Here is a 118,183-nt window from a genome sequence, read left to right as displayed (position 1 = left end):
AGGAGACCACAATGCACAGTAACTCATCATCTACGCCTTTGCACGTATCTCCCAACTGTAACCGTACTGTGCCTACCTCTGCCTTTTCATCAAACACTGCTCTTATCAACCTCTTACAGACCCTGTAACCACGGTTACCGTCTCTCAGTGCTAGTTCTATGGCAGCGATGTGTAACCAGCGGTTTCCTGCAGGGTTCACGGCCCACTTCTGCCCGGAGCTGCAGGAAAAGTGTGTCCGGGGACGGCGGTAATGACGTTGTTCCGAGTCAAACACCCTGCACGGCTAATATGATGACTTTGAATTCTCGCTGCACAGTTGAGTGTGTGGAAGCAATTAAGCTTAGGCTTGTATCCCCGAAGCAAAGGGAAATGTATCATACATCAGTAGTCCTTTCATTCATTGGTTACTCATGGGAGAGGATTTCAGACAGTATAGACTGATTACTTTTGGGTAATCTCTTTCTATTGAACATATAGCTTAGTTTGAGCAACAGTTCAAGCATCTAGCAAAGACATTTTCTTTCAAAATGAAGTCAAACCAAGTAACGAAAATATAGTTTTAATGACAGACAAAAATTCTTCTTTTTCCCAGTTTGTATTCATGACAAAATAAGCAAAAAGTGTATCTTATCACCTTTCTATTCTTCTTCTTTCTATTTCCCGGTCAGTAATACCAGCAGGGATCGGCACGGATCCCCCCTCATGGTCTGAGCCGTGGATTAATTATGGAGCTCAACGTTAACCATCACAAAGTTTTACTGACGATTGATATCCGCCAATATTCAGTAAAATAGTGAACTACGACATCCCATTTCTTGCCGCCGATCTCTGATAACGTTATTTCATGCAAAAAATAAAATTTCTTCGAATTGACGCGAGGACAAAAAAGGTTCCGTTGAGTTACATTGTGATGTATTCAGGCTTTGTTTTGTGTAAATTAGTACTTGAATCTAGTGTCAGTTAAGAAACTTGAATAAATACAGTTGTTTGAAAGAGTTGGTTTCACAACCAAATAAATAGGCATTGAAGAGGGAATAATGACCTGTTTGCATTGTCTAATAATGCATCATCAAAAGATTTGTTTTAATCCATAAAAATCCAATTTTTAATTTCCTTATCAAGTGAATGTTTCTTTTCATGAGGAGAAAGAAACGCCATCGGGATCTCTGTTAACTCCTTTTTGAGCTGATCCGATGTGTGACTGATCCATAATACGATCCCAAACCTGAGTTTTATGATCTGTTGCACCGCTACTAAATATGTTAAATATTACCTCTGATGGGCATACATTTCTTTTACGTGTGGTAGTTTTTTAGGGACTGTTCCTTTCTTAATTTTTCACCCTGCGTTCCAGTCTTCCATGGGAGACGTCTGTTGGCTGAAGGTGAGGAGGTGAATTAAATATGCGTGGAGAGGGATTCTGTGTTGAATCTATTGCTTTTCTCTTAGGAAGTTAGCATCCTGTTAGATCTTTTGCTGTTAGATATATGCCACAATAAATATTTTGGTAACGTACTGTGTGTGTGCAAAGCTGCACGTAGCTGAAAAGCGTTGTTGTGGAGAAGTCACAAGTGAGAATACACAACACCCCGGCCCTTATAAGAATTTATCTGGTAGCACAAATGAACACAGTCAGGTGACGTCTCTTTTACAGGGACCTTTATTTGAAATTCTAATAGTTATCATGGTTGGTCGGGTTTCTTATGCATACCAATGTGCTATTTGCCCTCTGCCAACTGTCACCAAAATAGTACAGAGCACAGGTGCTTATAGGGTAAACAGCCAGACTATGCGAAGCGTTATGCAGCTTGACACCAACGATGTTTGCACCTCTTGATTGCAAGTGACACTGCTTGTACTCTATGCAGTGCATGACAAATCCTATGACTACCCAACCAACTATCATATGGCAGAGGGGCGTGCGGCTGCTTAACGGCCCCTGCTGTCACATTTACTCAGTTTATTAACAAGTGGATTAACCTATATACTATACTGTACTGTACATTTAGGGTCGGAAGTTAACGCAAGCCTTCCTGCAACGGGAAGTAGTCCAGTTTGACGTAGATTCATTCTTATCATCAAGGGGGAGAAAAGGTGAGTTAAACACAATGGGCGGTTTGTCTAAAGTTGTTACACATCTGCGCTTCGTCATGAGCAAACAAATGTGGACTCCCCACTGAGTCGCACTTTGCACAGAAGAGAGCATCCAAAACTTTATTACTGACTACTATTAAGATTGGTTGAGCACATAGTAATACAGCTGCAAAGTGAAATGAACGTCAGTGTGAAAACTCGAGCTCCCGCAACGCTGTCATCAACCGCCTCGCTGAGCAGACATGCGTGCTTAGCAGCAGCTGGACCAACGTCACCAATGCCATGACGTCAGAGCAGAGGGCACAGAGCAGGTCGTTGGCGCTAAATAACAATGACATTCAGTGTTTTGGTCTCTGGTCCCTCTCAGCCGGGCCCCTGAACGTGGGCGCCGGGTCACAATGGTCCTCTGTGCCCCCTGACGTTCGGCATCACGTGGCCCATGCAAACTTTGCATGGACGAGTGCCCGTGCCAGACGCTTTCCGACCTTCTAAATCCCGGTACGCCATCCTCTGGGGGCCACGCTTGGTGGTTCTTGGACCCAGTTCACAGCGCACTGAAAACAGAGGCCGCTCTAAGGTGAGTGTGCGAGAGAGATAGGAAAATATACACCGTTGAAAGGGGAAAGAGGGTTTTAACTTGCCAAGAAATGCTCCATTTGGCTGCCAAACCGCTTTTGCACTGTTTTTGAGGGGTTTTGAGATTAGAAATAAGAAATCCGACCACGGCTCTTTGTGGGTCACACAACTCTCTCATATCCTCATGTCATTTCATTTGTGCCGTCCAATCAGAGTCCAGCTTCGATCTCGAGGTAACCAGTCAGTACAAAGTGGGAACATAAACCATGCTCCCTTTTACTTGACGGACTGGATGTGGGGAGAAGAAACTCAGTTGGCAGAATAGCTCAGTTAATTACAGATTTAAAGACAAAAGTTATTTACACAATATTCCCTCAAACACCTACGCCCAATGCCAATAAGATGGAGGAGAGTCCTCCCGTGTGTGTGTGTTGCCAATGTGACTGTCAGAGTTGGGGTGAGCTGACGTGGAGGGGAGGGGGGAAAAAAGCGGCGAGTGAAAGGGTGAAGATTGAATTTCATCTTCCATGGCGAGAACACTGCCTGCGAGCAAACAAACGGATGAAAAGACGTCCTGCCGCTGTTCCCTGACTGACGGTCGGACATCCCCACGTCTCCCCGATGGCGGCCCCCTCCCTCCAGCTCCCCTCCCTCGCTGCGACTGCCAGCGTCCAACATCAACTCTTAAAACAATTATTGGACGGCCCGAGGGTGGACATGGCGCTGTGTCAGCAGGCAGTCACAGAGGACGACTACCTGTCACCGAGCACAGAGGCAGATGGGGGGGGGATATAGGATGAAAAGAAAAAGGGGGAGGCAAACATGAAGAATGGCTGAATCGTTTTAAAAATGGAAATCTAATGACAGCTAAGATGCTTATTACTTTGACTGACACTGGGCCTGTGCGTGCGTGCGCTCTGCTTGTCCCAACACTAGTCTGCAGCAGAAGCAGATTATGAGATTAAGTGCTTCTGGGAAATAAATACATTTAAAAAAAAGTGGTAGATGAATGAGAACAGCTAGTTCAGTGACGCTAGAAGGAAATCATTAATTGAATTTTGATGCGATGTGTGTGTGTGTGTATAGAGGGAGTGTGACGGGGGGCTTTGAATGAGTCATGTTGTCAGGATACGCATAGTTGTGTAATATTTTACAGATCTCTGCATTGTGTCTCTTGGCAGAGGGGAGAGGGCAGAGGAGTCAGAGGCTTTTACTGAGAGCGGGGAAATGAATCGCTAAATCCGTAGGATTGATAATCTGCTTTGGCTGGTAAGTAACCTGCAGAGAATCACAATGACTTTGCCTTATTCTCCTGCTCTTACATCGTCACTCTTCCCACCCTAAATTTCCTCTCAACCGCAACACGTAATCCCACCAGATTAAGTTGTTTTTGCATGAAACATTTGTTGCAAAGCAGGAGAGGACTTTGTAAACCAAGTGAATGTGTCTCTTTTACAGGGAATCTTACCACAGCACGGCCGGCTATTCCTACTCTACACTGTGTCAATATCTCTTTACCCACTCTCCGGTTCCCTCGGTGTGTTTAGAAAGAGGATCTTACAGCCTAAATTGAAAATGGGACTGCTCCTCAACACTCAACACATGGCGGCAGATGTGAGAGGGGGAGGGGGGGATGTTGGGGGGGGGGCAAAAGGGAAATGAGGCAGAAGACTGAGGAAGAAGGAGACATATCTTGCCTCCTCCAGATAAAGATGGTGCCGGTAAAGCGAGACAGGGAGTCAACGAGACAGGACAAAAGGGAAAGGAAGGACAACGAGAGACCAGGATGGGAGGAAAGAGGAATGGAGAGGAGTTTAGAGGCTCTCAAACACATTTCACTCCCAGCACAGCAGATGCCACATTCTGTCTGGCACAGTGATCTGTGGGCCTATTTATACCCTCACTGTGTCACTTGAGGGCCAACACAACACTTAAAACACACACACAAACACACGTCTAGCATCAGGCTTTTGCAGCTCTCTGCAATGTAAAAAACCAAGCAGGTTAGAGAGGATGCAAAGGTACGGAATGGAAAACAACGCGAGGGCTCGTGTGAAAACAAAACGGGAACAGCGTATAAATATGTATGTACGTTTTCGGAAATGGTGAAATTTACATTTTTTTTTTTTTCCTGAATTCATCTGAAGCTCCCGTGTGAGGGAAGATAAAGAGATCGTTTTGGCTTTTCATTAATGCCTGGCTGGTTTTTGGTTGGCAGCCCTGGTCATGAGAAAAGGGAGAGCGAACAAACAGTGGTCTGATTAAGCGGTGGGAGGACTGGGCCCTTTCGGATCGCCCTGGTTACTGGGAATAGGAGCCACGAGTTACATCAGCTTTCCACCCCGACAATGAGCCGAGCTGGGAAACTTGAAGGGGAAAATCTTAATGAGTGTATATTAGAAAGAAAGAGGGCGGAGGGAATGAAAAAAGACGTAAAAGAGACATTTTGAACATTTAAAGACACGGCGAAAGAAACACTTCTGTATTCCCTTTTCTGTAAATGTGCGCGCTGAATCCACAAGCAGTGCAGCGTAAAGTGGAGGAAATTGTATAGGAATCATCTCATCTCTCAAGGGCAGAAGAAAAGCTTAAATAAGGGCTCAGCCCGCTGTGGTCCTTCTCTCTTGTGCCATTTCAACTATGCGTAATCTCGTCTGTGAAGCTATGTTGCATTGTTAAGAGGCCCTGCGTGTTGAATGGCCTTTGTTTGCAATCAATCAGCCCAAATGTTACAGAAGCAAAGCAGGGTTCATTACACATCCGGCTCAGAGAAACGACACCACTACGCACATCCATCAACCTCACCCTCTTTTGGGCCCCGGCAATGTAGCGCCAGCTGGTCACACGTGCAAACACAAAAACACACTCGCAGTCGCACAAATATTGGCAGACGCAAACGTCCACAGACGTTTTTCTGTGACCTTCTGAAAATGCAAAGTCACAGAGACGAATTGTGATTTGCAGAAGGAGTTGGCATTTAAAACGGTTATTTTATGCAGTGGCAATAACTTTTTCTTTTTTTTAAGCATGCAGTCAGTCCTTGAAGAGACACCTTTGAAAATGGAAAAATGTGAAAAGGCTGTATCATGTGACCGGAAGGAAGGCAAACTTCAAACTTTATATCTGGTCATACAGGTTGAAGAAATGAGATGGGAGCTGAGACAACTGTGTGTCTGTGTCTGTGTGTCTGTGTCTGTGTGTGTGTGTGTGTGTGTGTGAGCACTCCCGCTGCCAGAGGTTCAAAAGGGGGCAAAGAGCTGTGCATGTGTGTGCACCAGGCAGCGTATGGGGAGCAACAACAACAAAGTCTTCCTTCTCTTTGAAGCGGACCCTATCAGCTTCCCTCCCCCGCTGTGCACCGCCCTCCTCCCCCCTCACCGTCTTTCAGCGAGCCATAAATCCAGGCCCTCATCTGCCGATATGCCTCTGAAGTTCAGGAATGCCCGCGTGGGATTTGAGGCCCGGTGAGTTATGGGAACACCTGGGAGGGGTGGAAGACGGAGAAGCTGGAGTTGGAGGGTGGGGTGGGGGAGAGGGGGGGAGGGGGGGTGGCAGAGGCGGTAGTAGTCAGGCGTCCTCGCACCTACGAAGGGCTACATGTTGACAGCCACCATGACTGATGGATTGGTTTCGGTGGTCAACTGCTGTGGGTAACGTGCCTTTGATTCACAGAGTGAGTGCGGAACACAAGCCGCGCTCATCTCTGCGCCTCCGACCAGAGGGGAACATGAGCGGGTGATTTACAGTCCAGAGGCGGCTTCAGCTAGACGGAGACCGCTGAGAAGAGCGGGGGGGGGGGGGGGTTCTGAAACGGCCGAGGGTTATGAAAACAGAACATGGCCGGGGGGGTCGTGGCCTTGTCCTGACGCTGCCGTCCCTGCACAGCGGGCTCAAAGTCACCCATCTGTCCACGCCTGTCCGACAGCAGAGTTACTGCCCGGCCGCCGTTTGTTAGTCTGTCCGTGAAGGCAGGGGTTTGTTTGCCAGATGCTCGCTTTTATTTTTCTGCACATAATGCACATGTATGCGTTAAGATTTAAGATGACATCGACCCCTAATATAGTGCAGATAATCTCAATGATATGTTCCAAACCCCCAAGAGTCCAATAAACCCACTTTTTTATTTTTATTTGAAAGGATAAATGATATAGAATAAATGAGCTAGTTTAAAAATCGAAGAAATGGAATGAGACAAAATAAGAGAATACACCAGATACTCCATTTGTGGTAGACAGTACTTTATTACCGAGGACTGTGGGACCCAAAAAGATTTAGTTTCCCTCTCAGTGGGATTGATTTTGTGGAAGATGTCTTCGTAACCAGCCCAGATGATTAGTCCCGTTGATGATCAATCAACGCTCCCAGCATCTCATAATGGCAATATTTGCACGGGCCAAAAAAGATTTAAAGTAATAGATATAGAACAAGTGAAAAGAAATTAAGGAAAGGGTGAAGCCGAGAAAAGAGAGCGCCCAATTGAATCAGGACAGGGACGGCAGCCACAAAATGTGTTTTTCATTTGTTGAGTCTTGCTGACACCTCTAAATTTCCTCCAACCGCTGCCTCGTCTGTTATAGGCTCGTCTTTAGTGGTGTTGCCAAAGGATGTGTTGTGCAAAGTATACAGTTAAAACACAAAGGTTTGCAGCTTGAGTAAGCACTCAACGGGGAAGGAGGTCAACCGCTACCCCCTGCGTTGTTTCCCCTTTCAACGCCCTACCCTGCAGTGGTTGTGACGGCTGTCTCGGACTTCCTGATTTGAGATGGGTTCGGTTACAGGTGGTTACAGGCAGTCTCTTGGCATGTGATTATATTATATTGTGAAATACAGGAAAAGTAGCATGACTGGATTCAATTTGGCTGAATGGCACATGGGTATCCGTGTCCGCTGTCTCACCTGGCCAACTCCGCACAAACACGAATGGCGTGACTTTTGTTTTTTGGCTGACTAAAGGGTTTCACTTCTCGTTACCTTTCCATCATTTTCGTTTTTCTTCTTTTTTTTAAAATGTGCTCTTGGGAGCAATTGTGGGTGAGCGTTATCCTCCGAGCAGAGAGTTGGCGGTTTGATCCCAGGCCCTGCTGACCCGCGTGTTTGATGTGTCCTCGAGCAAGACACTTAACCCCAACGTTGCTCCTGTAGCTGTGACTGCAGTGTGTGAATGCTAGTTCCTGATGGGCAGGCGGCACTGTGTATGGTAGCTCCTTTGAATGGGTATGAATGGGTGAATGATGTCATGAAGTGTTAAATCACTTTGAGTGGTCAGACGACTAACAAAGCTCTATACAAGTACAGACCATTTGGTTTAGCACTTTTAATTAAACCTTAGTCTAAACGCAGAGCATCTTTTGCGATAATGCAATGCTGCCAACATCCGTACCTTGAGTGGTGTCGCTGCCACCGCCATTTCACCTCTGCAGCTCATCCAGAAGGCAGCAACACGACCGGTCTTTAACCTTCCTAAATTCTCCAACACCACTCCGCTCCTCCGCTCTCTTCACTGGCTACCAGTGCTGTGAATGGCTCGGGTCCAGTCTACATGCAGGACATGGTAGAACCCGACGTCCTAACCCGAACTAAAGACACACCTCTTCAGACTAAACTACACTTACAATTCTAGAGTACAATAGCAACGGAGTCCGAGAAGCCTCTTTCCTTTGTGACGTGTGTGAAAATGTGCCTCCTTTGTTATAAATTGCCTCAGTCTGCTGTCTCCCGTATTCGATAGTCCCATCTCACCTTCACTAAGGCGTGTCCAATCTTGTTCAAATCACAGTGATACTGCAGAATTAGTCATAAACCCCCTAATGTGTGTCTGCAGAGAGCTCCTCTCTTCCCTTCTCTAAAGAGAGCGGCCGGCACCTGGACGCCACCCAAAACGACTGCCGGGCTCTTCTGCCTGTCTTTGTCGCTGCATGCCTGAGTGCCCTTCTCTTCTATCTACACTCCTGTTGACCCTGCTACTTAACTGATTGACTGTCCTGACATTTTCTCACTTGGCTCTCACCATTTTAGTGGAACAGAGTACCATTACAGAACAAGGTAAGCCGGAGCGTTTGTTTGGTACAACAATTTACATAGAAATGACCAAATTACTGAGCACCGGCGCAGCCGGCGGTGCTATATTTCAAAACGACTACAGTGACCATGCGCAGGTCTGCGACAGGCATTGCTTAGAGTCAACACTAACATTGAGGGGGCCAAAGGTCAGCTAGCAGGAAGGAATGTGCTGTTTCAGCAGCTTGTAGGCATTTTGTCATCAAGTATCCGGCGTCCTCGCGCCCTTCTGCGCATCGATTCACTCTGCACTTCGGGCAGGGGAAAGGACAAAGCCCGCATGACACGGTCAAAGCACGCTGGGCAAAAAAGAAAACTATAGTGATGAAAATATATAATCAGCTATTTTCATGATGTCGAGTCAGAGTGAGATTGAATAAAAATAAATGCGTTGGGTTTGCTGAGTGCTTTTGTCACACAGCTTCACAGAAGTATCCGCTCCCCCTCCTCCCCCGCAATGTCACGCAAGGTCATTTGGACCAATGAACTCTTTGTTCAGCACCGGGGCTGATTTATATCCTCCCATCGCCACCATTGCACCATTTGCATAGAACTATCGTAATTACGGCCACAGTCTTAACTGGTTGCTAGTGGCCATGAGAACAAATGGTCAACAATATCTTCATGTTTATGCATTTTTTTGCCAGCGTAAGACAGAAAAAAAACAGCATACTAATTCACATTTGCATAGAGATGAATCCAGATGCAAACGAGCAAAACAGCGTGTACTTGAAGCAGGTCCCCGGGCTGCACGGAGGCATCGACAGGCATCACCGGGAGGAATATCAAAGCCCATCAAGCGTGTCAATCAAAACCCTGTGTGACGTTTCAGGAGAAGTGAGGTGGAGAAAGCAAGGGAAAACATTTGAACACAGCACAGTCTTTACAAGGGAGCTAATGTTACGCTTGGATAAACCTCAATTTGATAAACAAACCCAAATTTTAAGACATGCTATGGATGGAAAGGGCTCACACTGAATCTACGGCTTTTACTTACCTTTTGTTTTACCACATTCTGGCAACGTGTTTCACCCAGCTTGCACAAAGAAATGCTGCATTATTAATAGATGTGAAAGTTACCTTTTCATTTTGTGATATAAAATGTAATTGTTTAACATCATGACAGTGCAGGCTATGTTCTGACATTTTGGAAACGGAGCTTGAGGGACAAGGCATAACAAATTGGATGGAATTAAGTGCTGAAATGAATCAGGATTTATTTTTTGTGCATGGCATGGCTGGCATGAAGCAAATCCTATTAAGGAAAAATAGAAGGAACCCAAAATTGAGGTTAAACAGTACTTGTTTAAAGGATTAATTCAGAGCTCTATGCCTATATTTGTATGCATACTGAGGGCTATATTATTGCTATCCAAGTCTAATGATAACATGGAACACTAATAAGGAATTTAATACAACAATGTCACGTCTGCTTTATCTGAAATATTTCTGTCAATGTTAACAACGTAGGAGGTCCGAGTCTCTGGCAATCATGACAGAGGGAGAAAAAAACCCGACAGCACTGTGGAAGCAACGCAGCTTTTGGATGGAAACGTTGGATGTAATCTTTTCCAGAAAGTGCAGGGACGGCGGCCCTGAGAGAACGGACAGCAGCTGGACGGATGAGTCCGCTCCCTTGTGTATGAGTTACTGCTATGGAGGCCCGCAAAAAACAATTTCCCATCCAAGGACACAAGTTAATTGGCTGAAGACATTGGCCATCAGAGTTTAGGGAAATCTCTTGTTCGTGAAAGGAGAAATCTGTCATAGAGTTTCACATGGTCACACACATTACTCATTGCCCTTATGCATAACCCATTGCTTCGACTTCTCTTTTTTAACTTTTTCTCTGCTGCTCTGCTCCTATTCGTATAGACTGTGAGTTATCAAACGCTTGAGTGCTGTCACAGCTGACTTAAAAAGTAAATCCATGTGGCAGAGACTGACAGAACTGGGTGTCCCTGCCGATCCTTCCAGGTGCACAGCCTTGTTAAACTGGCAGCATGTGATGCAATGAGACTACATGCGGTAATTCCAAAACTAACCCCTGTGGACAGTCTCGAAACGAGAAAACTAGCCCTCTCAAACATTGGCATCGTGGGCTGGACTCAAAATGAATTTGGCACACGCACACATGCCGAGATGAAAACAGACGAGGTCACTACACTTCGACCCGTTTTCTTTTTTTCTCTTCTTATTAGCTGAGGAATGCTCAGCTCTTTTTTTCCCCCCGCCTGACTCTGTTCCTCATTACCTTCCAAACTGTCTTGAGAAAGAACGCCCGGAGGTTCCTGGCCTTTGGCTTGAACAAAGCCAGACTTTGTGCCAGCTCTTCCAGGCACACCACAAGCCGGGCTGTGTCCAAAGCCGAAGCCCCTCAAGTCGTTGCCCCGGTCCCCCAGTTTACCCGTCACGGCCCATGTCCACTCAGCTGTGACTAACGGACTCTCCCCCTAGTATGTGCCGTGTTTCATAATGAAATCATTCAGGCATGGGCAGGAAGTTCCCCTTTGCGCTGCATAGCCATGAAAGAATGAAAGTAATGGCCGTACATTGACACATGGCCCACCGGAACAGAGGCAGTATAAGTCAGCGAGTCACCTGGTATCTAGCAAAACACCCATTTTTACTCTTTTGTACTTCATATTTCATATCATGCGTTTATTAAGCGACTGTCACTTGATGATAATTACTTTCATAAATTCTGGTTAGTTCATTATTTCAGCGCCAGCTGTGCAAACCAGCACATTTCTCGTCTCCAAGTGAATTTGACAAAAAGAACCCCATCAGCACCTCTAAACCTCCCTAATCAGAAAATTACAACCCATTTATACACAGGCCTACGAAACAAGTGTAAATATATCAAGGGGATTTACGGTGGGATCTTGTCTCTTTTTCTGCAGGAAAGAAACTTTAAATCGCTTTCCCCCAGATTGTGCCTTTTAAATTTGTTGCATCAATATGAACCTACTGATTATCCTGACTTTAGTGCAATAAAAAAAAAAGAAGAAGATAGGCTCTCAGCCAACTTTAATAACGGCTTATGTACTCAGCTGGGACTCCTTCCTCCCGCCTGCCTGAGAAGTGTCTGTGTGCGTTTGTGTGTCCATGGAGATGATCCTCCCTCCATTCCTCCGGAATGTGTGCAATGTGCTCAAAGACAAAAGATGAACTGGAGTACCTGGGGTATGTGTTTGGGCCTGTTAGGGGCCCCCCGGGCCGGCGTAACTGTCTGAGCCTGTGATTTAGCGTACTGACGCAAAAAACAAGCCCATCTGGAGGGAACCACACAACGCTGGCATGTATACAGGCACGGCTAAGTGCTACATAGGAACACTAAATAGTAACCTTATGTGTGGGTGCCTCAAGCTGGAACACGCTGCACTCATTTGAACCATGTCACGTTATGTCAAGCGCCGAACGTTCCAACTTATGTGCATGACAGTTTTGTTGCCTTTGGGTAGAAGAATAAGGAGGTGGGGGCGTTGTTTGGTGATCTGAAATAAGCCAGACGGAGAACGCGAGCGAGGAACATATGTGAACAGTTAAAACGGGCATTCAACAACCTCTTTGATATCCACCATTAGGGTGATTACAGCTGGCACGGTCCCTGGATGAAAAATTAGCTTTCTCTCCTCCTTCCTAAAAAAAAAAAAAAAAAAAACCTCATTAGGAAAATGGGACTTTCATCTTCCATTTAACTAACAAATGCAGAGTTGAAAGTGATGTTAACAGGGAAGACGCATGTGGCAGGAAGAGCGAGATGCGGCTGACCGTGCAAGGCAGCGGAAAGGAGGATGGGTGGTGAGTCTGGTTTAGACCCGCAGACCGAGGAGTCGAGCATTGTGTCTAATCCCTGGTGTCTGCAGCCTGTCGTAAATCTCTCTTTGCAGAGTTTAGCATAAACAGACGTGCTCAGGGCCCAGCTGCAACCCCTGTCCCCCTCTGAACGACAGACGCTAACACACTGACCCTACTACACCCAGCACATTACCATGACCCGCTTCCCCCCGAGTCCCCCGTTAGAGCTGCATGCCTGCAAAAGGCCTCCGGTTACACCTGCCCGAGCCTCTGCTGCTCCTCTGCCACTTATACGGCAAGACCCAGCAAGGAGAAACATAATTCACTGATGGGAAAACGCATGCCATGAAATGAGGTGCAGAGTGCACATCGAAGAATTTGAACAAAATGCAAAAAGTGCTAGCAGGGAGGGTGTGCCCCTGGAGTTGGCCATATTCAAACAAAAGTTGTAAAAGAAACCAGATGAGGTACAAGTGAGAGCCTGGAAAGGATTAAGCCTTTGGAAGTTTGATCATTGACTTTCCCTCTGATGTGCTCGTAAGTCTAGAACCAGAAATCAAGTCCACACAGCTGCGCCTGTAGTGGAACTAATAAGGAGAGGATGCCTTCCAATGGGGGTCAAATTAAAGAAAGATGTGGTTGTGCTAAGTGAAAGCATAAGGCAACAATAATGCAGCTGATCTCCGGGCCCGGTGTTCCCTTTCTTCCCAATACCTCTCACAGTAAGATCAAGCTTTGAGAAACTGTAAACAAGGCTCTCTGAGAGCTCATTAATTGCGGGCTTGGTCTCTGAGCTGCACATGTATCCGCAGAGGGAATTTTCTTGACTTTTGGCTGAACACATTGAACCAATAAACCCAAACCCGGCCTTGGGCGCGGGTTGACCATTTATTCATGACTAGACTGACTAATATACTGCAAAATAATCTCGTTGTTGTGAAAAGAACTGCATTTCGATATGGTTGAAAGCCTCTCAGAGGACGTCAAAATGGATGTCAGTCGTCTCCTTCACTTTATCATTCTGGGTGAGATTATATTGAGGATTAGGGATTTCTTTTGTAGCGTGCGAGTGGCTGACAGAATGGCTCCTGGGAAACAGTGTGCTAGTACAAGATATTTCCACAGCACAATGAGAGCTCTGTAAAGCGGCTTACATAGGCAGGAGGTATACTGTACAGAGGAGGACTAGATACATATTTGATGTGCTCCAATGAGTCAGTTTAGTACAAACTGCATTACAAAACACAGAGTTTGACAGCAGTTCAATTAAATTACAGTGTATTTATCCAAAAAAAGGACAAGATAATCTGGAATGTTACACGGCACGTTAAATTAGTGGAGCATCATATGTTGGCATAATAATATTTACATTACAACATGTACAAGTGTTACATGTGACTTTAAGGCTGAATATGCAATTCAAACACAATTAAAGGAGTGCAGGTGCTGCTATGACAATGTGCAAACAATGTTCTTTATATAAAGCGAGCCAGGTTTCAACAGAATTACAGGATTCAAGAGTCAACTCACGTTAAGGCTTATAGGAGTGTATCATTAGGATTGCAGAACACAACGCAATAAGTACACATGTATGGGCCGCGTTACGATACCCGACCACTCTTTATGGTTACGCACTGGTGGGGAGAATAGGACGGGAGACAGTAAGTCCTCTCTGTGAGGCATTACAGTGGAGATCTTACAAACACGTGTGTCAAATGTACTTACTTCTAAAGTAAGCGTCGCATTCTATTTACAAGAGGTAGTTCAGCTGGGTGTTCAAGACCGTTTAGCGTAACGCGCATCCGTCCGGCACAGGTGTGCCACGCGCGCGTCATGCGCAGCTCTTTAAAACCCAACAAATCCATCACCTGCGCCATGCTGAATGTTCACAGCTGGCCGTATTTTTCTTTGCAATGCAAAATGTGTTCGTATAATCGGTCTATCCTGTCCTGCAGAACCCCGGCGTGCTCGTCCGAGAGAAATCCCAATTCCAGAGACAAAGGCTCGCTGTCTCTGTAGAGGTCCCGCAGCCTCGTCCCGGTGTCTCTGCGCCTGTGCAGCTCAGACACGCGCTGCGTGGTCCTTTTTCTGAACACGCACACGGAGCTCAGCACCGTGTTGTGGTATTTCTCCCACATGTTCAACACCCGAAAGCCGTGCACGAGCCCGGCCTCGTTGTCAATGAACACGAGGTCCCCGCGCGGCGTCCGCAGGAGGTTGTTGGTGTCCCTCTCCATTACGCGCGAATCCCACTGCAGGCTGAACAGATTGCTCACGAGCCGGTCGAAGTTCGCGGTCAGGTAGTCGAAGGCGATCAGGTCGCTCCACTGCATCAGCTCCAGCAGCTGCGCCACCGTCTTGTTCCGGAGCTCCCCGAGCGCGGGATGCAGCCCGCCGCTCTCCTGCCTGAGCGGCGCCGGCGTGACCACCCCGGTCAGGTTGGAGACCCACTCGGTAAAAGACACCACGGCGCGATCGCCCCACTGCAATTCGCCGATGCGCGTCCTCACGGCCGCCCACTGGTCGCTGTCACCGCTCAGCTGGGAGAGCGCCAGGGGGGGCAGGTTGGCGATGCCCAGCAAACTGGCCAGGTAATACGTCAAAGTTTCGCCCTGCACCTGATCCGCGTTAATCCCGTAGCGCACGCACGCTTTTGTGCCGTCCGCGAAAGTGGCGAGCTGGTTCGACACCCGGCCGCATCCCGGCTCCAGCTTCACGATTCGATGCGTCCTGGCTCTCTCCCTCCAAGCCCGAGCATGTTCCTCCGTGAAGCCCGCGGGGAGGAGATCCTCCAGCCAGTCGCTCCAAAAGATCCCATCCTCCACCGGGGAGCCCAACTCGACCGCGCCCTCCCGCGGCGCTGACCTCCTGTCGTCCCCATTCACATGGTAACCCCTCGCGGTTTGATGAGTGAGGTTGGGGGCTTCGAGTCCGCCCCACGAGTGCGGTCTGTGTGCCGCCGGGACCGCGAGGAGTGCTCGGAAAGTTTTGGCGGAGAGGTCCTCCGGCTGAGCCCGGCGAGAAGAGCCTGCGCCCGCCGGCACCGGGAGCCCGCGCTTGTGTCGCTCCAAACGGTTCTCCAGCACGCTCCAGACGTAGAAAACACTCGCGAGGGCGCACAGGAAAAGGAGGGCGAACAAGTTGGCTGAAAAAGCCCTCATGGCGAAGACCAGTCGCCCCCCCCCCCCCCCGGGGGAGAGTTCCGCGCAGGTTGAAATAAAGACAGCGAGCAGGGATCGTCTTCGGTCCACGGTTGAGCGAGAGCGGAGCAGCCGGCAGCCGCGCGCCCCTCGTCCCGCACAAATACACACACACACACACACACCCCGAGCCCTCGAGATCACCGGAAGAAGAGTGTCTCCAAGACAGCGCAACTCTCATCTGCCGTCCTGCTCAGATGCCTCGTCACATCCCTCTTCATTGCGGAGATGAAGCAGTGCGGATCGCCTCCAGCGAGCGGCCTGGTAGGTGCGTTCTGTCCGCGCGCACCTCTCCGTCCCTCATCCTGCTGTCTCCCTCTCCCCCCCCTCTCTCTCTCTCCACCGGGCGCTGGGTGAGTTTGATTGGCGGTGGGGAGAGTAAGAGAGAGAGAGAGAGAGAGAGAGAGAGACACTGGGCGGCGAGACACGTGACTCCAGTCCCGAGGTGGTGGGCGGATCGTGGGAAGGGGAGTTCAGAGAGGAGCGGTGCGTTGTGTGCGTGTGTGTGTGTGTGAGAGGACTGTGAGGCATTGGCAAAGGCATCCACTATAATAATTGATACCTTGGGCAGAAATGCTAATGCCACTGCAATTCCAATGCGACCAAACATTAAATGTGAAATATTTCGTCTATAGCTTCAACACCCTCAAATGTGATTGTCAGCACTTTGATTTCCCTGTCATGTCCGGCTGAGTACAGAGGCTAAACAATGTGTGCCTGTACTGAGACTTACAGACAGGCCTGTATTCAGAGAGACGTTGCAGCAATTTGGCTATTCCAAAAAATAGAGTTTTAAACCTTGAAATTTTAAATATCTCAAGAAATTACACATTTTTTTTCCATTTCCTACCTAGTACCTATGTATTATCTCTAATTACATTCTAAATAAGCTGATACATGAAAGAAGCACAACGCTTATACGAGCCGCTTACGAGCTTTCTATGCAGGTGCAAATAGAGTTTGCCCACTGATGATGTACTTAACATGAATAACTTATTTTTATTGTTCACGATTCTGTTTTGAATTCATGACAGCATATATATCTGCTACTCGACCTTATCTTCACCAATGAAGTCGTATCCTTCTTGTTTCACGCTTGTCTAAAGCGTGTTCAACCAAATAAACACAAACTCCTCAGTGTGCATCTCCCTCATTAACCTTTTGTCATTATAAACCCCCGCCGCCACAACTCTTTACCATTTGACTCATGTTTTCAATATCTTGAACGTTAATTTGCTTAATTTTTATAGCAACATGCTAAATTGCCTGAGACATAAAGACAAAAGACCTGAATACTCAATTACACCCAGTAAATTAGAGGTCTGTTAACGTACGCTTCAAACGCCTGGATCTTCATGGAGATCTGTTATCTTCATTCTGACGTTCACAGCCTGAACTGAACCTTTTAATATAGTAACATTAAGGAATAGATGGGGAAACAAGTTCTGGGAGACAAGCAGGCAAAATGATTCTGGTCATATTTCTCATGTAGCCTCAATTGTGCTTTGCAAAGGGCATTGCTTTTTTTTTTTTTGGTCACCAGCTGAATCATTTGCTCTAATTCCTAGCCTGTGTTTCTTTCATGCGAGATTGACGGCAGTAGCTGTGCGGAAGGAAAGCAAAAATCCCCGCAAGCAGAGACTCGAAAGTCTTTGAATCCCAAGTAATGGTTTGTGTCGTGGCCCGTGTCCGAGCATGTTTCTTCCATGCTAGACAAAAGACTGGGTCCTTGAGCAGGTGGGTGTTTTTTTTTCTTCATCTGCTTTTGAGAGCTGTTAAAAAACAAATTGGCCGTTGCAAATTGCACCCCGTGACTCAGATATGCAGATAGTTAATGATACTGAACAGGCTCACTGAATAGGGTGTATCGATGGATATACTGTAGCAAGGATACTTTCATGAGCTTTTTAAGATTGATGATGATCAAGATCAATGCATGCTGTACATCACTGTGGCAGGTTGTCTCACTATTTGCCTCTGTAGCCCTGATATATATATATATATATGCACACACAAGAATGTGCTTGCTGTATGTCTGGCTGCTTCTGTCACTTTCACTTATAAGCCGAGTAACTTCCGAGGTCTAGACACAGGAAATGAACACGGCTTAAGTGCATTGCTGGAATTCTGTCCGATGGTGTGTTGCTTTTTAGGAGTGTGGAGTGACTGTATTTACTGGCTCCTGGTGTCCCCCCACCCCCCCTCCCCGTTCCCCCACCCTAACCCTGAGCGCAAGTGGGGGCACGTTCACATATCAAACCTATCCGTTTCCTGCCATGTGTTATCTGCAGGTCAGCAAACCCAGCACCCCACAACCCCCACGTCCCCCCTTTCCTCCCACATTCCTCCTTCATGCTTCCCTCGTAAATCCCCTGGCAGTCCCATGGGGGGGGGGGGGGGGGGGGGCGTAACCTAGGGACAACCTCTCTCTGCCCGTGGTCAAGCGCTGCATGCGGTGACACGAGAGAGCCCGGGCCGTCTGTCACTCTGTCCACAGCGTCCCACTGGACCCGTCACCGGGCGCCGGATGACGCCCGCAGCTGTGATACCATCTCGGGTTCACTGCGTGGTGCCTGCTCAAGCCCCTGCAGATGAACAGGGAGACATAAAGAGATGAGGGAGGGTGGGGGGGAGTAGAGGAGGAGAAAGTGCATGAGGCTTCTGTCTCTTCCCCCCTGGTGGGGTTAGTTCACGCTGAGCAATAACTCGTAGGTCCCTCGACACTTTGCAGCACTCTCTGTTTCCTGGACTGAATAATAAACGCGGTTTCCATTAGCGTTGAAAGCTATGTTTTTTTACTTCCACCGACTGACGGTTACTTATGCAGGGGAAGGGCCGGTACAGTATCTTTAGTGTGGAGCCGATGGTAAGGAGGAGGTCGAGTCATTGGGTGTAGTGTTCTGCACACTGAGAGTCATCTGTTCGGGGAGCCTAGCTTGTGCTTTTCTCTACTTTGAACGCTACAACTTGGCCCTCCGGTAAACTTGCAGTTGAGGATGTAACATCACAGTAAATACTCCAGAGACAGATGAGACATTTCTTTTAACTACTGGTGACAGAAACGCAATCTCGTCAGCACTAATCTCAGCACTCATCTCGTGTAACGCTTAAGGAATATATAAACATATGTTAGTCAGCACGCTTTACTTCACCGCCTTCTTTTAGCGTGGCAGACGTTGCCCCGTGCTGAATGTGAGCGGCCATGAGTGTAATTCTCCACCACGGTGTTTCCAGGACGATGCGGTCCCCCTCATGGCGGACAATGGACACGGTGCAAGAGCCCTGAGATCCACTGAGCCCTGAGCAAGCCCGAAGGACCCCGGTTTCAATAGCTGTCTTTGACAATAACCTGATATCGAGGCTCGATTGCTTTTGTTTTTTCCAGCAATGACTTGGTTGGTTTTTCCATTTACTAATGAAAGAGATACTGTCAATGGATGCTGCATTACTCCCCCTTAGCTACAACAGAAAAGCAGGACTAAGCTTATTGAAGCACTGTGCTCCCCATCTCCATCTATCTACCATGGAGCAGAAGTTGAGGAGGTGGGAGGGGGGGTAGGCGATTGATATTCAGTGCTACTCCAGAGAGGCCCTCTTACAAGACAAAAACAGGGAGGGGAGGAAGGAGATGTACTGTTGAGTCAGTCGATTAAAGAATCAGTGTCCAATCTCCTGAATTGCAACCCCTGACCTGCCACACCAAATCCCCCATTTAATAAGTCAGGAATGAGATTTTGCTTTCCTTACTGCTAACTGGCTTATTGACTGAAGCGTGCGCAGTGCCTTGTGCCCAGGATCCCCTTTAAATTAACTAAAGGGAGAGCTTAAGAGCATCTGGTCATCATTATAAGGAAAGTGATGCCTTCAAGGTCCTTTTTTGTTATTTTCATTTTCTTGGTTTCTGCCCCAGCTCTTGTGGGGGTCGCAGGGTCAGTTGAGATTAAAGATGATGAAGAAGCTTGGATGTCCTCCTAACATTTCAGCCAAACATTTAGCAGCTTCAGGCTTAATGAGCGGCGTGCTTGCACTCATCATATCACATTGGAATGCATGCTGCGTATGCGTGAGGGGCGGAGAGCTGCGGTTTACATGCATCTTCGTCCAAAGCCCCTCTCCACCCTCTGCACATTTCAAACCAGTTTAAGCAAACGCTAATGAAGAGCATTTGGCCTTTTCAGCCTATGGCAGGAGCTCACCCAGTGGAGAGAATTCAGCCTCTTTCTATTGAACCCATATTATTTAAACGGGACATATTAGGAAAATTCCACCTTCATAGGTCTTCTACACGTTAATGTGGCTGCCTGTACATAAACGTACACAACAATGATACCTACATTTTGTGTCTGGACCCCCCCCCTGTGTGCAGAAATCACTCAATAATTGTAAACGGACAGGGGTGCCGGTACCATACGATGGTTGAAGAAACTCTTTAATTTCAAATATGACTAGAATTGGGAATAAGCTGTTTGTTTGTGCAAATGATTCCGAAACGTCCTGTTGAACCCTAAAAACTGACACTTGTTGTTTTTACATTTCATGGTGAATGGGGGGGATGCCATGCAAGGCTGGAACCACGGAGGAGTGTGGATGGTGGAGGGTACAGGGGGGGGGGGGGGGGCAGTGGTTCGCTGTCTCATCAGCATTAAGACCTCAAACGGCCCGTTTTGAGCAGAGCTGTTATATACAGGCTGAAAAGGGTGCTGCTAATAAGGATCCTTGTGGTGTTTTGACCAAATGATTGTAATAATTTTATTTCATTCGGACCACAAAGACCAATATCAACATGTGGTAAGAGGGCACAATATGGCTCTTTTAAACAGGATCTCCAGATAAGCCGTTGATCTGTGTAAAACTAGTGATAAGACGAAAGTCTGTATTGCAAAGGTCTTCATTCACATTAACAGGCCCGTGCAGTGCCGTCTGAATATGTATTTGCCATCTGGTCCATACTGTAAACATATGCCAGTTGACTAGAAACTGTAGGACCAGTGATCTTCTTTGTGGCTTCATCCGGATACGTCCCTCCAAAGGCTTAAATTCCGCTCGGATGCGAGCTGGATATTAGTTATTGGTAGAAAACAACAACAACAATGGAACATGCCGGCAGAGAGCAGCTTAGAGTTTGGCAGCTCAAGCATTGATGCTGAAATATCCTTTCATACGTTGACACTGGTTTGAAAATAGCTGTATTTGTCCGTGTTTTTTTTACCAGCTCCGGGGAAGTAGTAATAATGGTGCTGGGGGGGGGTTAGAGAAAAAGCCAGGGTATCGGAACCCAGAATGACCACTTTTGGCATTTTGACCTCTCCTGGTGGGGGATGAGTAACCAAATGAGTCACGCAACAAAACAACTGGAGGCAAACCGCCGCACGTTGAACAAGGAAAACCGTCACTGCAAATCAAGCGTGCGAAATAGGCCGTTTGAGTAAGCAGAAAAACAGTGTGCCTGTGCTACATAATAAACCACGGTGTGTCTTTTTTAGTCAGCTGACCGTACGTAAGAGGGGCTTTCGCACCGTTTAGAATCAACTGCCCGGCCATTTGAAACCATCGTCTATTCACTGCAGGTCGTCTGCGAGGTGAGGGCTTGGTTATTTATGTCCGTGGCCTTGTGGAACGAGCCTTTTTCCGCGGGCCTTGATGTTGAGTGTATTCTACGTGCCCGTGCTTCACTGGTGCCTGGAATCTCTAACGTAGCAGATAGACTCGCGCCACTGATAGATTTGTGTCCCTCGGGACAGGTTTGTATCACTGTCGGCTGTCAGCGGATACATTATGCCCTTTAAGCAAGAATAATCACTGCTATTAACAACAGAGCAGGCCCAATTGAATAATTTAACGTACTGAGTAGCTTTGGTGGCTCCTTGCTCATAAAAGAAGTGGAGTGGAGAATTGATCTAACAGCCAACCGCCACCCGGGTGGGGGAATATAAATAAGAAAATGAGATCAGAGTGATTAGCTACGCCGCCCGGTTCCAGTCCACTGCTTGCCACTTACATTGCTCTCCCACTGAGTTTCTCGCTGTGGAAATCTTGAGTCCACTTTGCTGCCTCCGATGGCAAATCAATATGTCCTGTAACAGATTGAAGTGGGAGCGATGGGATGTACTTTGTGTGAAATCCTAGAAATTGATGCGCTGCACAGGGATGCTCTTTTTCTCCTCGGTCTGCATGAGTGGCTGCAGCAGAAGAAGAAAAAAAAAACACATATCATCTCTTTCACATCATGCCTGCTTATACGTGTTCAAAGTCTACTTTAGATGCGTCTCACGCCTCCCAGCGATGAAGAGATTGCGTGGATGTGCAGGCTCTGACTCCCTCTAGAGGGTCAACATCCACATGGCTCCTCTCGCATAGACGCTCCCTACGCTCCTCACGCTCCTCACAAAACATGAGCTACTTTTTAAATCCTAGTTGACCTCCTTTAATGCTTACTGTGAAATTCCATTTCCCCTGTGGTCGGGACCTTTCTTGACCTTTCAGAAACATGGTGTACTTCCATGTGTGGCCACAAGATGCTGCTGTGCACACGTAGTCTTCTGTTTATGGTCTTCTCACTGAAACTGTAGTCCAGCCAAAGGTAAAGACCAGTAGTGACATGGTGCAGTTAATAAATAAAGTAGGGAAGAAAAAATAATATATTACAGCCTTTTTGTAATTTGCAATAGAAGATTATACGGACAAATTTTGAGAGCAGTTTGCCAACTGCAGCTTTTGTGGAGGTGTTTAGTAAGAATACAGCAGACGATGCCACAAAAGAGGAAGGCCGCCATTTCAGCTCTCGCAGCAGACCAGAAGGACTCTGCAAAAGTCGAGGTGGAGGCGATTACTTTCATTTGAACTCCAGAGCTGTGACGGAGTTAAGGAAGCAGCTCAGAAAGGAATTTAGCGCTGAATGCAAGCGGGGAGAGCTAGAAGCAGAAAAAGAAATCCATAAGCTTCGTTATCATGTCATTGAGATTCAACCGAGGCACTTAAGCAAAAGCGCTTCCATAATCCAGGTGTTGGATCTTCAACAAGAGGTTAAAGCTAAAGCCCATCAGCTGCTGCTCTCTACAGACAAGGCTGAAAAAAAAAAAACACAAAAGTTCCATTCAGGGATTGATGTCGCAGCAGCTCTGTCCAGAAAACCAAATAGGAAAATGCTTTTGACCCACGAGAGCAAAGAAACCAAGTCCTCTCCGGTAGCACAAAAGCCCATGTGAACCAACTGCGACAGAGGACGTGGAATCGAGAGCACACGTCAGCTCCGATCACACAGGTGATAAAACATTCGAGCTAAAGATGACCTTCTGGCTCAGAGAAAGAGAGAAGAGAAAAGAATCCGTCAGCTGAGGTCTGAGCTGTGTGAAGGGACGAATACATCAATTAAGCTCCAAGACACACGCTCCTATACGTTGATGTGATGACATTTACATAAATACAGCACCGACCCCAACCGGCCGAGGCGGACGGCTGCCAATCCGGAGCAAGTGTCTGCATGTAAAAGGGGAGTTTTTCCAGGACCCCGTGTCAAGTGCTTACTCACAGTGGGAGTTTCTCGTAACCATAGTTATGCAGGACACAAGCTCATCTCAGACGAACGCTTTTTAGCTCAATTACAAAAAACACATTTTGCGTGCATCAACAGGATTTCCGTTTGAATAACTTAATGCCATAATTCTAACATAATTCAATACAGCCTTCTGGATTATAATGACACACTGCACATGATCTCATGATGTTTGATTTATTTTCCTCCTCTTTCATATCCCATTTAATTGCACCACGGCACGCTACGTGGTCAGCCTTAATATGTGGCAGGGCAGAAGAGGATGCCACCTCGGATCCACTGTTATGATGATGGTTGCGGAGCAACCAGCCCTCCCATAAAACTAAATCTAAAATGAATGGAGCTATAAATACGCGCAGCAGACCAGATATCACTATCAGCATGATCTCTCCTGTTTGTTTTCCATGTGCAGCTTCCTGTTAAGTCGACTCCTGTGTGGAGACTCGTCAAGAGCCGTAACCAATACAAATGAATAACATGAACGCAGAGGGAGCTCAGATAGGAAAAATCCCCTCAAAGCTGCAAAATTCAAGAGGAGTAGGAGGTTTGAAGCGCCGTGGCGATGTGCTGTAAAATGTTGGGCTTTCTGTTAATTGGCTTGGCGTGGCTGTTTTCCTCGTTTTAAAGTAGCTTAGTGGCTCCTCTCGTGCTGACGTCCCGCTGAAAAGACAAAGCTGCAAAACAGACACCCTGTTGCTATGACGCACCACAGCAAACTCTCCCGTGTGAGACAGTAAACAGTGCAGTATAGACAGTGTGGCTATGCTATACTTGTTTTAAACCCCACAGCTGTGGGCTACGATCTGCCTGTAAACCCAGAACCCTTTAATGATCCTGAGAGCCGTTTGGATGGTGGCACGGGACTATTCTGAGTAACACTTAGTGCTTCAAGCTGGATGTCAAAGGGGTGTGGGTGGAGCTCACGTGGATGTGCGTAAGCTCATATTTGCACAACGTATCTCAAGCATCCTATCTATAGCCTAGCTGCCCTTGGGGTGCCATAAACCTTTGTTTAATTTTGTTCCCTGCTGCTGCAATGTGCTGTAGATGAGTTCATTTGCTGTGGGACTGACAGGGTGCAATGCAATGTGGAATCCAAGTCTTTGTCATTTCCAGGGAGCTAGTGCTGCATAGCTGTACTGGGTGGAGATTCTGGAGGACAGTCAGAGCTTCAAACTAAACTATGTTAAAATGTTTTTGACCTGACTTTGACTAAATCAAAGCCAGGCAGGGACTGTTTGGAGTGTGACTTATAATCGTGGAAACATCTGAGCCAAACCTATTCAAGATTGCTTGAGCTTGTGTTTCAAGCACTGGGACGTGGAATCAGATCGATTACAGCAGTGATATGAACTTTATCTCAAATAATGTCCATCCATCCATCTTCAATCCCCGGTTCCTCTTTAGGAACAGACAAGTATGCATAAACACAGTGGTTGTGCAGAGTAGTTCAGCTCAGGAAAACAAGCCATTCTTCACCAGTGTGTTACATAGATGAGAGAAATTTTGGCATCCAGTTTGACAGATTCCTTCAATATTAAGTTACTAACCCGAATTTTGTCATGTCTCTTCGCCCCCTGGGAACAGCTGTCACCGGCTTTGCTAAGTAACTGCCGCAGGCATCCGTCTTACCTGTGAAGCACACGGCCGGTTTCCATTGGCCGCATCGAATGGAGGCAGCAACTGTTGCGGAAAAAAGGCCCTCGTGTTTACTGCGTAACCATGGAAACGGGATGAATGTGATGCCATGATTGGATTCCTTCATATTAAAACCACATGGCTCCGCAAGCGCACACAGGCGCACTGACCCTTTTTGAACTCTCGGACCTCAAACACAAACAAGTTGAAGCTATTGCTAATGTACCGATCAAAACACATTTTGTGACAGAACTCGTTTAATATCCTCTGAAAAACCTTCTGTAAAGAATGTGTAGTAAACGGTGGACGGCATTAATTGTAATGGCTGCGAGGGAATTCGTTGTTCCCCCACTGTACCACTTCTTCCTGCACTTGGTAATGAGATTCTACTGTGAGATGTGGGCAGGGGGCCCGTTCTCTTTGACCAATCACGCTGCCTGTGGTGCCAAATGAAAAGCTTCTGTAATGCAGAGAAGATGTATGCAGGGATTGGTGGGTCATGAAAATATCTCCCTCCAGGAAAATATCTCTATTACAGTAATGCTGAATTAAATAATTACCAAGAGTCTGTACTTTGGCAAAGTGACCAAAATTGGTCTAGTATAGAGTTAAGTCATCAAAACAGATGTTTACATGGGTACAATATTGAGTTTTTGGCCAAATTTTTTTTTTTTAAACTGAATATGTACCTTTGATTTCTGCCTAAATGTGCAAGAAGATAGTCCTCGTGAGACACATCGCAAAATACAAAGCAGTATTGGATTTTAAAAATCAGAATCCTTCAACAGTATGTAAACAATAAAAATAGTAATCTCATGAGCTAGTGTTATTTTGAACAGTATCTTGATTCTATTCCGATGATTTTCTGTTTCTTCAAAAATAGCTTCTGATTATTGTTGACTTCTGGCTTGTGTCAATGACAGTGTCACATTGGACGCTATTTGTGAGTATAGGGAAAAATCTTCTTTAATTAATTAATTAATTAGAGAAGATTTTCTTCTGATTAACAAACCATTTTAAAACCCGAGACAAATGTTTTCCCCACAAACTGCTTTGCTCATAGAGACTTAAGGCTTCATATGACATTTTTACTCATTGTAGACTGTTGTATTGGAAACCTACTACATTTAACAAAAATCCCACTAAAAAGCATCTACTATTATCACAGTTTGCTATGCTGCTTAAATTGTTTATACTATTTATTCATAAAACATGTATAAATGTACAACACAAATAAAGAGAGAAAAAAATGTCTATTCTGCTGACAGAGTTCACTGCAGATGGAGTCTCTGAAAATACAAATCTAAAGCTGAAATCCTTGGGTTTCACGTAATAAACCATTGAGCATCTGGACAAACACTGGAAAAAAACTGGAGTTACTGTAAAGTGGATAGGAAGCAGCGACAGGGAGACAATATTTCCTTTTCCCCCACTCCCCCTCTAGGTTTCCCTCTTTCGTGCTTTTTTTTCTGTGTCCTTTTCCCTTCATCCCTCCTCACGAACCTTCTTGATTTCAGTCTGTTTTTTAATTTCCCTTCCATACGCGTTCGCAGACTGCGGCACGGCTCACGTCTTGCCTCCATGGTTTGAACTCTGCTGTTTTAGGAAACTGCTCTGGATATTTGATTCTCCAGTTCTGGCTCGTTTGATCTGTACTCCCTGTTTGCTGTTGCATGCAGCTTTGAATCCCAGTGGGCGAAGAACAACAAAGGAATTAGTTTCAGTGCTGAAATAAAACACACCCAGGAGATCATACAGAATAACTGTTGTAAAAAGGAAAGGAAAATACGTGGGTAACTGTGTTTACGCTGGCTGCCTTTCTGTGGTTAAAGTCTTCCCATTTGAAAGCCAGACGTTATACATTTATTTATTTTTATTATGCAAGATAACATTGGTAGCTCTCCAAAAAGATACAACATAGATGGGGATTAAATATCACACTCCTGTATATTGTTTTGCAGTAATTCCCTGTCCAAAAAGTAATACAAATCTTAGTCCCAACCTTGAAATAGTCTGCTGCACAACGTCCCGTAAAATGTCCAGTTTTTCTTTTAACTCTTTTTCTGTACAGACTAAACGGAAGACACACAGAATCGCCCCAGTGACGGTCGTGTTTTCCTCAGGTTGTCCCAGTTTCCAGTATTTAAGCTAAGCTAAGCTAACAGTCGCACGGCTTCAGCATTCCCAGTTGGCGGTATCAATTCAACGTGATCTCCAAAACCTGTTCGTAAAAATGTATACGAAATATTTGACATAGAAATTCGTAACAATACATACTAACTGGCGGGGGTTAACCACGCCCCTTGAGTGAACAACATGGCGGACCATGTTGGATTCTTGAGTGAATGTCTCTCCGCCATGTTGGATTTTTTGAGGGGGTTAGGGTTAGTATTGTATTCTTACAATTTATCATTGATTTCTTGTTAAAAATGCAATCATAACACGTTTATTTTACATCGTTAGACTTCACAAAGTGTGTTTACGGGGTGCAGGTCCCCATTCACTTTGAATAGGGTGACGTCATCAGTTGCAGTCCGTATTTATTTCGAATGTATCACTACGAATTTGTATCGCCAAGATTTTCGTATACATTTTTACGAACAGGTTTTGGAGATCAGGCTGATCAATCGGCTCCACTGACTCTGGGCAGGATGGCAAATAACAGACCATTCCTATGAACCTACAACAATAACCTACAGAATGCTATTGCTTCACACACATTGCATTCCAAGACAGACGTGTAGGAAACAAACATAAAAGGTTGTTCTTTGCTTCACTCCGACATGTGCGTGTCTGTTTGTGACCCCCGTTATGAGTTAACCGTAAAAACATCGAAGCCTGTATTCATTCAAGTGCAGTGACGTCGTCCTCTGAGCCGAGCGAGGGGAGTTTTTGGGAGACCCGCAAGTAGAACTCCTTGCAAGGCTGTGCTGTAATCTGAAGCCAACGAGAAACGAGTAAGAGAGAGAGAGAGAGAGAGAGAGAGAGAGAGAAAGATAGAGGGAGGGGGGAAACACTGAAGGGCCAAGAGAAGGTGATGTCAGCTGAGTTCAGAAAGTAAACAGAGTTCCAGACTGCGGCATGCTGTCTGTGGGACGGGGACTGCAGCTGGGGCAAACCCACGGGGGCACCCGCACAACCCCCTGGACCTCCACCTCTGTTCCATGGAAGGGGGGCCTGCTCCTCCTCATCTCTCTCTCCATCGCCTTGCCTCAAGGGACGGCCTGGCCCTATGGTAAGAGACGCCTCGCTCACCGCCGCTCCTTCTCTCCCGGTCCCGCGTGTGTTGGTGTCTGTTCTTTGTTCTCGTAAAAAGCCGGCATCAGCGACTCCATCCGCTCTTCCCTGGAAGAAGAAGAAGACTCACGGAGGGACAGTGATGCACAGACGCCGCTGAGATCATGTTTGTGCAATCTTTGGGTAAACGACTTGTGTTCTAAAACCCAGAGGGAGGCATTTCTGTGAGGGTTTGTTTATAGTCAGATTAAAAGGGACTTTGTGATCTACTTTTCTTCTCGTTGCAGTCGTTCTCTCCCAGTTGCTCTCTAGCTGGTCGCACATTCCTTAAGGGCAAAGTGAGGCGGTTGGACTCCTAAGAGGGGTGATGGATGCTGGCAAGCATTTCCTTTTGTGTCGAAGCTTGTCTTTAAATGCTAATTGGGTTTTCTTTTCTGAAATTGGTATTGGTCTTTGCCTTTTCACCCAGGGTGACCAGTTGAACTGCTGCAGGAAGATGTGAGTCACGTTTTAGTCGACCACTCCGCCTGCGGTAATGAGTATACCATACGCCGTCTCCCAGACTCCACTAAACCTCTGCCCTTTGTTGATTAATCGTCCCGCGGTTGCCAGGCAGTAAAGTAATCTTGGATTTGTAATGTCGGTGAATGGGCCGACAGGATAAGGCAGAGCTCAGCCGCGTGTAGCTGTATTTACTAAGAGAGTTCTCTCTGGGGTATTCGCCCACGTTTGTTGTTGTCAGCTGACTCACTCAGCTTCATATGCATCATCAGCTGATGATAGAGGATTTTCTTCAAGTAGAGACACACTGTCCTCATAGTGTGTTTAGCTTTAGGCAAGTTGTCCAAGGCATAGTCCAAGGCTAGCACACGTAAAAAGCGTATGATACCTTGGAGAAAAGGGAATCCTTGGCACAGAACATGCTTACAAGAATCCAAAACATATCCTCTCAATGAGCGTTTGAGAATAAAAGTACCGGAGTGTGTTTATAACATTTTGCCACAGTGGTTAAGAGAGTGATTTAATTTCCTGGCAATGGGAAGTTTATTTACAGCAAGTCTCCAGGACGACCAGCGGTAGCAGCGCTGGGGTTCAGGCTACGTTCAGATACACGATGGCCACACAGCTCCCCTGGGAGTTCCCCTTTCCATGATAGCAAAATCCCTCCAACCACAACAACAGCTGCTGTGGGGAATATGCAAAAGGAATCAAACACTGGCACATACATGCGCAGCAATTGCACTATTTTGCTGGGAGGAAACTACTCATTTGATTGATGTGTGCCATAACCGTGGTGATGCTCGTCACTGTAAACCTTCTCTGACACGAGTTCCCACTGAATTATGGCAAGGAAGAACGTATGACGTAATGTTGAGGCAAGGAACACGTAAAGCAGCATAGTCAAATGACAACAGTGACAAAAAACTGAACTAAACTTTTCAATGTCCAATGGCGGTGACACGTGCACAGCATTGTGCTGTGTTTGAAATGCATGTTGAACCCATCATCTCACTGCGCTCTGCTAAAATTGTCTCTTTTGGTCAGAGTTGAAAATAGCTTAGATGTGATAAGGGTGAGAGACAGGACTGATGGAATGCATTTCCCTCAGAGGTGAGCAGGAATATGTCAAATTGGACAACGGCTTTTTTTAAATGCCACAGAAGACACTGTTCCAAGGTGCATTTCTTAAAAAACAGTTTTTTTTATTCCTTGGCTTCAAATGTAAACTGGTGCCAAAGTCGATGCTGATGCAATGAGAATCCGTTTACCAATAATTTTCCAGGGGTTGTGGAACAGTTATGCGTGAGTTATCTCTCACCGTGACGTTTGGACAGAATACATTTCTAAACTAAGAAAAACACAAAGTGAGATTCAAAACTAAAAGAAATAACATTTATATCCCGGCAGAAGTCAGAGTTTTCTGCGGCTCTCTCAGCAAACAGGGGCAGTAAATTCAGACTTAAGGTCTCCGGGCTCGCGTGAATTTCCGTGAGCGCATCTCCAGTAACAATGACGTCAGTCTCTGGATCCATGTCGAAGTTTTTGCAGCTGACACGTGGCGGCTTACAAGCGTCGTAATGGGTTGGAGTACTTTGTGGACACCCACACAGAGGCAAAAACCAGGCAATAGGGTGTCTGTAATGCCGCCCGTTTTATTGCCATTTTCATTTTTCTGGCTTCTTGACGAGAAGTTGACGAGCTCAACATCTGGAATGGAAAAAAAAAAAGTAGATACCAGTAATAAGAAACAGAAAAGTCAAACCACACACACACACACGCACACACAAATTGGCACGATGAGCTTCAGAAATGAAGTTGGAAAAAACTGGCTGTTAAACTGTGTTTGGCTTTGTGCCAGTGCCATCTTGCTTCCACAGAATACAAGCTTATGAGTGTCCTTGGGTAATATTTAGAGGCTGCTACATAAACCAGAAGACATATTTGACAGGTTGGACGGAAGCGTTGCCAAACAGCTGTTAGGCACAATAGAGAAGCAAACCTTTTAATAGGATCCGTTTCTCATTTTGTTCAGCACCCTTTCTGACAATTGCCGTTTGGGATTAAACACGTATTAGCCAGGGGCACACAGCACAATAACAGTCCTGGGTTAAATTGCAGGTCTGGGGAACAAAATGATAAATGGTTTGTCATTTGCATGTTTGTACTTTTTTTTTTCTTTCTCACACCTGTGCAAAAGTATACATTTGACCAGCTATTTCAAAAGAAATGATAGTGCTTTCCTCAAGCTTTAAGCTCAAACGCCGAAGGGCCAGCTCCCGTTTGTACAAAAGCCCCCACAAACGCTCACTCGCTTGTACTCTTGTATGCGTCTACCTCCACGCCTGTTCCTTCTTTCCGCTCTGTAATAATTGTTGTACGTGCTGACCATGGAAGCCTCACACAGAGAGGCAGTAAGCTTGCAACTAAGTGAATAAATCCACATTTTCATGACGCAAGTCAAAGCTGCAGCATCCTAGAATGATATTTGTGGTTGTAAATCAGGATCAAGATGTATTAAGGAGAGGGAACAGCCTTCCAGAAAAGGAGCATGAAGTAAACATTGCGGACATCTGGAAATGAAGGCCCGCTATTTAAGGTGAAAGATTAACAGCTGATCCAAATGAAGCCATAAAGATCGGTTCTATAAAAGCACAGAATGTCATTTCTCTGTCCAAGGACAAGACACACAGCAGTGATCTGTGTAACAACATTACCGGACCACCTCATACAGCTTTTTTGACCCTTTCAAGTTCATGTCGTATAAATTGGTTCTCATAGTCTCTCCAGGTCATCGTCCGCCACAAACCTCAAGGAAGCAAAGGATGTCTCTTGATCGTGATTGAGATTAATAGTTAAATTTAAAAAAATGAAAAAAGCATCTAGTGGCTTTGGGGTAGATGTAGGCGGCTCGAGTCGCTACTTGCAAACGGACACAGAATCTCAGACTCCCTTGAAAATAGATTGTAGCAAAATTGAGGGAAATAATGAGTAAGATTCTGGTGAAGATATGTTTCTACTTAGTTTTCCTTTGTCATAGTTGTACTTGACTCACAATACGGGGCTTTTCTTGTATCCCTAAAACCCGCAGCGCGCCCAGATTATGGATGTTTGTGGTTCTCACACTTGGTCAAAAGAAATCCACAAAAATGTCAACAGTAACTCTGAGCTTTCAATTTACTGATGTAGGGGGGAAAAAAACAAGCTTAAAAACACAAGAAAATGCTAGAACGTCCAGTTTGATTGAAATGAAAACAAACACCGAACGCTGGCGGTCTATTCAACAACATTGGGCATTGCATGAGGGACTGACACGTTCGGGCGCCATTGTCCAAAAACATTTGAGTAACATTGAATTTTAGTCCTGAGATCTATCGCTGGCTAAAAAGAAACCCCGTTTTGTCTCTGGCTTGCTGATCATTTGCGCTGTAATGTAAGAGGAATCATGGAATGGCTTTATAAAGGACAAATTAAAAGAAATTTTCATTAAACATGAACTGCGGGCCTTGCGCAACCTTCTCTCTGTCTGATTAATGCCTCACTGAGAGAAAGAGCCATGTTGTAGTTGGACTGAGACAACATCCATGGTTTCATTAATATGGAACTCCCAGTATTGCAAGAGAACATCTATTCTTCTCCTCGCTAGCTGACCGCCTGCAAACCACCAACGAGAGGTTTATAGTTTCTGTTTTTTTGGCTTTTGGGTGTCTGTGTTAAAGCTTCTTTGTTTCACACAAGTCACGTAAACAACAAATGTACGGCTCGTGTGCACGCTATGGCGTTACAAATAAAAACTTTGTACAAGATTGCTTTTGGGTCCAAGTGTAAATGCTTGGAGGGTTCAGAACAGAGAAGTTATGATTGCAGGGCTCAGAGGAAAACAAAACGCTCCATCAACATTTTGCCAAGTTTAAAGTGCAGCTTCTGTTCACATCTGCCAAAAGGGAATTCATGCAACGTTACACAACCGCTCGGACTCAAAGGTCCTTCTTTCACTGGTTTCCAGTCCAATTAAGCATTCCATTTGATTATTTATCTGCTTAAATTTTTTTCTGGGACAGTGATTATACCAATGTGGCAGTTTATCTTGTGCAACGGAATGAGAACACACGGAGGATGTGAACCACTGAGAGCCTTGCCGTCTCTTATGAGCTTCCTATCTTTGCCAGCAGCACATGTATGTAAGCTATATGTTGCGTACGTTAGCGTTTGTCCCCTGCTTGCTTGCATGCTTGAGTTGCTGTTGATCCCTGACGTGTTGTCTCTTCTAGATTACAGGTATTTGTACAACCACTGCCCGGGCCCGGAGTGGAACGTTATGTGTAGAGGCTGCTGCGAGTATGATGTGATTCGCTGTAAATGCCCCCTACAGGGGACGCCGGTGGGCTACGCAGTGCCCTGCTGTCGCAACGCCATCAATGAGTGCGACCCCTGCATCATACATCCAGGTAGGGTGCATATTTGACTTTAATTTCATGACATGTTGCCAGCTCGTTTACCTTGAACATAATCAAAAGTGGGTCTTCTCCTCATAAAGTCTATAGCTGCGGATTTCATCTTTAAGGAATATACTCAATATTAAGGAATATGTATGCGCAACGTGATCTCCAAAACCTGTTCGTAAAAATGTATACAAAAATCTTGAACATACAAATTTGGAACAATACATACTAACTGGCGGGGGTTAACCACGCCCCTTGAGTGAACAACATGGCGGACCATGTTGGATTCTTGAATGAACGTCTCTCTGCCATGATGGATTTTTTGAGGGGGTTAGGGTTAGTATTGTATTCTTACAATTTAACATTGATTTCTCGTTAAAAATGCAATCATAACACGTTTATTTTACATCGTCAGACTTCACGAAGTGTGTTTACAGGGTGCAGGTCCCCATTCACTTTGAATAGGGTGACGTCATCAGTTGCCAGTCCGTATTTATTTGGTATGTATCACTATGAATTTGTATCTTCAAGATTTTTGTATACATTTTTACGAACAGGTTTTGGAGATCAGGCTGGTATGCGATGTAAAAAGTCATGTCTGAAAACTGCACAGCTCTTTGCACCATAGCAACACAAACAGTATAACAGAAAGCCCGAAAATACTTAATTTGTGTGGATCATCATACTTTGAATGGCGATTTGGGAATTAAATGTGTGTAGTAATGTGTGTGTTTGGACTCATTGTATGTAAGTACGTTATACAGGTGTGATGTATATAATGTGAGAAGTTGAAGATGTTTGCACACATGCTGTAACTCCTACATCAAAACGTAGTATTATTTATACGTATACATATTTTTTCCCCACATGCCATCTGCCTGTAGAAGTATATCCTGTTTTCTTCACAGCGTAAATATACTCATGTTTTTCTTTCATGTGAAAAAAACAGCTGTTCGCAATATAACGGATACCTGTAAATCACATTTCCCTCTTAAACTCCAAAAATGTTTACTCAAGTCCGACTTCACTCATGTCTCTTGAGACGAGAACCATCTGTTTAAAGCATTTTCTCAATGTTTCTATTTAAAGAAGCACTAATGTATGTGTGCACGTATGTTTGTGGTTTTGTAGTGAACGATGAGCGTAATGACAGCGGCCAGATGAGCGTTGGTGGTCAAGGCTAAATAGTTTGCATTCTGCCATAGTGATTCTTTAATTACTTTAACGTGATTTTGTTTTCGGCTACTCTTTCTTCCAGGTTGCAGTATATTTGAGAACTGTAAGCGATGTAACAATGGGACTTGGAGTCCCAGGGACGATTTCTTCATTAAGGGAAAGTTCTGCGCTGAGTGTCGGCCTGGCTGGTCCGGTGGCGATTGCATGAGTGAGTCTCTTCTTTTTCCCTAATTAGCGGGTCTGTCAATATGTTTTCTATATGTGAAACGAATAATGTGTATTTATTTTCATCCCTGATGATTTATGCTCATCTCGCACAACTGCCAGCATGAAAGGGCGCAATATGTAGGTGTATATTTATATATTTAACAACCTATTGAATGACAAGTTGGAGTCAAAGACTGGGAATTCCAAAAAACAATTTCCCATTTGTAACATCCTCAACAGTGTTTACAACTTTCTCAATACACAAATATTCTGCCAGGGGGAACAACAAATGTACATTTAATTAAAAGCAGAACCTGGATAGGCTGCTGAATGCCTTGTTGCAGCCGTGCGTGTTGTTTTTATGATGCTTTAGGCGGTTAAAGTTACTCTATAAACTCAAATTAAATTGCTTTCGGTCTGAATGGTGAGTAAAAGCGACGAATGCAGCCAGTCAAAATAATAATTATGCCGCAAACACAGTTGGTGTAAATGAAAGAACACCAACTATCCAAAATGGAGTCGTTTCCCATGTGCTTTTTAGAGTGCGGGGGAGTGATCCGTAAACGGCAGGGCCACTTGGTGCTGGAGAGCTACCCCAACAATGCCCGGTGTGAGTGGACCATCCAGGTGGACCGTCCCTTCACTATAGAGCTCAGGTGAGACCTGCTCCATCCCCCTGCACAGTTATGGTTCACGATCAGAACTCACCACCACCGCCACATCGGGGAGGTTGGTGATGATGTTCACTGATATGATTACAAAGCATCATGGGTAAAACCACAGATTTGGTTGTTTGTGTTCTCCGTCAGCTCTGTTGTGACAACTTGGTTGATTCAGGAGCCAAATGTTGCATTTGGCCTGATTAGTGTTGGGATTGGATGTTACCACTGCAGAGTTAGATTAGAAAAGAGAGAATAGAGTGGACATGTTCACAATGACAATGCCAACATGACGTTTTAAAAGTAGGATGTTTAACATGTTCATGAACACAGTGTTAGGATGTTAATATTAACACTTAACAGCTGAGGCTGATGAGTATCCACAATAAACCAAAACACACTGGACTTTGCCAAATTCAAACTGGGTACCACAGCATATACAAAATGTCATAGCAATCTGAAAGTATGTACCAAAGTAGTTGTTACTAATATTATCATTAAAACTGAAGAATATTGCAAACTTTTTGACATTTGGCATTAAAGCATTGCTTTTAGGGATCTTCAGCGGCCATCTGTAATAGTTATTAATGGCGGACCTGCTGTTGTTGAATATCCGTTTCTGAAAGATGTATGTGGTGGACGGAGAGCAAAGTCTGCAGCAGCATCTAAAGCTTTGTAGCACATGTCTTACCAACTTTAATATATAGATTACTGACATTGATATGCCATTTATTTTGTCCTTTGTGACATGAGCAGAACCCCTCGTTGCAACAGCTGCTGTGCTCAGAGATAGACTCATGGAAACCTCTGTGTTTGTGCGCGAGTGATTAGGGAATTAGGGTTTGTATTCTTTAACTACAGGGGCTCTAAGGAAACATATCCTAATTACAACTGGTATTGTTGTTGGGAGCTGCTGGAGGCTAACGTTCAGTATTACTTCATATTTGATTATTCAAAACTTCGTGACTCTCTGATAAAGGGTAATATTAGGAGAGTATTTTGGAAGGTGCCACTGCATTTTATAAAGTTCATCAGTCATTTATGTCTGTTCTAATATTAGGCAAGTTTAAACAGTGCATGAATTTAGAGTGTATGTACATATCTTCTGACAGCTATTATACTCACGTTAATTCATATTTATTAGGGCTCTAAACGTGGACCTTCTGGATGTCATGGCTGTATTAAAGCACACAAATAATCTTCTTGAAACATTGACACAATACCTACATTATATATATATATATATATATATATATATAAGTCTAGATCTGTTTCCTTTCATATCTATCGCTGGAACAACTTGACTCCCTCTTATATTTATTACATATAAAATCAAATAAAAAAAACCAAAACAACTACAATGGTGTGGAAACTTTAACTGCTGTGGTATCTGGTTAAAATGTGCCCTATTTCAAGCGTCATTAATAACAGTAATCTACGCAGTAGTGGAGCAAATCCCCTTTAATGCTTCCTCATTAGCGGTTTGCTGGCTGAAGATTTGAAAGCTTCGTTCCGTGAAGCCACGGAACACAGGTGCTATTATTACCTGGGGTTACACATGAATAGTAGGAGCACAACAGAAACTTTCACGTCAAAAGATTCAATCAGATTGCTTTTTTATAAAAAATATTTCACAAAAAGTATTTAGAATACGTGGTTTATTTGTGTGATGCCTTGCGTGTTCTTATGTGCTCCTCCTTCATCCGAACAGGTTCATGATGATGAGTCTGGAGTTTCACCCATCTTGTCGTTACGACTTCGTGGAGGTCCGAGATGGCAACAGCATTGACTCGCGTGTTATTGCGCGCTTTTGTGGGAACAGCAGACCGGCGCCGGTTCACAGCTCTGGTCCCAGTCTTCACATACTCTTTGTGTCTGATGGTTATAAAAATTTTGACGGATTCTTTGCTACTTTCCAGGAGAGTTCAGGTAAGTTGAATACCACCGTCATTTAACAACAATAACAAAAATACTGTCAGCCTTTGCTTCATAAACAATCAGTAAAAAGTCAGGCCAAATATGCAAAGGGGCTCTTTTGACAAACGGGTCCCAAACAAATGCAAACAAGAAGTTTCCAAGTGCGTGACTTAAACCTACAAGTTCTGGTCGAAAGCCTTCGTCGAGGTCTTCGTCGCATGCTAACGACCCTCTGAGAAAGCATGCGCTCACCGAAATGTCATTACTTTCCACAAATGTCGTCAGTCTGAAGGTCTTTGACACGCATGGACTCATAAGTTACCATCAGCTAAGCCAGATCTAGTAAAAGCAAGCAGAGGCATTCCGTGTAGAAACGGAAAGTGAAAAGGATATTTAAACAGTGCCAGGCTTGCATTATTAATCCCTCCATGTAGCTCGATGTGGTCAACCGTTTTCTTTTGCCGCATATTTTTTTTTATCATTGTACTGCAAATGAAATCAACGTTTCTCCTTGTACCCTAATGTGGCACACTTGCATATTTACAGCTTGCAGCTCTTCTCCTTGCCTACACGATGGGACTTGTGTCCTGGAAAGCTCTTACACTTACCGCTGTGCCTGTCTGGCTGGCTACACAGGCAAGAGGTGTGAAAACGGTGAGTTTTGTAACACAACTGAAGCCTGTACAGTAATAATGAAGAAATATTTGATGTTTTGTGTAAAACTTTGGATGCCTGCAAGCTCTAATCACAGGGAGGAATAGTTGCCATGACTCCAGAGGAATGTGAGGAATTGGCACTTTCAAGACCTTGAAGTCCCATTTTGTAATTTCATCTGAAATCAGACACACTATAAAAACTTTTATTTTTTTTAGCTGTTGCTGCTGCTCAGAGGCCGGCGGTGATTCACTGTCACAAGAGAAAGGTCTGTGGTTTGGACCGGGTTCAGGCCAGCTGCTTTCCTTCGTCGGGGCCGGTCCCAGCTGGAGCTTTGGTCCGTCAGCAGCTGGGACTGTGTTTGCATTTCAGCTAACTAATGCGTGAAGTCATACCTCCATGGACAGAGAGATACAAACAAAGAAACTGAGCAAAATTGAAGGGTAAAATAAAAGAAGAGGAAAAAAGCATGTTGCTATTTTCTTTACGGTCATCGATCATTTTGTTTTTCTGCACCATATAACACCTTATTACATTTGCAACACACCAGCAGAGTCGCTCGGCTGTGTCGTGTGGGGTTCTGCGTAATCAGGGTGTGGTTGGCTTACAAGGTCTTTGATTTATGGGTGTGTGGAGCCGAACTCGTGTTTTTATAAACAGTACACCTCTCATAGGAGCCCACAAAAACAGACCTCTCCTCGTGGTGTCATTTTCAGGGCTTAATACGGGTCTATAAAACAAATGGCGAAACAATCCTGCTCCTATAACAACAAGCCAGCTTTTTCCATCGGACGAGACATCCATAAAAGAAAGCACGAGTTTCATTCCCATGAGGAATCCTCAGCTGTTCGTTTTAATGGATGAGAGTGATTTCGATGTCTGACAGTTTTTACGGGACATTCGGGGTATTCTACATTTCTGCTCACATGGGGGAATTTGCATGTCCGGGACATCATCAGTATGTTATGCTTCCAATGATTGAACTGTCAGCCTCAGATAAAACTCATTGTGTATGAGAGAGTCCTGACACATCATTGCAGAAACTCAACATAAGAAATCCTTTCTTCTCTTTAATCTATGTATCTGTAATCTAATCTGCTTCGGAGTGCAGTGTCGAACATCATTTCCATGGCATTAACAAAAGGGAATGATGATTTACTTACAGTGTGAGTCTTCAGTCTCAATGACTCAGCACAATGACCCTTATTATGTCTGTGGAAAAAAGCTGACAAGGAAGATGGACCATTAATGTACAATACAAAGATGCCCGTAGCTCCCCAGAATGCTTCAGGGCTTTGAAAATACAACATACAAATACAAATACAAACAACATTTGAACATTTGGTTTGCAAAGTCGTAAATAAGTGAAAACCGCCGTGCTGGACGAGTGCCAGGGCCTCCGTCCTGAGCCATAAAACCAGGAGCAGAGCATCTCGTGGATCGGGCCCACCATAAAATAAACAACACAGAAAATCTCTTGAGTGTTCATTTCGGAACAGAGAGCTGAATAACCTCAGTGTTGATATGCGTGTTGGGCTTTGTGTGAACTCGGTAGCGGGTTGATTAGTGATGTCTACTAGAAAATGTGTGTGCATCAGACAGTTACACCCAGTATTCCGTCACCAAATTAACAATCTCATCCACTCTACTGCGTAAATCTACTTTTACAACCCTGGAAACAATTTTACAAAAGCCATTTTATTGCATCTTTTCTTTCCTCGTTTACAAGCCCTGTGTATAGGTCTTGCTGCAAACTTTACCACGGTGGGTGAAATGACTCATTAATGAGCATCTAAAGTAGCGGGGTCTGTTTTTAAAGCTCTGGGCATTTGTTAGTTACGAGTCTGAGAGCTGAGGTTTGGGTTTGTGAGCTACCTGTCTGGCCTGTAAACCCCTGAAGGGAACTAACTCAATGTAGGTGTAATTTCTTTAAAGTCTTTTATAGGATGTATTGAGGAATGATTACAATGCTGGGTAAATACCCTATTTTGTTAATTTGCAAGATCTGTCTTTCAGTTACAAAATGAAAACAACATTTGTAAACAAACCAAATGCGCTGTGTTCGCCCCCAGTGGTGGGATGCCGCAGGCCTCCGGTGCCCACCCGCGGATCAACAGAGGGTCTGTTTCTCCACTCGGGGGCCCGCGTCACTTTCCGTTGTGACCCCGGCCTCGAGCTGCGCGGCTTCCACTCGGCCATCTGCCTGAGTGACGGCACCTGGAGTGCGCCGGCTCCAGAGTGCGGTGAGATAATTATGTGAATGGGTATTTTGCAGAGGGAAATTTAAGAGTTGAGATCTGGGAAAGTCATACGGGTGTCATTTGGCCTTCTCTGGATGCCGCACATCTGCCCCAGAGGTGGTGCAGATTGCCAAAAAAACATGATTTGCAGCCAGTTAAAAGCCTGAATTTCCTTTCCCCGTCTCCAGTGCCAGTGGAAATAGACTGTACTCTACCACCCAAGCCAACACATGGGGACCACTTCTTGGTTTATGGACCCAATGATGTCCTGATTGCTCTGCAGTACCTGTGCTACCAGCCCTATGAACTGACTGGGAGCTCCCAGAGAGCATGCCTCCCCAACAACACCTGGAGCGGCACTCCTCCGCTTTGCACCCAAGGTCAGACAATATCTCTTTTATAACAGGGATTAGAATGGCTGAGTCAGTATTGTAAAGTGCTTGTGTCATTATCTTTTTTTTAAGGTAGTAAGAAAATGAGTCGGTACCGAGATTTGAAATTAACAGCTGGCTGACAATAAAGTAATAGTTTTTCTTTTGTCGTGTTTTGTGTCCACAGTAAATGATACGCTCACTGAAGAAGACAAGGACAGAGACAGGGAAAAAAACACAGGAAGGCGCAACGGAACAGATGGTGAAAAACATTTCAGCAAAACGAAAGAGAAAGGTCACAAAAACATAACGGGAGAAAACGACAGTGTTGGAGGGGGAGAAATAAGCACTGAGCACGACAATAAAACTGCAGTCGACAGCAGGGATAAAGTGGACAGTGAAGGGACAAACAACAGCCTGAATACTGTCAAAATGAAAGAACCTAGCACTGGAAAGCCACCTGAGAAAAACAAGGGAAGCCCAGACACAAATTTCGAGACAGAAAAGACAGACATCACAGAAATAGTTGTGATAAAAGACAAAGGACAGGAAGAGAAGGAAAGGAAAGAGGAGCAGGTGAATGGAAAAAGAGGTTCAAACAAGGTCGGTCCGAACGACACCAAGGTGGGAACGAACATCATAGCTGAGGGGGACGACGCAGCCAAGGGGGTTGAATTGGAAATGACAAAGAACCACACTGTCATACGTGACACGAAGGACACACAGAACGAAAATAATACCAAAGGTTCAGCAGAGCCGGGGAAGAAAATCCTTCCCACTGGAGTTAACATCACACAGTACAGAGCGGGAAGCGAGGAAAATGGCAAAGCAAAGGACAAAAAGGATCCTGCTGAGAAAAGCAGGCACGAGGTGGAGGGGGACAGCGGGAACAAAGAAAAGGAAAACGAAGTCAATGAAAGCTTCACCGGTGAGAAAAAAATAAATTTAAATGAACATCATCTGCTCCTTGTTGGTCTTCACCCTCACCGACTGTCTGCCCCCCCCCCCCGCAGGGAAAAGCTGCCCACTTCTCTCCCGCCTCTACCATGGCTTCCATCAACCGGTGCCTGGACTGGAGCCCGAAACCGTGGAGTTCTTCTGTAACCACTCGTATGCTATCAGTGGTGAGGCCCGACGTACCTGCCAGCCGAACGGTACCTGGAGTGGAGAACAACCCCTCTGTGTAAGAGGTACTGCTGATCTGATTCACCCATGTTTCTGCAGACACGTCGGCTAATTAGCTAACAATCCCGAGGAAATGATAATGAGTGCAAACATTCACTACAGCAGACAGTGCTGTTGTGCAAGCTTTTGTTAGTAAGTAATCAATGAGGCGTCATGGGTTTCTCACGTTATGAAAGGACATCAGACGTGTAGATGCAGCGCAAAGGCCAACAGTAAAGGGTTATACAAAGTTCACCTGATAATTGGTAAAATATGTTTGCACTACAATAATCCATCAAATCTGCAGTGTTAACAGTATATTAATTAGTTCTCAATAAAATTTGTTCTTGATGGTCTTGCCAAAAGATAAAAAGGTCAACGTATCTGTGACTAGTTTTCTCATGAATTAAAGAGTGAAGAATAAAAGACAAAGCAAATTATTCTGTTTGAGGAAGTTCTGTTTCTTCTTTTCAAGAAGGTTCTACAGTTTTTTAACTCTTTTCTTTTTTTAGTTAAATGGAACCGCAGTCTGTTAACTACAGCAGATAACTTTACACAGCTTAACATGAACGGCAAAACAGCTGGTCTGGCTCAAAGCACACATTTCTGTTCCTCCCTTTCGTTTTCGTACGGATTGGACAAAATATGTGCAACGTGATAAGAGGTGCACATTAGGAATGCTGGCCGGCATTTCTAGCGATTTCTAGCTTTGACCATGCTACGCTAAGCTAAGCTAATTGGCTCATTTGACTGCTGCCAAGATGTCAGACACTGTAATTCCAAAATACTAAACTGAATTTATTATGATTCAAATCACCGCAGATTTTAATGGGACCTTGGTATGTGTATTTTGTGGTGTTATCTCTGTGTGTTAAACTGTGTTTATTTTGCAGCATGCCGGGAGCCCAAAGTGTCAGAACTGGTAAGACAAAGAGTTCTGCCACCTCAGGTCCCATCCAGGTATGTTAACCCATGCATGTTATAAGTCATATGATCATGAGTTCTCATGTTACTCAGTGACAGAAGAACCAAAATCAACAGTTCTTCACGCAGCCTAAAGGGTATCTTTACGCACCCCTTGACTCTTCTCCTCCTCCCCTCAGGAAGACACCGGTGCACCGGCTCTACTCTTCTGGGATTGGCCGACCGCTCAAGTCAGACGGCCCCACGAGAGGCCCTCCAGTGCTTTCCCGGCTGCCCCAGGGCTTCCACCACCTTTACTCGCACATAGAGTACGAGTGCGCCTCTCCTTTCTACCACCACGCGGGCAGTTCCCGCCGCACTTGCTTGAAGACGGGGAAATGGAGCGGGCGTCATGTGTCCTGTTCGCCAGGTGGGGCCAGCAAAGGGCTACTAGTTGGCGACTGGCAGCAGAACGCACAGAACAAACACATTTTAGAACAGTCGACGACCATGTGCGAACACATTATGATGATGTAGTTACTTAATTATCTTAAAATAATAAATACTGGCATTCAACATTACATTATCAGCATCTTCTGTGACTTCTCTAAGCTGCTAAAATAAAAATGACTGGAAAATCCACTCCACTCTGCTGTTGTTAATCATCAGCAAGAACAACTTCATTTGTTAAAGCATAGATTATGCAGAGAATGGGACATTAACACTGCAGAGTAGTTACTAACTAACCACAACTTTCCATCAATATAAAACAGTTGCTAAGGAGACAGAGGGGTCAACTCAGAACCTTTTTGTCTTAGACTTAATCACTTTAAAATTGCTCCTAATATTCTTCAGATTAGAGGGGAAACACATCGGTCCCGCCCCTTTAATCTCTATGTGAACACACAGTACGGGCCGCTGTCCATAGGCATCGTGCCTTAATACCAAAAGTTGTGGGGTCTGTGAGCTGTGTTTACCTTTAATAAAAATCGGTCCGCGGACATCAACCACACGTTGGCGAAGCCTGGAGGCGGATTTCTTTGTTTTTGTAGTCGTCATATTATAGAACAAAGTGTCAAAATTTAATAAGATGTTTAAATCTATTGTAGTGCATTCATTTTATGTACACGTACATGTAAGATGGCAAGTCATGGCGTCTGTTAAGTAGCGATTGTATTGGAAAAAAATAAAAGCCAGGTTTAAAGGTTTAAAGCAGTTTAGATTCTCCTTCTATGCCACTACTTTGCATTTTCGCCCACAATCCTAAAGAAGGTATAAGCGCAAAAAAAATAAAAGCCGTCAGAAGGGAAAGACAAATCAAACAGTGTCTCAGTGTGGATCAGACTTCTTCCTGTACTTCTCTTCGGGCCCCCTTCTCTTCATTGTGGTCTTTTATTCTCTGCTTTCCCTTCCTGTCACCTCCTCTTTGGCAGTATGTGGGAAGCATCCGACCTTCGACCCAGAGAGGCCGGCAGAGGCTCACTGGCCTTGGCTGGCCGCCATCTACCGCCGCTTCACCAACGGAGCTGGGACCAAGGTGACCAAGGCAGACGGCCAGGCAGGGTCCCCGAAGGTGGACTTTGAAGCAGGAACTGGCAGCTACGATGGGGCTGCTGAATGGCAGCTAGTGTGCAGCGGGGCTCTGGTGAACCAAAAGAGGGTGCTGGTCGCAGCCCATTGTGTCACAGAGCTGGGAAAGGTGTATCCTCTGGATGCAGCCGAGCTTAAGGTGGTGGTAGGGAAGCACTACCGGGATGACCGCCTGAAAGACAAAGGTCCTCAACACTTGAGGGTAAGCAATGCCGGATATTTTCTTTTCACGACGCTCCCGAACCCAATTCGCACAATGTCTCCATCCCCTTTCTCCTTCAGGTGGCCTCCGCCGTTGTTCACCCAAACTACGATCCCCACGTCCTCGACTCTGACATAGCTGTGGTCAAGCTGCTAGACAAAGCAAAGGTCGGCGAGAAGGTCCTGCCCCTCTGCCTCTCAGACAGCCAGGGAGAGGAAGTGACCTCTGAGCAAGGGCTTGTGACAGGCTGGTCCCCACGGCCTGATCCCAGTCTCGGCGCCGACGAGAAGGCGAGGGTCGGGCTCGTTCACCTTGCCGACGTGGTTCCCTGCGAGCGGCAGTACGCCCGTAACGGCATGCCAGTCAGCGTCACAGACAACATGCTCTGTGCCAGCCACAAGCCGGACTACGGACCCTCTAACATATGTCCCTCTGACACGGGGGGGATCCTCGTCCTCCCCGCCCTCCCTGAGAACCGAGCCAGCAACAAGCAGAAGCCCTCTGTCGGCTCTAGGCAGGGGCAGGGGCAGAGCGGAGGGCTGTGGAGGCTCATGGGAATGGTGAGCTTTGGCTATGACCAAGGGGAGTGTGATCCCGACCTCTACACAGTATACACGCGTGTGGCCAACTTCAAAGACTGGATAGAGAGCAACATGAAATAAAGATGGCTCTATCTGCTTCTTACATATTTAAAAGACTTCATATCCTACAGCGCTCGCTTTTTTTCTTCCTCGTTTGCCTGTTTTTCTCAGTTTTTTCGTCCTCCCCAACCTTCTTGCACTAAAGCGTTTCCCCATTCGACGCAGAAGCGCTGCAACACTGGAGAATACAGTGCTCTAACTGAAGGGGGTGCTGACGCATCAGATGTGCTGAGCATGAACATCTCACCACAAAACTTCAGTGTTCGGGTCCCTCGGCCTTTTTCCGACTTGAACGTGACCGCCTGAATTTGTGCACTCATGTACTCGATGGTATGTATATATGTTCTAATGTACTGAGTTATCAATTCATATGACTGAAGAGATGTACATATTGTATCTAAAGACAGAAAAATCATGAGGTTTTTGGATTAAATATAATGTAGGTAAAGCTGCTCGGTGTGATCAGTTTTTTATGGTGTTAAACTCAGTATGTGTGCATGTACAAATATATTCTACCCATTACAATTAGTCCATTAATATGATGTGAAAAATAAACCGTACATTTGCTCCATGTAGAGGCAAACTAACCCAGGTCACAGAAGGACTTTTTCGTAACCAAAAAAGGAGCATGTTATTCATAGATCAATTCCCCTTTGCTCAAATTAAATTAATTACTTTCATTCTGACCCTTCTCTATTAATCAGATGTGATTCTGCATTGATAGCCAAACTGCAGCTGAAATCAACTTCCAAAAGGTGGCAATGAAAAATATATATTCTTTATCTCCGAAAGCATCAATGTACAACCCAGCACTGTAACAAATTTACGGTGCATTTCTAACAGTATCTTACAGTTTGTCATAATAACTGTAACATACAGTTACATATCCATCCCTTGCTTGTAAATTAACGGCCAATGTCATGAATAAACAGTTAAAGCTGTCAATTTACAATAATAGCAGACTACCGTAATTCAACTGCATGTTACATATATTTTATGAAGTGGTGGAAATACACATACAAGTGCAGTGAATCACAATCCATCTACATCTGTTGTAGGTTAATGTATGGAAGCCCATGTCAGCCACTGAAAAACAGGTCTTGTAAGTCATCATAATGAGATAGTATCTTACGAGATACGATGATGACTTTGACTTACAGGACATTACTATATATGCAGCTGTCACTTTTATCCAAACGCCCATGGTTTGACATAATTATATGTGGAGTAATTGGGGGTTAGGTGTCTTGCTCAGGGACACTTCGACTTGGCACAGGGAGCAGCCAGGATTCAAACCGCCGACCTTGTGCTGCACAGCACAAACCTCCCTATCCCATGCACCGCCTTCACTGTCGCTTCAGTGGTTGGAATGTAAAGATTATAAATATTTGTATTATTCAAAGTGTTCATTGCCTAAAAGTAATTTGAGTGTTAATCGTGACCGACTGCTCCTGAACGTGACGTCAGACGCGTAATCTCAGTTCATCCAGAACACCTGTGCAGTTCAACACCAGAGGAGTTTCTCATTGCCTCGTCTCTCCAAGTAACGTTGGTAAGTGTTATTTGCCTAGCATGATTAATGTTCTCCTTCCTTACATCTTGTTGTCTTCCCCAACTTTGTAATTTTAATATTTTACCAATGACAGTGTTTCTAAATATTTAATTTTGGTTTGTTTTACAGAGGCACTGGATTAAAGACGCCAACCGTTTGCTGCGGTCAATTGAAAGTGTTCCATAGCGTATTGTTGCAGTTAGTTTACCTTGTGTAATGATTTTATGATTCATTTTTTTATTATTGTATACATGCGGCATATTTAATGTTTTGTTCTTGGTTAGAAATGCCTAACATTTTTGTCTTAAAGGCATCTAATAAACTCCAACCACTATGACCGAAATGAGTTTGGTTGTCTTTCTTAAATTTGTGGGGAATTAAATGCAAAAGTATACGGTTATAAGTAAACGGTAACATTCTGGTATTTATAACACAAAAACAGTAATCGTATGGTAACAAACTGTAATCCAATATACGACAACATACCGTAAATTACAGTAGGGCACTGTAAATAAAACAGTAAGTTACTAGCGTCGACTGCCAGTAAATTGCAGTTAATTCACAGTAAAATTCGTTCAAGTTTACGGTAACATACAGTAATTCATTTTACGGTAACATAGTGTACAAAACATAGTAGTAGTTAGTAACTAACTGGAACTGTAAAATAAAATTGGGGCCAGTATTAAATATCTCAGATTTGGGAGCACCGTGGTTTAACAACGGTTCGTAACATTTCTGTGGCGTATCGGCTCACATCCACTCACGGTATGAGACATGTTCGGCAAGATGTGATGACAGATTGAACGTTTTTACCCGATCCACAACCGTAACGCCGCTGCCTGCTCTGCTGTTAACAAAGCCAGAACCACATCAAATGAGCACAATCATTTGAAGCATGTGACTGAAGTTTGAGGTTCTACATTGGAGCAGTGAAGATCGTGTCACAAGCGTTCAAAGCGTTGTGGTCTTTTTTCATGACATTCTTAAAATCACCATCAAACTGTCGGTCTCAATGAAGCCAGCGTGTTTGTGTTAAAATCTTTTTAAGTCACCACACCCACTGCACATACCAATGTCGGGCCTCCAGAATGACGTTTATGTAAAAAGCTTCAACGCCACCTAAAGCTCTCAGTTAGTGACTCAAAAGAGCAAACCTCCTTCCTCCTGCAAGTCCATCTATAACGATCTTAAAACTGGAGGAACACGAGCCCAGATGGTCCATAACGTGGTAGTCAGACTCTTCAAAAGACGTGCCAAAAAAAGGATTGCACAACACCTGCCATGGAAATATTTCCCGCTGATTAATGTTCGGATCAGTTAAATGTGGCTCTTCACTGCAGAACTTGGACTGTGCTCAGAATGTATAATAGATTTCGTCAGAGCAATTTTTACTCCGTCTAATTTTCTTACCGGAGTTTATCTGTGTCGTCACAGCCATAAATCTTTCTGGTTTGTTCATTTCATCCATACTATGTCCAATTTACTTGACCCTTTAAAGTGTCAAACCTTTTAATTCCTTCCAAAAGAACTGCTTTTCCTGTGTGCCTTCATATACATAAAAAAAATACGCAATGGTCTCGATGTAAGACCATAATAGACGTACAGAACTGCTTGGGGGCCTTTGTTGCACTCGGCAGGAACAGCATCCATCAAAGACTTTCTGTCTTTGCTTCACCCGTTTTGCTGCAGTTGAACAACAGCTTAGTAGAGTCCCACGAGGAGAGTCCTTTCCACTTGGGCTGGGAGACTCTCTGTTCACAGGCCCTGCTTAGCTCACAGGGCATCATCCATAGAAACAAGGGCCACACTTCACCAACTCAACTGACTGTCCTGGGAACGGAGATGTCACCCTGAGCAGAGTACCTAGATAATGATGAGAGAATGCCACCATGAGAACTCGAGGCGGACGGGGCAAAATATTCACACCAGACTTACACGAAAATGTTTAGGTTTTCACACCAGTTTTTCTAGTTAGGCGAATGAGCCCTCTGTGCTTTGTTCTGTGTGTGAGAAACGTTCTGGCGCTGAGGATCCACACACAGCTCAGTTATCTGTATTCTGCTGGTGGTGGTGGTGCGAGGGTTGTGTGCTGAAACATTTAAGGCTCTTCTATATTTCTTTTAAATAATTTTGTCACACCTCAAGATTAAAGTATATAAAAATTGATCTCAAATGTTGAAGACAGAATTGGACCCTATAGTATTTTTCCAATGTTTGAGGAGTAAAAACTATGCACCGATATGTAATGATACTCGTTTGTTACACTACGTCCATTATATTACACTTATTACACCACTATATGTAGGATTGATTGAGAATAAACTACAGTGTGCAAAAGCGTTGTAATGTAATGAGGCAACTTGTCAGCCTCGGACACATTGTGGCTCAGTCTTCTAATGGAGTTTTAATGGAGGCCTATGGCACAGATGAATGTAATACCTCATATTAGTCTTTGGTATGGCTATAACTTGTTGGAGGGATTAATTAATCTGTTTTCATTTGTTAAGAAAATAAAGATAAATATGAACACTAACCTAAGAAGTAATGTGTTTACTGCCCTTTATCTCGTTTTTATTCCTACCCGTTTTTTACCCACGATGCCTGCGGCAGCTCATTCTCGTTCCAAAGAAACATTCCTGTTTCAGTCCCTTCAGCCCTCGAATACAACATACATGATCCTAAACAGAGCATGGTGTTCCGCAGCCATTACCTGCCAGACATGGCTTGACTATATAAAATGGAAGATAGCAATTCGTACACTTCACAGGCCTGAAAACGCACACGTGTTTCTACGCACAAAGCAATTTTGCAGTATTGATGTGTTTTCATCCATATGCAGGCCTGTGAGTAAATTGCATAGCAAGAGGTGGCGATGTGATTTATTATACGTAGCTGTGACTGTTTGACTCCTCCAGCGGCTGCAGAAAGCCTGCTGGAATCCAGGCTGCCACCGCGGGACTGAGCAACGGTAGTGAGACAAGGAAAGCGAACAGGAAAAGGTAAATGCGAATGTATCTAGATAGAGAGAGAATGAATGAAAGAGTATACAAAGCTGAGCTCACAGTTCAATACTTGCATCAACCTCCTTCCCCCAAGGAAACGCCCCAGGGTGATTTGTAAAGACCCGCTTTGGTACCCTTAAACATCCTCGTAAAACCTCTAGGTTTCAGATTGCTCCTGAGAGGCCATCAACTCCGGCCCGAGCACTGGAAGGTTAATGTTCCCTTCATAGACGCGCACGTGCAAATTATAGCTGTTTATTATGGTTACTAAACATTTCATTCAAATAAAAAAAAAAAAAGGTTTTACTATTACTTCTTTATATACTTTTATCCACAGCCGCTGATATTTCTAATAGTAATCATTATTGTTATTCCTCCTATTACTGCCTCTACTGCTATGGCTGCTTGCATTATGTGAATAATTTCTCAAATATGGATTATGTATGTGTTATTTTATAATGTTTTAATCATTCTGTACAAATTACATCTCTTGTTCTGTAATCAGTGATATACGATGCTACGCAATTCTTTGTGGTAAAACGGCTTCCAAATGAGCATGGTCAAAATCTGTACGTGGTAAAGTACTAAAAGAAGTGCGTAAGAGGAAGTATCCAACAGTATTCCTTGTTGCTTTGCATACAGAAGAAGATCCTGGCATTGTTATATTCACAATCTGACTATCTTGATTGTTAATTCAACTTGCAATATTTGGCAGATGTAGCACATGCTTACTTGACAAGACAGTGGGTTGCCAAATAAACCTTTTCTGCAAACATTTGAAGCTCGAATTGTGACCAAATGCATGTGTTGCTAAGAACAACACTGTATTCTTTCCATACCTGCAATCTTTATTTTCATTTGTTGATGTTGGCAAAGGTTGCAACTAAACATTTAGGACACTCGTCAGTGCGGCCCGTGCAAAGCAGCATGTGCAGCCACACAGAAAACCTTAACGTTAAAACGGGGGAGTCTGTTCCCCAAAGCGCTCGTTTCGCAATCGAGGCGTCTTGGTCAGCTTCCGGCTCTTTTTCTTGGAGCCTATTGGGGAATTTGCTGATACCAAGCTCTCGTTTGCTGCCCGATGGGCTATAAAGGAGCAACGACCACTCCACGATGGCCATAGGGATTCAGTTTCACCCACACACTCATGAGCAGTGTGAAGAGCTGGTTGGCCTTGGCTGCTGCCAGATCACTATCTGAGCAGGTTTTTTCACCTCTCAAAGGAGCTCTGTCTGAACAGATCCGCTGATGGACGACTTAAAGACGTTGGCAGGTTGAAAGGGCGCAGGATGTGAACAGCGGTGTATTACAATATTACGCAACAGACTAATGAGGGATTGATCAGAAATATTTGTAACTGTTGAGACATGACAGAAATGCCTGTGTCAATAGGGTGTTATTTCAGGTAGCCTGACCTAATTTCAATGTCGGAGGAGTACGAAGGGGCTTTTTGACAAGCGTCGACATGTAATGACAAGCACTACAACTGAAACTTACTCCTTAACTCTGCCTAAGGCCGCCATTGACATTTTTCACAGGTGCCAGATATACTTTGCAAATATTATTTTGATAATTTGAACAAATTACCATTGCCTTTGTATGTTTTTGTAATTACAGCGTACACAAACCCTTTGAACGGGAGAAATATAACCCTCAACCTGCGACACAATCCAGTTCCTTCAAAATATTGAACGTCACCTACTACCTTTTCCCTTTTACAATTTCAATGTCTCCTCTTCTCTAAAAGGCTTGTGATAGTTTTAAAAAAGCTTTTGCATGAATTTTCCTTTATATAGTTTTATATATTTCAGCGTTTCACACACGTGTCACTATTTTGATCATCAAACGTTTTTCATTTTTAAGTCTAAAATAATATACAATATTTCGAAAACATTCTAACCTTTTTACAAAAATATGAATTGATTGACAAAATAACAACCAATAACTGAATTAATAGTGAAGATAACTGTTAACCCATGACATGAATTACAACACATTGCTGTCCATCCTAATCTCTCGTTGTCCTGTTCTTGGTGGATTCAGACAGATGTGTGCCACATTCTGTCACTAGTCGTAAGCAGGCCACTGCTCAACAATATTCCCCATCTCCTCTCCCCTGGTTATGACTCGCATCGGTCACATACCTTGTGCTCTTTCTCCACTTCACAGGGAAACACAAATCAGTTCAAATTGCGTCTTAGTCTTTCCTGTTGAACAGCAATCGTATAAATGAGACCTTCACTACACAATGTAGCCCACTGTAGCCGATTATGGATGCATGGAGATTAATCTGATTAATGCATTTCACCAATTCACCAAGCCAGTGCAACAAAATAAATGAATAAAATCAAAGCCAATGAGCTATATAGATACTCTATATATAGAACTCTGCATGTTAATACAACATTCAATCTTGGTAATCTCTGTGTGTTAAACTCTCAAGCAAACACCTCTTTGTGAACACACTTTTTTTGCAACAACTTTGACGGTGTGTGTGAGAGAGGGGGAGAGAGAGGGAGAGATGGTGTGTACCTTATTGGACTGCATCACCAACCAACGGGGAGCTGGCATTCCCATGCTGGGGAGACAAAGAGGGGCGAAACGGGCGGAGGCGGGTGGAGGGAGTAAAGCACCGGAGTGCGAGGTGAGGCGCAGCTCATTCAGTGGGATTTGTTGAGCTGCTGCGGAGCTCCTCGGATTTAACCAGCAGAGAAACCTTCTCCCCCCCCCCGAACTCTCCCCCGCCCCGTCCGTCTGGTCTGACAAAGCGCCTCTCGTCCTGGACCGCCGTGCGCCCCGCAGCTCCCCGCGGCTGAGCTCCTCTTCTGAAGCGGATACGAAAGGACCGAGACCGAACCAAAAAACTTTTCCACCGTGGTTTTCAACGAAGGTAAGACGCTGTTCAGTCTCCAGCTCGCACACAGGGTGAATAAACGCGCGGTGTTGGAGGTGATGAGCAGATGGATGGATGCCCCTGATCCTTATTTGCGGCTTCATCTCTTGTTTATTATAACAAGTCACATGCTATTGAATTTATTTAGATCATTTTGGAGGTACGTTTTGTAGGTAGACCATCAATATAGACCCCCCCCCCTTCCACGTTATAACCATTGTGTGTGGGGGGGTTATTTTTTTGCATCCATAGATGCTCATAAATTAAGCCATTGACGTGTGAGTGCCGATCGTCAACAACAAGCTCCTGCTGCACATGGTGCATCTACTCACATCTGTATTCTTTTCACAAGCTCAAATGTGCACGCGTTAAACTAAAGGGGAATTATTTGAATAAAGACACATGATCTAAGTAAACCATTACCCCCTGCTGTTCCACCACAGGGAACAATCCAAATGCGTCTCAGCAGCCGTGGGAAACGCTTTGATTATCAGTGCCGTATAACGCAACCTCTGTGACGAGCCCTTTTCTCCAAAGCTTTTTCAGTCTTCTCTCAGATAAACCCAAGGAACCCAAGGAATATGAAGTTGCTTTGAACTTTACTGTGCATTTGATTCTTAGAACACGGCACGGCTAATACAAACTATGCCTCTGCTAATAGGATTTTATGAGAAACCAGTCCAAAAAGTTTAGAAAGTGTAATTGCTGCAATGCATTTTCTTAGTTTACTCCAACACAAGTAACATATAGATCCACATATTTATACACCCGCTTGATCTGAGAAAGGAGACCCGTGTGCAATGTGATTTGCTGGCCCCACAGAGAGATCATTATATCAAGCGTTTTATTTTTGTCCGGAGTGAGCAAACACTCCTCGATGAGGAGAAAAGGAACTTATTATTACCTTCCCATCTCCACCCACCTCTAGAGCCAATCGTTGAAGCCCTTTCTTCTCTCGTATTAAAACGCGAGCACTGCTAATTCGCCCTCGCACGCACGCGCTTTTTTTCCCCAACAGCACCAGCAATGTCGCCATGGAAACCAAGTGTCTTCCCATCCCCAGTTGAGCGTCTTGAGCGGTTTTAGGCTTGGCTTGTCACTCGCGAGCGTGCCTACGGGGGCGTGTGTTTGTGTCACTGCGCGTTGACTCGTCCATCTCCCTCGGTACCCAAGATTACTGTAAATGTCTGATTTTTTTTTTATTGATGGGTTTGGTCTTTCTAGCCGGCGGCGGTCGCTGGGGGGGGAGGAACTGTCCGTGGCCATGCACCTCGGGCATTGTGTGGCAGGGCTGGGAGAATCAGTAAAGGAAAGTGTCCATGCAGCTAACGCGTTTTGTCCTTCTCCCAGAGGCCGCTCTCCAAACTACTGTACTCTGGCATTTGCTGCCTTACATGAATGAGCACAACAGACATTCAAGGCTAACTCAAATGCTGTAAAGCCGGGTGAGTCATTTAATATATAAATGCATTTACTCCCTCGGGGAGGCGTTTTTTCTCTTTTTCTTTTTTTTTAATAAAGGGTATGGGTTTCTACATGCTGTTAATGTCGCCATAACAACCATCAATTTAAGTCTGCTTGGACACATTATGCAGATATTTAGCCGTTTCTCCCAGAGAAGAATGTCATTATAGGGAAATTTTTTTAAGACTAGTGTCTTAGAGCGCCCCATTAATCCTTTCAACCTGCAGGTGGTGGGGAAAAAAAAGAAAACACCCATTCCGTGAGTGTTTATGCTTCTAGCAAACCTGTTCTGTTTAATATTCATTTTTCCGTGTCATGTCGTTTTTTGAATGAATTAAAATATTTTTTGATAAAATCCTTTCATTATGGAAACACCCGTTAAATTGTGGACGGAAATCAAATCCGACGTCCGACGTCAATATTTAGCTTTATTTAGTTTGTTATAGTAACAATTAATGCTACTGTTAACGCTAAAGTTATTTTCAAAAGTTAATGATTGAAAGTCCAACATGCAATCATGAATGTGTTAACACCTCTGAGCATGAATGCATCCCGGTAGTCCTGCACGCATACACGCACGATGCCTCATAGAGAGGTACACTCCAACCCAAAGACAAAGCCCTATTCCTCAGAACGTCTCATGTTAGCCATCTGTGAAGAGGCTGCCTTAATTAGGCTGGACTGTGCTCGGGGCACACTGGATGTTTGAATGGACATGTGTGTTTGCGTTAAATGTAGGCTGTGAGCTGCAGATACAGGTGGGGTGGGGGGAGGTTCTGGAGATCTGCGAGCCAGGGTGAAATAATTTAGAAAGAAAATAAAAAGTAGCAGCACGAAGGATAAAATACGCCAGCTGATAGCTTCTTCATCGACTGTGCTTTACTGTGGGGATCAAATTGTACCAATCCATCCTGACAGTTTTGTGGATTGATTAAAGGTAGTTGGCTGTGCTTGAGACTCCTTTGGATGGATTTGTTCATAATACTCATCCGTCGCTGGCAGACCAGATGGCAAATGAGCCGTCCCCAGTCAGCATTGAAGAAATAAAAATTCCTGCCGATGCAGAGTAAGCTGAACAAATGATTTAATCATATATATGTTCATATAAAGTGAGTAATATGCGATCATATAGTCAGGTTTATATTATCTACATTTGCAGATAGTGCCGGCCTATTTTCATACCTGCCTCCTTATTTTGTCCTCTGCTCCATAATGTTCTTTTGTTCCGTTTAGCACTCTGGAAAAACGATAAAACCCAAGAACAATGTGGAAACTCTTTAGTTTCTGCCAGATAAACTGAGATTTTACACTGCCGGAAGTGTTATCTTAGAGTGGCTTCAATGTGTGGGAGTGAATACAAGAAAGAATACAAAAAAAAGGTGTGGAGAACAAACAGTAATATATAGAACGTTTTTATTTGTTTGAGATTAATGTCCAAAGGATGGAGTTATCCAGCTCACCCCAAACCCCCGCACAGACTTTTCTCAGCGCTGAGGGCATAAAGGGGGTCACACAAGCAGCTTGAAGATGTAGCATATGTTACCTGTCTGTGGCTGGTAACATATACATCGTCTCCTCTCTCTCTCTCTCTTTCTCTCTCTCTCTGCTGCTTAAAGTGGCCGCAGAAAGAGTGAGAAAGTTAGAGGGTGAGAAAAGGGAGGCGGGGAACAAGCTGTTAAAAAGTGGAGGAAAGTATGGAAAAGGAATCGAGAAGAGCGGTGGAACTGGGGGGGCAAAAAAGAGTGAGGAAGGGAAACAGGTGAAGTAGATATCAGAGTTCGTGTGTGGGGTTGTGGTGCCCCATTCATGGAGCTTCTCTCAGGTCTTGCGGGCAGCCTTTGCCATCTAGTGCTTAAGTAATCCCCCTGGGAACACACAGACGCTGCCAAAGTGCCATCCAGCTCCTCTTTTCAGTCCTTCCCACTCTGACGCTCGTCTATCTGTGTCTCTCTCTTTTTATTCACGTTCTCAATACTTCGTTCCTTAGCAGCTTCTTTCGTTTCATTTAATTCCTTCCTAATTGCTTTAATGTTTCATTTGACCCTGCGCTTGATTTTATCTGTGTTCTTCTTCCCTTCTCATCGCTTTTCAGGTGTTGAAACGTGATTCATCTCCTCCTCGTCACTTACTCCTGATGTGATGTGAATATTCCTAACATGTGGGGATTCATGCTCTTTTTCTCTTTTAGCCGTGGCTATAGAATCAGTGTTTGGGGTTCTCAGAGAGCACAACGGAGCGAGGCCTTTCCCATGGGTCGACCGAACAAAGAGCCTGGCTCCCCTTCGCTTCTGTGTGACTGCACAGGAACAGAAACAGAAGCATTCACCAGCGAGTCTTCTGCTGGGCGGCGAAACGATAGATCTCCGCTAGCCACGGTCAAGGCTTTTCTGCGTTTTTTTTCGCTCTGAGACGGCAGAGAGATCGTCAAACTGACCGTGATATCTGTGTTGATGCGTAGGAGATGAATTATAACCTCCCAACAGTGGAGCCATGTGGGTTTGTCGTTTGAATAAAGATAAAGGTTTAGTTTGAGTGAGTTTATTTTATTACAAAGACCTGTCTTGATGAGCTCATAGTGCACAATAGACATGACTATGTTACAAACAACAAACTATATCAAATAAGAGAGTCCAAACCCAAATGTACATTTCTTTGCTTGCATGTCAAACGTCATGAACGGAGAAGCCCACATTTGTCCTGTTGGCGCACAAAGTTGAACAAATTTCCACCATAACTAAGATAAGAGTTTTTTTTTTTTGGTGAGTATCTCTCACAACTTGATCTGGTTAATAGAAACTCTTTCTTCTCCAAATAATAAACAAATGATTCAGAATCCATAGATGTCCTCTCCTTGTCTCAAAAAGGACTGAACATAATTAATATGACATTAGCACACTTACATAGTGGCCAGGGCCCCCGGAGGGGGATTGTGTTTACTTTGCTACAGTGAAGGCCTCCTCCCTCCCAACCGTTCAGCACTGCCACTGTCCTGCTCCTTAGGGGAAGAAAAGCGCATCCCATCGGCACCTGCTAATTCAGGAATTCAGGTCAGCAGGGGGAGTCACAAAATTGCTTTGATTGTGATTGGTAAGGGGCCAAACAAGTGGGGGTGGGGGGGTCTTGTTTTTTTTCTTGGCACTAAAGAACATGCCACTGAGGACAGTCAGGCCATTGTCCGGCAACAAAGGATTCATAATTAAAGCACATTAAGAGATCCATCAAAACAAATTAATCTGAACAATTGCCACAAGATGCAATCTGGCAGTTTCACACTGGCTGTCAGATGGAGCTACCTTTGGTTTGTGCCATTGTTCTCTTCACGCTTCAGCACATGACATCTCTACAAGACAAAACACTTTTACTTCAAATTAAGAGACATGTGCAACTGAAAGTTATTAAACATATAGCTTTTGAAAAAAATGTGATTTGTAGTTGCTCAAGCCGCTTTTCTCCTCATGTCCTTCCTTCCTAGACAAAGGCTTTTGTGACAGTTTTATAATGAGGATAATGGGAGGATCAACAAATGGGGAATAAAGAGCTGAGGATTATTGGAGGACAAAAGGATTTGATGATGCTTGAAGTTTCCATATGGTGTAAAAGATGTAGCTTGATGCCAAAAATTTGATCCGTGTGCCGTTAGCTCTTGTCCGATATGACCAGGGAAGCAGAATAAAAGAAAAAGGAAAAGCAATGTCTTCACCCACATCTCCCACTGACCTTCTCTCGTCTCAACCACCTTCCTCTTCCTTCGCCCCTTTTTTACTATTCCACAAATCCTCAATTAAGTGGGTAATGGGCCTCTGAGGAAGGTTTGTGTGCTTCTTTGTTCAGCTTCGGCATTAACGTCCCTCTCGAGTATGTAAATAGCCTGAGCTGTGGGAGCGCAGAGCGGAGCTGCCACTTGTCCGCTCAATCGCGGAGAGCTCCATTACTTTCCGACATTTTTGGAAGGCCAAACTGGGACACGCATGAGAACTTCGCCACCAAATACAAAGCCCACACTCGGAGTAAACTCAGCACTCACGTCCACCTCCCATTACTTCCGGGAATAAAACCCGTCTGCTCTTTCTCCTGCAGAACCCTTTCCCCCCCGTGAACCCCTTTCCCCTCCCCTTCACCCCCAAAACGGCCCTCACGCCCTCTTACCCCACAGAACCCCGACCAATCCCCGCCCCGTACGTGGGCCGCTCCCCACTGCTCGGCCTATCCCGTCCCGCCGAGGCCTGATGATAGACTCTACAGTTTAGTTCTGTTTACCTCACTCTCTGTGTCCAGTGGAACACAAAACAATCCCCTTCATTGCATGTTTGTCAGCCCCCCTTTCAGAACTAAAAGACAGAGAGAGAGAGAGAGAGAGAGAGAGAGAGAGAGAGAGAGGAGGGGAGGGGAGAGGGGGGGGGAGTTTACAAAAACAAAAACGGAGGAAACAATTAAATTACCCCTCCTCCTCCCAACGAACCGTACGGTAGCTGTTTCCCAGCTCTAAGTACTGTGAACTAACTTGGGGCCTGTAAAGTGCCCCATTATTCTAGTCGGGTTGGCGTGTTCCAAGAGCGGCTTGCCTCAATGGCCGATGAACACAGACACAGAGAGGGTTTTGTTGTAGAATTTGGCTCACCACGTTATGCACTGGTTAATTAGGAGCTGCTTCTCTCTATCCGTCTATCCGTCAGCACGCTAAAAACATCTTTAATGGTGTCTTTACAGATTTGTAAGCCATGTTTTATTATTGAAGCTTTCATCCGAAAGAGAGAGAACATCAGTTTTACGCCCCCTCTTACTTCGCACTGTACGTCACCCTCTTGTGTCCAGACAGACACCGACATCCCTGGGAATCCCGTCTCGTCTTTTAGTAGTAGAGGATTACGGCGAACCAGGATTTGGGGGAATTACCGTTGTATGCCTGAAATCTTGACTGGAGGCGCTTTACCATCTTCTGAGCGGGATAAGATAAATGTGCTCTGGGGATTTGGCCGGGACTGGGATCAAACAGTGGAGCTGTGTTAAAAATGCTTCTCCTGGAGGTTCTGATAATGATTTGCTGTGACTATGGGCAGGCTTTAATAATTAGTTGGCGGAAAAAGCCTAAGCGGGTGCTTTCACTCTCAATGAAATTCCTGTGCTGCGTTCGATTGAAGAAATATTTACACAGTTTGTAATAGTATGCATGAATGGGGACGTAGTGAGCAACTTTCTACATGTAACAACAGCCAGTAACAGGCAATGGTTAGCTTTTATCTTAAGGGATATGAGAAAATGACCCCTGATTCTTGTGCATGTGATATGTGGTTCTGAAAGAACAGTGTCACTGAAGTGGTACTGAAAGGAGAGCAAGCTTGCAGTGTTAGAAGCCCGGTATCACACCCAAACTTATTTAGTCTTAGAAGAATGAAGTTATTGTTTCAAGACAAACCAAACACATGTCTTTAATCCGAATGATTTCATGCATTATTGGAGGTTTTAAATAAAGTGTTGTTTCCTGCAATAAAACAGTTGACCCACACTGGGTTTTCACACTCCACAGGTTCTGTTTGCATCCCGTGCGCTTCTGTGACTAGAAAGAGCAGCAAGGCTTCATAAAATACGATGACATAGCAGATGAAGGCGCTCTTTTAGTTGATACAGCGTGCTGACATGTTGTGTGCCCTGTCACACTTCGCTGCTCTTCTGATACGCTTCCCCATTGTATTCTGGCCATCTTTAATATGATGTGTGTTGCTCACTGCAGATACACACACACACACAAGCAGCGTTGCAATTAGTAAAAAACACACTGCATACTGGAAGCTTAAAGAAATAAGCAAAGAATAGAATAACAATGCCTCCAGCACATAGTCTATGACTTCAGTTTGAGGTCCTCAGCGTGCTTCGATCCAGCCAGCAGCACCATATGGCGCACATCCCAAAACCACAAGCATACTGTATGAAATGAGTTAAGTAACATATGTCTAGAAATGTCTGATGTCAGCATTCGATACAGTTTATGGCTGCGAGATCTACAATTTGCTATATTATATACTATACTCAGTACTGTTGTCAAAGGTGAACTGTATACATGGTATAGCATAACCATGCATAACACTTTGAACATGATAGTTTGCCATCAGCTGCAAATATATATCACATTTAACGAGCCATGTGCTAGAAAGCCGCCGTGCGGCTTAGCTTGTTGTTGTAATGAGCAGTGTGCGTGTGTGTGTGTGTGTGTGTGTGTGTGTGTGTGTGTGTGTGTGTGTGTGTGTGTGTGTGTGTGTGCGCAAGAATGCCCTTTCTGCCAGCACTGCGGGGTGGTGTGAGGAGAGCGAGGCACGGCCACGGCTGCAGGCTGGGCTCAGTCCCTGCAGAATGCAGTGTTTAATTAGTGAGAGCGCATCCTTCCTCCTTAGCCCTCTTATTGGCAAATCCTGAGAGAGACTGTAACCCACCTCGAATACCACGGGACTGGACCGACTAAGATTCATGACTAAAGACAGTGTGTGTGTGTGTGTGTGTGTGTGTGTGTGTGTGTGTGTGTGTGTGCGTGTGTTTGCACAAGCTTGCGTTTACATGCATTGTTCCGACACAAGAGCGAGTGAGAGAGAGAGGGGCTGGACACTGAGGTTTAAGTGCACGCATCGTTTGTGTATTTCTAAATTTGACAGTGTGGCAGGTGAGTGTAGTGATGTATGAAACGTGATTCGTGCACTAATCCCATTTCACGGGTCCAGCTGCCCGACACAGATGTCAGCTCTTTCTCCACAGCTTACCTGAACACACACAAGCCGTTCATATTGGCTGCTGAGAGGTCTTCCGTCTCATTCTACCATCGATTGCTCTGATCTGACCTCCGTCCAACCCTTTTCTTTTCCCCATGATTTTTCAGTTGGCCGTTCCGTTCTTTTGTCTCCATCCTTACCTTTGTCCGCCACGCCTTTCCTTCTACACCCTTCCCCCATACATTGTTACACGTCTATCTGTATCAGGCATTCCTACCATTTCCCCCCCCCCGCCCACCCCTCTCTATATTCCTCTCCCTCTCATTCCCCTCCCAGCAGTGCAGTGGGTATACCATAGCCGTGGTTGTAGTAGGGGGGTGGGGTAGTCCTGCCTTACTGGCAGATTTAATGAGCTCCTGTGGGGATCAGACCAAGCCGTCAAAAGCTGTGTGCTTGCTGTAAAGCCAGCTCTCTTAAACAGATGCGATAGCTTCGCTTCATATGCAGGCGGGCATGCGACGCATGAGCAGCTATTGAAGAACGTAAACGAGTACATCCGCAATAGGTGTGCAGCCCTTCAGCGAATGGAAGGGGTTCCAAGTAGGTACAGCGGAAACATCTTCTTTTCCCCGCTGACCTTTCGTATGTGCAGATTTAGGTACACGTTGGGGGCTGGGATAGAGGGCAGTGGCGCAATATATTTGTTCGCAGCAAAACAAAATGACAGTTAAGACTCTTTAAACACGATGGAAAGACCGAGATTTACACAAGCCGGGACATTTAATATGAACGCCAGAGAGTTTGTGGGTCACACACAGACATTTCGGGATGAGCATTCGTTTATGATTCAGTGGTCAATGTAATTTTGCTCGTTTTGTGGGTTGTGGGTGGATTGGATCAATCTGAAGCTCTTGGTGGATTTTATCCAGCTAAATGGGAATCAGACAATTCACCCCTATGATACCCACTCCCCATCATAATAGTCGGTAAGCACATAATTACAGTGGCGCTCTCTAATGACTGCCTCATTATGGACAATGAGTTGTGCCAAACAAAGGGAAACCTTAGAGGGTGCTGATGGACAAGGCACACACAGTACTGTTCAAACAGGAGTTGCTGATAGTAAGGATTCCAAAGATACGATGAAAGCAGTTTTGCATGCTGATTCTTTGACAACACTGATACTTGGGATAACTTTTGGTATCTTCAGTGCTGGAATGCCACTACGGCATCAGTAGTGGTAAAAGCAGCTTCTCCTGCAGGTCAGATCACCATGGCACTGGATTCCCGCCCTGCTGCCCTCTATATGTTGGGAAAACCAGACATGTCTAAACACAATCAAGGTAACCTGCTCCATTTAATGTTCAGTTTCTTTTCCCCAGTTTCCTTTGACTGTATTCTCACTCAATTGGAAGTAGACTATGAACTGGACGAGAAACTGGTGGGTACCTTTTACTCGATAAGTTGTTTGAGAAATATATACTGGGAAAGCCATGGCGATCTTTTGGATTGAATCCACACAAGCTTAGGGGCAGCTTCCCAATGAGAAGTTTTTTTTCTCCATGGTCCCTCTCTATTCACATGAGATTTTGTCTCTTAGCAAGAATCACTTTTCTTTGTTTGGTTATGCTGCTGAACCACGCTGGGCTACAACCGCCGATGGAATAAACCAGATTAGAGTCCGCACGTCTCTCTACCACTATCTATCACCGAATGAATGCTTTCCCAACAACCATCTAGGGATACATAATTGAGAGGGGCAGAGTGACAAAGCTTTCCTTTCTTCAGAAGCAGGAATTTATCTCCTACTTCCTATGCGCAGCACAACTTGAAGTGTTTGCTCGGAGCTTCCTTTTGGGGGGGTGCTTTTTCACAGCTCCTAGGCAGCCAGTATGTGTGAGCCCATTTCTTCCCACTGCATGGCAAGTGGCTTGGAGGCCCGGATGAGGGGCGAGGGGGGGCACGTATGTACAAAACCTGGCCCAGCTCCAGTTGTCTACCTCGCAGTATCTTTACCTTCCTGTCGTGAGAGTGGGCATCGAGTAGTGGGAAGCTTACTTCGTATTTCCCTCTGTTGTAAAGCATTGATGCCGACCACCAGAATCAGATAAAAAACACAGCCACTCGAACACACCTGCAAGCTTGTCGATTATTACGTAAGCAGATGTTATAAATGGTGGAGTGGCATTGTATGGCAAATGTCGCTGACAGAAGTGCATTGGGTATGAGCGATGGACACCAGAGAAGACTTTTTTTGGAAGTTTCTAAACCCATTAAAACGTTTATTACATCACATGTCCTTTGGTGTGGTAAATATATAATGTCTCTATTCATCTGCAAATCTTTCAACCTGAAACACATCGTTATACAGTGTGTGTGTTTGTGTGCGAGTTCCCGTTTCCCGTACATCCCCTTCTCTCGAAGCCGCGGCCTGTTGCTAGGACAACCCCTCGTGGTCCTTGCTGCATCCCAGTGGCCCTCAATGCCAGCACTCATGGAACCTCCTCACACTGGGAAGGCAGCATAAAATCGGGATAATCGTTGTCGATTATGGGGCACAATGGACTGAAGCTTCTGAAAGATTCATTCATCCTGGAAAAAGAGACTGTGGAGGGGGGAGAGGAGAAAGGGGCGCCTTGGTCCCTCCGCCGCTCTCCCACGGTGGGCACAGGCATGACATCAGTGGCCTGAAAGAACTGGCATTCTGGACATGTCCATTGCCCTCCCCTTCGCTTTACCCATGAACCCCCCCACCCGCCACCCCCCCCCCCCTTTCCCATTGCAGCCCCTCCCTTCTTTTCTCACCCCTGCCAGTTTGGATTCAGCGCTTGGCCGGGCAAGTTGGGGCCACTGCCACTGTTTGCGTGTGAAACAAAGCCCCTCAGAAGGAGAGAGGAAGCAGAGAGCTTCACATGGTGCAAGCCAAGAGCAGGGACGGTTGCCTCAGCCGTCCCCTCTCAGGCCCCTCTCTTTTGGCTGAGAGGTGCTGGTGTGACCCCAGAACCCCCGCCCCCCTGCCCCCCCCCCCCACCCAGCGTCCCTCTTACCAGCCCTTGAAACTCCCGGCTTCTCTGTGCTACTCTCTCCCTTCCGTCCCGAAAATACTCTCCCTTCGCCGAGCGCCCTTTCAACGAGTAAGACATGTCAAGGCATTTGGGATGAGAGATTTCTCATGACACAACCTTTGCCGACAAGGATGGCATTCCACTGGTTTTCGTTGTTCAGTTGGTGATTTCCTTAAAGATGAAATAGCTTACCAACACATTTCCCTAATTAGAATGATGTGATACTGCTCAAAACGATGAGAAACCCCATGCTGGTGGGAGACTAGAAGGAAATCAGCGTGACACTATCCTCGGATGAATCACGGTGGTCATTTTGTGCTTTGAAGTTCTGCACTTTCGGGGGTTGGAGTGGGTATGGCTTAGATTAATGTTTAATGGGAGTATAAGTAAGTGAGTATATGCATCGACCATCTATTTGATTCAAAGTTGTATTGGAAGCATGTGACATTCACATACATCAAAAGAGTGACATAACATGTTGGAGCAAGAGCAGCAAACATTAACTCTCGCCTGCTGTCCATCAGGATGAACTCAAAGCTCCCAAACAGCAGCATTATGACATTAACCCTTTCATCGGCCATTCCTTTGTAGTTTATTCCCCTCTCATCCAAAGGGCTACTTACAAAGCACTACTGTACTGGTCCCCTATAGTGCCATTAGCACGCATGGTGATCATCTCTAGCAGTCAGATCACTGTCCTATGGAGCTGAATGGCTCTGGAAGCGCGCTCTCCGGGGAGATTACAGGGTCCGGGGAATGGAGGGTCCTAGAGGGATTTGACTCTTAAGCTATTGGCTCCTCCCTCTACCTCTTATTTTAAATCATTTATTTCTAGGTTTGTCGGATGTGTGTGTGTGTGCGTGTGTGTGCCTCGGTGCGTAGCTGGCCCCGGGGATAGTGCTGAAATCAAGGGGTGGGGGCTGATGGGGCTTTTGAGGACTTCAGGAGGGGGCAATTCAGGTTGCTGTGGCTGTGACTGAGTCTGTCTTCTTTGCCGTGCTGACTCGTTGCTCTCCGGATGCTTTGGAAGAGCTTGTGGACAGCTGAGAGCTGCTAGCAGTGCTCCGGTGTCTTCAGCCACGGGCTTCAGCCGGGACGTTTACCTGCTGTCATCTGGAAACGTTTTTTTTGGATGGAGCAGTCGTGATCCTACGAAAGATTACCCAAGCTCATTCACGCTTAGATTCCAAAAGGGTTTGATCCCGGTCAATGTATACAGCACTTACCTCAACTCCAACCGAAATTAAGTAAGTACAACGCACCTCGTTTGCGGTTTAAGGCATAATCTACTCTTATTTTCTCACTTTAATGTTGTTTTGATTTAAATGCAAGCAATTTGATCTTTGTTAGTTAGTTAGTGGCAAACCTGATCTGCTCCTATAATTTTAGGAAGCAAATCAGAATATACAGTGTAGTATCAGTAATAGAATATACAAGAACTCTTCTCTTGAAACTAAACAACTATTTATTATTTTCAGATTGTGTGTAATTCTGGGTCGAAACCAAGTGTTGATTGGTTAAGGCCATCTTTAATTATTCATGGCTTCGTGCTCCTGGATGCAATTAATCTTATTTAGCCCTGGGACAAGATTAACCGGTTTATAAAATGATCCCTTCAGAGACTGCGCAGAAGAACACTGTTTGGATGTGTGTGTGTTTGTGTGTGAATTGGTCTTTTATATTATTTCTTTCTTAATTTACTGTTTCTAATAGCAGCACTGCGGTGTAACTGGATTCTGAATATTCCTCAGTTTAAGATCCATGATTTATTCTTCATGGCAGAGTGACTCCGTCCAGTGAAATAATTCTTAATTTAAGACTTAAAAACGCCCACTGACGTGAAATGGCTGTATTTGATTATTATTTAGTGTACATTTGAATAATCCTGTATACTGAGTCACACATGCCCACTCTCTCATCTGTTCTACACTTGGGTAGAGAGGCGCTAATGAGAGGATTGTCACAGAATAATATCCGTCCTCTGTGACGTACAACGTCTGCTTTCTATCCATCTTTGTGCTAAAAATAATGAAAGGGGAGAGAAACGGGGAGAATTCAATTAACAGCTCCCATCACTCTTAGGGAATGGGATTACATGGCAATGCCATTTTCTGGGTTTTATTTCTGGGGGTTTCATTATATCTTTTATTCAGATGTAATCTAAAGTTTGGCTATGACTCGCCTGCTGTTTGCATGTAGTTCCTGTAATTCACACTTCCCTTATAAATGAATAAGAGGAGACAGGACTGGTCCATCTGTGTGCCTGGAAGCTGACCAGGAGGTCTTCTTATAGCCAAGTTTACCAAGCTGCAAATACACAACGCCGGCGGAGTGTGTGCGTGTCTGTGGGGAATTATTAGTGACTACTCGCACACCAACAATGATACAATAAAGACATTGTGGTTGCGAGGAGGTTTTCCAAATGCCTCTTGAGTTGAGCTCACTGACTTGCCTTTGATCAAATTACAGCTTAAGTGTTCTGACTTTTGGACAATGGGGGCGTTTATGAGGAGAAGACTTGAGTCTTCTACGCCGTGAACCCCATGCGGGTGAGGTGAAAGGCCAAAGACGCATTATTTCTTTGCAAATCATCAGAGAAGACATTTGCATGCTTATTGGAGATTATTAGGAACACAGACACACACATAAAAAGAGCAACCCGATTTGATACATTATTCTAGGGACTTGTTCAGGGGATGATGAATGTAAAGCTCTTGTTGGGGTACTGAACACCTACCTAGCAAGCATGTGACCCACACAGCTGGCTTTCCTTTTGTTAATAAACCCATTCAATCCTCAGCAGAGTTCTACCTGTAAAGAGAAAACACTTTTCATTCAAACTAATCATGAGCCCCCTTTTCCTTCTATTGTATTTGAAATGTTGTGTGCTTCTGAATTCACTGTTAGATAGTCGTAAATGATACAGTGAATGGAGAAGTGAGTTAATAAGTTTTAATAGGCAATATGTTTGCTGATCTCCTGGAATTCATCAAACTTCCGTACCGTCAAGTAGGCATCTGGTTCACTTCTTCGTCACTGTCTTACACTCACAGGAGGTGCTTGTCTCTGTTTTTCTACACAAAATCCCTTTGTGTTATTAAAAATACTTTGCCGATGACAATGACATGATGTATTATGTTTAGTTGTAAAGCCCACATCATTTAACTGTGCTTAATACTTACGTACTCAGGGTGCAATAATCTTAAGTGTTTGTTCTGTGTATGTACATATAACAGTATGATTTCAGAATGGTAAAAACTTGTGTCAACTTGCATAACGTGGGCTACACATGCCCTCATATTCTTGTCAAATCCTTTTATTTTGTAAAAATGCTAAACCTCTTTACATAAACCACTTTTAATGAACTGACTTCAGATGCTATGTGTCTGAATTATCGTCCCCAAAGGAATGCAATTGTGCACACAGCAGCTTGTAGTCAGCTTCCATCTGTTGGATGCCATAGCTATCATGAGCAATGTAGGATTGACAGCTTGGCAACACTCTTGAATCCTTAACATTTTTTATATCGTGCAAGTGTTTTTAACCATATCAGAGATATATTTCTAGAGACATCATATACACCCAAATGATCAAATTCATGTATTATTGGCCTGTCTATACACAAAATAAACCATTAATGCATTGTTTTCCTCCCAGTGACCACAAATAAAATAAACAAACAACTTGATGTATGCTGATTAATAATGCTATTTATCCTCCGATGTGTTGAGCTTGATGCATTTGTTCTTTCTCTCTTCCACAGTGCCAACAGTATGCCTAAACAAGTTGAAGTGAGGATGCACGAGAGTCACCTGGAGCCCATCGAGGCCAGGCCTCAGTCCAAATGTGCCCAAATGTGCTCCAAGCTCTTCAAGAACCTCCTGCTCACGCTCACCGTCCTCGGTAAGTCACGACGCTGCTGGCGCATCAACGTTCTGTTAACTCGGAGCTCGATTGCACAGCTCGCTCGTAAGATGAGGTGGAGATGCCATCTGTGTTTGCTCAGTGTAGCAGATAGTAAGATGACTGGGTGTCCTGACCTTCCCGAGCTCCGTGCCACCTGTTGCTCTCAAAAGCTCCCTGCAGCACTGGACACCCAACAACCTCTGGTGGTGCATTATAGTAATAATAGCATTTTGCTCCCGGGGCCACAGGGGGGTTTTAATGAAAAGAGCACAACAGTAGTAATGCATTCTCGGTTTCTAACTATTGAATCAGATTTGGGTTTGACCTGCAAATATTATTTAAAGATTGCTGTGTTGTATAGCCATGTGGTCCCTTTACAATGGTATGCAGTATAGCAATGACTAGCCAGTTACAACTGTATAAGTGCATACATATTTGTACTGTATATTTCATTTAGCAGTGTGCTTGTCTGTCTGTATCCTGCTTTTACGGACGTGTCTTTGTGTGAGCATGTGTATTGTGAACATCTCACCCTGCTTGCTGCACTGTTGCAAAGCGAGTGAGCCAGCGTGATCATTGATCATCTGTCTCTTCTCAGATAAGAGCCTCTATGGGATTTTTAAATGGGCCAAAGAGAAGACAGGAAATCAAGTGCCATCCAAAACCCTCGGGTGCGCAGAACCCAAACGATGCTGCTGGACTGGAGGATAAATTGAAGCACAGACTATTATAATAAATAAAGCAGAGCTTTTGATTCCAGCGCGACTAATTAAACAATGTCCCGGGCCTGTGTGATCTTTGGCAGTGGTGTGGCAGTAGAGGAAGTGCAGCCCCGGGGTAGGGCGGAGGGTGGGGGTCGGGCGGTGGTGGTGGTGTGTGGCCTGCGATGGGAAAACACATGCCAACCGCTAAGCTACAGGGAGCTTATAGCACACAGAGGTCATTTTTTACCTCCGGGGGGCAGAAAAACTGTGTGGGAGGAAACAAATAACTGTTTGTTGGGAGAAGCATGGGGCAAGGGGCAAAATAGGCTTTTGTACATTAAGGGCTGATCTTTAAAATGACGATGACGACGATGTGTTGTCATGTGAATGGAGGCCAGATTACAGGTCAGGCAGCCAAGAACCCACTGGAAGGCAAACATATGCCAATGAGGAATATTCTCAAATAACTCCTTTCCTCATCCTCCTTTTTATTCAATGCCCTTTACTTGCCCTGTCAAGTGAAAAAAATCCTTGAAAACCTTCTGGGTTCACGGAGATTATTAATGCTTCATCTTACATGCTGCCTCCACCCTACGGCTTCAAAGAGATCCGATCGTAATCCTCCACCAGCGTTACTCTCTCTCAGCTCTCGCTCTGCTTCAAGCATGTAGCAGACTCTTGTACCGCACAACCGCATTTATAGTACAACACTACAGTTTAGATTACATCAAATATTTTAGAACATAATATACCCATGAAAAACTAAAAACAGACTTTGTTTCTGAATCTGGTCTATTTTCCCATCATGCCCTCTTGCAGTTCCACTTACTCACACTCCTCCTTGCTCTACAGGTGTGATCTTGGGAGCAGTATCAGGGATGTTGCTTCGCGTCGCCTCCCCGATCGACCCGAATATTGTCATGGTGATTTCTTTTCCCGGAGACATCCTGATGAGGATGCTGAAGATGTTGATTCTGCCGCTGATCATCTCCAGTTTGATCACAGGTGCAGTATGACAACAATATTTGGTAATTTAGAATTCATTTTTGTAATACAAAAAAAACACCTGATTCTGAAATCATAATTGACTAACTGTAATACATTATGCCATCCATCATGCACATGATTAAATACTATTTGGCCCCTAATGTTCTTTGCATGCAGGGTTCGAAGCCTTAATTCAGCATTTCCATTCAATAAATAAAAGTAACTACCAGTTGAACTTGCTTATTTTGCATGCAGGTCTGGCTGGTTTGGATGCCAAATCCAGTGGTCGCCTGGGAACCAGAGCTATGGTCTACTACATGAGCACAACTATTATTGCTGCGGTACTGGGAGTCATCCTGGTTTTGGTCATCCACCCTGGCAACCCCAAACTGAAGGAGAATCTGGGCGAGGGAGAGAAAAACGATGAAGTGTCCAGTTTAGACGCTTTCTTTGATCTGATCAGGAACCTGTTCCCAGAGAACTTGGTGCAGGCTTGTTTCCAACAGGTAATTGACAACAAGCTGATAAACACGATGCTGAAGTTTAACAGCAGTCAGTGAAGAGGCTGGATGCTTAGACAGTCTGTGATGTACGATCGTCAAGTGAGTGGCATTACTTGATTAGGAATATAATTGGAAATAAGTTTACACAAAGAGTCTCCATGGATGTTCTCTTTATAGCTGAGAGATTATTAACCCTGGATTCTAGAAAAAGCAGAACAGAATTATTAACAGTTGAGTGGCCTCGTGTTGCGGGACACATCGTGTTTGAATCCAGTATTGTTCATCAAACTTAGTGATTCTTTCCTTCTTGCACTCAGATCCAGACCGTCACGAAGAAGGTGGAGGTGATTATTGAGGAGGATATCAATGCAACCTCTGTAGAAGGCTTGGTTGCCAACATTACCAAGGAGCCTCAGTTCATCATCAAAAAATCCCTTCAGTTTAAAAGTGGCATGAATGTTCTGGGTATGTAAGACGCTTGCAGTATGTGTGCAAGAGTGATGCTTCTGTCAGGCGGTAATTGGGCACAGCTGTGTTTTGAGTTTAAGACCATTATCTGCATTCTAGCATGTCAACAATGCTAACATGCTGATGTTTAGCAGGTTTAACGTTTCGCATATTCACCATCTTAGTTTAACATGTTGGCTTGCTAACATTTGCTAAGTGACACCAAACATGTCCTGATGCCAATAAGCATGACACCAGTATTGCAAATGTCAAATGTCATGGCAATACATCAAATAGCTGTTGAGATATTTCACTCCAAAAATCTTGTGTGAACATAACGGGAACAATCAAGGGGATTAGGATTCCTTCTCAGGGCACAATGAATGTCTCTTCTCATTCTCGTTGATGAGATGATTGGTGAAATGACCAATTGACCGATTTGTGACCCCTAGGGCCACGCTGCCAGCTTGACTAAAAATCAATGCAATCTTCACAGTATTACATTCGCAGAATTTTGCATTGGCAAATATCTGGACCAATTACTTTGTTTGGCCATTCATGAAAAAAAAAAATCCTAATAATAATGCTCTCATGTGGTAATCATCTCATCCGCCCGTACTGGTATTTAAAGTTTGATACATTTATGATTTTCTGTCCCAGGTATGATTGGTTTCTTTATTGCATTTGGCATCTGCATGGGCAAGATGGGCGAGAAGGCCAGACTCATGCTTGAATTCTTCAACATCCTCAATGAGATTGTGATGAAACTTGTCATCTGTATCATGTGGTTAGTATCACTCAAGAATCTCATTGACTCATTTTGAAACTTTTGAGCCAGAAATAACTGTTATTGCCAAGTTATTTCTAAAGTCATTAAATTTTCAAAATAGCATTAGTATTATATTTAAAAAATATTATAGCTATGTCGAAACCTTTTTCTTCTGTATTTAAAGTAAAAACTAACTTTCCTCTTGTTGTCAGGTACTCTCCCTTCGGTATTGCCTGTCTTATTTGTGGTAAGATCATCTCCATTAAGGACCTGGAGGTGGTGGGCAGGCAGCTGGGCATGTACATGGTCACTGTGGTAATTGGCCTCATCATCCACGGAGTGATCTTCCTTCCCAGCATCTACTTTGTTATTGTCAGGAAAAATCCTTTCACTTTCTTCCTGGGAATCTTCCAGGCCTGGATCACTGCCCTGGGGACTGCCTCCAGGTCAGCATCAGAATGAACCCATCGGTGGTTGTTTTGGGATATTTCTGCACTTGACGCACAGCATAAACTACCTTAATCTGCTTCTTCCTTCCAGTGCTGGTACTCTGCCCGTCACCTTCCGTTGTCTGGAGGAGAACTTGGGTATTGACAAGAGAGTCACTCGTTTCGTCCTCCCAGTCGGTGCCACCATCAACATGGACGGAACTGCCCTGTATGAGGCGGTTGCAGCTATCTTCATTGCCCAAATGAACGGCATCCACCTTGACCCTGGTCAGATTGTCACTGTCAGGTCAGGAGGCACTTCATTTGTTTAATTGATGAATCATTAATTGTCGGTCCTTGCACTTGAAAGATATCACATTTTATCAGTTGAATCAGTATTTTTCACCGTACAAGTCTATGTCTTAAATGTCAACATCAATGTTGCAAGATTATGAAATATTCCATTATGCTTTAACAATTCCTGGAAGCAGGCTTCTTAAATTGTGTAAAATGCGATTTTCTCAGTCATAACAATAAGAATTGTAATTCCCAAATTGAGCCCTGAAACAGCAACATTTGACAAAAGAATGTACAGTTGAGAAATAAACCACCAGGAGTAAGTGGCAGCATGTGCCAGTGCCACTTCTCACGATATATACAGGAAGACTAATACCAATCTATACCTATTTTTTCCAAATGCTCCTCTGGCAATGAAGAATGAGTGGCGGATAGTCGACCTTCAGCTTGACATTCACATGGCATAACATCTAAAAAAAAACCTTGAGTTAAACACCCCACTCATCACATTTAAACCTCTCGTTATGCGGGATGAAGGACCCTCCTCTGGTGCACTTCAGCTGCTCCTCTTATCTACGCGCATAATTGCTGTGTTCCCGTTTGCTGGGGTCTGTGTGGAGATTGTCGGTCAGGTTTACGGGTTTGGGAAACCGGGCTGACCGCTGCTCTGCCGTGATTCCATCCAGTCTGACAGCCACCTTGGCCAGCGTCGGAGCTGCCAGTATTCCAAGTGCCGGCCTGGTGACAATGCTCTTGATCCTGACGGCAGTAGGCCTGCCGACCCAAGACATCAGTCTGCTGGTTGCTGTGGACTGGCTGCTGTGAGTTTGACAAAGACAAAAACACATTTTGTGGTTACATATCGGTTCTTTCCTTTGCTTCTACTAATGCATGAGCTAGAATATTCCCCCGTTTGATCAATTTGAGTTCCATCTGTCCTCAGCGATCGATTCAGGACCTCCGTGAATGTGGTGGGTGACTCGTACGGTGCAGGCATCGTGTACCACTTGTCCAAGGCTGAGCTCGACGAGCTGGACGCGCACGCGGCCAAATCCGACGACATCGAGATGATGTCGAAGACCCAGTCTTATTACGACGACATGAAGAACCACCACGAAAACAATTCCAACCAGTGCGTTTTAACCACTACCGCTACCACAAGTACTAGTGGCAATGCTAGTGCCACTGCTAACAATTCTGTCGTAGTAGATGAATGCAAGGTACAAATAATGCTTACGGACGTAGAGACTTGTATTTAACCCTCTCTGTTGTTGCATGCTCACCCTGCATGTTTTCTTCACTCTGTTATATTATTTGCATTTTGTAAATAATAATCTTAATATACAAGTGTAATGCGAGAGCAACAGATGCATGGGGTTATCTTTCATTTTTTCTTCAATTGCAGCTTTTGTGTCAAATGAAAATCACAAAATATTAAGCGCTCAAACCAAGAGATTTCAGAAGAAGAAACTATGAAATGATTAAAGTTCAGCGCACAAAAATGAGGCGTAAATCGGTCTCTGCTTCGTCATCGGCCTAATCGAATAGCCGTAACCTGTCGGATATTGGCTCTAACTCACAAGGCAGATCAAGATAATCCTCATTATGACCCTGAGAAATTATTTAGCAGCCCTTCATCTCTCAGAAGTTCACACTTCATCCTCCTCCAGACCAAAGTCTGGATGGAGTAATGCTTTCCCTTTTCTGTGATAATTTTAGTTCTAATCATCCTTTAGTTCAGCTTAATTCGGTTGGTTCTGCATTATCTTAAAATTATTTCTAAAGGTTCACGCTCCACTATAAAGAAAGCGTGACAGCTAGTTAGTAGTTCATATATTTGCTATATCTACACAAGCACATACATACGCACTTTAATCACGCCGTCAATGAGTCATTCTCAGCTGGGCTTTTACATTTTGACACCAGCTATTTCCGTCCATTGTCGAAAGCTGCGAAGCAGTTCCGCTGTTATGTTTAACATAATGCACTTTGAATCTCGTCTTTGAATTTGTTCCAGGCTTTTAGAATAATATATTGAAGTTCAGAGTGCTTGTTCCCTGAGACACACACGCACACACCTGCACACATGCACACATGCACACATGCACACCCAGACACACACAACCTGGCGGAAAAGGTCTACCGATGGGCATATTTATTTATTAAAGGATGATAGGTGTTGCCTAGCAACGCTGGCAACCTCTCATACAAGTGATCCGTCCATAATAAAACGTTATGTCCTCCCATCTGAAGTCCTTTACACACATATATGACACAAAGGCTTGCTTTTCTACGTAGCCACCATGACTATCTTTCTGCTTTGGGTCTGTTCTGACTGTATCAAATGTCTAATCCTCTTTTTAAATATGCAAACTACTCTAGGGTGCTTGAAAAATAGCTAACACATAACTATGCATTCATTGTGTCGTTAATGTACCTTGTTTTCATGGTGATCTGTCTATTTTGCATTCATTCATTGTGTTTATTTTTGTATTGCCTGTTGAGTTCTGTTACCAGTACCATAAAAATGCTCCACTCTTGATTACTAAAGGCATGATTATCAGAGGCAAAAAAGCTATGATACCCAAGAAGCAGTGTTTTAATGCCAAAGCATTGTGGCTACAGCACCCAAAATGACGAAAAAGAATGTCCTAAATGCTGTCCTGACCTTAAAGTTATAGAATGTCGACAGTCATGTGTGTTACCTCAACTGATTGGCTGGACAAATGACACTTAAAAACCTGGACCTGATCTTTTTTGATGGTATAGCAAGCAATAAATGAGATAAATCATGCTTTACCAGCTCAGTAAGCCCGATTGACCAATCGGATTGCTTGGCTGAATCTTGAGTGGCAGCACTGAAGCAGAAATTAGCCAAAGTTTTACTGCAAATGAGCTGTGTATTTTGTCTGTGCCTTGGATCAGCTGTTTAGATGTCCATGCTAACTGCTTACAGGTAACCTCAGCCACTAACGGCTCTGCTGCGGAGTGCACGCTTGTTGAGGAGGGACCATGGAAACATGAATAATGGCAGCGCAGAGATCCCCTGCTCCTGGGCTCCACAAGCTTTCCTATCTGGTGAAAAAAAAAAGAGTGAATGAAAAAAAGTCACACGAACAGAACTACTAACTGTTTTTTATGTAGTTTGTTTTTATTAGTCCCTTTTAAAGTATTTGTAACTGTCTATCTGACTGATTTATAATACTAATTCACTTAATTCACGTGAAATGATAACAGAGGTGTACTAGACCTGTTAGAGCACAATTATGTCCTTGTAGCAGATACTTGCACAACATACTTCAAGGTTTGGGAAGGAAAAGATAAGAGAGGAAGGTTATATAGGCCAAGTCTAGGAATATATCCTAGTCTCACATTTATGAGAGATGTTTTAAGATGAGACGGGAAGTTTCAGCATTAATTATGACAACAAACGTAATCTTTGGACTGAACTGGCTTGAATTTTCACCCATTGAAAGGTGCGCATGATGCCACTGACTTTCCCTATCGACTCAGTCTCTGATACGAAAACCTCACTTTTGATTCTCTAACTGTCGCTCTGTCAGCTGACTTTCCAGAAAACAGATGAAAGGGTGGGAGGCACAGGCTGAGACACAACCTGTGACCGTGGAATTTCAAAGCACAAATCGTACAGGTGTCGCCATTGTGTTGTATCCCCTTTTGTTTCTCTTTTTTTCTGCTGTAAAGGTGAGAAACATATTTGTCCTCATGTAACCTGTTGAGTGAGGTGTAAATATTGTGAGTGTGTGCGTGTGTGAGTGTGCGTCTGTGTGTGTGAAACAGGGAGAGATGGAGTTAAGAACATGATCAACTTGAGTATAGGGACCAAACAGGCAAAAAAAATATCAATCAACAAGTCCATGAATAACTCGCAAAGCAGTGGATATTACCACAGTTCCTGTAGACGCCTCAAAGCTAAGAAAATCACTTCCCTAAAAATGAAACCTCATACTTTCTCTTCCACATGAAAAAGATGTTGTGATGCCAATGAAATTAAAAGGAAATTAGGCGCCAAAGGGATTGTTGTAAAAAAGAAAGAAAAACGACAACGATGAATTATTTACAAATGTGAATAATTTGTTGCACAGTAAAGAGACGACAGAGAGCACAAATGCAATTATAGAGCACAAGTAAAGCCAATGAGGATCATTTTCAGTTAGTGGCACTTTGTCGTTTCATGTCAACACTGATCGTATTCCGAGTGAAAACTTAACAAATGTCTTTGTGAGAGACAACATACAGGAAGCACACATACATTTTCCAGCGATTGAATGATCCTCAACCTGCGTACTCTGTGAAAGCACAGTCACTACTACTGACAGAGACCGGGATATTTATAAGGCAGGAAAAGAAGCAAAATAAGAAGTAGTGCACTTTTGGCTGACAGACGGATTCATGGCTTGCACAAACAATGACGCTGATACAACACTTTCCAGGAGGCTTGCCTGCTTTTTGTTTGGCCGGACCCGACGAAAGCCAAACAACAATATCCTTTTAGCCACCGGAGCTCAAGACTGTTTCCACAAACCCTAGATGCTGCAGCCGCGTGTCCATATGGGTTCAAAAGCATTTTTAGGACAATGGACGTTTCATTTACATTATACCAGAATGTTGCCAACTATCAGGTATCCAGTATAAACTCCTATCATAGAACACACAGAAACACAGCTGGACTCCTGGCTGTTAATCTTTTTTAGCCTGCACGAGTGAGAGGTGAGACGTCTGTAATGTGGCCCGTGGATTGATTTGACTTCTTTAGCGATATTACGTCCTTCTTTCACGTCTTGTTTCTTCTCATTTGAGCTAAAAGACAACCTTGCCTTGAAGATGTTCACGCAAAACAAACAACAAATGCCAATAGGAGTAACACTAACAAAACTGTTAGCACAGCACGATGTCTTTTAGTTTGTGAAAACACACTTTCAGACGACGTCTTTCAACTGTATTTTTCAAGTGTGCTTTGAGACAACAAAGAGTGCGCTTGGTGTTCTGCCGTAACGCAGCACAGACTTACGCTACACATGAAAAACAAGGATGCACACGGACACACACACATGCGCCCATGTTTTTTAAATGCACACATATAAACACACATGCAAACACTCCTCGACCTGGAAGGTGACTAGATTTCTAATTGTAATCAGACCCGTCCGAGCCTGATCCTTCAACCTTGTGATCTTCAGGAAAAAATAAACAAAAACAGAGATCATAGTATCATCGATGGAGATCGAGTGTTGGAAGATTATTATGTTCAAACTCACGGTTTAGAAGCATGAATATAAAATAAAAAAAATGATTATTTTTTGCACCACTATCTTAAAAGCATGATATTTTGAAGTGCCTCCTTGCACTTTGTGTATATATTGTAGGTAACAGATGTTTTTTGTTTGTTTGTGTTCTATCCTTTTGATTTCTTTTGGGGGGGCGTTGAAATGGTAAATAGGAATATAGCTGTGACATTTTAAATGTAATCCCATAGAAAGAAATATATCATATATGTCCTGGGTAAAATTAGATTAGACAATATGTATAGAGAGAAAATGGTGTAATAACTTGCTTGTTTTTCTGTTCTCTTGTAGTTGTTAAAGTAGATGTTTTACTTACCTGTCACACACAAATATATAAATATCTTTTTTAATCTAATGTAAGAGTTTGAATGATTGTTCATGAAGATATAAGCAATGTGCATTAGTTTTCATTGTACATAAATAAATATATAATTGTTCTGTTCAGTGGCGAAATGACAGTGGTCCCGAAGTAAATGCTGTTTGAGAAGGAAACAGAGCGAGAAAGAGAGAGACGGACAGAGAGCGAGGGGAAGTTCTTGGCTTAACTAAAAGGGGGCCACATGAGATATATTTTGGTCGGTAGTACTCTGATAAAGGTTGCTGTATGTAGGATACAGTGAGGAAAAGAAGCACAGCCCAGCGGTTGGTTCGAGTGAAAGATACAACAACATTTGATGCGGTCAGACGACTGTTACAGTAGAGAGCAACACTCCTCAGGTAACTCATCTGAACCATTTTGTCTTTTCAACGAAGCAAACTGGCTTTAGTCTAATGGGCATCTGTGTTTACCTGGTGCTTGTGCATTTAAAGCTGCAACATTTACATTCTGCATTAACTTGTCTGACGTCACGTCTTCACACACATTCGACGATGTGATATCAACAGCATTGACATTTTTAGAAATCCCACCTGGTAAACTGCCTTTACTCCACTTGCCTTTTTTTTGCTGTCTACAGAAACTATATGCACTAACAAACACCTGGAACTGGGGTTAAATAGCACTGATGAAATGGGATTTGATTGACTACAGTATTTCAAACAAAGAGCTAGTTTATCTTCAATCTTGTTCTTTTCTACAGAAATGTGTCTTTTGGAAGAAACAGAGCTGCTAACCTGTTATACTCCTGCCAACATACTGCTTTCCTGATCTTACTTTTCTAGGCCTTTCCTCTTTGTAAAGCTGTTGCAATTTTGATGTCAAGGCAGAGCGTCTGTTGTGGGGAGATACACTATCGACAAAAAATGACAAAAAAATACATGAATGCTTTCCTCGGTCTATGGTATACATAATAAACTGTTCCTACATATCAATAAGTGTCGTACCTTTGGTGTACATATACAAATATAACTAATAAACGTTGATTCATAACTAAATGTTGGTCTTCTGTTTTTGATTTTCTTTTTTTATATCTTGTTTCATAACTGTCACACACACACAGTTTTCTGCCTCTGTCATTTGCTTGCTGTTATAAAAACACCAGTCAGTCAAGCAATAGTCTTGTATGCTTCATCCCAACAATCAGTGAAGATATAAGTAATTATAGAACATTTTAATGATGTAGAAATATAATCTTAATACTTTAAAAATGCTTTGATTTCAACCACAAATCACCATCATGTCATTGTATGGTATGCCATGAAATAATTGAGAAAAAGTCATAGTGGAGTATACCAAAAATATCTTTATTATACATTATAAAATGTATAATGGTATAGCATAATTTAGCGTCATTAGAAATGTCACAATATATAGCCAATTTTATCGTAAAGTATGCTACAATTAACATTATACAAAGTGAAATATTATTTCAACAAGTAAATTTGTACGTAAGTAAGTAAGCCATAGTACAAGTAAACCAATAAATTGACACAGTAATGCAATTCTAATGTTAATCCAACCACAAATACCAAAAATGGTCAAAAGATTTTATCATGTTATTTTAAATATGTTTATACACCTGAAGGTATCATGGTAGAGTTTGTCATGGAACCTTGACTTTGACCTCGGTTCCAGAGTCGTGCTCTCGATCCTCCGGTTACAATCCTTCACAGTTGGAATACAAGTTCAGAGAAGAGGCAGATCAGGCTGAGCTGCTGGACACAGATGTGGTGTGCAGCATCCTGCCATGGTTGAAGAATAGGTGAATTTAGCTCCTTCGGGTCGTCGGGTTCGTCATCTGTTTCTTTGCAGCACCTGTACTTTAAACGCGTGAACTCGTTTTCACTGTTTAGAGATGTTTTAGACTTCTGATTCATTCTGGTAGGCTGTTGTTGCTTTGCCTCAAGACTCACTTTCCTAAGTTGTTATTCACAATTGAACTTTTTCATCGGTGATCAGCAGGAAAGTAGGCGATCGTACGACCTCAAGGTAAAGTCATTGAACCGTATAGTACATAAATTGATTTGACCACCAACCTGCTCTGACTCCGTATGTGATCATTGTTTTATATTCCACTTTTTTTGGGGGGGTTTTATAATGTAGAATTCCACCAATATGTCAAAGTATAGAATGACATACAAAGTCGTTGACTATGTTTAACACTGTTTTAAGGAATGAAATTTATATCTTATATCTGTCCTCATCTCAATCTTTGTTTCCTGATTAAACATATTCTCACAACACGACCCTGGTGCCATGGAAACCGTGCTCCTCATGTGGGGAAATGTACCCACTCTCATCCCACTCTCATGTCATTCATTCACTCCCTTTTGTCTTAAACATTACAATTATGGAGCGCACACACAAATCTTTTTGTTTGCACATTTATTTTTGGCAGTCCTATTACAAATCTTTTCAGCGACATCTTTTGTTAATTTGTGATAAAGCCTGCCTAGACAAGAACATTTGCTACTTCGCAAAAGGAATCATGAGAGCAAATATGAAGAAAAAAAAGAAGTTATTTTTGCTATTGCTGTATGTAAGTCTGCGTGTCCATGCTGAACCAGAAATATTTAGCTATCCCAAAGGGAACAATATTGATGAGACATTGATGTGTCTCACCAATGAGGACAGTAAAAAACGGCATTATTTTTGTTTACATGAGGGAAACGCACAACAACTGGCACATTGGGGCCTCGGCAAGCACACAAGCTTCTTTCGTCACACAATTCCTCACGGAGACAACATTGTCACACCCCTGTTCTCTGTGAAGAAACCTTTATATTGGTATGTGTTAAACTCACAGACATTGGCATAGGCCCCTGTAGTTTGTCATCTAAAGCAGGGCGGCTGTCACTCACTTAATTTTTCCTTAATCAATGTACACATTGTGTATATAGTATGTATACGTCATATTTATAATGCTACCTTTCCTAACATTTGGGATTTGCTCATTATTCCCAACCCAATACAATGTATACCATAGTAAACTGACTTCAGTGGTGCATCAAGTGCACAGTTTTGGATGCTATACGTCAAGGTGATTGATAAAAAATCTAAATAAATAAATAAATTTACAAAATGTACTTTGGAAGTACTGTCTTCTAATTAAATAACCCTCCATAATGACATTCTTTTATTTAAAAAGGGATGAAAAGCCCCTTTCTAGCAACCTACAAACAGCACTGGCAGCTATTGCTAAGGCATTTCCAAAAACATACAGTATACTTTATATACAGAAGCTAAGAAAAAAGGGATTCAAAGCTGCACACATTAAGGCAATGACATCCCCAAACATCTTGAAAATGTAAAACTCCAGTCCACAGGAAATGTCTAAAAACATACACACGGTTACAACAATAAGCAAACAAAACAAAGCAGTCATGTAAAACATGTAAAACAAGGTTGCTTTGCTCAAAATTATGATTTTTTTTCTATGCGCAGTATCTCAAACATAATAACCCAGTTCTCATCATTGTCTTATCATCTGTCATTTAGGATGAAACAATTGTAAAAAAGACAATGATTTCATCATCATCAATGTTATTCCCAAATTAGAACCCCATTACCCCTCCCCTGAAAACCCAGCATGATCATCAACAAAGCGTACAAGCTGACACGAAACACATTCACGCCCCTTTCGCCACATCACCTTACCGCCCTGCACCACGCCTGATGCCCTTTGACCGCCGTTCGGTCCTGGCTAAGCTGGCATTCCAGACTAACACAATGAAGCACACGTCGGGTTTAAAGACCCTGCAGAACCAGTACAACAGAACCTCGGTCAGACAATCTTTCTCTGGTGCCTGGCCACTAGAGGAGTTTCTCACCCCAGTGTGTTGTTTGGGGCCCCAATCCGTCCGATCTCCTGACCATCTCCTCCCTCTCACCCTGCCTATCCCCACTGACTCTCCTACTACCCGTTTCTCTCACGCCAGCTGTTCTTTCTCTGGCGACTCCTCCAGCGTGATGACGGTGAACTCCTCTGTGTTGCCGTTCTCCTGGATCTTCTCCTTGTTCATGAGGGTCACCATTTCCTGCTCTCTTTCCTGGGCGTGGGAGCCGGAGGCGGATGCCGCGGCCCCATTTCCCTCGCCACCGTTTTTGGATGTGATGTTCAGGGTCTGCGTTTTGCTGGAAGAGAACATTCAGACACAGTTAGTTATTACAGTATATATACAGTAGGATTATATACTATTAAATACTGTGCACAGGTGACAATGTTTCTGTCAAAAACATTTGACATGATAGCTCTATTAGTGCAGGATGAAGAAAAATAAAAATCAAATTCATACCTCTTTCTCATGGCAATGACTGCGCACACGAGAAGAATAACGGCGACGGCCGCAATCACTGCAATGATAACGAGCCAGTCTAGAAGGAGAAATAACAAGTCGTGAGTTGACAATATTGAAGCTCACTCAGTAAAAGGTTTACTTTTCGCAACATGATCACATTTGACTGCATCACTATCGGCTATATCGGGGAATGTGGATACTCACTCGCTGAACTGCCTTCCTGTTGATCCGGTACACCACTCGGAGCCGGGACACGTCCTTCGCCTTTAGGTGGCTGTTGTGGAACTGCATGTCAAAAAAACAAATCAAAAGCATTCATAAAGCATTCCTAAACACAAAAGATGGAATATTGTGCTTTTGGCTCAATCACAGAGTTGTATTTTCCGTTATATTGCTTTAAAACGAGAGTGCATGTTTCTGTCTTTTTGATGGACTGACTGCAGCATCATGGAAGCTACATTATGACTAAACAATTTGTTTTAAAGTGTATTTTTTGAAGAAATACATATGAAATACAATACAAAAATACATACTCTAGAGCATTTCATGTGTTCGTGAAATGTGCTGACCGATTAATTCTCGCAACATAAAGAAACACAATCAATGAAGCCCGTGTCATGAATCCACTCTACAGCTCAACCTAACACAAGGGGGCGTCATGTGTTCCTAAAGTGACTTCAGTCCACCTACAACCTGTTGCATCTGTTGCCGGGATGTGCTCTTCTTCAGAAATGTTTCCATGCATTGTGAATCAAAATGAACTCAATAATCTGCATTTAACATGCTAAATATTTTGGATGTGCTCAGGAGACAAAACAAAGCAAACCAAACATTACTGCAGAGCAGCACTAATTCTCTCGTTAGAGTTAATTGTGAACGTTACAAGCACCAAGAGATTTTTAATGCATCTGAACCCAATTGTATTCCCCAAATGCTTTGTTGAACTAATTGCGCTTTCATTTTTACAAGTTATGTGTTGGTTCTGCTCGTGTTTTTCTTACCTATTGTTACGGTTTCTTTCGGTTGATCGTTGTCAGTAGGAGTTTGTGTTTCAGTCGGCGGGGGGGCTTCCTCCTCCTCAGAGGTGGTAGCCATCGCCCCGGAGCCAGTGGTCTGGTCGTCCCACGTAGTGAGTGTGGACCCGTTACTGCTGTCACTCCCTCCAGAGGGGTTTTCTTTCACTGCCGGGGTCTCCGAGGTGGCCGGGGTCTCTGTGTTTTGACTGACTGTGTACTTTTCATACACATCCACTGGTTCGGCTGCTGAGGTGATTTCTTCCTGGCTTCCTGTTGTTGTTGGGTCCTCTGGCTGTGATGAGGGCTCAGCTGATTGGAGAATAAAGAGGTTCATGTGTGGTTTTTTTCGTCATACACTGTTGATAGGTTTTCTATGAACATTAACCATTTCATACCCATGGCGGTGCCAATCTGGACATCTGTCTACAGTGGTAACGTTGTCCTCTAGGATTTCAACTCTTTTTATAACGATATAATAATAATGTAAAGCACATGCACACAAAAGTGTGTGTTGAGTTGAGTGTATCATTGTATAATACTCAGATAATCCCCTGTACAATGTTACAGTATAATACTTATTATACCATTGAAGCAAAATTACGGAGGAATGTCTCGTCAGACAGTAGAATCAGAGAAAGCAATTAAAGAAAGTGCATTTTGCAGGTGCTGTATGAATACCCAGCATCCATGCATGCTGCACTTACACCAATAATCAAAACATAGTGTCAAAATCATATTTTGCATTTTGACTGGGAGCTTTCTTTTTGTGAACAAAGGACCCGGTTTGAGTTTTCAAAGGCCACTATTAAATCCGTGTTTATTATTTCTGTGTATTCACAATATCAGGATTATTCATTATGCATTCACAAATCCCCATCTATAATTCCGATATTGCTCCGTAGGACAACACACAACTTGAGAACCTGCGATGAGGCCTTGTTAATTGCTACGACAGCCATGGTCGTAGTTACGCGCTTTTCAAAAAAGGGGAAGAGGAACCACAGTGTTGTGAAAGCCCTGTTGTAATACGCATCCTCACCCAGCTGCCTTCCTCTACTTCAGCCAAAGACGATTTAGGTCCATATCCGCCCTCAAGTAACATTTCTAGGAGCTAAGAGGTCAGCTGCTGACTTAACCAGAGAGAAATCTGTTCCTGTGGAATTCCTGGGTGGATGCCAAATATGATCTAATTTCATGTTTTCAGTTGACGTCTTGTACAATAAACGGGGCGACACGTTGGTGTGGTGGTCAGCCCATCACCTTTCTGGGGGGAGTTTGCATGTATTGTACTAACCTGGTTTTAGTACGAATTCTTTCGTACAGTTCTTCTCAGGTTCAGCTGGAACATGGGGAACATGAAGTGGATGTTACCAAAAAGGGTCAGTTTATTACGAACGGCAAATATTAATTGTAACTGTTTCCTGTGGACTTAGTCACCATGTTCATCGAAGCAGTATGCATCATAGAGGTCTTGTTGTTGTTGTTGAATAAAGAAGCCCGTCGCGTTCTGTGCACAGTTTGCATGGTGTGAGTGTCTGAGTATGGCAATGGTCATATTGTTGGTCCAGCCGTTTCTGAAAGGACAGAACAATAGTGTTTTTTATCATTATTAGAAAACATATTTGACACAGTTAGTGACCCATTTTGAGACATTCGATATTGATGAGACATTGTTATTTTTTATTGGATTTAAAACTCTAGATGAAGCCTCATAATGGAAACTAAGTTCATTTAAAGTAATCTATTATGTGTTTAATAAACATGTCTGTTTACGAGAAGTCTTTTCTAAGACTGAACTAAAGGTTTAAATGTTTAAGGGTGTGAGAGAGTCATGTTAATGGCAAGATCTTGAGAATATGGGGGTCCATAAATGTAACATCATCAATATCCTGTAATTCTTTAAGGTGTTACAGCTTCACAACGTACTTAGTATTCAGCAAGCAGGCTTTCTTGTTTTTACAAGTTGACTCTTAAACAAAGGACTGTGGTTTCACCTGCATGTTTCCATCTTCTTATCATAGGCCATCTTGACTTGTGCTTCACTCGCCAAGACGCTCTCCAGCTGGACGCACACATTTCGAGCCGCCTCAAAGTTCAGAGAGTGGCGGCTCGCTCCCTGGACCAGAAACACCCCGCCATAGCTGCAGCTGCGGGAAGTCACTGTAGTGAAAGAGAAAGGAAAGGCAGCATGTTCAGTGTTGCAGAGTCCGTCATTTCTTGTGTTCTTGTGTTTACTGCAGCACTTGAAATGTTCCGTCCAAAGGATTCCAGCCAGTACCAGTGAACGCCGGACTGAGGACTACAGGTCAGGCAAGAACAACTAAAAACAATTAAAAAAGTTAATTTCTTAAGCTTTATAGCTCAGAACATATTTACAACCGGGTTGGTGAAGATACAGATTCAGTTGGTTGGACTTTTTTTTTTTTTTTTCAATGCATTATTTCCTGACAGAAAACACATTCACTCGTTTCAACACGAGCAGATGATCATTTGCATTGAAAAGGAGAGCGAGAGAGAGACCGACCACCTGGCAAGAGTCCCACAAGATGGAACGCACACCCCGTAATCTGTAAACATTTTCCTGTGACTCTGACTCGCGATCTTTACATCGTCCCCCCCTTTCCTGGAAAAAACTATTTAGCTCACAAGGATTCCTGTTGAAGTTAACTGAAAGCTATTTTACAGAGCAAATCATCTCCAATATGTACAAACCCATAAGATGTCTTGCGACATGGAAGAAGTCCTTTGATGTGTTATCAACCCTTGAGAAGGAAACGTATGTGCTGAAAAACGGCACTCAAGAAGATCTTGTGCCGCAAGATGCTCAACAAGTTCAGTTGGTGGTGCAGAAGAGGAACTTGTACTTTTGAATGCCTCACTATCTTTGGTGATAGTTCAAACGGATGCACTGGATGTGAAACGCTAAATCACCCAGGAATGAAAAAAACTTGCACAAGAAAATACGCATGTGTGTGTGCAGCAGGTTGTAGCAACAAAGCATAATTAATAAGTTAGTAGCGCTCCACTGTTTTCCAATCTGAAGTGTCTCACAGTTTGAGGAAAACAGAAAATAAAGATGACAAATGACTTGAAGAAATCTTTCAGGGGAACTGAACTAAATTATAGTCAGAAATGTTCTTTCTCTTATATAAAAATAACGCCTCAGCAAAGAGGAAGGGACACTGTTTAACCACCAACTGATTCGTGGCTGCATCGTGAGTTGACTACCGCGTTGAAAATAAATTACTCATTAGTTTTAAAAGGTCAATGGAAACTGATCTGGTTTTCCCCTTCAGAGGCTACTTGGAAGTAAAGCTTTTACAAAATCATTATTTTGTACTGCGACTGTGTTTTTCCCCTTGAGGAGAAGAAAGCTGACTTCTAAACAGGCCAGACGAGAGTGAAAAAAGTCCCTCCCCCCAACTTTTTACACTTTACACTTGCTGTTATGAGTAAACAGGGCTCCAGCAACAGCAGGAAGATAAGCGCTTTGCTTGTTAGTGGCTCTTTCAGTTTTTTCCCTCTCTCCGTTCTCCTGCGCGCACAAACGCACACACACACACACACACACACACACACACACACACACACACACACACACACACACACACACACACACACACACACACACACACACACACACACACACACACACACACACAGAGAGACACAAACTGAGGCTGCCTCAACACATGCTGCCACATGCCACAGAGCCCCTGGAAAAAAAAGGGTCCGAAACAAGACAACAGCACTACTGGCCCTCCAAACCTGCCCGGAGGGATCAAAGGGAGTCCGGCTCACCATCAGTGAGCTGAAAAGGCGGCTGACATGAATCATAGGCGCGCACATTAGTATGCAGAGGGAACAGCCAGGGGTGTCTTTATAAAGTTTATAAAGCCTGCTACGCCAAGGCACTGGCGATCCCAAAGGCTCCATTGTCACCTAAAGCAGGCTTGAAACCAAGGACACCGCGGCGTCTGGGTGTACAGAACCCGGGGGAAAGAAAGATCGAATACGACGTCCTGCCAAAACCTCGAGGAGCAAAAGACGGCCCTGATTTTCCGCTCTCGCTCCATGTTCTGTTTGTCTTTTCCTTGCCAGCAATAAAGTACAAATCCACCCCCCCCCCCTCACCCCACGCATGCAGATGCTCAAACACACACAGGCATCTTGCAGATGCACCCTTGCACTTGAACGTTGGCTGATTATTTCCTCAGCAGAGCCCCGGCAAAAGGATGTGGCACGTCGAACACAATGTACTCAGATAAATTGTCGGCCTTTTTCTTGTCTTTCTCTACACGTCGCTGAAAATGTTTGTCACTGACGTGGCAGATAACATCACGCAGGGATTACATGAGAGGACAAATGGTGTTTTGTGAAGCTGAGATCCCACTACTACTGTAACATCCTTTTAGCCACGGTTCATCAGCTGGTTTGGGGCGGGACCATCACTCCCACAATGCCCCACTGTCCTGCATTATCACACTTGAGTGGAGTCGCTCTGTCAGCAGGTATGTGTTTTTTTTTCTCCTCTAATGGTCACAACATAAGTCCAATGGGCCAGAGTGACGGGTGGCACAACAGTTACCAACCAACATCACCTGAAGGTCACAAGAAGGAGTCGCTATCTGATTTTTTTTTTTTTCAAATGTTTCATATCCTTTCACACCTTTTCTCTCCTTCCGCCTCTGTCTGCACTTTGAAAGCAGTATCTTATTTCAATAGAACAGGCAGGTTCGCTTATATTCATTTGCCACTAGGAATAGTGCCGTCGCCACTAAACTAAACATACGGTTTGAACAAATCCAAATAGATGGACGGTCACGCTTGAAGATAAAGACGCCTTTAACCGGACGTAGTAAAACACCCTTTTGAAAAAAAGTTCTTAGTACTATCATGTGTGAACATACTATTTTTTCTATAGTGAAGATCCAACACAAAATTTCAGTTTCATTCTCAGTGAGTTTAGGAATTGACATGATGGTTTTAAAAATGTTCATTCAGACTGAAAAACTGGAATTCAAGACCAGTTCAGTAAGTGTCAAAAGAACTGGGTAATGAAATCTGAAATCAAAGCGGTTATATAAGACATTGGTGAAGGGCCATTCGGCTTCAGGGGGGTTTATTTGCCGAGGAGGGTACATTGCGAGAGAAGGCAAACACGTGCCTGAGAGTTTCAGGTGGCAGGATATGGCGCTCAGACCTGCACAAACACAAGCCCTCTTTGTCAGGGCCCGGTCCATGTGCACAGGTCCCCTGGCCGCCCCCTCACCTTGAAACATGACGCGTGCTCATGCAGGATTGGTCGCGATGCCAAGGAGGCAAATACAGCCACATTTGTCCAGGCTGGCCTTATTGCATGCACATGAGTTTCTGCGTGTGCGTGCATGGTTGTGTGTGTGTGTGTCTGTGTGTGAATATTCAAAGACAGAGTGATTCACTGCATGAGGAAGCAGGGCTGTTATCAGCTCAAACACGTCAGATAAAGTTTTGGTTGAGTGTATAGAAGATACTGGTGCCTGAAAACTAACATTTCTGTGTTAGATGGAGTTGTTTCTAAGCAATGCACTTTGAATATACAATATCTTCAAATGGGCTTTACAGGCTCTTCATTAAACTCAACACATGGAACGCACACCGTACTGGTGAAATATGGCTCATAACATCATTAAGCAGATCTGTTGTAATCTTGAAAAGTTTTAAATACAGCATCTTATTTCAAGAAATCTTGCCAAGCAACCGTTGGCCGATTTTTTATTGGATTAAGTAATACATTTAAACCATCCTAAATTGTGTTTTAAACATGTATGAATTTCAATGGATAAAATTAATTTTAATCAACCACTGGCAACCACTGGATCTACACTCAAATTCAATTTCTTTCTGCAAAACTTGAATCCCGGCTGCTCAAAGCTACTGTAAGTAAGCAGACAGGTGACATCATAAATAACTCATCTTGGTTACATGCCAGCCACGAGTCCATGAGCCTCTTCTCTTAATTCTGCGATTTGGACAAAGGTTTGAGGTTTTAATGGTAAAATGTCTGCAGCAGGACGGCCACCGCCGGGCCCCTCTAGCACAAACACCAACTACTCTCAACATTTTCATTTGGACACCACACACAAACACACAAGTACACAAACAAAAGCTTTTAGCTCCTCTGGAAGAAGGGGAAGCTTCCCCATTCTCCCCCTCTCCTCGTCCCACACACAGTGCACCGACAGGATGTTTGGGCCATCTCTTATTTGCCTTTAAATACTGATCAAATATACAGTTGGATGCTGATTGTTCTTTGGCGCAGTGCCACGGGGAGTCTTTGTGAACACCTCCTCCTCCACCGCCGCCTCCTCAGGGAAGGAGCCAGACGATCCTCGAGCTGTTAGATTCACCACCAGTTTACTCTCCAGAGATATATTGCTTTGAGCAACAAATCCAATCAAAACCTTTCGCAGAAAACGCACGAGTGAGACACAAAGAGAACCGAGGGAGACTTAGGGATGGGGGGGGGGGTAGGAATCCGGAGCAATTGCTGAATATCCTTTGTGTCAGAGGATGAAGCATTTAAGCGTGGCGGCAGATTTCAGCAAAGAATAGGAACAAAAAAAATTGAAAAGCCCCCATTTCTGCTTTTACTTAAAAAGATTGTGAAAAATAAACATGAATCAATCAAAATCCTGACAAATACGGTTTCCCCGGCATGTGTGTGAGCGACCCGGAGCGCCTGTCTCCTTTGTGTCTGTCAGGATTCTCAGACTGCCAGACGTAAGACCCGTCTGTGCCGCCGCAGCACCGAGCTCTCTAGCCGGCGTCCACTCATCCGTTAGACTGTGCTCAGCGGCCGGGCACAGTCTCTGTCTCTGTCAATGTCTCCTCTCCACACGTACGTTCCCTCATCCTCCATCCACAAGGACCAAGATGGAGTAACACACAAAGAAGTATTACCAGCCGGCCAGCAGGGCAAAATTTAAACACAATAAAAAAAAAGATATATATATCTCAATTCAAATATCTTTAAACAAAGAGCCATCCACTGAGGAAAAAGCACAGTCCCCTCACCTGGAAGTTCTTCCGACCCGTAGGAGGCCAATAATCCAAAGGTGACCCCCAAGACAAGCGTCCACATCCTGGTCAAAGGGTCTGTTGGTGGCCGGGTGAGTCGCTGGTTAGTGAAGGTGTGCAACAATTCTCCTGTGGTCCTGTCTTCCTTCTGCCAGGAGTGACGGGTGGTGGTTGTGGTGTGTGTTTTTTGTGTGTGTGTGTGTGTGAGAGAGAGAAAGAGAGAGAGAATGACAGAGAGCAGTGGGGGAAAAAAAAGAAAAGAAAACGAGGGGAGAAACCTGCTCACTGGGACCGCAGTTGTTGCTGCGAGTGTCTAGTGGCTGTTTGAGCTGACTCAGACTTTGCCCTAACTTTTCTATTCTTTGCCTCAAAGACACACAGACTAGTGGCACACGCGCAGAAGGGCAAGAGCGGCTCATGTGAGCACACACACTTCTGTCTCTTCCGCACTCGCCCCACCTCCCCTCCCTGTTCCCGCCTCAGCCCCGCCAGCTCGCTCTCTTCCTGTCCCCTACATTTATTAATGGCTGAGAAGAAGTTGATCTCTCTCTCTCTCTCTCTCTCTCTGGCTGCTTATCCTCCCCGCCCTCTCCTCCTCTTTTTATCTCCGTGACAGCAACAGTTTCTGAGAGCCCATCTGGTTTTTTGTTCACTTCTCATTCCGATTTCAATTCTTTTTCCTTGTCACTGCTCCCTTTGCGCTCTTGCTGTCTTTGTCCCGCGTGTCAGTGGGATCCCGTCCCCACGACTGAAAGACGTCACGTTTCATAGAGAAATACCTGTTCGTCTGAGGTTTCCTAGAACAATCTGTCTAACATTCGTTTGACAATCCACTGCAGGTGAGGGGCTGGAGTTGTTCAGGTCTTTGAACAGGTCCCCCCCCCCCCCCCCCGATGACTCACACAGCACCAGTCAAACGTTTGGACACAACTGACCGGTACTGCATCTGTACACAGAATATGTGACTCCTTGTCCTTCATTTTCTGACTTCCATGACAACCATCCACCCCCAATTATTACACACAGCAACCTCATGGCACTTAAGTCACATCATTTACAGGTCAATAGCCTATGTGTATATAAAATACAGCTGTTTGGCATGATGGGACAAACAGAATATCCAAAATGTACTGAGTTGGCCGATACTCCAAGATAGATTTCTTTAGGTGAGTTAGAATAAGGGAGACTCTACATCATGCTACCAGCTGCGTGAGGCCGAACGTAGGCAACATCGCGCTTTAAGCTAAATGCTAATTCCAAGATTCCAACAAGCTCAAAACATTTTCATTTTAAGCTTGTGTGTGTTAGAAAATTGCCATCTCACCTTGTTGAAATCACAAAGCTATGATTTCAAACACAGATAGACACATGTTCCTTTCTGATGACAGGCGTAACCCACGCAGAATGATCAACACTTTCTACCACAAAGATATAAGTCATTTCCTCTTTTAGCTGTTGCAATGGTGAAACTTGTTTATAGTTCATCTAAACACAATAAAGACACAAGCAGGCTTACAACATAAGAAACCTAATGTAAGGTACGTATATCTGAATTAAAAGTGTTTTAAAAGGGTTGAAGTGAAATCCTGACACATAGAATGGTGAAAAATAGAGCAAACAAGACAGAGACAGAAACAGAGTGAAATGACATCATTTCCATCTCAGGACAATGTCCGTCCTAGTTTCTGTCTCTAGAGAGACAACTTTGAATCACACTGCAAAGATAAACCGCTCTTGAGTGAATATCTAACATGTTCTGTAATAGATAAATGTCTTTACAGAAAGAAGATCATGAACACTGTCCAGAACGGCCCACACTTAAGCGCGTAGGAAGGCCCCTTTCAATCATTATGAGTCTGTAGAGGTGAAATACACTTGTTCACATTCACCTCATCGTGTTTGAGGGTTTGTACAAAGATGTCTAAGCTGAGTCTCATTTAAGTGGGGTGTGGCTTTGAAAGAAGTAAAAACTACAACAACAAAAAAAAAACAACAACAACCAGTTAACCAAGGTTCCAGGCACAAAGAAGACAGTTACACATCTGCAAACTGGGCACGACTGAAGCCTAAATTAAGCATCTGACTCCTGCTTAGTCAGCCGATACAAATCCAGCAATGGAAAAAAACTCCATGACATTCATTAAGTGAGGGCTGGCACACGGTCTCACCAGACGCTCTTACGGTTGGGAATCCTTGTGGTGAAGGCCGACTAATAGCCCCTCCTCGGCATTCCTGTTACCTAACGTGTCCTTTTTCCCAAACATCCCAACCACGGCAGTCACTTGCGACCAGAAAAAAACGCCAGATGCCCATATACGTACAAAGCATTTCCTTTCCAAACATCCAGTGAAACATGAGGGTTTTAACAGATGTTGAGACATAATGAGAATAAGTACATGGTGCTCAGTTCTCTTTCTATTTCAATCTGATCTTTTGAAAGGAAAAAAATAAACATGCAAAGGCTTGGTACCTATTAGACATGTGTTTCTGACAACTTCCCATTTCTACTTTCTGTAAACGGTACCAAAGGCAAGTCTGCTGCACGCGTATGTAGGGCTCTCTGGGGGGGGAGGGGTGGGGTGTCAGGAGTGTGTCCTGGTCATGTATCACACCCCAGCTGTGTCTGAGGCTGAGTGAGCTGCAGGAGCATCACAGGAGCTTCGCTGGGCCGCTTCAAAAGGCCGAGCTTTGCACAACAAAAACAAAGAAAAAGGCCCTGCTTGCGTTTGGGTGCTGGGACGGCAGCGCCGGCGTGTTTGCACAGTGAGTATTGGAGAGGACCGCACAGCCATCCGGAATGTCTTGCGCCGTTGCCCAGCTGGGTTCGCTCCTCTCGCTCAACACCAGGTCGACGCACCACAGTCGACCTGTTTGTGGGAACCACACTTCTGGTTTACTTACATGTGCTTCCTTTAATACCACTTAAAAGGGGACGCCCTAAGTTAAGTGGAAAAAGCGGCCTTACTGAGAAACAACAATAAGGGCTAAATTTAATATTACTCAAGAAGGAGGATGTGAAAGTGTGTGGTGGTCATTCTACAGCAGGCGTTGGTCCCTAGTGACGAATGAATAGAGAAGTGCTGGGAGTAGAGGAAAATGGGGAGACTAGAGGAAATCCTGTTGACAATGGTTGAACAAACTTGAGCGTGAGATAATGTGGACGAGAGCAAGCCTCTCATCAACCCTGATGATCATTCACAAAGCCTGTTCACAGAGGGAACTATGTGTGTGTGCATCAGCCAATTCCATCATTTCAGAATAAAAGCCTCAATGAGCTGTACCTTAACCATTATGTTTAATTTCTGTATTTACAGCAATTTTCGGAAATTAAATTTCATTATTACTCATTTCTGTATTCTTAGCAATTTAATTTTTTTTCTTCATTTCTGTACTTTTAGCTATTTTTAAAAATTCATTTCAGCTTTTAGAATTTCTGCAATTTCAGCATTTATTACTTTTTTCTGTTTTAAGCTTTCAGCATTCCAGCACATGTTATGCAGGAAATGCATATTCTAGTTAGGTGATGCTTCCATCCCCTCATAGAACGTATGATTGTAACCCTTCACACATAGAGCCAACACCTTTGTCAGATGTATCTGAAGGACATCCAAATATCAGCACAACAGAAGCACACTTTGGTCTCCATGGCAACTGTCTCCATCACTCCGCACCATGCTGTGTGTCCATGAGTCTGACCTACACACCAGCGCTATCTTCAAGACCCTGCACACAGTTAATCAAAACCTCTGTGGGACCTAATCTGATTCCTTCTGTTTGGTGGCTCTCTTATCCAGCTGTTACAAGATTGCTGGGGGAAGATTGGCGGGAAACCGTAGGAGGAGTGAATGTCAGACAGTAGCAAGTAAGCCGAGGAAATGTCACCATCTGTTTTGGGGGAAGATATGGGAAGAGAATTTTATAGCTGCTTTACTAAACAACCCCAATAGAACAGATTATTAGATTATTTCACCATAAAAAAAGTACCCTGGGAATTTTCGAACAGAAAAAAAGGATATGGCGCCAACAGCAAGAATAGTCCACTTCATCCCAAATATTAGGCCTTAGGGAAACTACATACAAATGACAAATGGAGGCTTTGTTCCAACACAATCCTCTCATGACACTAGGCGGAATGATAGCACAAGACCACGAGACGACTAATCACTATTTCGACAGACAAATCACACGTGGTCATCAGCTAGCTGCAGGCAATGTATGACTGTTTTCCTGTTAGCTCGTTGCTGGGGTAACAGCCAGGCATCTTTTGAGTGTGATAAAAAATAGAACCTCACAGTGTACCATGCACTTATTTCTTATGTGCTCACATATGTGCTTGTGGGGCAGCTCACAGTTTCAATTTCTGCTTTTCACCTGATCTCAAGTTGATCTGTGAAGTTATTTTGTGGAATTCTGCGGATTATGAGCATGGCTGACCAAGTAGTAACACATGTATTTTCAAAGAAGAGATAAATGGAAGATAGCGGTTAGCCTTTAGGCTGAGCGGAGACGTTTGAGTGTAGTGTGCGACAGAACTAAAAGAAAAACCTGCATGAATGACTCTTCTCCACATTGTCATGTGGTGATTACACCACTCTCATGAGCTTTCTTTGTGCTGGTGTGTTCAAAAACCCTTTAAGCTTGGACAAACAACTTTGTGATTTGTTGAGTCATAATAAAGTGGTTTAAGTAAAGTGGTTTAACCCAGAACTTGTGTTAGGTCACTAATATGTAGAGAATATCATCCTTTGAATAAGAAGCCGGAGAAAAGCCATTAACTCGGAGGTGTTTTAAGAGCAAGGGCTTGCCTGCTCAAACGCCTCCATATTCTCAATGCAACTGCTGCTTGAGGTTAGCATGTGGGTCTAAGTGGAGACGACGAAAGTCTGATACAACTTTCTCCATTTCTGCAGCTTCTGTGTTCATATTAAAAAAACAAAACAAAAACAAATGCTGATTACACAGATTCAGGATAAGCTCTGCCCAACTGCAGTGATTACATATGTAAACAGCTGTTCTTCCCACGCTTACAGCCAAGATAAACATCTGCCAGCAGAGACTGACCTGTATACTAAGCCCAGCAAATTATCCTAATTGGCTTCATTGAAATTGTGTAATCTCTTTTAGACTCTAATGACACACACACGTTTCAATGACGCTCACTGACATTTCATGGTTGAAAAATGTGTTTTATTGGCATATAAGGAAAACAAAATTGACATGATTCCATTTATTTTGTATACACATGGATTTAAGAGATTAGTTGTCAGGGATGACGCAGGATCTGTTTAAATAAGTTAACGTGTATTAACAGTTGAGGAGCTGAACAACAGTAAATGGTTTACCCGGTTGACCCTTGTTGGAAACGGCACCGCTATTCACTGATTCTGATTCACCGATCTTCACTGATAAATAGCTTTTTCTTTTTTACAGTGCCACTGCCACATGTATTAATAGTGACATAGACTAGATACACTGGGACTGGAAATTATAAATGGAAGTGAAATAGTCACTTCATATGGGGTTGTGAACGCCACCATTAAATGATGTGAGACGCATTCTGCCACAAAACTTCCACTCCCACGATCGTCTTCCTCTCGAGCACAAGCCCAGTTTAACTGCTCTATCACAAAGCCTGGTGATTATCCATCAGAGGCAAGCCACAAAAACAAGTTCATACTATGCACCAGTCTACATGTGTAAGCCTTAATCGAAAAAACGCAAGCGGGAATCCACTTTGTAAGAGCTCTCTACTTGCGAGAGGACGATAGAGGCAAAGACATGTAGGCGTTTGTACCTCGTTTAGCTTCTCACGCGAGCGCCATGCGTTGCGGGTGTTCTAGGTTGCCGCGGAATTTATCGAGAAACCGCGAGGCCAATTCGTCATCCACCAGCCGCCCGTCACTGGACAGCGTGACCGTCATCAGCTGCTGGGTGCTCAACGTCTGGTCGTCCTCGCAAAGCCGCAGTTCAGACCGGGAGGTCCCGATGGCCAGGATGCAGGCCTGGGGAGGGTTGATCACGGCGCTGAAGCCACTGATGCCGAACATCCCCAGGTTTGAAATACTGCCCAGTAGAGAGAAGGAGAAAGGCGTGAGAAAAAGGGGCGGGGCCAAAGAGGAAGCAATGCACATGTTAACAGCACCAATCAAAAGTACGGTTGGGTGCCGTAGGCCGCTGCCATATTGGCGGCAGGTCTTCTGCAGACACAGTGAAATTATTAGTACTGCGAATGGCAGGAGATTGTTTGATTGATTGTTCTTTTTTGTCTTTATTTTACGCAGCAAAGCGTTAACTAAATATACAAATAATGAATTCTTTCAAACAGTAGAAAAACTATATGCTCAACAATGAAGCTCCTCTGCGGTGCAACTCATCAATCATGCCGTCAATAAATCGAGACAAAAAAGCTGCGTCAATACAACATAAATGCTTTTAGATAGGTTACATATCTTTAGTCCCTGCACATTGAGCATCTCTTTTTTTGTATTTATTTATATTTGCAGTATACTTTAGTTAATATAGTATTCAATTTGAATACTTTGGCAATAACAAAAGAAACACGATTCAGGAAGCGTTTAGGCACCATTATTATTAAATGTGATTGGTTGCAAACACATTATGTCACAACAGTACAGTGGTCAGTACAGATTATTACAGCATCACTGGCCTCCAAGTCCCTAAATGTTGTGTTGGGTGTGACCCACCCTACACAACATGACCCACGGGCAGTTTGCCTAAATGAGAATGGTTGCTCATGGGCATAGAGGAATGATCACAGGAAGGACGTACACAGAGACAGAGAGGGCTGCGTCTCCGTAGCAACGCATCGCTCCTGTCTGACACAGAAACCCCATTAATGTCTAAATGACACCATTAGGTCTGATGAGTTGAAAATCCCCCCCCCCTTTCAAAGGGTCACAATTGATGGTACTGTAACTGATGCTAATGTGAGAATGTGAGACCACATTCAGTTGAAGCCCAAATGAAATGTAGAATATGCATAATATATTATTAGACTATGAAACTGTATCAATCATACTAGGGGAAATTTATGAAGGCTATCGCACCTGCTGATCTACAACGGAAATTGTGAGATATCAATAAAAAGCGCTTTCCTTGACCCTCTTCTTTCACTAAGAGACTGTTTGTTTTGGGGTTACCTGAATGAGCCTCCCTGGTACTCCTCAGGTAGAAGTTTCCCATCTCGAGCCTTCTGGGCGAGGGCCTATTGAAACATTACACATCAGTCACAACACTTTGGGCTTTGGGTCAGAGAATAAAATGATATGCAAGATACATATACTGATAAATTAAAGCACTCTGCATGACATAGAAGAGAATCCATGTGCCCATTGGAAACAACTAAGGCTACCGTTGTTTCCATGTGAATAAAGACAACCACACTCAAAGGTTTGTCTAGATGCCAAAGGAAAAGTCAGGGGGATCACAAGTTAATTACAATTCATCAATACCAAAGCTACTTCTTCCACTACTACTTTGGCAAACTACTATTAATGTGTAGTTGGGTTAGAGAAGCAATCTTCCAGTTTTATTGCAACAAACATGAGTCTTCCATGTTTTGTTACTTCCTGCTGTCGAATCAGACATCGCGTCAGAGACATAACCTAAATATGGGCCCTGGAAAGTATACAGCTGGTCGTTGCTGGGGAGACACATGGTGTACAACACCTGTTTGATCGGATACTGAAGGTAAAATGACTCAATGAGAGTCTGTTCATTTTCAGAGCGCATTTATGTATTTGTAAATAAATGCCCCCAGCTGCTGACTGCGAGCAGGAGGAAGAGCTCACCATTTTGGCTTTGTCCTCCATCTGCGGCCAGCAACAGCTGAGACCTACAGCTTAACAACCAAATAGTCGAACTAATCAATCAGTTATCTACGCATTCCTCCAGCTGATGTGATCAGATACCTTAAGAATTTGTTTTACAACCAGATTGGGCTGCGGTCAAGTCTCAACTCCCTTATAGATTTCCAACAGCGACACTGTGTATTCGTGTGAAGTGCTTTAAATGAAGACAAAACTACACCACACTGTTGAAAGACGGCTTTGGGAGGTAAACTCTCGCACCGAGGTGGCTCACAACATCATATGATAAAACGGTTCCTAATATTTCGTTCCACCTTAACATTGGCCGAGATCTCCTGGACTCCTTTGTCAGCAGCGTCCTTGATGATGGGGGTGATGAGGCCTTTGTCCGTTGCCACTGCAACTGAAATGTGGATTGAATCAAGTGCACGGGGTCCATCCCCAGACCAGGTCACATTAACTTCTGGCATCTCCTAGGATAGAAAGTCAGAGGTCAGCGCAGGTTTTGACGGATGTTTACAGTAACAATTAAGACCTTTCTGCTTTGGTTCACTGTGCTAGTCACTAAGGTCGTGATGACAGTAAATAAACAAAACACTCTGTTATAGTAAATCCAAGATCATCATCAATTTGGTGGGGAACGTATCAACTCCCTATTTAGGCCAGCAAATTAATGATAAAAATATCTGAATGAGCTTGATCTTAATTCATCTGCTGCGTTAGAGCCTCAATAACAAAAACACATTTGTTGAATTTTTCTGAACACCAAAAAGTTTTATCTGCTTACAGAAAACACATCCGAGTGCACACCAGTTAATTAGAAACATTTACTGTGACACATGCAGCAAATACCTGCTTATTATAGCAGCGATTCATACACAAATTACTTTCACTGTGTCATTTGTGGCCGGATGTGTTAATGCTTCTGGCCACAAATTCACTAAAGCAGACACAGTATTTCATTATAAGTGAGTGAAGCAGATGATAGGCAGGAACATTCCTGGCTGGAATAACTAAATTATTAAGACTGCATATTTTGTCTAACAAAATGATCATGAATCTCTGAAGTAAAAATTTAGTCTCGTCTTACGATGGTTTGGCTACGAGTTGATTCACCATCTGAATCATTTAGCAACGAGCACAACAAAGGGACCTTTGGGCAGAAAAAATATGAATTTGGCACCAAATGTTGAAATCAATTGATGTGCGACCTTCAGACTGTTGCGTGTGCCCAGACTGTGTTAAGCTCCAAAAGACGAGATGCTTACGGATATAAAAGTTGAATAACCTTGCGCACTGTAAATATACGTTATGGTAGGAAATTACAGTAAGATTAATAGGTTAACTATACTTACTTTAAGTGTAACAGCAGCTGCTTTGATAATAAAATCATTAACTGACACTTTGATCTGTTCTGTAAAGACAAAGACAAAAAAAGAGTTTGTGAGCCAAAGCAACATAACGTCATATACTTTGCACAGGACCTGTGAAGTGTGACACTATTCTGTGTGCACATTCGTTACTGCACATTTTAGCTCCCAGAAAAGAAGCCGATCAGAGACAATGAACCCTTCCCGATGACTCAGTCGGTGGCATCTGCTGCGCTTCCCGCTCCGTGCGGGACACCAGTGGGCAAGGGGGGGGGGGGGGGCTCGGCCTGGCATCAGTGCCAACTTGTGCTGGAGTCCATTAGCGGAGTACCAGACGGTTATGAATGCAGCGAGCGGGATGATTAACGAGCAAACCGTGAAAATCGCTCTGCTCCCGAACAATGAGGGTCCGCAAAAACAGCCGCGGAGCGAATCCCTAAGTACACACACCACCTAGCTAATAGCTGTGGAATGGCCCGACCCGCTTCCTCCAGCACAGAGACGGGACACACAGAGATTTGCCGTTTGTTTGAAAGCTCGGCATAGTTGAGCTAAATAAAACGTATTACGTGAGAGTTTAAAAATAGGGAATCGACTGATAACTCACATTCCAAAGTAAGCACAGATTACATTCCAGGGGTCCAGTTAAGGATAAATACAGTACCAGTCAAAAGTTTGGACACACTTTCTCATTGAATCGAATGAGACAATGTGTCCAAACTTTTGACTGGTAGTGTATGTTTTGGGCTGAACGTAGTTAAACGTTGAAGAGTGACTGTAGAGGCAAGTTTCCCTCTCTCTGGTTGTGGTGTAAACCTCACTTCACCTCAGAATACACACACACACACACACACCCTGGTAGCTGTTGCCCAAGCAGCTGCAGCTTAGCTCAACAGCAGTTGCTAGGGAAGTCTTTGAGGTTGAGAAAGCGGCAAACACATGGGCAGGATACTGCTCGCTGCTGCTAGGGTTTGATTCATTCTCCAAATACTCCACACAGTGCCGAGCTTACTGATACTGTATGGATGAACCAAGTGCTCTCCCACCCATTTACATTTCATTTTGCCACTGCATAACACAAGATGCAAACACACTAAAGAAGCAATTGGAAACAGTGATTACTGTGGAAGAGTATCGCACTCTTTAAAGCAGAAAGGAAGTATATGAATGCAAACAGCTTCCGTTCTTACCCAGTTATTTTTTTAGTGGGCGAGGAGGATTAGTGTGAACCAGATGACAACATGTACCAGAGATTTTTTTACATGCAAAAGAGCGAGTTCATTTGTCATGGGAGCGGTCATGCAAAAACCCTGAAATTGACACGGCTGCAGGGCAATAGACTAATATGAGCATGAACAGAACATTGCTGATGCGTACAACCCCCCCCCCCCCCTCTCAGTTGTGGCATTTCACCTTTGGCCAAGTCTTTGCGGAGGTGCATGACGGCGGCCATGTCACAGTCCACTGAGGCATACGCATGGGGGATGGTGGTCTTCGATTGAGTCAGTCTTTGAGCAATCACACGGCGAACATTCGAGGCTGGGATCTCTGTGAAAGTGCCCTACAGAGGATACATGGAGGGGAAGGGGTGTGGGGGGGGGGGGGGGGGTAATTGAACAGGGAGTTTCGGGAAAGAAACGGGGGAATGAAAGGGGACAAGAGTGATTGTCAGACATTTCTTCAGTTGCAAATCAATCAAAAAAAGGGGATGGGATGTCACTGAAAAGCTTGTTGGGATGATTTAACGGCTGGAAAGGTGTCAGTGACAGAGAGGGACGGACAGACGAAAGTGCTCACCGGTGCTCCTGGTTTCCCCGGTACGGAGAGAGGAGGTATGTTGGGTCTGCTGCCTGAGGGCGGAGGCGTAGACGCCGGGGAGGGGACCGGCCTCGGGGCGGCCGCGGCTCGAGTCGGTTTCGGGACAGGAGATTTCTTGAGGAGGTTCAACGCATCTCTGGTAAAGTAAAAACAAAAACACATGTGTAAAGACCCATTAACCTGTTTATTTTACATGCAACATAACCCTAACCCGGCCTTTTCCAAAATATGTTTCCTACTAAAATAATGTTTTTGTGTCAATATTATTTGGGTCCATCTCTGTTGTGAACTGGCTTGTTTTTTCTTCTGTACAAAAAGCGCTGTCATTTTTTGCCCTTTGCTTTGACCTTTTGAAACTAAACTGAAAAAAAGGAGAAGAAAACCATGCCACAGCTTATAATGATACATCTCCTAATGAGCACGTTAAGATTTATTCGGTGGGTATTTGGGTCGGGCTCGTGGAGAGGGACACCTTGCAGGTATCCTCCAGTGGATGGTTGTCGGGAGAATAACTTGCTAGGCACAAACAGACCCCATAATGATGGGCGAGGCAGGACTGGGTGTCAGATGCAGCCGAGGACGTTGTTATTCCAAACCGTGGCTTTATTAGCTTTACCACAGCGAACATCACTACTCTACAAACAGCATCTTTACAGAGGGACGGCTGTCCGATTAAAAGACATTTTACAGCTCGTATGAGGGGGGATTTTACACTTTGATATCATCCCAAAGCTTTTTAAAATGTTTCTACCTTACGGTTGGAAATAAAAAATTTAATTATAATAATGAACTAGCCTGTTTAATGTGATATTGAGCATTTTATTCTTGGACAGCACCATTTTACACATATAGCATATTTCTAGTAAGTCTATTTAAAGCGGTTTACTACATATAGTAGAGGAAGTGAGATTTTGACTTCAACAGGGAAAACAGAAAGATAAAAAAAGGAATCAAAACATACTGAAAGATCTGCCCTGTATTTTCTTCCCCCCTTCATTTTGTTCTTAGCAGCAAGAGAGCAGGGAGGGGCAGGTATCAGGTGCACAAGCTGGAAGCGCTCTGGTTCCAGTTCTGTGCCCTGGGGTCCACCTACCCGCACAAATCCAGTCCTTTGTCTGGACCACCTGCGTCTGACCTCAGGAACCGTCTGGGCCCCACAGCTGCGTCCCTTGCTCAGCTGCATCTTATGATTTCCTCTCGCCCCCCAACTCCTCCCTCCCTCCCTCTCGCTTACTGATTTGTTTGCAGAACGACTGAGGCAACATGGAAATACCCCAGCTAACCGGAATTCTTTTTTCAATCATGTTTTTTTTTGTGGTGAAAAAAAGAGAAATTGACCAGTGCTTTACCCTCAACTCCAACTTTCAACTTCCTGTTAGTCGTAAGTTTTGCAAGTGTTGCAGCAAGATGTGCTTTTGAAACAATTTTACAAAAGATAGCAACACACAAATATGACACAAAAATGATATGTCACTGTGGTTTTACCTGCAATATTCATGTAATGTATTCATTTTTTTGTGACTTCTGATTATGTTTTAACTTCAGCCAAAGTCCTCGGTCTAAAGAATTGTGTAATAGTAATATGAACTTTTTGAACAATTAAGAAAAAAAAAAAGAGCATACATTTCATATGTTGATACTGAATATTTATTCATGATAGACTTGAGGCCCACGGCTTACAGTTAACAGGCTTCCTTGTTAATATCTCAAAATGGGTGTTGCCTTTGAACTAATGTTCTATAATAATAGTACTATATGTTTGATACTTGAAATCAGGAGGGGTTTTAAACCTTGCTACGGATTATGTAACATGCTACGAAGATTGCTATTCATGCCCCCTATAGGGGGGCCTCAATAGAGCCCAAATTAGAATGGGAGGGGCGCTGCTCCCTCGTTTCAGCCGTATCTCATCTGCCAAAGGACAAAAGAAGGGAAATCAGGTCTATTCTGCCCTCTCTAGAAGCAGTTGAGCTGAATGTGAAACTATTCTTGACAAGGAGATTGGATTTCCAACAAGAACAGAACTGTTTAGTCTCACTATATGTGTAGCTGGTCCTCAGGTTCAGTTAATCTGACGCTTCAAATTGAACACATCTAAGAGATATTGCTTAAAAGGCAACGGCTCGATCACCAAATGTGCCAAATACATTCTTCTTTCAAGCCCTGCTCAATAGACCATGACCTAACAACATCCTTTCATGCCAGCCATTTATCTTCTTTGCCCAAGGTCTGCTTGATCATAGTTGTCACTGGCTAACTTGATGTCATGAAAACAAACTGGCCAATTGATTTCCAACCTTTTGAACAAGCAGCTATATGAGAGAATAGTAAACATCACAACTTATCCTAGATTTTATTGTGGTTTTATTTTTGAAAGTTAGAATTTTGAAGGATGTTTTATTGTTGTTGTTATATTGGATACCCTGAATATCACTAATGTATTTGTCACTTTCCATTCCTGAAGTAAAGTATTGAACAACCCAAAAATGCACTCCTCAAAAGGAAAAGTCAGAAGCAACAACACACTTTCATTTCCAAACTAGGTAACGCCTAAAAGTGAAGCTCTTTTTATTTCGAACCGCACATCATTCATCATTCAATTTCTTACACTCTTACTTTTTAGATGGACCTATTAGATCTAAGCCCAGGTGTCAGTGAGGAATTTGGCAAACAATTAATTCCAATCTTGAGATGAACAAATGGTTTAAGGAGAGGTAACTGAGCCATTGTGCAACATCTAATGATTGGGATAAAATTAAAACTGCAGTACTAATTAAACAGTTTAAACTTGAACAATCAAGTAAACACACAGAGCATGCATTCATTAACCTGGATAATTACATCTTTATAGTTCTTGCTATTTAAGAGAAGTCAAGAAAAAATATTTTCTTGAAAAAGGGCATATAAGACTGTAAAGATGTTAAATTCACTTCTAATTGGAATTTAATAAAAATGGATGTTTGCAAATAAGATTTTTTGCTACATATGTGTGCATTAAAAGAAAAGGCGCTGCTGAATTTTATGTTAATCTTTTCTGTGTCTGGTTTATAAAGCTTCATATCTCTGTGGCTGCCTCTGAACACACACGGCCCGCGTTTCTATGGTCACCAGTCGGTCCTGGAGACTGAGTTGCCATGGCGATCAGAGTTGCTTAATGAGATTCCCCAGCTGGGTGTTAGATGGGTAACGGGAGTATTCAATCAGGTCCCTATTGACAGCAGGTCACCATTAGAGCTGTGTGTGTGTGTGTGTGTGTGTGTGTGTGTGTGTACAGATTTCTGGAGTGTGAATTTGCCACACAACAATATTAAAGTACCAGAAATCTTAATCCTTGCTCCAACTGACATCTCTTTTACGCAGATATTTTGGGCCATACATTGGACACGAGGGAACCCTTCCAATCTGTTCCCTGAGACCTGTGACTAAACCGTCACCTCCTGCTGCCAAATCACCAATACAGCCAACCCAGTCGTTCATACTCACTCCTTGGTGATAAGTCCTCTTCGCCCAGTGGGTGTGGCTAATTTTGCGTCAACTCCATGGGTGTTGAGGATATGTCTTGCTGCTGGACTCAGACGCAACCTGGATGAGGAAGGCAGCACATTTACCGTATAGTTTTGTATTAAGGATCACAATTAAACCAGATTGTTTCAATTGCAGAGACATTTCAGATACTGTCCTTTCTATGAACCGTTATAGAAAAAAAAACAAGCCATGCATTTTCATCCTTGTTACGTCTTTTCTGAGCTTTGCAGTCCCATCAAACAACACACAGTTTGTGACATTGCGGTGTTTAACGGTACCACTGGTTATTCATTGATATCTACCTTTAAAAACATAATCAATCTTATTCATAGATAGAATTATACTGATCATGGCTCCCCAGAAGCTCTGACCCTCTATTATCCTCAGATTAGCCAGAGAAGTGAATGCAGTGACCGTGGTTTAATGAATTTAAAAAAGCTAAAATATGGAAGGCAACACTTACAGTCCTGACACGACTGGTTTTGGCGGACGGGCTGGAGAGGGAGCAGCAGGGGGCACAACTGCATCCGTCGAAGGTGGACCTGCAGCATCTAGATGGGGGACCTCAACGTGCTTCCAGTCCTGCCCTTCCTCCACCATGAGGGCAATGAGAGTGCCCAGGCGCACATTCCGACTTCCCTCCTCCATCTATAAAGAGTGTGAGAGACATACTTAAAAGAAGGTCACAGATATTGTATGATTGTTAAGCAAAGAATAGAAGAAAAACTGATGATGGGAAAATGATACTGAATTAGTGGACCAGTGGTCCTTGCATACATTTTGACAGGACATCTTCTCATTCACATCACTTTCCCTTCTTCCATTTGCTCCCCTGTTTAACTGACAATTCATGAAAAACCAAGCTGTGCAGGAATAAGTTCTTGGCGTACAACAGATTGATTCACAGGGTAATCCGCTTCAAGCCTCTTGCTACTCTTCCCAAGCTGTGCGAGGTGTTGCTCCTCAGTCAATATTGATTAGCTTAAATGAAAGGCCAGACCCAATGCATAGGGTTGGGCTGACACACCAACCCGGTTTCCAAAGGTATCCGCTTAATGAGCTGCCTTGTGATGGTGTGGCTCGATATTACAAGAGAAAAGCAGGGGGAAGAAGAAAGAACAGCCAGAAATGGCTTAATTAACCATGAGGTTGTAATTGAAAAATAAGAATTTATCAGCCAAAACATAATAAAAACTTGAAATGTCTAATTGAACAAAAATAAAATGATTACAAATTGTTATTTCATATAATAGGTGCAAATTAAATTGCATTAGTAAATTACCATTGACCCTATTCCTCTCGCTGGATAAATCAAAATCAAAAACCTGCAACCACTGTTACGAAGAGCTGCACTTCAAAGCTCATTCTGTTGCAGGACGTTGTCACTGTAAAGCACTGTCATATTTGGGTAATAGTATTCAACATTTGTTTATGGACAAAAATATACAAAAAAAATAGTATGTATATTTTTCTAATTGGTGGCACCACTGATATGTTGTTGTGACAGTAATTAATGGGAGAACACTCCCCTAAAGACACCAAAAGCCATATCCGTGACAACAAATACCAACTAACTCGCTAACCCTAACAAAAAGCATGGAGCTGCACTTTGTAAGGCACATTACAGGTACAGGGTCCATACACATTGGATTTCCATGACCAAGTATTTTGTTAAATCTTGACATATACATGAAAAAGTGAGAAAATGTAGTATTTAAACTAACAATGAGAATTCCAAGGCATCCACGGTGTTTCCTATACCATTCAATTAGGCCCCAAGAAAGTCTGTTTTTTTTATTTTTACAATTATTCACTATGGAGGAGTATTGTTTTTCCTGATACCAGTGCTAAAACAATACTTATAAAACGTATTGTATTGACGTCATGATTGCAGAAGGTGCCACGCAGAAGAGCTGCATGAGGCACGAGAGCATATCGTTCATCTACCGTGTGACAGAATGCATTAATTGTATTTTAAGTTGATGCTTTGCCGCGTAAAATAAAGACAAAACAAAAATAATCAAAAGGATCTCCTGTCATTCGTGTAAGAAAAGTCACGTGTCTGCAGCTCAATGACAAAAAACACCGAAAGAACGTCGCTGCGCCCTCGGTTTTTAACATGTAACTTCGCTACAGTGGCCCTGTTATGTGGTTCCTGTAGTAGCTTCGCTACAGTGGCCCTGTTATGTGGTTCCTGTAGTAGCTTCGCTACAGTGGCCCTGTTATGTGGTTCCTGTAGTAGCTTCGCTACAGTGGCCCTGTTATGTGGTTCCTGTAGTAGCTTCGCTACAGTGGCCCTGTTATGTGGTTCCTGTAGTAGCTTCGCTACAGTGGTCCTGTTCTGTGGTTCCTGTAGTAGCTTTGCTACAGTGGCCCTGTTATGTGGTTCCTGTAGTAGCTTCGCTACAGTGGCCCTGTTATGTGGTTCCTGTAGTAGCTTCGCTACAGTGGCCCTGTTATGTGGTTCCTGTAGTAGCTTCGCTACAGTGGCCCTGTTATGTGGTTCCTGTAGTAGCTTCGCTACAGTGGCCCTGTTATGTGGTTCCTGTAGTAGCTTCGCTACAGTGGCCCTGTTATGTGGTTCCTGTAGTAGCTTCGCTACAGTGGCCCTGTTATGTGGTTCCTGTAGTAGCTTCGCTACAGTGGCCCTGTTATGTGGTTCCTGTAGTAGCTTCGCTACAGTGGCCCTGTTATGTGGTTCCTGTAGTAGCTTCGCTACAGTGGTCCTGTTCTGTGGTTCCTGTAGTAGCTTCGCTACAGTGGCCCTGTTATGTGGTTCCTGTAGTAGCTTCGCGACAGTGGCCCTGTTATGTGGTTCCTGTAGTAGCTTCGCTACAGTGGCCCTGTTATGTGGTTCCTGTAGTAGCTTCGCTACAGTCGCCCTGTTATGTGGTTCCTGTAGTAGCTTCGCTACAGTGGTCCTGTTATGTGGTTCCTGTAGTAGCTTCGCTACAGTCGGCCTGTTATGTGGTTCCTGTAGTAGCTTCGCTACAGTCGGCCTGTTATGTGGTTCCTGTAGTAGCTTCGCTACAGTCGGCCTGTTATGTGGTTCCTGTAGTAGCTTCGCTACAGTCGGCCTGTTATGTGGTTCCTGTAGTAGCTTCGCTACAGTCGCCCTGCTATCTGGTTTCTGTAGTAGCTTCGCTACAGTCGCCCTGCTATCTGGTTTCTGTAGTAGCTTCGCTACAGTCGGCCTGTTATGTGGTTCCTGTAGTAGCTTCGCTACAGTCGGCCTGTTATGTGGTTCCTGTAGTAGCTTCGCTACAGTCGGCCTGTTATCTGGTTTCTGTAGTAGCTTCGCTACAGTGGCCCTGTTATGTGGTTCCTGTAGCAGCTTCGCTACAGTGGTCCTGTTATGTGGTTCCTGTAGTAGCTTCGCTACAGTGGCCCTGTTATGTGGTTCCTGTAGTAGCTTCGCTACAGTCGCCCTGTTATGTGGTTCCTGTAGTAGCTTCGCTACAGTCGCCCTGTTATGTGGTTCCTGTAGTAGCTTCGCTACAGTCGCCCTGTTATGTGGTTCCTGTAGTAGCTTCGTTAGCAGCGGCGCACTGATGTCTGCTTCCTACAGCACGGCTCGTTAACGCCGCTCTGCCATGTTTGAAATATCTATATCTTTCTTCCTCCACATTACTTACATTCTGCTCGTCCCGGCTTTGTGTTTGTCGTAACAAATTTCCATGACTTTTTTGTTTCCCCCCCCTATGTCTTTTCCAGGCCTGGAAATTACCATTTTAAAATTCCATGACTTTTCCAGGTTTTCCATGACCGTACGAACCCTGAGTGAGCTTACTGACACAATGTGGAGTGGATTAATAAAATAAATCGGTCCCCAACAAGTGCCCAAATTGTGGCTATCAGGCAAATGAAAGTCAAAGTCAAAGTGAAGGTTTTAAAAACCAAGACGAAATAAATTAAAAGCCAGATTTTAATCACAAGCTGCATCTGTGGCACATGGCATTTGAGGAACACACACACACACGCAGTAAAGGCCTAGTACACTGCAGTAGTGTGGGGCTCAACACTGCCATCAAATGGTTTTAGAACACACTGAAACCTGTGGAAAGGATCGTGATGCTGTGTGATGCAAGGCTGCTTTCACTTCATGCTCAAAGAGCTGCTGCGGAAAAGCAAGCAGCATTTTAAATTCGATTTAAGCTGCACAGTGTTCAGCATGAAACTACTATACAATTTCTAGGAGACAAGACTAATCTGCGCATTCTGGTGTTTACTACATTGTTAATATGAAGTAATATTATTTCACGTTGTGTCCGGTGATGTCCACACCAGCAGCAGCCCACTGAGCCACAGGACAAAGTGGATAAACATGAAACACGCGTCTCCCTGGTTTTCTCTAAAGCTCAAAGTCAGAGTCTTCAGTCTTTCCTCTGGCAACACTGGAACAGTGAAAAGTCTAACGGATCTCAAATAAGTCTCTTAGGGGACTTCTCCAGAGCCCATCAGCTACGCTAATGAGAATAACTAATTCCGACTGGACCATTTAGGAGGTTTAACCCACTTATCTCAAAACTGTTATCATACAGCCGGCCGTACACGCACCCTGCGGCTATGAACAGCTTTGTTACAATAAGCTTGGCCTGAACGCGTATCAACACTCCCTTTCATTTCAATTAAATCAGCCAATGTTGGCTGATGTACAATGTTGCACAATGTTGCAATGTTAATGCAACAATGTTGCACAATTTTCAGGTTTGAACCGTCAAAGCTTTTGTCAAAGAAAAGATACCTTCATTTATTCCATTTTCTTTCTTCTTTTGCTCTCCACTCTTTTCCCCCCCAATAATCTTACTACACCTCTGTGTAGATCAGTATTCTCCTTCTATAGCGCAGTGGCGTTCCCCTTTATAGATATTCCGAGACACTCGAGACACCCTGGGCATCTCCATTGTGTGTCTGCAGACAGATGTGTGTCGTTTTCCACAGGCTGTGATTGATTGTACCTGCGGCTGATTGTCAGGTTAGAGCAACACAGTAAGGGCGTAATGAGATACAGTAATCTGTGTTCTCAGTGCCGCTGCTCCAACCCCCAACATCCAAGTCCCAATATGAGCAGGAATATATCCCCAGTTCTTGCAGCCCCCAAGAGCCATGGTTGGAAATTGGTTGAGGGACGTAGCCGTACTTGACCCCCCCCCCCATCAATAACCTGATGCAGTAATGAAAATTCCAGGCATGCAGCATGTCGGGGCATTTGGCCCGCAGGCGGGTAATTATCGTAGCCTCTGAATTAGAAACCCTCCGGGTGCTTGGCAAGCCACAATTACACTTTTAAGACCCAACACATTGTGCCCCCTCCCCCCCGACTAAGTGGATGCCGCATTCCTCCATGCAACATACTAGAGAGGAAATCTCAGGGATATGGCCATCAGCTCCTGTTTTTATTATCAACTATAAACATACTCTGTAATAGGGAGTGGGAGAAGCAGCTCGGGGGGGGGCACACCATCTTTCTCTGCCAGCTTCGGCTCAAAAGCCCCTACCCCCAATTCTTGGGTGGTTGCTATGGAAACTACCTCATCCCCACAGTAGCAAAGGCAAGGATGGAGTAAGGGGATGTGAACTAAGGGAAGCAAGCGAAATGAAGAGGAGGAGGGGGGGCAGATACAATCATGTATTGTATAACTGACACTCGTCCCTCATGTAATTAATTGTTATATTTCACCAGCTCTATGCCGCACGTGTAGAAAAAGATTTTGTATTGTTCAGGAACGATGCACCGGTGAGGCCATTTGTGATTTGGAGTTGCTGAAGCAGAAGAGCTCTGGATGGTTTGTTTCTGTTCAGGTTTCACAAGCGGACACATTACCTAATCAGACCCCGCTCCACTCGAGCCTCGCCAGAATGCGAGCATGTCCAAAATGACACGGCTACAGGAACATTTTGTGTTATCAGTCAAGGCACTCTGCGTGGCATGGAGGAACCAACACAACAACACAGCATCGCCGTCCCACAGTTGTTGTTCTTAAGCTAAAATATGGTAACTTAAATCCTGCCTGAACTGTGAGGAAATCCTCCACCTCTTTCTTCCTTCTCTATACAGATCTCTCAACACCAGAAGAAGATAAAACATCTCTCTGATCAGAACGGCACACATGTGGTGGACAACTGATGAAAGAAAACGCATCCTTCTGTCGTTGGCAATCTATTAAAAATGTCAAACGATGGGTGTGTGGAGGGAGAGAAATATTTGCCACTAAAGACTCGTAGTCAAAGCTTTCACTGTGTAGGAAGAGCAGATTTAAGAAGCGTAGCCAATTAGCATTGGCGAGGAGGGAACCCTGAAACGATCACACAAATGTTAACAGTTACAGTACATGTGAATATAAACTCTCTTCACACAGAATTTGAAGGTGCAAAAAAAGAACAAGCTACATCATGTATCTGTAGCTCCAATATCCCGGCCCTAACAGCCACATAAATACACAGCATTTACATTTAGTATAGTATAACTGTATATCACTCACCAATATCTTTGCCATGATGCCATCCTCATTAGATTCCATGGTGACAACAGCCTTGTCAGTCTCAATCTCACAAAGGGCATCGCCTGCTGCCACTGCCTCACCTAAAATAGTAAAGAGACACATCCAAGAAGACTGACTTCAAATAAAAAAAACAACATTTATAGCGCATAATTCCCACACCAGTCATTATGAAAACATTTCTGACCTTAAAGTGAAAGTTACCATGATGCACGAATCATGATCATTAGAATAATGTTCAGAATAACTGCTCTTTTACTGGGTCTTGGCACACGTGGAGAACAAATTTGTTCCCGTAATAAATTAAAGGATTCCCTCCAATGGAACCAAGAGGTTAAGGCAGAACATATCTGCCCTGGCCTACACATCAGATGAAGGGCCTAATCAATGTTTCATGGGAAGGAATACGAGATACGAAAACACAGCATGTCTGAAAGAAGGAAAGACCTCTGCCCATCCTTAGACTTCCAGTAGATTCCCACTGGTTTACACCATAAGCGGGTTGGAATACATCAGCATCTGCTTAGAAATGAAAGAGGAAGGCAATTAGGAGGCATTGCTTCGATCCTTCCACGCTTATATATCCATTCGGTCTGAACTGAAATGGGGCTGCCAATGCAATGGTAGACAGGCAAACAGAGCTTTGTCTCCTTGGACAAAAAGGAAAGTAAAATGAAATACTGTTGTCAGTGGGGCACCTCAGTCGTGCAGGACATGCTTGTGAGAAATCAATACATCAATGTGCGGGATTCTGATTGTTTTGGTTATATTGTAGCCCCCCGAAATCAAGTCAAGTCTGTCAGGTAAAGAGTTGCATGGTGTGATTGAATGGTTGTCTGTCCGTGTGTGAAGAAGCGAGGACGAGGCAAGATAAATGAGATGCAGCGCATGAGTTGTCCAGACCAAACATCTGGTCACATTTGTATTTTTTTGGCAGAAAAAATAAATAAAATAAAATAAAAATAAAAATGGAATTGGATTATGGGCATGTAGCAGAGAATAGAGTAATAATAAAGAATGTGACATTTTGACATATTGAGTGTTGACCGTGGCCGCATGACCCCAGAGGTTATGGTGTGAAACATTTAAAGATTAAACAAGCAACTTCTAGCCTTTTCACTTCTGTTCTACCAGGAAGGCGATGTACAAAATGTATCAAGAACACAGGGAAAGGCTACACACATGACCTGCGAATAGAAAACTATTGCAATAATGCTGGAATGGTTTTCAAGAAAACTCCTTTTTTGTTTTTTCATATTCATGTGTTTTTTGATTGGTCTATTTCAGCGTCTGAAAAGGTTTGTAATGGGACATTTATTTGGCAGTTAAACACCGTCAATTTTAGTCCACTGAATTTGCTTCTTTTGCCACTGACAGGCTGAGATGGTCATTATACGTCTTTGACCACGATATTGTTGGGACTCCAAAAAGAAATTAAAATGTTTTTCCTTTACCCTTCACTTGCAGTCGGTATTTATTGTGTCATGTGAGTTGTTGCCAGAATAGAGGGGGGTGCACATGAGTGGGGGCCGGAGCACTGAACTGTGGGATGTAGGCACAACAAAAACACCTCTTTAAAATAAGATTCCATGGAAGATAAATGAATTACATTTAAATAAAAAAAAAAAAATTGTGGATTCTCTCAAAAGCATATTGTAGCGACCCTGTTCAGCAGTGGGTTCTGCCAGTTTCACATCAGTCCCCGCACGCTGGCCAATCAGGGGGAGTTGCGGGTCATGCTGGACAGAGGGTGGCCGGTGATTGGGGGAGACGGTGGGAGGCGGGTGTTCCCGTTGTTTTGGGAGGGCTAGTCAAGTTTGCTAGCGGAATCCTAGGTTGATGTTATTGCCGACTGCAAGTTAGAGTGAGCGTTCCGATAGCGTGGGGTTATGTATGTCTGCTGCTGGAGAACTACAATAAAGGATTGTTACCCAAACGTCCCTTCGCCTGCGTGTGCTGGGTGACGCACTACACCCCGACGCTACAATATAATGAATTTTAATGACAGGGAGGCCGCTTTGCTTTGTGGATTTTCCCTTTCTCACTTACGCACAAAGTCACGGGAGCACATGGCAACACAGCAGAGCAGCCAATGGGAATTCAGTATGCTGCCTCCTGATAAATGATGGTGTGGCTCAGGCGCCTGTCTGAGTTGCTAAGCAGTGATGAATAGTGACTGCCGTGTTTCCTCGAGCCAATTAGCCACCAAAGAGCCCCGAGGTGCTTCCGGTGCGCAGTCCTCTGTCTCACGGAACACTGTGACGTCTTTGAGTAAACGCTCGGTTTATCGTCGTGGGACGAAGAAATAGGCCTTTTACATCTGATAAGCATGGATGGAAGAGGTATTACCGTGAACGTGATACATATGTAGAGTAAACTGATGCATCTACCAACCTGCTAAACAGTAGATGTAGAGTTTGTAAGAAAATGTCAAGCACAAACATGTTGCAATGCGAGCCGGAAAAGGACGTCTTGAATTTTGTTTACCTTCCTTTTTCAGCCATTTAACTATGCTTCCCTCCTCCATGGTCGGTGAGAGTGCAGGCATTTCCACTTTGACTGGGCTGACACCTACAGGAGAGAAAGAGAATAATACAATTTGTATCAGGCAGCCAAACTACAGCAGAGATATTTACATAAAAAAACAAATCCACGGCTTTCCTTCAGTGTCAAAATAAATCAAGTAAACACAGCTGTAAGTAGTAATGTTTGGTTAAGGCCTCTGGGTTTTCAATATGGGACAACAGGAAGCGACAGATGGCCGCTGGCAGGTCACACATCTACTCGTGATCCTTGCTGACAGGCACTCGCACTCTTGCAGACCACGGAAGCCTCCCGCCGTCACTCGCAAGCCGAGGGTTCAAGCGGCCGCTCACAGCCCTGTGGAGGACACCGGCTCTCCAGGAGGCCACGGGCATCACTGCTTTTCTACAACTAGTCCACGCTGCTACAAAATAGCTGCCGGGTTTATTGCTCAGACATTGCAAAACTAGAAAGGAACATCCTATTATTAAGTCTAGAACTGTGTTCTACGAGCCAGACACCAAGCTTAGACTATGTCCTTGAGATATGCTGCTGCTTCGGTACACTTGTGGTTTGGGATTTTTTTTTGGTAGGTAAATAAAATTGGAATTTTACAGTAGTTGTTAATTTCTGCACCGGTGTGATATCTGTTGCATACTGCCATCTCCTGGATATTTGACAATGTCACTATGTTTTGAATTCCATTTTGTTTACATCAATATTTACATTTTAATTCAGAATCAGAAATGAAAGAATACCAGTAACTGTTAAAAAAAGATGTCTCTGTTGTTCTGTTCACAGGATAAATACCATTTTCCCAGCAGACATTTTATATTTCCTAGGAAGAAAAACTTGGTATACACTTAATTGCATTAATGACGGTTGCATTCCATTCATTGCCTATGATTGTACTCGCTTGCTTTACCAGCACAGCTTAGAATGGAGCCATCATTTGTCATTAGTGAAGACCAGTGCTTTGCCTGCTACGACATGTCAAACTGTCTGCAGGAAAAAAATCAAGAAAGGAAGGGCAGCATACTGTCCTTCGCTAACATGCACATTATTCCAAGCAACCAATTATTTCTGACCTGAATTCAACGCGCCCATTTACTAGATGAATGCCTTCGCTCTGATTGCATGAGACTGATCATTAAGTGCTGAGCCGTTAACATTAACATTCCATCCCAAACATGAATGTGGACATTCTGAGCTGTGCTCGCCTGGATACACTCCAACCCAACACTCATATAGACTGTTGATTTTATCAACACATCTGGGGTCCGTTTCAACTAGGAGGTTTAACAAACTCTGAGTCAAACCCTAAACTCTGAGTTGATTTACCCTGAGATGGGAAACACAGAGTTTAGGGTTTCAGAACAGCTGTTTAGAGTTGGTTCAATCAACTGGGAGTAGTTTGACTCAGAGTTGAGCGCGTGAAAGAGTATGAAGGCAGCACAAATGGAGCCACGATACTACCATGGCAGCAACCACAAACAATCGGTCGGCATACTTCACCCTATTTGAGCTGGAAATATTAATGCAAGCTAATGGCGAGTATGAACCCGTAATTAGAAAGAAAAGCAACACCGCTACTGCAGCAGAAGACAGAGAAATGGCATAAGTTCCAATATAGTGTTGTCAGTTAATATTTACACACTAACCATACGTTTTACTAATTCCCAGTGGGAAAATGACATTTTTTACACCGTTCTTTTTTACACCGTTCGTTATAATGCACTACACACAGGCTTGAAATACAGACCCATGCTCATATTTAATCACAAGAACAATATCGCTGGTAAAAACTGGTACAATGGAATTGAACCTATAATGTATTTTATTCAGGTGCATCCTGTGGATCTCCTATTTAATGGTATCACTTGTTTGTGTCAGGGGAACAAAAAGGTTTAAAAGACGTTTCAGAGCGACAAACACGTTTCTCACGGCTCTGCACACAGCAGCGTTACTAATATTAGAATGTTGTAAAGGCAAAACAGTAAAACTACACAAAGGATGAGCTTGGACGTGAGAGCATGTGCCCGATGAGTGACGTTACTTATATAAGGACGGGTGAGGTTGTGTACATATTTGATGGACTGTAAAGAAAAACGATACAGTTTAAACAAGTAGTTATGGAAATGACAATATATCTAATTCTCTCTCGTGTTGAACACCCTGTGAAGTAAAACCGCTTCTTCATCAACAGTATCGTCCAGAAAAGGACGTGTCATGTTCCAGAAAACACTTTAGTCTTTAACGTAACATCTTATTTTGTTCATATGTGGAAACTGCGCTAAAATCGACCTGATACAGAGTACTTGAATGAATGAGGAAATGAAAGCACGATGTGTGATTGGCTGGGCTGCTGTCAGAGGGAGGAGACTGTGAAAGCAACTCCAGGTTTATTCAAGAAAACCTGCTCCCGACCAGGTTATGTTCACAGGCTCAGTTACCATGGTGACTGAGCCGGAGCTTTAGTTACCTCCCTTTCTGAAACAGACAAGCCAGAGTTTTCCTCATCTCAGGGTTAACAAACTCTGAGTTTCCACTAAACCCGCTTCCTAAAATGGACCCCTGTACAACCACAAAGGAAAAAAAAGCGAAGAGAAAAGAAACTAAAGACATTTTAGACGACGAAAACTAAATTGACCGATTAGTCGACTGATGAAGTGAAGGGGGCAGTACTGTTATTACTCGATAACTTACGGTGTCTTCATCAATGTTAGTTCGTAATGCCAGTGCCTCAAACTGTATCTAAATATGTGTCCATTCCTGAATGAGAGAGAAACCGCCGTGAACCACCAGACTATTTCCCTCGTATGCCCCGTGCAGAGCAGCTAACGTCAATAAATGACATCCCGCAGTCATTCATGATGCGTATTTATTTCACGTAATCGGAGGTCAAATGTAAGCTTCATTTCTCAGGTGGAAATGCAACACGCCAGACCGTCCATTCAAACATATTTGTGTTGGTTAACGTTAGTGTACGGAGAGAGAAAAAACAATAGCAAAGTTACCAAATTAAGGTTAATGTTTTGAGGTTAACGGAGGTAAGAAAACGATGGCAGCTAATGTCAGCGGCTGCTGATCTGGCGAAGGAGATGGCAACAGCACAATGGCGACTCACCAAGGATCCGCGGTGATCGAAACAAGTGTCTGACATTATCCTGACATGGATGCGTGGCCAATAAACATCTATCAAAAGCAGCAGCTAATCTAAAGCCAAATAAAATCCCTTGACGACCCAGACGTAAGGAGGCCGCCATGTTGTCGTCCTCCGCCGATGAGACGCGTCTATTTAGGTGCCCAATTATAAACTAACGACAGGAACAAATGCATACTTCAAAAAGAAAATCTATTTTTGAGATTAATCATAAACCATAAAATACTGTTTTGTTTCATTTTTGATGAATTAAAACCTGCTTACTTTGCACAGAGAATACGTTATCTATTTATTTACAGATTAACGATCTGGCATAAAAATTGTAACTCATTTGGGTCCTTCGAGGTCCTTTCACACTGTTGCGTTAGAAATTGGTCAAAACCTCCAGACTAACAGATCTACCGCCATCTGCTGGGGAAAACGTAACAGTGCTACTGTGAACAGGATAATTTATAATTATTTCATACAGTCTATGGTTAGATACATGTAAATTACATTCCTAGACATATTATCTATTTTAAACATTTTTGCCCGATTTTTCACTACTTCTTTTATTGAACCTATTGTGCACCACTACCATTACTATGTAGATCAAGATTTCTGTGATGTGATATAACTGTTTTTTATCAAGCATTTTTTTAAATAAAAATGAATGGGATGTTTTCAATTTACAACTGTTTGAATGTGAGAAAAATATTTATTTTCACAAATATGTTTTCTATTACATAACATAAACATGTGTTTGAACTTTATTTTCCTTCATGAAAGAGGCATATGTAACTTGAGCCTATGGGACTTTCTCTGCAACAGGGTGTGCAAACAAAACATTTTTGCGTGGCTAATTGGTTTAATGTGAACAGGGTAGAAGATATTAATTCAGAGAAGGAAATTGGCTTCATAAAAAGACATATTTTTCATCAATACTTCCTCATGTTTCTGTCTCATTAATGAATATGTAAACACACCTCTTCACGCAATTATCAATTGTCGATGTGAGCAGAGTGACTTCATTACTAGTTTTTGTGTCATATGAATTTAAAATTTGTATTTTGATTTGCACCTTTGTTTACTTTTTAACCTCTTTAGCCCCACAGACTGTCAAATTGTTATTTCTGTGGGTGATTAACATATTTCCTCCTAAAAGAATTAGAGCTGAATCAATGACTCAGTTCGCAGATTGATCTGAAATCTTAAAAGCTCCACTTGAGTGTGAAGATGTCAAAACTTAGCTCTGACGGCCGTGTTAAAGTGAGGCAGACGCAGACATGTGTCCCCAAATACCACTTTCTAGGAACTTTGCATTAAAGGGACACACCCACATACGCACACAAGTAATATGGCAGATAACCTTTGCATAAGAAAAAATGAAACTGAGGAAACGCAATTGCCCAACTGAGCAGGCATGAGACACTGATACAAAATCCCAGCCAGCTGTCTTTATGCTCACGTTCCACCTATCTTTTTTATCACTTTCATGTTCCTCCTCCAGCATCTTTCTGACTGAATTAGCACGCCATTTAAATAACAAAATAGCCCTTGTGTGGCTCATTCAAATCTGAAAAAATGCCTCAGGCAAAAACAAATGAAGACAGTTGTGGGCTAATATCTCATATTATTTTTTGGCAAAAAAAAAAGGCAAAGATTTAACCTGTGCAGCCCGTATCCAGTAGATTATTACTTTTAGACAGTTGTCTGCACTGTCCTTATCATAATAGCTGTGCAATGTGCAACAAACGAACATTGATACAGTTAGTCACTTGGATTGAGTATCTCTTCACAGCTGCATGTGTTTTCGCTCTGTCGAAGATCTATTACAACCGGTTTGGGTGCATGTTTCCCTAAATAACATCAGTGTCTGTTATGAAT

The 118,183-nt window shown here is 43.7% G+C and overlaps 5 protein-coding genes and 1 long non-coding RNA gene across 12 annotated transcripts; 3 read left to right on the top strand and 3 right to left on the bottom strand.

Moving 5' to 3' along the window:
• Positions 1 to 13,724: 13,724 nt before the first annotated feature.
• LOC120809608 (four-jointed box protein 1) lies at positions 13,725 to 16,106 on the bottom strand. Its single transcript, XM_040163544.2, has one exon. It carries the CDS (start codon positions 15,687 to 15,689, stop codon positions 14,415 to 14,417), a length of 1,275 nt encoding a protein of 424 aa, XP_040019478.2. The 5' UTR covers positions 15,690 to 16,106; the 3' UTR covers positions 13,725 to 14,414.
• Positions 16,107 to 27,897: 11,791 nt separating this feature from the next.
• Positions 27,898 to 45,267, top strand: pamr1b (peptidase domain containing associated with muscle regeneration 1b). Its single transcript, XM_040163508.2, has 14 exons — positions 27,898 to 28,153; positions 32,925 to 33,101; positions 34,354 to 34,479; positions 35,020 to 35,134; positions 36,849 to 37,066; positions 37,601 to 37,708; positions 39,781 to 39,951; positions 40,137 to 40,328; positions 40,507 to 41,247; positions 41,333 to 41,509; positions 42,377 to 42,443; positions 42,587 to 42,816; positions 43,820 to 44,178; positions 44,259 to 45,267. The coding sequence occupies exons 1-14, from the start codon at positions 28,000 to 28,002 to the stop codon at positions 44,838 to 44,840; spliced, it is 3,417 nt and encodes a 1,138-aa protein (XP_040019442.2). The 5' UTR covers positions 27,898 to 27,999; the 3' UTR covers positions 44,841 to 45,267.
• Positions 45,268 to 46,232: 965 nt separating this feature from the next.
• On the top strand, positions 46,233 to 46,705 carry LOC144383738 (uncharacterized). The gene is made up of 2 exons (XR_013451151.1): positions 46,233 to 46,371; positions 46,501 to 46,705. It is a non-coding gene; the product is annotated as an uncharacterized LOC144383738 (long non-coding RNA).
• Positions 46,706 to 51,908: 5,203 nt separating this feature from the next.
• Positions 51,909 to 78,211, top strand: slc1a2b (solute carrier family 1 member 2b). Of its 6 annotated transcripts, none has more exons than XM_078082748.1 (12): positions 52,032 to 52,263; positions 53,617 to 53,711; positions 67,254 to 67,393; positions 68,953 to 69,105; positions 69,343 to 69,593; positions 69,908 to 70,055; positions 70,698 to 70,824; positions 71,019 to 71,252; positions 71,347 to 71,541; positions 72,218 to 72,352; positions 72,475 to 72,663; positions 74,488 to 78,211. In XM_078082748.1, exons 3-12 carry the CDS (start codon positions 67,264 to 67,266, stop codon positions 74,489 to 74,491), a joined length of 1,566 nt encoding a protein of 521 aa, XP_077938874.1. In that variant the 5' UTR covers positions 52,032 to 52,263; positions 53,617 to 53,711; positions 67,254 to 67,263; the 3' UTR covers positions 74,492 to 78,211. The 6 variants fall into 6 exon arrangements, with proteins under 6 accessions (XP_040017619.1, XP_077938873.1, XP_077938874.1 ...); XM_078082746.1 differs by having other exon boundaries at positions 72,475 to 72,751; XM_040161685.2 differs by lacking the exon at positions 53,617 to 53,711 and having other exon boundaries at positions 51,909 to 52,263; positions 72,475 to 72,751.
• A 1,375-nt stretch (positions 78,212 to 79,586) lies between these two features.
• Positions 79,587 to 90,080, bottom strand: cd44b (CD44 molecule (IN blood group) b). 2 transcript variants are annotated; one of them, XM_040161688.2, is made up of 8 exons: positions 89,587 to 90,080; positions 84,525 to 84,690; positions 83,968 to 84,104; positions 83,825 to 83,869; positions 82,516 to 82,839; positions 81,719 to 81,799; positions 81,512 to 81,590; positions 79,587 to 81,350 (listed from the first exon to the last, which is right to left on the bottom strand). In XM_040161688.2, the coding sequence occupies exons 1-8, from the start codon at positions 89,651 to 89,653 to the stop codon at positions 81,146 to 81,148; spliced, it is 1,104 nt and encodes a 367-aa protein (XP_040017622.2). In that variant the 5' UTR covers positions 89,654 to 90,080; the 3' UTR covers positions 79,587 to 81,145. The 2 variants fall into 2 exon arrangements, with proteins under 2 accessions (XP_040017622.2, XP_040017623.2); XM_040161689.2 differs by lacking the exon at positions 89,587 to 90,080 and adding an exon at positions 85,243 to 85,375.
• Positions 90,081 to 94,754: 4,674 nt separating this feature from the next.
• Positions 94,755 to 116,646, bottom strand: pdhx (pyruvate dehydrogenase complex component X). Its single transcript, XM_040163172.2, has 11 exons — positions 116,282 to 116,646; positions 113,119 to 113,202; positions 110,614 to 110,714; positions 104,595 to 104,779; positions 104,090 to 104,188; positions 100,586 to 100,742; positions 100,202 to 100,349; positions 98,774 to 98,832; positions 97,733 to 97,891; positions 96,750 to 96,814; positions 94,755 to 95,652 (listed from the first exon to the last, which is right to left on the bottom strand). The coding sequence occupies exons 1-11, from the start codon at positions 116,418 to 116,420 to the stop codon at positions 95,397 to 95,399; spliced, it is 1,452 nt and encodes a 483-aa protein (XP_040019106.2). The 5' UTR covers positions 116,421 to 116,646; the 3' UTR covers positions 94,755 to 95,396.
• Between the last annotated feature and the right edge of the window lie 1,537 nt (positions 116,647 to 118,183).

The sequence above is a fragment of the Gasterosteus aculeatus genome, chromosome X (genome assembly GCF_964276395.1).
Source record: "Gasterosteus aculeatus chromosome X, fGasAcu3.hap1.1, whole genome shotgun sequence".
In the NCBI taxonomy this organism is placed as follows: Eukaryota; Metazoa; Chordata; class Actinopteri; order Perciformes; family Gasterosteidae; genus Gasterosteus; species Gasterosteus aculeatus.
The sequence above is the reverse complement of the archived record's forward strand: the minus strand, read 5'-3'. Positions and strand labels throughout refer to the sequence as shown.

What these genes read in the sequence shown, in the direction of transcription:
- cd44b (XM_040161688.2), bottom strand. Translation starts at nt 89,653, where the DNA reads ATGTGGACGCTTGTCTTGGGGGTCACCTTTGGATTATTGGCCTCCTAC. An exon ending in GAAAGAAACCGTAACAATAG is followed by an intron (nt 81,800 to 82,515) that starts GTAAGAAAAACA and finishes TTTGACATGCAG; the next exon opens with TTCCACAACAGCCACCTAAA. An exon ending in GTCATTGCCATGAGAAAGAG is followed by an intron (nt 81,351 to 81,511) that starts GTATGAATTTGA and finishes GTTCTCTTCCAG; the next exon opens with CAAAACGCAGACCCTGAACA.
- pdhx (XM_040163172.2), bottom strand. Translation starts at nt 116,420, where the DNA reads ATGGCGGCCTCCTTACGTCTGGGTCGTCAAGGGATTTTATTTGGCTTT. An exon ending in AGATCTCGGCCAATGTTAAG is followed by an intron (nt 96,815 to 97,732) that starts GTGGAACGAAAT and finishes ATGTTTCAATAG; the next exon opens with GCCCTCGCCCAGAAGGCTCG. An exon ending in TACCAGGGAGGCTCATTCAG is followed by an intron (nt 95,653 to 96,749) that starts GTAACCCCAAAA and finishes TCTACTGGGCAG; the next exon opens with TATTTCAAACCTGGGGATGT.
- pamr1b (XM_040163508.2), top strand. Translation starts at nt 28,000, where the DNA reads ATGCTGTCTGTGGGACGGGGACTGCAGCTGGGGCAAACCCACGGGGGC. An exon ending in CCCCTGCATCATACATCCAG is followed by an intron (nt 33,102 to 34,353) that starts GTAGGGTGCATA and finishes TCTTTCTTCCAG; the next exon opens with GTTGCAGTATATTTGAGAAC. An exon ending in TCATGTGTCCTGTTCGCCAG is followed by an intron (nt 42,817 to 43,819) that starts GTGGGGCCAGCA and finishes CCTCTTTGGCAG; the next exon opens with TATGTGGGAAGCATCCGACC.
- LOC120809608 (XM_040163544.2), bottom strand. Translation starts at nt 15,689, where the DNA reads ATGAGGGCTTTTTCAGCCAACTTGTTCGCCCTCCTTTTCCTGTGCGCC.
- slc1a2b (XM_040161684.2), top strand. Translation starts at nt 64,700, where the DNA reads ATGTATACAGCACTTACCTCAACTCCAACCGAAATTAA. An exon ending in AAGTGGCATGAATGTTCTGG is followed by an intron (nt 70,056 to 70,697) that starts GTATGTAAGACG and finishes TTTCTGTCCCAG; the next exon opens with GTATGATTGGTTTCTTTATT. An exon ending in CTTGTCATCTGTATCATGTG is followed by an intron (nt 70,825 to 71,018) that starts GTTAGTATCACT and finishes TCTTGTTGTCAG; the next exon opens with GTACTCTCCCTTCGGTATTG.